General features: G+C 43.1%; 1 protein-coding gene and 1 long non-coding RNA gene across 2 annotated transcripts; one reads left to right on the top strand and one right to left on the bottom strand.

The window, feature by feature from the left end:
* Positions 1–4,141: 4,141 nt before the first annotated feature.
* Positions 4,142–30,346, bottom strand: CHORDC1 (cysteine and histidine rich domain containing 1). The gene is made up of 11 exons (XM_045020079.1): positions 30,087–30,346; positions 25,322–25,371; positions 20,375–20,431; positions 18,973–19,133; positions 16,689–16,792; positions 15,102–15,160; positions 13,226–13,296; positions 12,647–12,752; positions 9,815–9,934; positions 8,678–8,740; positions 4,142–7,924 (listed from the first exon to the last, which is right to left on the bottom strand). Exons 1-11 carry the CDS (start codon positions 30,148–30,150, stop codon positions 7,772–7,774), a joined length of 1,008 nt encoding a protein of 335 aa, XP_044876014.1. The 5' UTR covers positions 30,151–30,346; the 3' UTR covers positions 4,142–7,771.
* Positions 30,347–39,532: 9,186 nt separating this feature from the next.
* On the top strand, positions 39,533–92,245 carry LOC123372138. The gene is made up of 3 exons (XR_006580125.1): positions 39,533–39,645; positions 90,639–90,758; positions 91,408–92,245. It is a non-coding gene; the product is annotated as an uncharacterized LOC123372138 (long non-coding RNA).
* The last annotated feature ends 19,720 nt before the right edge of the window (positions 92,246–111,965 follow it).

Here is a 111,965-nt window from a genome sequence, read left to right as displayed (position 1 = left end):
TAAGCTGCTTTCAGTTAAGTCGGCAGCTGTGGGGCAAGTAATTCAGACCCTGGGTCTGTGTTGGAGCAGGAGGGTGTGTCTGGCTCAGCAAGACAAGGTGCTGGGGTCCCGAGCTGGCAGGGAAAGCAGGAGCAGAGGTAGTCTTGGCACAGCAGGTGGCAGCTCCCAAGGGGGGGTTCTGTGATCTAACCCATCACAGTGGCATAGTCAAGCAGGATCTGTGCACAGCCGATTGCTTTGAGGTACTAGTAGTGATTTTAAGTGCGTTTTAAGTGTGGTGGCTGGAGAACAGACAAAGTGGTTACTGGTTTATTTTCATGTTTGCTTATTTCAGGTAAGGGAAGTAGGGACAGAAAAGGAAGCAAAATAAGTAAGAGGGAAGAAGCTAAAACTGCACAGGTTGCAAATTGCCCAGAAAGGCTGAACACTGGGCACTGGGAAAATCTCTGTTAACTAAGGGCTAGTCTACACTTACCGTCCGGGTCGGCGCGGTGAGTTCGACTTCTTGGAGTTCGAACTATCGCGTCTGATCTAGACGCGATAGTTCGAACTCCGGAAGCGCCGCGGTCGACTCCGGTACTCCACCACTGCAAAAGGCGGTGGCGGAGTCGACCTTGGAGCCGCGGACTTCGATCCCGCGGCGTCTGGACGGGTAAGTAGTTCGAACTAGGGTACTTCGAGTTCAGCTACGCTATTCACGTAGCTGAACTTGCGTACCCTAGTTCGACCCCCGCCCTTAGTGTAGACCTGCCCTAAGAAGCCCCTGAGCTGAGTGCATCTCAGTTTCAGTGAATTGCAGACGGGTGTGGCTCAACCTCTGTGTCTGTGCTGAAGCTGACTGGAGTGTCTAACTTAGCAAGACAGGAGTGGAGGGGTGCCTGTTCTGGCAGGAGGGGCTTCTCTGTGGTATCCCAGCTCATCAAGTGATGGTCTGAAGGGAAGACAAATTGAAATTGATGTGCAATTTGCCCGGGAAAAGGCTGCCCTGGAAAAAGAAAAGGCTACCCACCAGCAAACCCTGGACTTAAAAAACAGAGCAATTAAGACCGGCTGTAATGGAGTGAAAGAGGTGCACAGAGACGTGTATCCTGGAGCTGGAAGTTGGGGTCCTGGTGACTGCTGCAGTGGGAACAGACCCCAAAGAGCTGTAAGCCTACAGCTGGATCAGAGTCTCTTTCCCTTTTGGGGGACACAGGAGTGTCTGCCCCATAGGGGAGCCCAAAACCGAATTTAGGTATATTGCCTCCGCCATGGTCAAGGAAAGCAGGGGCAGAAGTAGTCTTGGCACATCAGGTGGCAGCTCCCAAGAGGGTTTCTGTGATTCAACCCGTCACAGGTATGGTGGATGCACCATGAGAGATCCTAACTCTCCTACTCATCAGGTGGACATGATAGCGACTAAGAATGCCACCTTCACTAATAGATGTATTAGAAAGCATGTTGCTAATGGTTCAAATGTGGCCCTGGTAAGGCAGCATAGTGCCAAGTTCAAGTCCCAAGGTGGGGTAGGTACTCATACTTCAGACTAGACATTTCTGATGCGCCTAAGAAAGCGTTTGGTGGTAGGATGGGCAAATATCAATATCCCATCCACCTTGTGGTGAAAAGCAGTAACAGTGGTGAGGTGTATTCTAAGGCCTGGTCTGCACTGGGGGGGGGGAAGGGGGTGTCGATGTAAGATACGCAACTTCAGCTACGGGAATACCGTAGCTGAAGTCAAAGTATCTTACTCCAACTTACCTCCCGTCCTCACTGCGCGGGATCAACATCCGCGGCTCCCCGTGTTGACTCTGCTACCGGAGTTCCGGAGTCGACGGGAGCGCATTCAGGGATCATGTATTGCATCTGGATGAGATGCGATATATCGGTCCCCGAAAAATCGATCACTACCCACTGATACAGCGGGTAGCCTGGACGTACCCTAAGTGAGCTAAGGGATAGGCCAGAGTTCTTTAGTTCTAGCATGTATTCTATTGATAAGGAGGAGATAACAGGTCAGGCTCATTTGTTTTGGCACCAGATTGTGAATCTCTTCCATTTATGCAGTAAGTATTTCATGTAGTTGTCCTCCTACTGTTTACTAATATGTTTTTTCACCTGTTCCAAGCAGGTCAGTTTGTCGTACTGGAGGCATTTAGGAGCCAGGCTCTCAGGTGAAGTCTCTCTAGGTTTGGATGGTAAACCTCTCTGGCATCTTGTGAGAGACGGTTTGGCAAGAGTGGAAGAGTACACTGTGCACCTACCACCATCCTCAGCAGGTACGAGCACCAAGTTTGTCTGAGCCAGGTAGGGGTATCAGGATGACTTTGGTCTTGTCGTCTCTTATTTTGTATATTACCCTCAATAGCAGGGGGTAGGGGGAAATGCATATAGCAGAGCCACATCCCATTTGAGGAGAAAGGCATTGCCTAAGGAACGGGAGCCTAATCCTGCTCTTGACCAGAACTGTGGGCATTTGCAGTTCTGAGGGGTCGTGAAGAGGTCTATGTATGGGCGACCCCAATGTTTGAATATGTTCTGCAGGACCGTGTTGTTTAGCTCCCACTAGTGGTCATGGAAGTATTCCCTGCTCACCATATCCACTAGGGTGTTTTGACATCATGGAAGGTGAAAGGCTGAGATGCTGACATTGTGCTGGATACAACAGTTCCATAGTTTAATGGTTTCTGTGCATAGGAAGTGCAACCTGGTCCCTCCGTCAGTTTATATAAAACATGCAGGCAATGTTGTCTGTCATTACCCATACAGTCTTGTTCCTGTTCAATGCAAGAAAGTGCAAGCACACATTGCTAACTGCATGCAGTTCCAGGAGATTTGTGTGTAACAGTTCTTGGCAGGAGACTGCCTGCCATAAATTGTGTGATGACGCAGGTGAGCCCTCCAGCCTATGAAGGAGGCATTGGTTGTGCAAATCATTGAAGGTGGAGTTTGTGTGAAAGGGACTCTCATGCACACATTGTTCGGTTGCTTCAAGCAGCATTGTGAGTCTTTGACTTTAGCAGCACTGCAAGGCATTTGTTTAGGTACACGGCTCGCCAGGGTACCAGCCTGCATCTGCAGGTTTGACCGATCGCGGCTCCAACTGGCTGCGGTATGCTGCTACAGGCCAACGGGGACTGCGGGAAGCAGCGCGGGCCAAGGGATGTGCTGGCTGCTGCTTCCCACCGCCCTCATTGGCCTGGAGCAGTGAACCACGGCCAGTGGGAGCCGCGATCAGCTGAACCTGCAGATGTGGCAGGTAAACAAACTGGCCCGCCCCACCAGGGTGCTTACCCTGGTGAGCTGTGTGCAAAGGTTGCCGATCCCTGGTTTGGGCTGTGTTTGTGTGGTATTTAGACAATTCTTAACCAGCCCTGAAGGCTGCACATGTGAAAATGCATGTCGCACCACAAATGTGGTTGCCGCCTAGTGGCCTAATAGTTGGAAGCAGGCCCATGCCGCTATGTGGGCTGTTCAGTATGGTGGAGGTCAGATTGACTAGGGTGAGGAATCTGGTTGGTGGCAGTGAGATGCACTCTGATGAAGTCGTTTCTGCACGTCATTGTTGATTTTTGTACTTTGAGTTGTAGTTGCAACTGTGAGAAGAGGGTGATTGTGTGTGTAGTGTCCATGACATCTGCCTGGGTGGATGTTTTTTAACAGGCAATCATCCACATAGGGAAACATTGTCATCCCGTTTGTGGAGGTGTGTCACCACTACTGTGAACATTTTGCAAAAACACCTGAGGTGCTGTCAAAAGGCCAAATGGCAGAACCTTGTATTGATAGTGTTCCATTCAGAGCTGGCATCATAGCAAGGGTACTTCCAGTATGTTTGGGAAGAGCCCATATATTGATTCCTCATTGTCTGCAACTCCAAAAAACTGGTGCTGGGTTGAGAGATCACTTGCCTCAAGTCCCATCTAAACTCCCCATACTGAAAAGCTGGTAGCAGCAGTCTTAATTTGAAAAATACTGCTTGCTTTGGTGGTTTTAAAAAAAATTTCAGGTAGAAAAACACTCCAACACAGGAGTTAGTCTTCATACTTAAACACGCTGTAGAAACAGAATTTGAGTACCTAAGAAATGCTGTATTGTGTCACTGTACAGCAGAGCCAAAGAAAGTTCTCCCTCAATACAGAAATAACCAGAAACAGAAAAGTATAACCAGCCAATAGTAAGAATTTATTCAAAACTAGAGCATGATGACATGAGCATGCCAAGAAAAGGTTCACATAACCAAGTTACATGAATAGGACAAATCAGACACCCATGCAGAAGAAAACATGGACAAAACAGTAATGCACATGTTTTTTGTAATGGCAAAATATTTACCACCCTAAAACAGTGTTCCAGACACCTAGAGTACTTCATTAAGGTAAAATAATTTTTCTGAATATGGATAAGTGCAATTTGTAGTAGTAATATGGAATATAAACAATGAATTTAACAGCTACAGTATTTATCAATTCTCATGCCATGTTTAAGAATATACAATAAATACAGTATAGTTTTGTAAGAGTTCTGTGTAATATAAAAATATAAAACTAATTTCCACAGATTGCAGCAGGCAAACCAACCTGTTAAAGGTAGCACAATGAAGCTATGAGATATGGCAATCTTGACTGCCAGGAATCATTCAGACCAAGCTGATTATGGTTTACTTCATGCAAATATTTACAATTTCATTATAATTTAATGATAAAAATATCTCTATTAGAAAATTCCTCTTCAACCTCTTTTAAAAGCTCCCCCCCTTCTAAATACAGATTTCTGAAGTATCTAATAGTTTAGCGTAGTAATTATAACCTCAATTCACCTTCCCTTCCCATTTGCTGACAAGAGTTCAGTGTCATACTAATAGAGTTCCACTAAAAAAAGGTAACCATCAGATCAAAATCTTTTTATTTCTTGAAGACACAACCTATCTGCGGTGTTGTAAAGATAGTTTCTGGGCACTGGCAAGGTTTGTTCAAAATTTTCTAATTCTCAATCAAAGATGATATAGCTCAATAGTATGCTGCTAGGTGAACATGCAGAGGAATAGAAAAAAAAGCTATATTTTCAGATGTAAATTGGTGTAATTCCATTAAAGTCAATGGATTTATGCCAATTTACACCAGCTGAGACTTTGGCCCATTTATTCTTAAAACCATATTATGGCCAGTGCAAAGCTATGATGATTATATATCTATATATATCTATATATATAGTCTTAATTTTAAGAGAAGAAACTGTTTGAACTTTCTTAAACAGAAATATTAAAAAACTAATTTATTTCTATTACAGTGATGGGAAAGTTTTGATTTTGTCATTATCAAGCTCTAAGTATCTACAATTTTCTATTAAAGACATGGAACATAAGTAGTAATGCCTGACTTTCCTCTTAGTTGTGTTTCAGAGTCTAATTATCAGGCTGAGTGCAAAAGGGGAGCAGAGGTGGAATATTTACTAGCATTTCTGTAAAGGGGCATTACTTACTTCACTAGAGGGGGTCTCTGGAATACTCCCTCCAGTGAAGTAAGTAATGCCACAATATTAGACTTAGAAAAGCATGCACTTGTGTGTACACACAATGCCTGATGAGCTCTTACAAGTTTCCACATGCAAAGAATACAGATGTATTTTCATGTATATACTTTTGAAAGCCTGGACCCTACTACTTTAAGGCATTTTACATGGTATTACATAAAACAAAGCATAGATAAAATGTTAAACTGTATAGTTTTGTGTAGCACCTAGAGCTGGGGTTTTCAAAGTTGAGCAACTAACTTCCTCAGCCCCTTTGAAAGTCCCAATCTCAAACACTAAATCAGTTTCTCTGTAAATATATATGCATTATTCTATATTTCCTACCCGTTTTTCAGCATTAGTTATGTCTTTGCTGTAGATAGAACCCTGAACTCAAGTCTACACAGGTAAAAGACCCTAAAGATTAGTTAAACTACCTTTCTTCTTAAGCTTTCAAAGATGTTTCTCATATCCACTGTTATATACATAAACCCACTACGCACTCCCATCTTGCCAACTGTAAACATTCTTTTTGCTCCCCATTCCATGTCTGTCAGGATGGAAAAATGATATCACAAGCATTGTGAATTGCTTATGTCCCTGCATAAGAGAGGGTATGTCTATCCTGGAGCAGGAAGGTGTAGTTTCTAGCTTGAGTTGACACACCCACATGAAGTGTAGCTGTGGGATCAGGAGAGGCTAGCCACACCAAGTACAATCCTGTCCAAGACCCTTGGTACATTACACCTTCCAACTCCAGTGTACAGCCTGAGTCTGTAAAGTGAATTGGGGCTTTAAAGTTTTCTATGGTAAGTTTTAATTAGATAGAAGTTGACCTACACACAAAGTGATCTACATAGCTGTAGAGGGTTTTGGGTTTTTTTTTTTTTTTTTTTTTTTTTAATTACAGCCCTAAACTTACTTTTATAGATGCAGTTTCAGCATCAGCTATGGCCTAGAGCTCAGTCACAGATTTTCACAATATCCCAGGATTTTGGCAGCAAGGCCTCTACCCTTGAACTGAAAACAAAAATATGCTGCTAGTTTTCTTCTGGAAGTACTAACCAAAAGAATTTAAAATAAAAACATTTAAATAACGATCTTTAATTTTTTTATTTTTTTTAAACTGTTTTTCAGGTAAACAGTTGTGTTTACCTGAAACTGGTATATCATTATGAGGCTTGTTACTTTTTAGTTTTTCTTTTCAAACTTTTCCTTTAGTGAATTTAATACTCAGAGAAAGACAATAACCCTCAATAGCTAGATTCAGGCATACTGCATGGAAACATTAATCTTCCTTACATAGATCAGTCAACACATCAAATACTGTCTGCATTATCCTCTCCTGCTTCAATATTTACCCTCTTTGAGACAGATGAACAACTGTGAGCATTTTTGGGTGGTAGCTAACAAATGTTAGAGACCTTGCAAAATCCCTTACATTAACTGGCTTAGTGGTTTTGAGATGGTCTCTAATGTGTAGGTTTCCAGAGCTGGGAGGCTAAGCTATCAAATCAGTACCTTGCTCCATTTCCTTTTGTTTTAGGATTATTTAAAATTTAGAAATCAAAACGGGGGTGGTAGCGGGGAAAAATTTTCATGAACTCCCCCCCTCCAGTTGTAACAGAATTTTTCAGCAAGTCTTCTAATGTTGCACTTCTACTGGTAACAGTACTAGTGTTGATAGTGCACCAGTGCTTTTACCAAGTGTAATCTAAAATTTCTCAGAGCAGGTCCAGACAACAAGATGGTGAAAAAGCTAGTAACTACCTGAGCCCTTCAAAAACTAGTGACCTCACCACTGCAGAAGTGGAATATGCAGCCATCATTGTCACTTTCATAAGACAAAAGGAAAGAATCTGAGTAGCATCTACTTTCTTTCTGGATTTATTACTGATGTTTGAATATCAAATTTGTTTATTCTAGACCACGGGAATCATGCTAATCATTCCATAGACTCATATCTTGTATCCTTATTTCAGTAAGATATATAGCAAACTGTATGCAGTCTAACATCGATTACTCCGGTAGCTCCAGTCCAAATACGATGCTTGAAATGTTAATGCACAGTGTGGACTAAGCTCCAATAAACTTACAATACACCTTGCATTCCAGATCAGGGCAAGCACTAGGTTTTTACATAATGGAGTGCTTGCCCTGATCTGGAATGCAAGATGTATTGTAAAAAGTGATCTTATATAAAATAGTCTTAAAAGGAAATGCATTACAGTAGCAAGTCACCACTTTCACAATCAGGAAACAGTCTGTATATCTTTAGGATTCATTCTTGATCTGTAATATCTTCATTTTGTTTTTGCTGTGTTTTAGGTATTGGTAGTTCAAGGCTTGCCCATAACATGGGCTCTGCTTTCCTCATAGTGAGCTCAATCTTCGTAGCTGTCATGTTTACATAACTCCTCTTCACATCAATTACCTGGAACAGAACAAGTATGTTTCACTTAAATTTAGGAATAAGACTGTTGGAAATATGTAAACAATTACTATATGCTCAGCACGCATTATGGGAATTTTGTAGTCTCCAAATGTTTGGCTCTGGCAACAGTATAGGATGGAATTTACCTAGGACTGTTCCATCCCCAAATATTTGCAAAATTTAAAAAAATGGAGTAAATCTATAAAACATAGTTGCCCCCGATGCCCCCAGGAAGCAGTCCACTGGAGGGAAAGATCAGCTTTTAAAGTGCATTGCCTCTGGGTTCCGGGGAAAGTTGTGCAGCCTCAGCCCTTTCCTATACTAAGCCACGGTAATCAATTATGTTTTCTCAAGGTCCAGATTTCTTGGTCAAGGTATAGCCAAAGTTCAAACTCCAATAATGATTATATTTTCTCTGGGTTTTTTGTTTTTTTACCAAAATCATCTGGAAGTCCAGATTTGACCCATGGTCCATCTATTAAGTACCCCTCCTCTGAGCCATGAAGAGAGAAACTGGCATGCATATGTATGTAGAATATGCATGCTACTGTATGCATACACAAGTTTGGCATATGCAATTATATGCAACTATACTTAGACTGGTAAATCCTTAACAAATGAACTTCTTTTGTTAATCCAGACCTGTAGAAGTGTGATAGTTTTAGAAAAAACAAAACTATTCTGAAAAAAGCTTTGGCTGAGGGTGAAACTGAGTAAAAGTTTTAACAAACCATTCAAGGTTATTATACTTACTCCCCACAATTTCACATTGCGATCAAATTCTTTATCTCCTTCAAAAATAATATGGATATTTAGCTAAATGAGAAAAAATACAGAAGAGATTTATTAATGTCATGTGACTAAATTTAAAATAAAAACTATGAGATTAGGAGCCTAATCCTACATCACTGAAGTCACCAGGACTCCACACAAACAGAGGTCTGTGCAAATGGATCCTGATGAAGGATCAGGGCCACGGGAGGCAACATGCACCTGTAGAAGAAGGTATCAATGATGCCGGTATTAGGCAATACAATTTTCCAAAATGTGTATTTATGGAATCACAAATTAGAATATTTCATTGTAAAAATCTGTGCCATAGCGCAGTATCTGTGAAGCTACATATCATAAGAGAGAGTCTGCTTACTTTTAAACACCTAGAATAAAAATTTAGAAAATATTTTGTAATAAAATTATGTAAGCTTTTTAAAAAAAAGTTTTGTAAAGATTTAAATGTAAGAAGTTTGTCTAAAGGAACAAAAAGGCACAAAATGCTTAGCAACCTGCAAGTCTACCAAGACTGTGTGAAAGTAGAATGAATTATACTGTAAAAATAAGAATGGATTAAAGAAATGTTGTATGTACCTTTCCGCAGAAATAAGATATGTTGAAATAGAGGTGCCAGGAAAAGAAATATTAGGCATAAACAATGGTGCTAATGGCGAAACATTAACAGAAGATCGGTAATTGTTTGTAAGGAAATAAGCTATGCATGTCTAGCCCTGGTAAACTTATCAGATTCTGCTTCCTTTGTTACCTTGTTAAGTTCTCGCCCTTTTATCTGTATAAATAAGATAGTTTGTGCCTTGCATGGGGCTCACATTATCTGGGTGTTATTAGCAGAGCGCTGTGCTAATAAAACAGAGTGGTCTGACAAACTGTGAGTCCTGAGTCTAACTTTGACAACTGAAACTGTTAAAAAGAATTTTGTCTCACAGAAGAAGATTGTTACAGCATTTTACTTGTGTTTCCTCAAAAGAGCAAAAAGATTGTGTTTTAATATTTATGCACAAGAGTACATCCAAGCAATTTATATTTTGCTATATTTAAACATCAAGTTTAGAAAAAAAGGAAATATTTATTTATTTAAAATAAAATAAACATACTTACCATTGTGCTATTTGCTTCTACATGGCTAAGTTCAGGAAGTGAATTTTTCGCATATATTGAAATAGTCACTTCACCTCCAGTTTGATGCCAATCATGCCTACATGGAACTACTTTTTTCCCCTACAAAACAAAGGTGTATTTTGGAAAAATACAGTATTGGAACTCTACATTCAGGATACATTTTTTAAAAATTGCTCTGAAAAATGTCATGTAGGACAACATTTTAATGAAGAATAAATATAACTAGTACAGGATTAAATTCTGCATTTAGATGTGTGTGCAGGAACCCTACTAATGTTAAGGAAAAATTACATAATGTTAAGTGTTTGAGGGCCCTCCCCCATCCTACAAATCAAGATTCCACACAGAAAGGATTATAGATCTACCTTCTAGGCAAAAGTAAAAAAATCTCAGTGGAGAAATCTCTCTCTTTAGCAAGGAGCCATTTCTTAACTCTATCATTTGACAAGCGGATCCAAAACTTAATATTAGAGATATAAAGTTGTATATACAAAAGCAAGGATAATAGAATAGGGGCGGAAGGTATGACAGGTGAAGGAAAACTATCCTAGTATATAGTTTTTCCTTGTCAAGTATCTCCATCCTATAACATTAGGGGGGCATCCCATCCAGCAAAACAGAAGTGACATTAATTAAAACTTTCTAATAGCCTACAACCCCCATCCCTTTTATAGCCCCACCCTCTAGGTCAGGGCCATACAGTCAGGGAAAAGAGATACAAGAGCATTCCAATGGGCACTACTACTAGAACGCTCCATCAGTTCAAGCTATACTATTGGCATATCTCCTAGATTGGGAATCTAGCTGAAGAGGAATTTTTCATATCATCTATGAAGTACCAATTATGCAAGATCAGATGCTCAGATTCATACCCTTTCTAATGCTTGAAGGAAGTATTAGTGCGAATGAGAAAAATCTCACAGTAATTGACTGGACAGCCTGTTGTCTAAACTTGAACCAGGCAGTAAAAGGGCACTGGAGAGAGGGCTTCATATTACTGCTGCAACAAATACGTCACAGAACACTCCACAGTGGCTTCTGGTGGGAAGAGTACAGAGAATGGGACAAGGGAAGGAAGGAGGAAAGACTAAATCCATTCAATGGTATGACAGAAAAAACAAAACAAAAACATCTCTGGGCTCCCTGAATTTGGTACTTTCTGTTCTAGACAAAAGGAAACAAGACTCTCAACTCCTTTGCTAAAGAAATAAAAACAGAGTTACCCAGGGAGAGATGGAATGTGGAAAGAGGTACCACGTGGGAAAGAAACCAAGGTTTTCCCAGGGGCCCATCTTTCTTGTTTGGTGGGAGGGTGAAGTTAAAGAAGAGAAAGAGGATGCTAGACTCCCGGGTAATGGTACTTACACTTTGCTGGAAGAAAGGGGATAGAAGTTTGAGCACATTACTGCAGACCACTGGATCGCAACATAGCTACCTTGAACTAGAGCATCTAGTACAGCTAATATACTGTGGTTGGCCCAGTGAGGCAGTTGCTAGGCTGTATGAAAGCATTAGTGACAGCATTTCAGCCACCTTCCCACAGCAGAGACCAGCCAGCTGGGAATACAGACTACCATGAAACACATGATTTTGCTACTATCCCCACCGGGATAGGAGCCAGCTATTTTACTGAAGTTGCTACAACTAAAAAATGAGGTTTAACTTTTTCCTTTTAAAGGGATTTCTCCACCCTCCTTGCACACGCACTCAAGTCCTTTTATCCTCATTTTTCTACTTCAAGAAAAACTGAGGAATACAGTTACAATCAGGAAGTGACAGAGAACTGACAAAAATTCTGTGTTTTCAAGAGATTAAGCGGGCTTGGGGGGAAACATGCGACTAGGGGAAGGGATAGCACCTAGGTACACCTCTTTTCTTCCTTTTAACAATGCTACATTTGCTGTATGGATCTTATTTTGTAGGTCAGGAGCAGAGAAGATATTGACAATGGAGTTGGTATAAACATCTAAGAGCAGAACATGACCGGATAGTATTTCTAAATTTGAAAGTGCTCAGCTACATTGTTTCAGTGTAACACCACTCTAGTCTTGTAGCATCCTCACACAACCTCTTCATATATTACCATAAGTAAAACAAAGGAAAATACAAGTCTATATTAACCTGTCTGGTTTATTCTCAGCTCTGCTATGGAACAGCTATAAGCAAAAAGCACATTCTGTGTCCTACCATACAAATAATCAAACCAAGCAATGCACTATGCTTTAGAACAAAGAAAAACCCAGTGTAAAATGGTGTTTGGAGAGGATAGAAAAGTAATATTCCCACCAGTTTCAGCCCTAGAACACTCACTATTTCTGTGTCTTCTCCAGTGTGAATGAGATTTTGGCAAGCAAGATTATTTTAGTCTATTTAAATGTATTCTAGTCCTAGTTTTAGGAAGATGTTTTTCTGTGAAAATTTTGGGGCTCTTTGTTAGCATATGAGTAACATTTATAAGTGCTGGGTTGGAAAGTCTATCACCTAAAAAAGCCTTACAGAATTGTTTAGAAATATGAGAATGCATACAAACAGTGGGTTTATTTTATTTTATGTTATTTCACAATATATTCTTCAATAAAAGGTGTGGTTGTATACAGACAAGTACAGTATTTTACTCAGATTAGCTTTGGCTCCATTATTAATCTAATTAAATGCTCTCAACACTCATCAACACATATTAGAGAAATTGTATAATTCTGGAGGCAGGAGAATTATTAGTCTTTGTTTAACTAAAGCTGGAATTCAGCCCACCACTATACTTACTTGGAAGTTAAGTAACCAATTGTCAATGGCAAAGTTAGTACTACTTACAGCATCCTTTTTAGTCCACACGTGTGTTCCTGTTGTACAGCCTTCTTGAGATAAGAATGTATTAAAATCAGAAGTTTTTCTCTTACAACAGCTCCAGTACTTCATCCTTTGAAGGAATTTCAAAAGACAATAATTTAACAAGCCATAATTGAGGCTAAAATTATGTCACAGAGGTCATGGAAGTCACAGAATACATGATTTCCAGAGACCTCTGACATTTTCTGCTTCAGCTCCCAGCCATCACGGAAGAACCCTGGAGCTCACGGGCAGCAGGTGGATCCCAGAGATCCCCATTTGTCAGGATTTTTTTTAGTAAAAGTCAGAGACAGGTGATGGGCTTCCATTAATTTTTCTTTATTGCCTGTGGCCTGTCCCTGACTTTCATTAAAAATAACCACAACAAAAATCTTAACTTTAGCCATAATACATACACAAGTCAAATATTTAGAAACATTGAGCACTATTAAGAATTTTAACAGTGTAAAATTCCTTTTAAAAATAACCAACTACATATGTATTTAGAAAGAGTGATTATAGAGAATTTATGGAAGCAAATTCTATTAATTGCATAATACTAACCCTTCGTGGAATATAGGTACTCCAGAATGGTATATGCATATTTCTTCTGTGCTCTGTGGTCCTTCAAATGTCTGGTGAAACACAACATTTTTTTAAAAAATGATTTCTCTCTTTTCAGGAAAACTATTAGAACAGAACAATTCGCAAAACAGATTGCAAACACTGACCAATATGTAGTAATACATTTGAAACAAACCAAAAAAGGGCTCTTTCTTCCTCTATGCTGCAAAATAAACTCAAATAGAGACATTCATTCAATCTTCATAAAAAGTGCCTCCCCCCATCCGCTTTAAAAGTATCCTTTATATTGACTCTGTGAGATATCGATATACTATCGGTATTAGTACTCAAAGACTAGTTTAACCTCTTCTTAAAGAGAAATCCAGAACTGTTCAACTCTGTTTTCACATTTTTCACAAGTGAACCAAGTGTGCACATGTACACATACACACACAGGTGAAGTAGTAATATATCTGGCCTATTATTAAAAAACTGCAAGCTTAAAATGAGGTCATTCACCCAGTAAAAATGTCACCAAAATGAAGCATCATAAAAGGAAGCGGCCCAATGTACTGCTAGGTGTTTAGCAACACAAGGATCTATTAATTGTAATACGAGTCCCTCGTAATCCAATTGACAGGACTACTGCAGTCCAGTAAAGAAGGTCACAACCTCAGTGCAAACACCACCCTCACCAGGAGAGCCTCAATGATAAAGAACAAAGAATCCTTCAGACCTTGTGGTTGTTACAGATTTTTAGTTTGCATCCCTCCTGTTCAATGGAAGGTTGTCCGGGGAAAAAGTGAGGGTATGTCTACACTGCAATTAAAGACACCTGCAGCTGGCCCACGCCAGCTGAATTGGGCTCATGGAATTCAGGCGAAGGGGCTGTTTAATTACGGTGTAGACATTCTCTCTCAGGGTAGGTCTATACTTACTGCGCGGATCGACGCGGACAGTTCGACTTCTCGGAGTTCGAACTATCGCGTCTAATCAAGATGCGATAGTTCGAACTCCCCGCGTGCTCCGGTTGACTCCGGAACTCCACCACTGCAAACGGCGGTGGCGGAGTCGACCTTGGAGCCGCGGACTTCGATCCCGCGGCGTCTGGACGGGTGAGTTGTTCGAACTAGGGTACTTCGAGTTCTAGCTGAACTTGCGTACCTTAGTTCGACCCCTCCTCCCCCTTAGTGTAGACCAGGCCTTAGACTGCATCCTGAACTCTGGGACCTCACAGAGTCCTAGAGGCTGGGTTCCAGCCCAAGCCCAAATGTCTTTATTGTAGTTAAACTGCCCCTAAGCCTGAGCCCAAGTCAGTTGGCATAGGCCAGGTGCAGGTTTTTAATTGCAGTGTAGATACGTCCTGAGACAATTTAGGTGGTACTGGAAGAATGGTTTTATGGTTGAAGTGTAAAATGTGGTTGCTTCCTTACTCAGTGTTCTGAGGTAGGTAGCAAAGATTGTTTGATTAGTAGGTACTGCATAGATTGCAGGAGAACTTCACTAGTTGCCAGGAGAAATTCAAAATATTTATCAATAAAGCCTTTCATAGTTTGGTACCACCTCACTCAACCTAATTTTTAACTGCTGGACTAAAGTATCAGAGACACTCAGACTGACAAACTCCTACGCTTTTAATTTGGGGCCCAGAAATCTCAGTGATGGGCCTCAACTCTTGAGATTACTAACTCATTGGCCCCAAAGAACCTACATTTTGACCTTTTGAATACGTTGAAAGGTGTATCTATTTATTAAGACTTGTGGACCTTGTTTGGACTCTGAATTACTTTGTAATGTGTTTTAAAATACTGACTTGTTCATGTTCTTAGGATTCTATAGGTATACTATAAACAGAAGGAATAAAACAGTTATTTACCTTCAAACAGCCTCCATTTTTACATGACGTCCCAATTTTGATCTCATCACTGTCCTCTTCTGTAAAATTAAGGCATATAGATATCCTTACTATAAATATAAAAATGCCATTTTATAAATATCAAATATTTAATTTACTTAAAGTCTAGATTCTGACAGACCCTTCCATATGTCCATAGATGGTAGGTGAAAGAGTACAAGGAGCATCCCTCATTTTTTGCACCCTACACAAAGGCCTGCCAGAAATACATACAGAAACTACTTCCTATATGTTCCCTAATGCGATCAGAGATCAGACAGGACCATGACCCCAGTACACTTCTATATCTGCACACTGAGCTGGTGTGCTGAGGGAAGCATTGTGCACCACATAAGGGAGCACAGAAGAGGATGCATTTGCCTTGCATGCTGGAATGTTCAGGGAGGAATTACACAAGCAGTTCTGGAGGTTATTGGGAGCTGATGACTGCTCAGTACTTTAGGTGCGGGGGAAAAAAACAAACCAAAAAAAAACAACCCTCCCACAGGCAGGTGCCTTAATATGAACTCCTCTTTCTGAAAACTGTTACTATGTTGTAATTGTATTTCTAATATGGTAGTACTCTATACTTCATACAGGGCTATCCCAGAGTTTAAAACTCTCCAGATTTTAAATTCATAGTTTTTGTTGATAAATTAAAGGACTTTCTTCTTTACATTATATATTGCATACATCCACTTTGGAGTTATTATGCAATGATTTAATTGTGATAGATTTTTAAAACAGCCAAGATAGCAGTCCTAGGAGACATTATCTCGACAACTAGAACCTCTACAAATATTTTTTTTTGGAAAGCCAGGGCCATTTCCCTTGGAAAGAGGGCTTTAGTTCTGGTGTAAACAATATGGGAACATATTGTTCCCATATTGTTGATGGAATCTCCTTCCTTAAAGGTTTTTAAGGTCAGGCTTGACAAAGCCCTGGCTGGGATGATTTAGTTGGGTTTGGTCCTGCTTTGAGCAGGGGGTTGAACTAGATGACCTCCTGAGGTCCCTTCCAACCCTGAGATTCTATGATCTACAAAGAGACCATACAAATGTAATTCCTAGATTCCAAGGCCAAAAGTGAGCATTGTGACCAGCTAATCTGAACTCCTCTATAACATAGAGCCATAGGCCACAGAACTCTCCCAAAACAACTCCTAGAAAATATCATTTAGAAAGACATCCAATCTTGATTATCTTGGTCTATCTATTTTCAATTACCTGGAATGTCTATTGTTCCAAGTGAAAACAGTTTTTCCATTGAAACTGTTTGGAAAAATATGCCAGGGATAACAAATACCTAACTTCCTGAAGTAAGGTGTATACAATACACACCATTGACGGTTTGAATAAACTGCTTAAAGAAACATGTTTCTCTCATGGTGTCAGTTTCAATTAAATTGCTGCCTTCTGTGGAAGTAATTTGCTGGAATATGTGGTTCTTGAATATCTTTGTAAAGTCATTAATTCTGAAACACTGGCACCTGAGACATTCTACCATTTATCTAAGGATATGGCAACAAGTGTGTCTTTGGCATCTCATTTTGTTGTTACAGATTCTTACCTTTTTTTTCTTGTTCATTCTCTGATGATAGTTTCAGTTTATCTAGTGCTTGTTTCAGGGAAGCTGATACTTTCAGCTGTAAGCTTGTCATTGGCTCATCTGGGCTAAAATATTTAAATGTATTCATGTTATCTTGGTCAAAATAAATTATGTAATATGACAAGGGATACCTTTCAAACCTCTGCTGTGACAAGATTAGAATACTCTTCACCATCACTCTGACATGACATAGAAAAAAAAAAGCCATCTCAATCAGCCACTACAAAATACCAAGAGAATGAAGTCTCGTTATGAAATTATACAATTGATGATGGCAAGCTGGCTGAGTCTTAATTCAGTCAAGCTCAAATTAATGTTAGTGGGTTGGGAAAATCAACTAGAAGAGTTGTCAAAGACAATATCTGTACTCTAGGTTGAGAGACTTCAGCTGTTACATGTGACTCAGATTCCCAGTCATGGTGTTTTATTAGAGCCAGGGCTACACTCAGAAGATCACACAGCAGCTGTACCCTAAAAGATGTTTTCAGAACACTGCTACAAAGATCATTTACCTAGCCCATCGCTTTGGCCATGTCACTCCCTCTTCGGCTCTCTCCACTCAGGGCTGGCTCCAGGCCCCAGCATTCCAAGCAGGTGCTTGGGGTGGCAATCTGCAAGGAGCTGCAGTCTGTGTGTTTTTGCCCCCAAGCAGCACTCCGAATTGCCGCCACAGACGGCGGGGGCAGTCGGTGTGCCACTAGGGTGGCAAGTGCATTTCCGCAACTGCCGCCGCGGAAACGCGCGTGCTGCCCTAACGGCACATGGACTGCCCTCGCCGTCTGCGGCGGCAATTCGGCGCACTGCTTGGGGCGGCGAAACCAGTAGAGCCGGCCCTGTCTCCACTGGCTCCCCCTTCTTTACTGTATCAAACAAAAGCTGCAGGTCTTCATTTTCAAGGCCCTTCATGACCTCTCCCCAATCTCTCATTCAATAATGAGATGTTGACTCCTGCCTCCAATAGGCTCATGAGGCCAGCCCCCATTAGCAGACTTTGAAAATTTTGAAACAAAAACCTTCATGCTTTCTCCTATGCTGTCCCTCATGCTTGAGCAATTCCCTGTAAACATCTGCAGAGCTACTTCATTAGACTCCTGAAAACTCTCCTTTGCCAGAATGCCTACAAAAACTTGACAACAGTTAAGCCACTAGTGTGCTGAGACCATTGCTTATGCTAACACATTATCTCACTGTTTCCTTGTACTTCCCTATCTGGCTGTATTCCTATATTGTCTTGTTTTACACTTAGATTGTAAGATCTTTGGAGCAGGGTCTGTCTTTTTGTTCTGTGTTTGTACAGCGCCTAGCACCATGGGGTTTTGTTCCTTCTCTATGGCTCCTAGGCACTAAGACAACATTTATTATTTATTATTATTTGTATTATCTGTCACCTTATCTACAAGAAGGTATCTTAGAACAGAACAGTTGAAACCCAAGAGTAGATGCAGCCCATATTTTAATCACAAGCATTAAAGAACCTGAGGTGAAAGTTAAGAGTGATTTAGATAAAAGTCACATTATTTGATTTGGTAGAGTGGCTTTACTTCTTGTGGCAGAATGCTAAATTGACAAATATAACTAACGTATGTGTTTAATTTCTCATTGTGTGTTTTAAGGTCTGATTACAAAGTTAAGAAATAAATAAAAATTGTATATTCCAGTAAGAATATCACTGTCTACATAGCTCAGTTATCAGTATTCTTGCCCACAAAGTTCCACACTAGAACTTTGGCTCCTATACAATGACAACACTGAGGGGTTCTGTACTATGTTTCTGTCCTTCAGAAGAGATGTTAACCAATGGCTCCTTTATGTCCATATTTCAGGCAAGTCCAGATCAAAATTAGAAATAACTTAAATACTGTTGCCAATTATCCTACCAAGACATCTAAAAACAGTGTACATGCTATTCTCAAGTACACAATGGTCATTTCATTTGCCTATGCTTCCACAGCATGTAACTAAAATATTTTGAATTCAATTCATATAAGAGATGCCATATAAAACCAAAAGCTGTAATATAAATATTGTCATTGCTAGCTTTGAAAAAATGTCTGACTTAATAAATTAATGTCCACTTGAAAATTATGTAATATATAATGAAGGGTTAGGATATCTATTTTAAGATGTAATGCTGCTGCTTGTCACCATAGTACCTTCCAAATAAAATCAATGGCAATAACCAAAACAAGTTCTAAGTTAGCCTTGGAAACAAATTTGGCACAAATGCCAGTTCAATATACTGTACCTTGGCCTATTAATGGTTTCCACTGGCTTTGGTGCCCGAATTATATGCTCCTGAAATTTAGGTTTCAGTTCAGCTAGCTCCTTTCGCTCAGAGGTAGTTTTGACTTCAGGTTTCACAGGCTCAGGGGGTTTCTCACTATTATGAAGACCCTTTGTACAGCCCTGTTGTAGATGACATAGAAACATATGTGAAAAAAAAAAACTTCATGTGCAAAGTCCAAAACCAAACTATTATCCAAGTTTAAATGAACTAATGCAGTTTAATTTTTCACCCTCATCCTTCACTCAGTTCTAGTGGCTGCTTTGCAACAAATTCTATAACTCAAGTTGAAAAATGGTTTAATTAACATCTGCATCTCCTGATTTTCAGATATATAAACAAACTATCTGGGACACTTATATGAAGTGTTCTACGCTTGTTAAGAGCGTTTGTTTTTTGTTTTTTAAAATTTGAGCAAAATCTCTTTAGTTGTTTATGATTTAGACCAGTGGCTTTCAAACTTTTTTTCCGCAGACCACTTGAAAATTGCTGAGTGTCTTGGCGGACCACTTAATGATCTTTCCAAATGTTGTTTGCACCGTTAGCTAACTATTGTAAAGTGCATTATAAAAGCGCTATATTAAATAAACAACCAAAAAAAACCCCCAAAACTTTTTTTGTTCTACAGATAAAAGCACACAACTCATATTTTAATATCAGTAGTCTTACCTTTCTAATGCAACTGATGTGCCCTCTCTCCCCCACCACGGCAGCCCCCAAGCTGGGGCTAGGAAGAAGGAGGGTCTCTCCCTCTCTCCCCCGCTGCGGCAGCCCCCGAGCTAGGGCTGAGAAGGAGGGCCGTCTCTCCCCAGGAACTGCAGCCCTGGAGCTAGGGAAAGTCACCTCTTTCTCTGGCCAACGCAGCCCGGAACATCCCAAATTCACCCCACTTCGTCTCACCCTATGCAGCTCCACTAATTAGGTGGGTGGCCCTTCATTCTCTTGTGCGGGGCCACCCAGGTGCACACCTTAGAGGGAACTATCCATAGACCACCTAAATGGAGCTGATGAACCACAATTTTAGAACCTCTGACTTAGACAAAGAGTGTAAAAACACCATCCTTTCTTCTCCTGGCCTCATATTTTTATAATATTATAAACACATTTTGACACAACCAATTAATAAATTGCTGAAATTTAGAAATTGAAACTTAACATCTAAGTAGTCCACAAGGAGAAAGAGTGCCTTGCTTCACTGTTTGATTCAAAATGATTTTGGTTTAACGAGATGTATCCATTTAAAATTTGCTTAATGTACCATCTAATTCTATGATTTTTTTTATACTAAACATTTTTGATAGCATAACAGATAAGCTAGACAAAATGCAATAATATATATATATTTTAAATCACCAATACATACCGCAATGCTTAAGAAGTCAGAGAAGTCTGTTGTTCTTCTCTTACAACATGACCAGCCCTATAAAATTTGGAATAAAATAATGAGAGAAATGCAAACACAGTTTTATCAGTAACAGTTCATTAGAAGCAAAAGGTTGGTGATAATTCTTTCCAGCATATGCTGCTTTATAGTCTTAAATACAGTGGTTCTCAAACTTTCGTACTGGTGACCCTTTCATCTAGCAAGCCTCTGAGTGCGACCCCCCCTTATAAATTAAAAACACATTTTTATATATTTAACAGCATTATAAAGCTGGAGGTGAAGCGGAGTTTGGGGAGGAGGCTGACAGTTCGCGACCCCCCATTTAATAACCTCATGACTCCCAGAGGGGACCCAACCCTCAGTTTGAGAACCCCTGTCTTAACACTCTCTTCTCCCTTGGACACTGCTGATCATCTCTATTTTTGAAAATGTAAAGACTTCTACAGCTGCTATCACTAGTCAACATTTGCTGACTTCATCATAAAGCACCATCAAAACTTACTGAAACAATACTTCTATGCTGTGCAAGGGTCTGATTCAATATGAAAAAATAGGCAAACTAAAATAAATCTCTCTGAGGTTGAGTTCACCTGCTAATGCTATGGACATAGTCCGTATTTTCAAGAGCAATGTAGCATGGACAGAAATGTCTTCCTTAACTTTGGAGAGTCATAGACCTATTTTATGTCAGCCTCCTTCATTCCCTCTCCTCTAGTGTCATCTTTGACGTAGACAGTCATCTGCTCAAATCAGGTCAACTCAAAACCAACATTTATCATACCAGACAAGACAGTCCTGATGCTAGAAAAACATATCTTACTGCACACAAAACAACTTATCTGGAAACTCAAAGAACCTTTAATTTGGTATTACAAAAGATACATTGACTAACAATGTATTTCTGCAGCAGACTAAGAGACATGACAATGGGAGACGCTTTTTCTTTGAACTAATGCAAAATAATGCCCCCCGTTTCCTCTAAACATTCATCTTTTACACAGCCAATATATTGTGAACAGTAAGACAGCATTTATTGTTTAGGTTATTTAAGACACATATTAGAAGGAAAATTATACCCAATGGGGCTCACTATAAATTTTCAGTGAGACCAGGAAATGACGGGAGGAGAAAAAAGGGAGGTAGAATGTGTATTTTTTTTGTAACAAATGCTGATTTAATTTTTTTTATTAAAGCTAATGTTAAAATTATATAATACACAGGTTAAAGAAAGAGTGTCTATAGATCTATAATGCCTAAATTATTCAAAAGTACAAAGTCTGGTTTAAAAATCATAACATATATATAGTACATAATCTGCAATATCCCAAATAGAGGTTAATACATTTAGCAATACAGTTAAAATATTAGCATCCAGTTATTTGGGTACATCACTTGTAAAAAGTTATACTAAGAGTAGCTTGTGGAAAGCAAATATAGCAATGAGTGTAGACTGACCCACACTAATTGAGAATTTAGGATAGGCTGTCCATTAGTAAATACTCTGGATATTATTTCTGTCTAAAATTCTGGTATTCAGCTTCAATCAATTTTTCAATAGCTATTCATAGCCAGCTAGTAAGCTGTGCTGCTCACTCCTATCATTACCAAGGAATATCTTGGGCACATCTCTCCTCTCAATCACGGCCATTTCTGATGGTGCCTCAGCACAAAATTGGAAAAGAGGAAGGTTTTGAGGAAATTCCATTCCTCCACCTTCTGGCTTTTCCTCATGGGACTAACTACTGCTTCTCATCTCTTTCTTATAGCAAGCTGAAGGCAAGCAGGCTCTTTTCAAGTCCTCTCCCACACTGTATAATCATTCGCAAATTCATGAACCTTACAGGTTTGAGATGGTCTTATGATTGTTTTTCCCATTCCTTATTTCTTACAGTCAATATTTTAAAGCTATCATTTTGCCTCTTCCAAACTTCACATTAACTTCATTTAGAGTCAGATGGTCTTCATGAAGGAATTCTGCCTTTGTCCTTTTTACAAGCCAAGAATTCTCAGATTTTTCTATACAATCTCTCCATGGTGACTACACTAATTGCTTACCTGGACAAATAAAAGTATTTAATATATTTTTTACTGTCTTAATGAAACTTAACTTCCAAAATTGTGGAGAATCAACAACATATGACCAGCCTGGTCCCTGAAGGCCATCAACAAATGCTTCCTGGACCACCAATGATCCACAGATCACAGTTTAAGAACTGCTGATATAAACAAGGCCTGGTCTACACTAAGAATGGGGGGTCGAACTAGGGTACGCAAATTCAGCTACGTGAATAGCGTAGCTGAATTCGAAGTACCCTGGTTTGAACTACTCACCCGTCCGGACGCCGCGGGATCGAAGTCCGCGGCTCCAAGGTCGACTTCGCCACCGCCGTTTGCAGTGGTGGAGTTTCGGAGTCGACCGGAGCGCGCGGGGAGTTCGAACTATTGCGTCTAGATTAGACGCGATAGTTCGAACTCTCCGCGTCGACCCGCGCGGTAAGTGTAGACCTACCCCAAGAGACTACTGAGAAAAAGCTCTAACCTTTCCAAAGTGTATTAGTCAGTTTTTGAGAGATATAATTTTCTTTAAAATGCAAAAAGAATAGAAAGAATAACAAATTTTAAATTGTGTGTACTGAAATTCTAAAATGTCTATAATCGAAAACAGTTCTACATGCAGTGCGTTTTACATGGCTGTGGTAAGGCAATACATTTGTCACAAAATGATATAGGATATGTAATGCTTAAACAACATGCTCAGTTTGAGATTAATAATAGAAAAATAATAATCACCTGCTGCAATGAGTGGTCAAACAATGTACCTGTTACTTATTGCTTGAGTCTAGCCAATAGTCGTTTTCTTTTTCAATTTTGGATAAATGCCATTTCTGGGGGGTTTGGTTGAATTCCAGAGAAAGGACATTTTCTACATCATTGACTGAGTTGGAGCACAGCACTACTGATAGTACACAAAAGAACAGCTTACAAGAAGTGGAAGATTGGACAAATAACCAGGGAGGAGTATAAAAGTATTGTTCAGGCATGCAGGTGTGAAATCAGGAAGGCCAAATCACACTTGGAGTTGCAGCTAGCCAGAGATGTTAGGAGTAACAAGAAGGGTTTCTTTAGGTATGTTAGCAACAGGAAGAAAGTCAAGTAAAGTGTGGGCCCCTTGCTGAATGAGGGAGGGAACCTAGTGACAGAGGATGTGGAGAAAGCTAGTGTACTCAATACTTTTTTTGCCTCTGTCTTCACAGACAAGGTCAGCTCCCAGACAGCTGCACTCTGCAGCACGGTATGGGGAGGAGGTGACCAGCCTCTGTGGAGAAAGAAGTAGTTCGGGGCTATTTAGGAAAGCTGGACGAGCACAAGTCCACGGGGCTGGATGCGCTGCATCCGAGGATGCTAAAGGAGTTGGCCGATTAGATTGCAGAGCCATTGGCCATTATCTTTGAAAAATCATGGCGATCGGGGGAGGTCCCGGATGACTGGAAAAAAGCTATTGTAGTGCCCATCTTTAAAAAAGGGAAGAAGGAAGATCCAGGGAACTACAGGCCAGTCAGTCTCACCTCAGTCCCTGGAAAAATCATGGAACAGGTCCTCAAGGAATCAATCCTGAACCACTTAAAGGAGGGGAAAGTGATCAGGAACAGTCAGCATGGATTCACCAAGGGCAAGTCATGCCTGACTAACCTAATTGCCTTCTATGACGAGATAACCGGCTCTGTGGATGAGGGGAAAGCAGTGGATGTACTATTTCTGGACTTTAGCAAAGCTTTTGATACAGTCTCCCACAGTATTCTTGCCAGCAAGTTAAAGAAGTATGGGCTGGATGAATGGACGGTAAGGTGGATAGAAAACTGGCTAGACGGTCGGGCTCAACGGGTAGTGATCAATGGTTCCATGTCTAGTTGGCAGCCGGTATCAAGTGGAGTGCCCCAAGGGTCGGTGCTGGGGCCGGTTTTATTCAATATCTTCATTAACGATCTGGAGGATGGTGTGGACTGCACCCTTAGCAAGTTTGCAGATGACACTAAACTGGGAGGAGTGGTTGATACGCTGGAGGGTAGGGATAGGATACAGAGGAACCTAGACAAATTAGAGGATTGGGCCAAAAGAAATATGATGAGGTTCAACAAGGACAAGTGCAGAGTCCTGCACTTAGGACGGAAGAATCCCATGCACTGCTACAGACTAGGGACCGAATGGCTGGGCAGCAGTTCTGCAGAAAAGGACCTAGGGTTACGGTGGACGAAAAGCTGAATATGAGTCAACAGTGTGCCCTTGTTGCCAAGAAGGCTAATGGCATTTTGGGTTGTATAAGTAGGGGCATTTCCAGCAGATCAAGGGATGTGATCATTCCCCTCTACTCAGCACTGGTGAGGCCTCATTTGGAGTACTGTGTCCAGTTTTGGGCTCCACACTACAAGAAGGATGTGGATAAATTGGAGAGAGTCCAGCGGAGGGCAACAAAAATGATTAGGGGGCTGGAGCACATGACTTACGAGGAGAGGCTGAGGGAACTGGGATTGTTTAGTCTTCAACTACCTGAAAGGGGGTTCCAAAGGGGATGGATCTAGACTGTTCTCAGTGGTAGAAGATGACAGAACAAGGAGTAATGGTCTCAAGTTGCAGAGGGGGAGGTTTAGGTTGGATATTAGGAAAAACTTTTTCACTAGTAGGGTGGTGAAGAACTGGAATGGGTTACCTAGGGAGGTAGTGGAATCTCCTTCCTTAGAGGTTTTTAAGGTCAGGCTTGACAAAGCCCTGGCTGGGATGACTTAGTTGGGTTTGGTCCTGCTTTGAGCAGGGGGTTGGACTAGATGACCTCCTGAGGTCCCTTTCAACCCTGAGATTCTATGATACTACCGATACAACCTATCTAAGGATTTAAAGAACCTTTCACTACCTATATCCTGGCATACCCACCTTTAGAGCATCATGAAAGACCGGTACACCTGGATGATATGTGCATGAATCTGAAAGAAAAGAAAAATGCCGTACTAAATGAAAATGCAAATTAAGTGAACCAAAAAACCCTGCAACTATTCGTCTAAACACAATTACAGCCAGAACTCCACACATTTGAATCGCACATGAGCTCCACCGTCCACCCCTTTCCCATTACTCTTTTAAACTGAAGAAAACTCCCCAGGAGAGCAAATTCAGACTTGACAGAACAAGCATTCAGACAGTATATATGGAACCATATAGAACCTATTTAGACTAAGTTCCTTAAGGTAGAAAAAAAATTTTTTTGGGCCATATACACCACAATATAAGCGCATAAATAAAATAACCTTTACTACATTTATCAGGGGATCTTTTGGGGACCATAATGAGCACTCATATAGAGTCAACCTTAACTGGTATCCCAGTAGAAAGGGAGACAAATGTCAGCCTGGTCCATTTGAAGGGCACTGATTCTCAGCTCAATTTTGCAACACTCAACACGACTATTTACAGCTGTTTGGGAGATGGATTCAAGCCTCCTAAGCCAAAGGCACCTAAGATTTAAGGCAGCGTGGAACCTTATCTGGTGTTCACAAACTTGAAGGATTGCAAAGCATGCCTTATAGCCAAAGACTCAATGAACTCCATCTGCTTAGCTTAATAAAGAGAAAGTTATGAGGTGGCATGATCACAATCTATAAGCCAGGGCCCCCACAGTGGTCAACTGCTGGGGGCTGGATTCCCCTTCTCTCCCCCGGTGGCAGGGTTCAGGCTGTCAGTCCTGCCCAGCAGTCAGCCCTCCTGTTATTTTTAGTAAAAGCCACAGCTTCCGTAAATTTTTGTTTATTGCCTGCGACTGTTCATGACTTTTTCTAAAAATAACAGACAAAATCTTAACCTTAAATCATAGGCTAAAGTATCAGGTTCTCCCACTGTCCCAACTCTAAAATGGACGAACAGAACCATATCCGAGTCTGTGCCCTAGAAGCCAAAGGCGCCATATCCCATGAACTAGCTACAGCCAGTATGTATCCTTTGCTTTGTTCCAACTCAGGACATCACTGATGAAAGAGACACAAGAATATAATCAGGCCATGTGCAGAACAGGCTTACCACTTGTTACCTGTGGGTATGTCTACACTGCAATTATGCACTGTTGTTGTAGCCCAGTCGGTCCTAGTTATATTAGAGAAACAAGATGGGTGAGCCCCTGCGTTAGAATTATCGGACTGGAGGGGACCTTGAGAAGTCATCCACTCCAGTCCCCTACACTCATGGCAGGGCTAAGTATTATCTACACCATCCCTGACAAGTGCTTGTCTAACCTGCTCTTAAAAATCTCCCCAATGATGGAGATTACACCACCTCTCTGGACAATTCATTCCAGTGTTTAACCACCCTGACAGTTAGGAAGTTTTTCCTAATGTCCAACCTAAACCTGCCATTGCTCCTTGTCCTATCCCCAGAAGTTAAGGAACACAATTTTTCTCCCAACTTCTTGTAACAACCTTTTATGTACAGTAACTCCTCACTTAAGGTCCTCCCGCTTAATATTGTTTCAAAGATAAGTCTCAATTAGGGAACATGCTCATTTAAAGTTGTGCAATGGTCCCTCATAACGTCGTTTGGCTGCCTGCTCTGTCCATTGTTTGTAAGATTCTGTGGAAGAGCAGCAACTTTACATGGAAGCACTGCACAAGTTCTTCTTCTCCGCCTCCTCCCCCTCTCTCCCAGCGCTTCCCCCACTGCCAAACAGCTTAGGTCTTTGGGGGGGCGGGGGTGGAATGGGGATGTGGCTGCTCCAGAGAGGAGGTGGAGTGGGGGTGGGAAGATGTGGGCCTGGAGTGGAGCGGGAACAGGAAGAGGAGGGCTTGCAGCACCCCCCAGCAAAGTCGGCACCTGTTCTTCTCTGGGGAAGCCGCCGCCGCCGCTGTGAAGGTGCTTCCTAGTGTCCTTGCCTTCAGTGGGCTGTGCCTGCATGGGGTAAGACGGGGCACTTCCAAACCACAGTACAGTACTGTACAGTATAAAATGCCTTTTGTCTGCCCAAAAATAATTTCCTTGGAATCTAACCCCCCGCATTTACATTAAATCTTATGGGAAAATTGGATTCGTTTAACATCGTTTCACTTAAAGTTGCATTTTTCAGGAACATAACTACAATGTTAAGTGAGGAGTTACTGTACTTGAAAACTTATGTCCCCCTCAGTCTTCTCTTCTCCAGACTAAACTCACTCAATTTTTTCAATCTTTCCTCACAGGTCATGTTTTCTAGACCTTTGATCATTTTTGTTGCTCTCCTCTGGACTTTCTCCAATTTGTCCACATCTTTCCTGAAATGCATAGCCCAGAACTGGACACAATACTCCAATTGAGGCCTAATCAGCACGGAGAAGATGGGAAGAATTATTTCTTGTATCTTACACCACTCATGCTAATATATCCTAGAATGATATTTGCTTTTTTCTTTTTTTGCAGCCATGTTACACTCTTCACTGATACTTAGCTTGCGATCCACTGTGACCCCAAGATCCCTTTCTACAGTACTCCTTCCCATGCATTAATTTCCCATTTTGTATATGTGCAACTGATTGTTCCTTCCTAAGTGGAGTACTTTGCATTTATTCTCACTGAATTTCATCCTATTTTCTTCAGACCATTTCTCCAGTTTGCCCATCATTTTGAATTATAATCCTATCCTCCAAAGCACTTGCAACCCCTCCCGGCTTGGTAGTGTCCACAAACTTTAAGTATACTTTCTGTGCCATTATCTAATGGCAAGTCTACACCACAGCGCTACATCAGCACAGCTGCACTGATGCAGCTGCGCCGCTGTAGCACGTCTGGTAAAGTCATGCTATGCCAACAGGAGAGCACTCTCCAATTGGATTAATTACTCTGCCTCCACGAGAGGCGGAAACTATGTTGGTGGGACAGCGTCTTACGCTGACATAGCGTTGGTGTGGACAGCGCTTAGATCGATGTAACCCACCTCACTCAGGGGGATGTCTTTTTCACATGTCTGAATGACACCAGCCCACAACTGGACCCAGGACTGATCTCTGTGGTACCACACTTAATGCCTTTCCAGCTTGACTGTGAATCATTGATGATTACTCTCTGGGAATGGTTTTCCAACCAGTTATATACCCACCTAATAGTAGCACCATCTAGTCTGTATTTCCCTAGTTTGTTTATGAGATGGTCACGAGAGACAGTATCCACCACTTCCTTCCCCATCCACAAGGCTTGTTAAAATGTCAAAGGCTACTAGGTTGGTTTGACATGATTTATTCTTGACAAATGCATGCTGTTACTTATCACCATCTAGGTGTCTAGGTGTTTGATTGCTTAATTATTTGCTACAGTCTCTTTCTGGTTACTAAAGTTAAGCTGATTGGCCTGTAATTCCCTGGGTTGTCTTTATTTCCCTTTTTATAGCTGGGCACTATATTTACCCCTTTCCAGTCTTCTGGAATCTCGCCTGTTGTCCCTAACTTTTTTAAGATAATCGCTAATGGCTCAAATACCTCCTCAGTCAGCTCCTTGAGTATTCTAGGATGCATTTAATCAAGCCCTGGTGACTTGAATACATTAATTTGTTTAAGTAATTTTTAACTTGTTCTTTCCCTATTTTAGCCTCCTATTCTACCTCATTTTCACTGGAATTCACTATTTTAGACAGCCAATCGCTATTAGACATTTTTTGGTGAAAACTGATACAAAAAGGTCATTTATAACTTCTGCCATTTCCATATTTTATGTTATTGTTTCCCCCCGGTTATTAAATAATGGACCTACCCTGTTTTTGGTCTTCCTCTTGCTCTTAATGTATTTGTCAATTGTGTTCTTGTTACTCTTTATGTCACTAGCTAGTTTAATCTTGGTTTGTGCCTTAGCCTTTCTAACTTTGTCCCTACATACTTGTGTTATTTGCCTGTGTCCCCCCCCCCCCCCAGGTTCCCAATATCAGCACATCCCTCCCCCCTGCCTACCAGGCTCCCCCCAATAAACACAGCCCAGCACTTAACAGGCTCCCCCAGACTCACCCCCCCAAACAGCACAGCCCCTCCTCCCCTCTAGGCTCCCCCCTCCCAAACAGCACAGCCTCTGCTCCCCCCCCAAAAACAGCACAGCCCCTCAGGTTCCCCCCCCCCAAACGGCGCAGCCCCTCAGGTTCCCCCCCCCCAAAAACGGCGCAGCCCCTCTAGGCTCCCCCCCAAAACAGCACAGCCCCTCAGGCTCCCCCCCAAAACAGCACAGCCCCTCAGGCTCCCCCCCAAAACAGCACAGCCTCTGCTCCCCCTCAGGCTCCCCCCCCCCCAGAACAGCGCAGCCCCTCAGGCTCTCCCCCCCCCCAGAACGGCGCAGCCCCTCAAGCTCTCCCCCCCCCCCAGAACGGCGCAGCCCCTCAGGCTCTCCCCCCCCCCAGAACGGCGCAGCCCCTCTGGCTCCCCCCCCCCCCAGAACCGGGCAGCCCCTCAGGCTCCCCCCCCCCAGAACAGGGCAGCCCCTCAGGCTCCCCCCCCCCCCAGAACAGCGCAGCCCCTCAGGCTCCCCCCCCCAGAACAGCGCAGCCCCAGGCTCCCTTGGCCGGCCGCCCTCCATCAGCGCAGCCCCCCTCGCGTAACCCAACGGGACCCGGCCCCCCCCAGCCCTTTAGACCCTAAGCCAGGCGCCCCCAGGTAAGCAGCGGCAGGGGGCGGGGGCCGCCTCGCAGCCCCCTCCGCCCGGCTCGTACCCTCCGTGTTGGCGCTGGGGTCGAAGCGCTGGCCGCAGCCCCGGTTGTAGCAGAGCTGGGACATGGCGGGCGGAGCTGAAGAGCCGGTTACGGCAGCACCGGAGCCGGCAACAGCAGCGAGCCGGGAGACAGGAAGCGGCGAGGCCTCCGCCTCGCTCTCGAGTCTCTCCGGAAAAAGCCGAGCGGAGCCTTCGGGAACCTTCGCGGAATTTCGGGACAAAACGAGAAGCAGCGGGGTTTAGCGCACGCGTAGTAGCTCCGGGACGGGGCGAAGGGCCGGCTCCGGGAGGGGAGCGCAGGCGCAGCAGGCGTATTGCATAGAAGCTAAGGGGTGGGGCAGAGTTGCCGGGGGCGGGGCTAGGAAGAAGGGAAGGAGGAGTTTCCGGCGAGGACAAGTGCGCAGGCGCGATGTGTAGAAGCCGGGGGAACGGAACGGGCATTGTTTCCGAAGGAAGGAAGGAGGCGGAGCTTCTAAAGGCTCCGACGTGAGATTCTAAAGGGAGGGGCTAGAACTGGCCGAAAGGAGGCGAACTCGCTAGACCGAGTGGGACTAAGAGCGCATGCGCAGTGAGGAACGCTGGGGGTAGGAAGGCCGACCGCAGCAGACTTGAGTGGGGCGGGCAGGGAAGGCAGGGCACGGGGGTAATTAAGGCGAATGCAGCCCCCTCACCCCGGGTTGGGACAGTACCCTTGGCGGGCTCCCCCGGTAGGGGGAAGGGGAGTGGAGGAAGTAAAGGGGAGAAGGGAAGCAGCAAAGGGAGGAGCAGAGCGGGGGGGGAGAAGGAAAGCAGCGTGGGGTATCTCCTACAAGCTCGAAATAAGATCTAAGGCCTGTAGGAGGAGACGGCTCATATTAGAGACAGATTTCAGAGTAGCAGCCGTGTTAGTCTGTATCTGCAAAAAAAAAAAAAAAAACAGGAGTACTTGTGGCACCTTAAAGACTAACAAATTTATTTTAGCATGAGCTTTCGTGAGCTAAAGCTCACTTCTTCGGATGCATAGAATGGAACACACAGACAGGAGATATTTATACATACAGAGAACATGAAAAGGTGGAAGTATGCATACCAACAGGCAGAGTCGAATCAATTGAGATGAGCTATCGTTAGCAGGAGGAAAAAAAACTTTTTGAAGTGATAATTAAGATGGCCCATAGAAGGTGTGAGGAGAACTTAACATAGGGAAATAGATTCAATTGGTGTAATGACCCAACCATTCCCAGTCTTTATTTAGACCACAGTTAATGGTATCTAGTTTGCATATTAATTCAAGTTCAGCAGTCTCTCTTTGGAGTCTGTTTTTGAAGTTTTTTTGTTGCAAAATTGCCACCTTCAAGTCTGTCACTGAGTGGTTATAAAGGTTGAAGTGTTCTACAGCCAAGCTCTAAGATACAACCGTATTCGCTCCAATCCCTTGGACAGAGATAAACACCTACAAGATCTCTATCAAGCATTCTTAAACCTACAATACCCACCTGCTGAAGTGAAATAACAGATTGACAGAGCCAGAAGAGTACCCAGAAGCCACCTACTACAGGACAGGCCTAAAAAAGAAAATAACAGAACACCACTAGCAATCACCTACAGCCCCCAACTAAAACCTCTCCAGCGCATCATCAAAGATTTACAACCTATCCTTAAAGATGATCCCTCACTCTCACAGATCTTGGGAGACAGGTCAGTCCTCGCTTATAGACAGCTTCCCAACCTGAAGCAAATACTCACCAGCAACCGCACACCATACAACATAAACACTAACCCAGGAACCTATCCTTGCAATAAAGCCCGATGCCAGCTCTGTCCACATATCCATTCAAGTGACACCATCACAGGACCTAATCACATCAGACACACCATCAGGGGCTCGTACACCTGCACATCTACCAACGTGATATATGCCATCATGTGCCAGCAATGCCCCTCTGCCATGTACATTGGCCACACCGGACAGTCTCTACGCAAAAGAATAAATGGACACAAATCTGACATCAGGAATCATAACATTCAAAAACCAGTGGGAGAACACTTCAACCTTTATAACCACTCAGTGACAGACTTGAAGGTGGCAATTTTGCAACAAAAAAACTTCAAAAACAGACTCCAAAGAGAGACTGCTGAACTTGAATTAATATGCAAACTAGATACCATTAACTGTGGTCTAAATAAAGACCGGGAATGGTTGGGTCGTTACACCACTTGAATCTATTTCCCTATGTTAAGTTCTCCTCACACCTTCTATGGGCCATCTTAATTATCACTTCAAAAAGTTTTTTTTCCTCCTGCTAACGATAGCTCATCTCAATTGATTCGACTCTGCCTGTTGGTATGCATACTTCCACCTTTTCATGTTCTCTGTATGTATAAATATCTCCTGTCTGTGTGTTCCATTCTATGCATCCGAAGAAGTGAGCTTTAGCTCACGAAAGCTCATGCTAAAATAAATTTGTTAGTCTTTAAGGTGCCACAAGTACTCCTGGTTTTTTTTTATTAGAGACAGACTAACTCATAGATGGCTGAATCTAGAGGGCCAGATTCTGTAATAAAGTACAGCCCCGTCCATTAGCTTTTTCTCTAGGCTTTTAAAGATTATGTGACCCTGTGGCAACCAGTTGCTGTGTGCCAAAATTTAAAAAATTCTGTGAATGTACAAAGCAACATTTGTAGAACTTTAAAATCCATTCCAAGGGGTACCGGTTTTAAAGCAGAGTACAAAGTCTGTTTCATTTTTAACTTCTTATATTTTAAGTTCAGGTACTTTAAATACAAAGTCACATCCCAGAATTGCTACAACAGAACAAAAACATTTAGGGCTTGGCTACACTTGCAAGTTGCAGCGCTGGTAGAGGCTTTCCAGCGCTGCAATTAGTAACCGTCCACACCTGCAAGGCACATCCAGCGCTGCAACTCCCTGGCTGCAGCGCTGGCTGTACTCCTGGCCAGGTTGGGGTGTAGCGATTGCAGCGCTGGTGATCCAGTGCTGCTCATCAAGTGTGGACACACACCAGCGCTTTTATTGGCCTCCAGGGAATAAGGAGATATCCCAGAATGCTTTTAACTAAATTACTCTCTTTGTTTTGTTATGCAGCCTCTCTTTGTTTTGTTGTGAACTCTGATCGGAGCTCCGTTGAACTGCTTATCTGAAAAACAAACACTGATCACAGCAAACAGGAGCAATCTGTACCTGGCTGTGAACGATCAAATGAGAGGCAAGCAGTTTGCTTGACAGAGAAACAGCGTTGGATGCAGGCTGTTTGCAATTAAGACTAAGGGTTTGCGAACATTTTGTGATTTTTCAATCCAGGGAAGCTAACACACAGTGTTGGCTCCAAAAATCCACTCTCTCTATCTTCCCCGCTCCCTGTCACAGTACACCACAGGGAGTGAGTGAAACAGCGGGGAGTCCGTGTTGGAGGCAGGCTGTTTGCAATTAAGAGTTAAGACTAAGGGCTCGCAAACATTTTGTGATTTTTAAATCCAGGGAAGCTAACACACAGTGTTGGCTCCAAAAATCCACTCTCTCTATCTTCCCTGCTCCCTGTCACAGTACACCACCCTCCACCCCCCTCTTTTGAAAAGCACGTTGTTGCCACTTGAATGCTGGGATAGCTGCCCATAATGCAGCACTCCCAACAGCGCTGTAAATGCTGCAAATGTGGCCACACACCACCGCTGGTAGCTGTGAGTGTGGCCACACACCACCGCTGTAACTCCCAGCGCTGCAACTTTCAAGTGTAGCCAAGCCCTTAATCTCAAGAGGATCATGAGCTACTTTTTCATGTAGTTCACAAGAAGTTTAGGACACCAGCTTTTAAGACACATGCAGTGATCGGTTATATACACAAGCATAGAGTCATTATTTGCAAATGGATTAATAGATAGTGGTATTTCCCTTTCATTGTTTCCAAACACACATCCTATGACTGGAGGGCATTTCAGTTACATTTATATCCAATTCCAGATTCCTCTAAACAATTCTAATTCTGCAGTTTTCCATTTTTGATTATCTTTAACTACTCACATTCTATGATTTATGGGTTCCATCACAGTCTGATTAATATTGAGGCCTAAAGCTGTAATGAGGGAGACCCATGTTATTTCTGCCTCTGACATGAGCAAAACAAAGACTGATTTCTTCTGACTCCTTGCAATAGGTGAAATTTACCTTTTTCCACCAGGACTCCCTTTCAGTTTGGGTAGAATTTTCCCAACTAATGCTTCTTATTTCTATTAAGAATACCCCCATTCATGCCATCACGGATCGTATATTTTACCACATCAATTATCTACACTTGCATTTGCATACATGCCATAGCCAAAGAAACATTAGCTTGAAGGGTGATGACAGCCAGCAAAAGGTGCCGGTGATCTTTTTCTTGGGATTGCTCTCACTCCTCTAGAATACATGCCACCTTGTATTGTAGAGAGCTTAATTGGTCGAATGGTACCTTGGTAGGTGTAGTAGCTAAATCTTTTATATTAGCTCCCATTGCATTCATTTTATTTGCCAGCACTTCCTCATCAGTACTGTTAAGGACTGCCCCTCCCATTCCAAGTGCTCCCCATAGGTCCCTCTTTACCCTCCTACATCCCCCACCTGAGATTTTCAGTTTGGGGAGATCATGTAAATTCCACTCAGTTTTTCCAACCTTCAAATAAGGGTGAGACAAATTGCTCAAACCAGTGTTTTTATTACTGAGATATTTGTTAAGCTCAGCTCTAGAATGACCTTTTTGAGGGAGTGGGTGGGGTTGATTACCAATTGTTTTTTATGTTGGTTTGGACAACACAGGTCCCAATTAAGCTGGTGACTGGGGACTCCATGACCCAAAAGTTGCAACTTTTTACCCTATGGGCCACTGTAGAAGCCATTTCCCCATCAAGTTAGGCCACATGTTAATAACATCCTTACAAGCACACAGCACTGTGGAAACAGGAGGTCCTCCTAAGGAGGCCACTAGGTCTTGATGGAAAAGGGCAAGAGGATCTGCCATTACCCTCCAGGTGTGACTATTTGCAAGTCTGTCTTTTCCAAATTTGTCTGCTTGTCAATTACAGTGGTGGAATATTCTAATTTAAATTGGACTGTTTTGTTTCCAGGGGCTGTTTTCTTAGGCAGGTCAGTCCACAGCCGAGCACACTTTGGCTTAGTCTGGCTGCAATTGTATAACAGCCAGTCTGTTCCCACCCAGCGACAACCTAATTTCCTATTTGGGCTTCATGGATAAACTCCAATTACCCTACCACCAAATCTCCTCTCCCAGTCTAGGGGGTATCAGTGAATGCATGAGGATGGTGATGTTTCTGCCCATCATTCTAGGAATCTGTAGCCGCCACAGTACATTACCATTCACAGTCCAAATTATAATGCACTTTGAGGTCCCACTCTGATGTTTATTCTATCCAGGCCTTTTAACCTTAAGTGGGGTAATATCCATTCAAAGGGCCTAAAAGAGTGAGCCTTTCTCCAAAAATAAAGCTAGTGTTTGGAGCAATGTCGAGGATATAGTTCACTTTACAGTCTTCCATGCAGTTCTCCCAGGTCTTGATTATGACAGCATCTGGCACACTCATGCCAGAAGAATAGACTTGCAAGACCCCAGACAGTCAGGGCCAGCTCCAGGGTTTTTGCCGCCCCAAGCAGCGGGGAAAATAAATAAAAAAGCCGCGATTGCGATCAGCAGCAGCTCCACCACGCCGCTTTCTTCTTCGGCGGCAATTTGGTAGTGGGACAGGACCTGCCACTGAATTGCCGCCGAAGAGCCCAATGTGCCGCCCCTTCCCTTTGGCCGCCCCAAGCACCTGCTTGCTGAGCTGGTGCCTGGAGCCGGCCCTGCAGACAGCAGCAGACATGAGTAGGATCACCCACAGGACCACATTGCCAACAAGGTTATCAAGCCACAAAACAGATATAAACTGTTTCCCCCCACTTCCTCCTGGAGAGACGGGTTATAAAGCAAGCATCTACCAGCAGTTACGTCTGTGTGGGCTGGGAGTTTAAGTATCAGCTCAACCCTCTGTTGATCAGCGGAGTGCCCTTCTTGTCCTAGGAAATTTACCTGCTGGGAGCACAACTGGACCTTCTTCGGGCTTAACTTAAACCCAGATCCTAAATCTTTTCCAATACTTTGTCCAGTACTTCCAAATTCTCTTTTTCTGGTCTGAGTGCAGACCAGGATATCATCCACATAAGAAATCACAGGCATCCCCTCTCACATCTTGATTACGTGGGCATGGCAAATAATTGAGGCATTACTACGGGCCATGGGAACCCTGGCAAAACATAGCTGTTTATCCTGAAAGGTGAAAGCAAATTTATAGTAGCTGTCCCGGTGTAAAGAGATAGCAAAGAGAGTGTTGGTCAACTCTAATACCAAAAACACTAGGCCATTCCTGCAGTGGAAGCCATCACCACCTGATACTCAACCACCGGGGGGCTATTGGCAGGGTAACCAAGGGGTTGAAAGTCTACCACGAGTCTCCAGGTGTTGCCGTCACGCTTAAGGACCAGCCATAGAGCAGTGTTATTGGGGCTTGTCTGTGCCACTAAAACTCCTTGACTTAAAAATCTGTCAATTGTTTCTTTTAGACTAGTTCCTGCTTCCTTGGGATACCTGTACTGTTTCTGATGTGGGGGATCAGGGCCTGTGACTAGGGTTTCTGCATCAGTTTTAGGACATTTTATTTAATTGTTGGCCCACACCTCCCAGTGTATTTCTGCAATTGCTAAAACTTCTGGGGTCCTAGTGGGACATTCCAGTTCTTCAGATGTCTTAAGGCAGTGATGGACAACCTAAGATAGTGAGAGAGCCGCATGAGTGGCCCTCCTTCATCTCAGTGGGCCGCAAGGTTGAAATCGGGCATGTGCACTAACCATGACCCCATGAATAAGATTTAATACATGCTGAATATTTCATAACAATGCTCCATCATTCATATGTTAATAGAACTGTCACAACTTCAAATAGTAAAAAAAAAAATATATATATATATTTACGCATACTACATCATACTCAGTGCTACTTCTGGTTGGATCTGTCCTCCACAAGCTTTCTTAGATTAGGAGTAAGGGATGTGCAGACGCTTCGCAATTCAGCACTGAGGTTTCCATCCGTTAGTCTGCTGCACTTCTTGCATTTGATGTGTCCTATAGCAGAAAAAGTCTGCTCGCATGTGTATGTTGATCCAAAGATTGATATCAGCTTTGCAATGCAATGCTGGAGAACTAAACCAGGGGTATTCAGCCAACGTTCTCATATACCTTTCCTCGTTAGTTGGTTAATTTCGTCTTCATCCAGGGCATGTACATGGATTAATTCCCTCTCAAACTTCCTTTTATCAACCCCAAGCCTTTGACATACTACTCCACATTTGTTCAGATCAAATTCAAGTGGATTTGAGAGCAACAAGAGGAAGGGCTTCAGATCTCTCAGAGAAGAAAAGTGGTTCTCAAAATGCTCTGCCAGCGTAGACAGCACTTGTATGTGAACTGATGGATCACACTTGATCAGAGTGTTTGTCTAGCATTTTTTTTAAATGTGGGAAGTGAGTGTAGTCACATGAAGGTAACTGAGTTGACATTAATGGCAGGTGTAGCATGCATTTTCTGACACTAGCAATTAGTGTGGGCAAGAGGTGATTTTTCCCCTGCGACGACTCGTTCAACGCGTTCAGATGACCAGTGATGTCGATGAGAAATGCCACATCTAAAATCCAGTTTTCATCTTCTAACTCTGGGTACATTTGAGATTTCTGAGTAAGAAACTGCTTGATTTCTGGTAGAAGTGCCAGGAAGCGGTGCAGTAATTTACCACGGCTTAACCAGCACACTTCAGTGTGCATGATGAGGTTTCCCTATTCTGTTTCAATTTGGTCCACAAGTTCCACAAACTGACGGTGATGCAGGGGGTGAGTGCATATGAAGTTAACAATCTGTACCACTTTGTCCATTACAGCTTTCAGTCTGTCTTCCTTGTCAAGTTTAGCGCCGAGCACTTCTTGGTGTATTATGCAATGCACACCAAATATGTCAGGTACACACGCTTTGAACAAAGCCACAAATCCATGGTGTGTTCCTGTCAAGGAGGGGCACCCATCTGTTGTAACTGATACAATTTTTTCCAAAGGTAACTTGTGCTGTTTGAAAAAATCAGTAAATGCCTCAAAAAATACTGAGCCCCGTGCTCGGCTGTGTATTCCCAAGAGATCTAAAAATTCTTCTGTCATGTTCAGATCACTGTCAACACAACAAACCCATATGAAGAGCTGAGCAATGTCGTTAAAATCTTTGCATTCATCTTGCGCTGCACTGATAGCCACACTTACATGTACAGTTCTGAAAAACTGCTCTGACAGATCAGCAGCTATATCTTGCACTTAGCAACTCGCAGTACACCTGCTGAGTTGCAGACATTTAACACATTTAATAATTTCTGCTTGGTTTTTAAACCCATGAAATAAAACATCTGAGGATTTGATGATGCATTGTTTCACTAATTCACCATCTGAGAATGGCTTTCCATTTTTTTCAAGTAACCAAGCAATATGAAAGATAGTCAAGGTCACTGCATCACTCTCATTTAATGCTCGTCTAAGTACCTGCTTCTGCATTTCCCTGGCTTCCTTCAGATATGAAAGCTGTCGAGCACGTAGGGCAGAACCTAACAGAAATTTTGCTATGTGAGAGGAATGGCATGTTTCATAATGTCTCCTAATGTAGTATTTTTTTAGAACTGATATCACCTTGTTGCAAATTAAGCAAAAGGGCCTCTCTTTCTGTTCAATAACAAAATAATCCATCTCCCAGCTCTCTTTTACCATTCTGCCCTTGTCACCGATTTTCCTCTTTTTGGCTTCTACTTCTTCCTCTGTACTTTTTGATTTTGCACTTGATTCTCATTTTTTATCATGCCTTTTCAACACAAAGTGATCCATTATATAATTAGGGACAAATTAAATTACTGGCAAAAGTAACATAAAAAAGCGCAACCTTACAAGACCACAGATGTTGTAACCAAGACAGTCTCTCGGGATAGGGTAGTTTGGCTAACTGTGCTTGCATGCCTAGAATTATGGTTCCACATGGGGAATTATTAGTTAAATTGGAAAAGATGGGGATCAATATGAAAATTGAAAGGTGGATAAGGAACTGGTTAAAGGGGAGACTGACGAGATAAGGTTCAAAACAAACAGGTAAATGTATTAGGCGGTAGAATTACACAAATAGGGAAGGGGTAAATGTAAATGACTAATAGCTATATAACAAACAAACCCAGTGACACAGCAGCTATGCGCTGCAAGCATGAAGCTCAGGCCCAAGAATGAAACTAAACCCACCCTGGCACTCAAGAAATATGACCCCCAATTTAGAAACCCTAATTGCTTTCTCACTCAATTCCCAGCACTTCAGTGGCAGTGCTGAAGTCCAGGACCTTTACTCCATAGGTAATTGAAACCCTTGGAGGAGGAACACTGGAGAGTCCTACAATGGATGTCAGGACAGACAAAGCGGACCAGGAACCCTCTGGATGGTGACGTTCTCCAGGTGCAGGACAGGCAAGATGGTAATGTGTCTTCTTTTCTTTTCACTCCGGGGACAAATGGTGTTCTTCGCTGATGCACGAGTGCCACAAAGACCTGAAATCACATACACAGTCACTATGATGGACTGCCGCATCAGCCTGTGATCACAGTTCTTTTATAGGTTTCAAAGTAGCAGCTGTGTTAGTCTGTATCATCAAAAAGAACAGGAGTGCTTGTGGCACCTTAGGCCTGGTCTACACTAGGACTTTAATTCGAATTTATCAGCGTTAATTCGAACTAACCGCTCAACCGTCCACACCAGGAAGCCATTTAATTCAAACTAGAGGGCTCTTTAGTTCGAATTTGGTACTCCACCCCGGCAGGTGGAGTAACGCTAAATTCGACATGGCTAGCTCGAATTAGGCTAGGTGTGGATGCTAATCGAACTTAGCAGCTCCGGGAGCTATCCCACAGTGCACCACTCTGTTGACGCTCTGGACAGCAGTCCGAGCTTGGATTCTCTGGCCAGCCACACAGGAAATGACCCGCGAAAATTTGAATTCATTTTCCTGTCTGGGCGGTTTGAATCTGACGTTCTGGTTGCACATCGGGGCGAGCTCCGCAGCACCTGCAACGATGCAGAGCTCTCCAGCAGAGGAGTCCGGGCAATCCCAGAATAGAAAGAGGTCCCCAGCATGGAGTGACCGGGAAGTCCAGGATCTGATCGCTGTGTGGGGCGAGGAGTCTGTGCTCTTGGAGCTGCGCTCCAACAAGCGGAACGCGAAGACCTTCGAGAAGGTCTCTAAAGCCATGAAAGAGAAAGGATACAGCCGGGATGCGATGCAGTGCCGCGTGAAAGTGAAGGACCTAAGACAAGGGTATCAAAAAGTCAGAGCGGCAAACGGACGCTCCGGAGCCCAGCCCCAGACATGCCGCTTCTACGAGGCACTGCATGCCATTCTAGGTGGGTCTGCCACCAGTGCCCCACCAGTGACGGTGGACTCAGAGGATGGCATAGTGTACCGGGACAGTTCCTCCTGCCTGTTCGCCGATGGGGAAGATGAGGAAGGGTCTTTTGAGGACGGCGCAGGCGACATCGAACCCACTCCCGCTTTCCCTGACAGCCAGGATCTCTTCATCACCCTCACAGAGATCCCCTACCAACCGTCCCCGCCCGTTAACCCGGACTCGGAATCAGGGGAAGGATCAGGCGGTAAGTGCTACAAACAGGGAAACATTTATTTTTTTAAGAAACAGGGATATATATAAAAAATAGAAATACTATATAAAAAATAGAAAAAATAGAAATACTATACAAAAATTATACTATACTATACTATACAAAAATGTTTAAATATGAAACTATACAAACAGCAGGTCTACACATATAGGAGCTATACAAACAGCAGGTCTACACATACAGGAATGGAGCAATAGTCCTCTGGGGACAGTTCAAAAAAGCTCTCAGAGAGCAGCTGGAAAAGCCTCAGCAGGAGGTTCCTTGGTAGAGGTGCCTTGTTGGGTGCTCCGTTGAAGCACACTCTTCCGCGCCAGGCCATCCTCAGGTAAAGGGGGACCATCGCCTCGACGAGCATGGCAGCGTATGGTCCTGGTCTGTGCAGGGCTTCTGTTAGCATCCGCTCTCTCAGTCCGCCTGACACGCCTCAGGGTGATGTCGTTGTGGAAGTGCTGCATCTAATTAGTGGAATTAGTGTACTGTTACTATTGTGAATGGTAGACTTTTACTTTGCATAAGAATGACCCTCGCTTAACAGAGTTTTACTTTGCATAAGAATGACCCTCGCTTAACAGACTTTTACTTTGCATAAGAATGACCCTCGCTTAACAGCCACGTGTTGGAGGCCACAGAGGAAAAGCATACAGTGATCTTTCCCGTGCACTGGCGGGAGGGGCCGCAAAACGGTCATCTTTTCTGCTTTGCACATTGCCTCCAGCAGGAGAGCACAGCTAAGCACTAACTGATAAGCACTCTGTACTGTAAGGCTTACCAGGACTTTGTGCAAGAGGGATGCAGCTGTCTTTCCTCGCTTGTGCGCTATCCAGTGCAATGGCGCCGCCAATGAGAGCATATTCCGAAATCTCGGACTAGTTCTGAGATCTCATGAGACTTGGTTCCCTCTTTGGTCTTCTTAACTGAAACTGACTAGACTGTGTTTACTGTTGGCAAACATGTATTTGTTCAAGGAAATCACCTACTTTTTCGCATCACACAGCTTCGGCTCCTTCCCGGACTGCCCTGGCATCCCCCTCGCAGAGGCTGGCTCAGATTAGACGCCGAAAGAAAAAGACTAGGGACGACATGTTCCAGGAACTGATGGCCAGCTCCAGAGCGGAGGCGGCAGAGCAGAGACAGTGGAGGGAGAGCCTGTGTCAACGGGAGGATAGGTGGCGGCAGGAAGACCAGCAGGCGACTCAAACGCTGCTTGGTCTAATGAGGGAGCAAACGGACACGCTCCGGCGCCTTGTAGATGTTCTGCAAGACCGCAGGCAGGAGGAGAGAGCCCCCCTGCAGTGCATCTGCAACCGCCCTCCAACGCCAGGAAGTCCTGTCCCCCCCTCACCCAAAGTTACAAGAAGGAGGGGCGGTAGGGGCCGTGAGAACTGTCCCTGCACCGCAGCACACCGATAATGTTCGAGACAACTCTCGCGCTGTAAATTTGTACAAGCTCTTTCCTTACAGCATCAACCAGTCCCAACTCCAAGTTCAAACCCCCCACTGTGTACTACATTACTAAAAGCGGTTTGGTGTTACTGACTGTTTCCGTCACGTTTCTGGTGTCAGAAGACTTTCTGTTGTTGTGTGTGTGGGGGCGGGGGGAATTGTAATTTCAGTGCATAGCCCACAGTGCCATGCTACAGACTTGGGTGCAGGGTCAACTGCAGGGCACACACAGACTGCAGTCACTAGGCACCAGGGACAGTCTGTGTGGTGTATGCTGCCCCGGGTCTTTCCTTGATGTGTATGCTTGTGCAGGGTCCTGGTGCCTGCCGTCCCCGAATGTAAAGGCAGGCTTCCCTTCACATGCACTTGGACCGTAGTCACGATCCTCCCCGGTGCCCTGAGCCCCAAAAAGAGACCTCATCCAGGGGCAGATACTCACCCTTCCCCCACACCCCTCACCCCTTCCAACGCCCAAACCCACAGCCGTCATGTTAACCCCTATCCAAAGACGGCACCCCTCGCCCCTTCCTGCAAACCCACCCATCAGTGCACACCTTACCCAGCACAGAATGCTTCCATGTTTCAACCAGGAAACAGAAATGCAAAGTCAACGAAAGATTTATTATTAATTACTAAAACATGTCCTTAGTTTTAAAACGTCCTTCGGAAGTGGGGGAAACTTGGTTTATGATCAGCCTCTCTTAAAATCAAGTGGACAGTCACAGGTTACCCTGCTCTGCGAGGAAACTCGCTTTCAAAGCCTCCCTGATGCATATCGCTTCCCGCTGGGATATTCTCTCAGCACGGGTGTCTGGCTGATCGTAAACAGCAGCCAGGCGATTTGCCTCAACCTCCCAAGCGGCCAAAAAGGTCTCGCCCTTGCTCTCACAGAGATTGTGGAGCACACAGCAAGCAGCAATAACTACGGGGATATTCTTTTCGCTGATGTCCGAGCGAGTGAGTAAGCTCCGCCATCTCCCCTTGAGACGTCCGAAAGTACACTCCACCACCATTCTGCACTTGCTCAGCCGGTAGTTGAAGAGTTCCTTCTCTCTGTCCAGGGCGCCTGTATAGGGCTTCATGAGCCAGGGCATTAGCGGGTAGGCTGGGTCCCCGAGGATCACTGTAGGCATCTGCACATCCCCAACCGTTATTTTGTGGTCCGGGAAGAAAGTTCCTGCCTGGAGGCGTCTAAAGAGACCAGAGTTCCTGAACACACGCGCGTCATGAACCTTGCCCGCCCACCCGACGTTGATGTTGGTAAAACGTCCCCTATGGTCCACCAGTCCTTGCAGCACCATGGAAAAGTAGCCCTTTCGGTTAATGTACTCGCTGGCCTGGTGGGCTGGTGCCAGGATAGGGATGTGAGTCCCATCTATAGCCCCACCGCAGTTTGGGAATCCCATCGCGGCGAAGCCATCTATGATGACCTGAACGTTTCCCAGGTTCACTACCTTTGAGAGTAGTTGCTCAACGATTGCGTGGGCTACTTGAATCACAGCAACCCCCACGGTAGATTTGCCCACGCCAAAGTGGTTCGCTACTGACCGGTAGCTGTCTGGCGTGGCAAGTTTCCAGAGGGCTATGGCCACTCGCTTCTGCACAGTCAGGGCTGCTCGCATCCGGGTGTCCTGGCGCTTCAGGGCAGGGGACAGCTAGTCACAGAGTTCAAGGAAAGTACGCTTACGCATCCTGAAGTTTCGCAGCCACTGTGATTCGTCCCAGACCTGCAGCACTATGCGGTCCCACCAGTCCGTGCTTGTTTCCCGGGCCCAGAATCGCCGTTCCACACCATGAACGTGACCCATTGCCACCATGATCTCCACGGCGCGGCGTACCCTGCTTTGTGAGAGGCCTGCGCCACTCTCCTCACCGCGCTGCCGGAGCCTCCTCGCCCGATTTCTCATCAGCTGGCTGTGGAAGAGGTGGACGATAAGGTGCGAGGAGTTGACAACGGCCATAAGTGCAGCGATGATCGCAGCGGGCTCCATGCTCGCAGTGCTGTGGCGTCCGCGCTGTAACTGACCAGAGAAGGGCGCGATCAGATTTCCCGCCAGCGCTTTCAGTGAGGGAGGGCTGTTGTGAGTGACGGTTGAATGATGACAGTTACCCAAAACCACCCTCGACACATTTTTTCACCCAGCAGGCATTGCGAGCTCTACCCAGCATTCCAATGGGCAGCAGGGACTGCGGGAACTGTGGGATAGCTTCCCACAGTGCACCGCTTCCAAAGTCGACGCTGGCCCCGTGAATGTGGACTCAGAAGTTCGAATTTGTGTATTTAGTATGGATACACAAATTCGACTTCATAAGGTCGAATCCACAAATTCGACTTAAGTAGATTCGAAATAGTCCTGTAGTGTAGACAAGGCCTTAGAGACTAACAAATTTATTTCAGCATAAGCTTTCGTGAGCTACAGCTCACTTCTTTGGATGCATAGAATGGAACACACAGACAGAAGATATTTCTACATACAAAGAACATGAAAAGGTGGAAGTACGCATACCAACTGTAAGAGTCCAATCAATTGAGATGAGCTATCATCAGCAGGAGAAAAAAAACCTTTGAAGTGATAATCGAGATGACCCATAGAAGGTGTGAGGAGAACTTAACATGGGAAAATAGATTCAATTAGTGTAATGACCCAACCATTCCCAGTCTCTGTTTAAACCTAAGTTAATTGTATCTAATTTGCATATTAATTCGAGTTCAGCAGTCTCTCTTTGGAGTCTGTTTTTGAAGTTTTTTTGTTGCAAAATTGCCACCTTCAATGGTTAGAGAGGTTGAAGTGTTCTCCCACTGGTTTTTGAATGTTATGATTCCTGATGTCAGATTTGTGTCCATTTATTCTTTTGAGTAGAGACTGTCCGGTTTGGCCAATGTACTTGGCAGAGGGGCATTGCTGGCACATGATGGCATATATCACATTGGTAGATGTGCAGGTGAACGAGCCACTGATGGCGTGGCTGATGTGATTAGGTCCTATGATGGTGTCACTTGAATAGATATGTGGACAGAGCTGGCATAGGGCTTTGTTGCAAGGATAGGTTCCTGGGTTAGTGTTTATGTTGTATGGTGTGCGGTTGCAGGTGAATATTTGCTTCAGTTTGGGAGGCTGTCTGTAAGTGAGGACTGGCCTGTCTCCCAAGATCTGTGAGAGTGAGGGATCATCTTTCAGGATAGGTTGTAGATCTTTGATGATGCACTGGAGAAGTTTTAGTTGGAGGCTGAAGGTGACGGCTAGTGGCTAGTTCTTTTATAGAATCTATTGTAAGCAGAGTCAGGATGAGATTTACCCTGACATCTGGTGGTACATTATGAGGAGTGGGCAAAGGAATTTTAGGAATGTGCATTTGCATTGGTAAACCCACTCCACTTAGCATAACACACAGCAGCATGGGATGGTTATTTTCACACTGTGGAATCCCCAATTTCTTTGTTATTGGGGCAGGAAGAAAAAAATGGGGCTGTTACCTTAATTATGTGAATGAGGAACTATGAGACTGCTTTATGACAGAAATGACTCAACCTACATTAAATAGTACTTGCTAGACAAGGGACATGGGTTCCAAAACCCAGTGAAGGGAGAGAGGCTGGGGACTGGTGTGTGTACCTGATGGTATGGGCCCCTTTTGAGGGCCTGGAACACCAATTGCACATCCTCCTCTCTCCACTGTTAAAGAGCAGAGCTAATTTTGAATCCTTTAGGAGTCCATCTGGAGGCTGCTGACCTGAATTCACATTGGGCCAAGGTGGTACTGGGGCTCCTTTACTACAAGAGCTGAAATCACTAAAAGAGCTAAGCTTACTGAGCTGAAATCACTGAGTGGGGAGCCTGAAGATCGATCGCTAAGCAGCTGGCAGAGCGGAGCAGTCTGCAGCATGTTGGCACAGCCCGTGGAGCAGTGTGGAGCGGTTCGTGTGGACGGCTGATGCGGTTCACGGGTTGGCTGGAGGAGCGGCACAGCTGGTGGAGTGGAGCCAGTCGTGGTGAAGGCTACAGCAGAACTCCACGGAGAAGCGGGGCAGTCGGCCCTGGCCCACGTAAGGTGTCCCTTAACACCCTGCGTGTGCCCCCCCCCATTTCCACCCAGGCTGGGGGGGTAAAACTCTGCAGATAAACTTTTGAACTCTGGGGTGGCACTGACCAGAGACAGAGACTCTTGGGTTGTTGGACTTTGGGGTAATTGGACTTAAGACCCTAAGGGGGAAAGGACAGTGCCAAATGTACTTGGGGGTGGGTTTTTTGCTTATGGTTTGTGTATAGTCCTGTTTGTGGTGTCTCTCCAACGTGATGCCGCATTGTTTCCCTCCTTTATTAAAAGGATTTTGCTACACTCGGACTCTGTGCTTGCGAGTGGGGAAGTATTGCCTCCTAGAGGCGCCCGGGGGGTGGTGGTAGGTAATTGTCCCAGGTCACTGGGTGGGGGCTCGAGCCGGTTTTGCATTGTGTTATTGAAACGGAACCCCTGGATACTGAACCCGGCCCTTATTGCTGCCAACTCAGAGGGGCAGAAGGGATCATCTTTCAGGATAGGTTGTAGATCTTTGATGATGCACTGGAGAAGTTTTAGTTGGAGGCTGAAGGTGATGGCTAGTGGCTAGTTCTTTTATAGAATCTATGATGGGAAAACATGGTACGATTCGTAGAAAGGCGGGAAACAGTCTGAGGTGATGGAACCTTGGGGATCACCCAGTGGCGGGAAAAACCCGTTCAGTCCAGTTTTATCTAGACCAGGCTGACAGTGTACAGAAGGTCACAAAATGGAGTCACAAGATGACAGTTTTCAGACACCATTTTGGATTGCACACAGTGTCCTTAAAATCACTAATCATGGGGTCTGATACTCATAATTTAATAAACCGTGTGTAATGAACCAGAGAACAATACAACAGTCCAGAGCCAACAAGGCATGTTTACTAAGTCCATCATTTCATTTTCATTTAAATCTGGTAACTCATGGAACCATTCTCCTGCCATTTCTTATCTCTTTCTATTCTTGACTTGATGTTCTCCTTTCTGTCTGACTATCTTTCTTTTATTTCCCTATTCATTTTAAAATAAAAATATTATCACTTTACTATCACTAATTTATTATCTTACTATTAGTTCAACATATTCTTATTTACTATTAGTATGACTTATTTCTATACTTACTGTTAGTATTATTAATCTTATTATTACACTTATTTTCTATCCTATGCGCTATACTTATAACTATTCTTATTACTATACCTAATATCTATTAATATTTGTATCTTCTATATCAGTGGTTCTCAAAGCCATTCCGCCACTTGTTCAGGGAAAGCCCCTGGCGGGCCGGGCCGGCTTGTTTACCTGCCGTGTCCGCAGGTTCGGCCGATTGTGGCTCCCACTGGTTGCAGTTCGCTGCTCCAGGCCTATCAGGGCTGCGGAAAGGGTGGCCAGCACATCTCTTGGCCTGACCACTTCCCGCAGCCTCCATTGGCCTGGAGCAGCGAACCGTAGCCAGTGGGAGCCGTGATTGGCCGAACCTGCGGATGTGGCAGGTAAACAAGCCGGCCCGGCCCACCAGGGGCTTTCCCTGAACAAGCGGTGGACTGGCTTTGAGAACCACTGCTCTATATCATACTTTTTTATTCTTGCTTCTTATTGTCCTATTCAACATTCCGTAGTACTTTTTGCTTTTATATCTGTCATAAAATGTAACCATTTTATATCTATCCCAATGAGTCCTTTATTACCGATTACCATATTTGCTAAACCAAATCGTACCTTATCTATTCATAATAACAAGAATGGCCATACTGGGTCAGACCAAAGGTCCATCCAGCCCAGTATCCTGTCTGCCAACAGTGGCCAATGCCAGATGCCCCAGAGGAAGTGAACCTAACAGGTAATGATCAAATGATCTCTCTCCTGCCATCCATCTCCACCCTCTGACAAACAGAGGCTAGAGACACCATTCCTTACCCATCCTGGCTAATAGCCATTAATGGACTTAAACTCCATGAATTTGTCTAGTTCTCTTTTAAACCCTGTTATAGTCCTAGCCTTCACAACCTCCTCAGGCAAGGAGTTCCACAGTTGACTGTGCGCTGTGTGAAGAAGAACTTCCTTTTATTTGCTTTAAACGTGCTGCCCATTAATTTCATTTGGTGGCCCCTAGTTCTTATATTATGGGAACAAATGAATAACTTTTTCTTATTCACTTTCTCCACACTACTCATGATTCTATATACCTCTATGATATCCCCTTTAGTCTCCTCTTTTCCAAGCTGAAGAGTCCTAGCCTCTTTAATCTGTCCTCATATGGGACCTGTTCCAAATCCCTCATCATTTTAGTTGCCCTTCTCTGAACTTTTTCTAATGCTAGTATATCTTTTTTTAGATGAGGAGACCACATCTGTACGCTGTATTCAAGATGTGGGCGTACCATGGATTTATATAAGGGCAATAAGATATTCTCTGTCTTATTCTCTATCCCTTTTTTAATGATTCCTAACATTCTGTGTGCTTTTTTGACTGCCACTGCACACTGCGTGGACGTCTTCAGAGAACTATCCACGATGACTCCAAGATCTCTTTCCTGATTAGTTGCAGCTAAATTAGCCCCCATCATGTTGTATGTATAGTTGGGGTTATTTTTTCCAATGTGCATTACTTTACTTTACTTTATCCACATTAAATTTCATTTGCCATTTTGTTGCCCAGTCACTTAGTTTTGTGAGATCTTTTTGAAGTTCTTCACAGTCTACGTTGGTTTTGACTATCTTGAGCAGTTTAGTATTGTCTGCAAACCTTGCCACCTCACTGTTTACCCCTTTCTCCAGATCATTTAGGAATAAGTTGAATAGGATTGATCCTAGGACTGACCCTTGGGGAACACCACTAGTTACCTCTCTCCCTTCTGAAAATTTATCATTTATTCCTATCCTTTGTTCCCACCCTTTGTTCCCTGTCTTTTAACCAGTTGTCAATCCATGAAAGGATCTTCTCTCTTATCCCATGACAACTTAATTTACATAAAAGCGTTTGGTGAGGGACCTTGTCACAGTCTTTCTGGAAATCTAAGTACACTGTGTTCACTGGATCCCCCTTGTCCACATGTTCATTGACCCCTTCAAAGAACTCTAATAGATTAGTAAGACATGATTTCCCTTTACAGAAACCATGTTGACTTTTGCCCAACAATTTATGTTCTTCTATGTGTCTGACAATTTTATTCTTTACTATTGTTTCAATTAATTTGTCCGGTACTGATGTTAGACTTACTGGTCTGTAATTGCCGGGATCACCTCTAGAGCCCTTTTAAAATATTGGCGTTATATTAGCTATCTTCCAGTCACTGGGTACAGAAGCTGATTTAAAGGGCAGGTTACAAATCATAGTTAATAGTTCTGCAATTTCACATTTGAGTTCTTTCAGAATTCTTTTGCTGAATATCTATGTCAATAGAGGAATGCTTAAGGGAATAAATATTTGTTTTTCCAGTAATCACGTAAGTGTGTACATATCCCCTGATGTATATCATATAATATCCACATCTACTGCTGTATTTATTATCGAAACCAATGCCCCAGTATCCATATAGCAGAGCATTTCAGTTTCTACTTTAGTAATTTGGATTGGAGCCATCGGTCTCAGGTACTGATCTAAATATATCTGGGACACAATTAGAGGGGGAGCTCTTTCTTCTTCTTCCTCAATTCTACTTTCTTCATCTGTATCTCTTTCATCCACTGCTGCATCTAGTCTTATAAATTCATCTATTGGCAAAGCTACAGTCAAGAAATTTCTTATTTCTTCATCATCCATTAAATCTCCCATTTCATCTTCCTCCATATTTGGGATTTCCTCAAACCAAGCTGCCATTTTAATTATCTGTTCTATTCTTCCCTTTTTCTTTCTCTATCAAATAAAAATAATAAAAACAAATCTCTACTTTATTTGTATTTACATATATTTTATTGACAATATTCTTTTCACTTATCCCACAGAATATTCTTATATAAATCTATTGTACATCGTAATGCATTAAGGATGTCCATGCCTATTATTCCGAGTCCCATTCTGTCCCAACTCCATAACTCCAAAATGTATATTCTGTATTTCCTTATTCCCTATATTCACTTTCAATGGAATAGTTACAGTAACTTAATTTTTTATTCCCAATATTCCTCACACTTCAGCTACATCCGAGGAAATACAGGGTAAGAAATCTGAGGGGTTATTTATGTTGTTCAACACAGAATATGAAGATCCCATGTCTAGATAGCCTATCTGCCATATTTTTCCTCCCTCTAATTTCATCAGGGCAATTGGTCTCCTACATTGATCCTTTCCTAATGAAGTTACAACTTTCAAGGGTTATCCTTCTGTTTGAAAAACTGTAGCTTTTTGGTCCACCCTTGAACTCTGACTAGTTGGTTCAAGAATGGGCAGATTTTTCCAGGAACTCATCTAACTCTTGCTCAGTTCAGGTAGAGGAAGCTGAAGATGGGTACCAATTTTCCTCATCCCACATCTCGTTCAATACTCCTTCTTTCTGCATTTTTCCTATCTTATCTTTTTCTGATCCTGTAATGAGAGATATTATATCTAATTTTGTTCTCCCTTCCTCTTTTTCAATTGTGATGAGTGAAACCATTTTGACGCCTTTCTTTTTCCTCGTTGAATATCCAATTGATATACTGTAGGGTTTGCTTTATTGACTATTCTAACTGGTCCTTCCCAAATGGAGCTTAGGACATGGCCTTTCTCTTTTATGTGTTTATACATGACCTTATCACCAATCTGCCATTCCTGAGGTTGCAGGATTGGTTCCATTTTCCTATCCATTTGCTGAATTGTTGTTTTAAGTGCGATTGCTAGTTGTTTATGTATTTCAGCAATAGAGTCTAGTAATTTTTGCATCCATTGGTCTGTTAACACCCTAGGCTGTAATCCATCTGGGGGTTGTACCCATTACCCACCATTGTTCAGACAACTTCATATCTCTTCCTGTCATAGCTTTAAACGGAGTTACGCCATGTAACACTATGGTTCCCCTAATGGCCATCAATATTAGCAGAAGTTTCTGACCCCAATCTTTACCCTGTTGATTTACCACTTTCCTTAGGGCGGTTTTTATTCTTCTCTTGGTCATTTCTATCTGTCCTGAACTCTGAGGATGTGCAGCTATATGCAACCTTTGTTTAAAGCCAAAAGCCTTGCACAATCCTTTTGTAATTTCTCCTATAAAGTGAGGTCCCTGATCTGAATCTATTTCTTTCGGGATACCCCATCTTGTAATAAATTGATCCACCAGAACTCTAGCTGTAGTTAACACTATTATTTCTTGAGCTGATTGCTTCCACACATTTAGTAAAAGGATCCACTGTTTCCAAACAATATGACTTTCCTTTTTCAGATTTTGCCCATGGACCAATAAAATAAATTTTCAACCTAGCCCATGGACCCTCTAGTCTCTGATATCCTAGTGGTCCTTTTGTTATTTTAGTATCTGCATTATTTGCTGCACAGAGTAAACAATTATTTACATATTGTTCTACATCTGCCCTCATATTTGGCCACCAACCTACCATTTGCTGTCTATCAAGGGTTTTATCTATTCCCATATGCCCATTATCATGTACCAGTGAGATCATTTCAGTTCTAATTTCTTTTGGAACTATCCATACAGACATATCTTCTTCTGTTTTGGTTGCTAATACTAATCCGGTTTCATGTTGCCAGATATTCCATCCTTGGTGTCTTTCTTTTGACACCAATTTTTGTACCTCAGGGTCTTTTCTTTGTAAAGCTACTAAATCAATTTGTTCTAATCTTTCCCCTTCTATCTTAGCTCCTGGAATCGATTGGAATTGGGGCTGCCATACTATCCCTTCCTTGGCTCCTTCTTTTGCTGTTCATCGGTTGTGTCCTTTGCTGTGCCAATTCTCACAAATATATCAACTTTTCAGCATGAACAATGTATTTACCATCTGCTGATTTCATGCTCCTCTTTTGCCACTGAGGCATCCAATCCACAATAGTCATTAAGACCCATTCAGAATCTGTGAAAATAGCAACAGTTTCATCTGTTGGCGTATTTTCCAATGCTACTTTTAGAATTACAGTTTCAGCAGCCTGTGCTGAATGAGGTAAACACTGTCCCTTGAAGACTTTTTAATCAAATATCCTTACAGTTGCATATCCGTGTATACCTTGCCTTCCTCGTAAAAGCTCGACCCGTCCACAAACCAAATTACATCTGCTCTATCCATGATCTCACTTAGAATTGCTCCACACCGGAATAATATAGGTCCTTCAAGAGGAATCTCTGGTAAGGGACATTCATGTTGTTCCCCTTCAATTATGAGGCCATAAGGAACTGGTGATAAACTTGGAACCTTTTCCACTGTTACATTTTTATTCAGCAAGGCTAGTGTCCATTTTGCTAATCTAGGACTAGATACATGTCCATCATTATTTTTTCCTGCTAAGACATACATACACAGACATGGGAGAATGGGATGTTTTAAGAAGCACTGGGGTTAGTCCTACTAAATACTCCCAATGTTGCAGAGTCCAAAACAAGGCTAATACCTCTTTTTCACAAGGAGTACATCCTTGTTCTACTACATTCAGAACCTTGGAGGCATATGCCACTGGTCAAAGACCTGTACCATGGTATTGACTCAATACAGCACTCATTCCAGTATTAGTAGTAGCCGATTGAAGCACAAAACGTTGTCCTACTTTTGAAAATGGTAAAGGTGTGGCTTGTGCTAATGCTTTTTGAGCTGCCTAAAAGCTTCTTTCTGTTCTAGTCCCCATTCCCAGTTATTACCCTTTTAAAATAACTTATACAGGGAACTAGCTTTCTCTACATAATTCTCTATAAATTCTCTGGAAAAATTAGTCATACCCCAAAATGACCTTAAAGTAGATACATCTGTGGGGGCTGGTAATTTTTGCAACAATTCTATCCATTGTTTATCTGGTGATAGTCCTTCTTGTCCCAACATTACTCCTTGGTAGTTTACTTGCTGTTGGCATATTTGAACCTTTTCTGGGCTTACCTCAAGCCCGGTTTCTTTTATTTTCTGTAACACTTGATAAAATATTTCTAAATTTTCTTCCTTAATTTTTGTGCTTATAAGGAAGACATCTACATATCATATGATGCTCTCCTTATTAGGCATGTTATCCCACATTTTATTCACGTGCATGTAGCAGATAGCAGGACTGTTATGGAAATCCTGTGGGGTTCTGGTGAAACAAAACTCTCTTCCCTGGAAAGTAAAGGCAAATTTGTACCAAGAGTCTGGGTGCAAAGGGATTGCAAAGAATGGGTTTGCTAAATCCAGGACAATGAACCATCGTCCTCCTCCCATAATAGGAGCAATTACTTCAGGATACTTTGCTACCACAGGAGCAGTCATTGGAGTTACCTTATTCAGTGGCCTAAGATCAATGGTCAATCTCCAAGTTTTACCATCTGCTTTTAAAACTGGCCAAATAGCAGCATTATTTGTGCTTTGTTGCTCTACAATTACTCCTTGATCCAAAAGCCCTTGGGTAGTTTTCATTAAATTAGATTCTGCTTCCTTGGGGTACTTGTACTGTCTTTGAGGTGGGGGATCAGGTTCAGTGATCAAGACTTCACCTTCTATTTTTCCACATTTAGCCTTATTGGTTGTCCAGATTTCCTTATTCTTTTGTGCTATTTCCAGAACCTCTGTTAATCAATCAGGCCATTTTATTTCTTCAGCAGCCTTGATAGCAGCTAACCTATATCCTTCCTCAATAACAATTGGTCGATCATCTGTTCTGATCTTATTAGAAGGTATTTCCCATAATACCTTATTTACCAAATCCAGTCACCTCAAGTTTACCTAATACATCAATACCAATTATTTCATCACCATCTAAATTAATCAAACGAAAACTATTCTTTATTTTGTTTTTTTCCCTAATTGAAAATGAATTGGAGCACTAAATGGTACTCCTTGCTTTATTAAATCCCTGCAACTTTCTGACTATCACAGAAGATCCAAATAAATCCCTATTCTTTGTACTAACTAAAGAAAACGTCGCACCTGTGTCTATCAACATATTTTGTCCAAACACTCTCCTATTAAATTCCAGGTATACAGTGGATCTCCCCCAGTCATCTGTTTGTAAATGTGCCACTAAATTAAAATGATCTTGTTTTACCAATATTGGGGCAATAGGGGGCGCTCGGCCTCCCTATACCTGATTTCTAGGGTGTGATGGAGCCATTGATTCACTATTCTCATGGTCTGCTAATCTTCGAAGTAGTTCTTCTGTAAGTAACCCATCAACTTGTTTGTAGGGTTCATACTGTAGCAGTTTTCTCCATAGCCAATTTCTTCCTGAATCCCCTTTCCTTTCATAAGGAACAAAAAGTTTGTTCCTATCTTCTTCTGGCTTTAACCCTTGTTTGTTTAGTTGATTCTGTTGGTTTCCGTGTCCTTTGGGACCATTAACAGAGAAAGTTATTACTGATACTTTTTCAAGTTTTCCTTTCTGAGGTGGTTTTGAAGGTGGTATGGTCTCCCTCTGTATTTCATACAGTCTTCTTACTTTATCTTCTATAATATGAAGAGGGGGTTGTGCAGGATCATCAAGGATTGCCATTCTGATGGTTGGATCAAAGCCTAGCATTAATGCTCTTTTAAACTGTGGGGAATCATATATTAGGTGATATCCCAATGGAATGATTCCCGCATGTTTATACAACAATTTCTTTCTGGCTAGATATGGTTCAAGTCTTTCCTTTGGTTTTTGCTTCTCTTGATGAAAACATACCACTGCATCTTCTCCAGGAGAGAAAAACTTCAAAATGTCTCTTCTTACTAAATCAGTATCACCTTCTCCTCCTCCCTGGATGTCATAAGGAAGTCCAGCAAATTCATCTGAATTCATGCATTCTTTTATTAATGCAGAGAGATCACTTCATGTTAATCCAGGTATCCCAGTTGTCTTAGCTAACCATCCAATCACTCTCTTTCTGTTCAAAGGACCCATGGACTTTCCTAGAGCTCTAATTTTCTCAGGGGTATAGGGTCTTTCTTTTACCCTCTTTTCTATACCTCCTCTGTTTCCTTGTGTGGTACTTTTGGTTACTGTGTAGGTAATAATTGGAGCTATGGGAGGTGGCCTTTGATATTCTTCTGGCTGTTCTCTTGATGAGCTGTAAAATTCTGGCATAGGTTCTTTGGGATACTCATTATAACAAGGAGGACCCATGTCTTCTGCATCTGATTACTCCTCTTCATCATGTAGGGATTTTATTGTTGCTATGGCTCCCTTGTTGGTTTTCAATTCTTCCTCTAATGTGTGAATTTCCCTTCTACCTGGTTCATGATTTAATTTTCACATCTTAGACAACCAGTTTCATTGCAGCTTGTCTGTTGATTGCCTTCTATTTCAGTTCTTCAAATTCTACTGTTAGCTTCTCCCACTCCTCTTTTATTTTACTTAATTCCTTTTGTGACAACCATCTGAAGTGATTGAGTCAGAATAGTGGCTCTCAAAGTGTCAGCTTCTGCTGTTAGATTAGCTTTTTCTTTTCTTAGTTCTCTTAGTTCCTTCAATGCTTTATTCATTTCTATATCTAAACTTGTAGCTGTAAGCAAGAGTCCTTGCAAGGCAACTTGTTTCTTTACCTCTTTTCTTAGGACTAAATCAAAAATTGCCTCTCCCCTTGTGGGTTCAAGGGGCAGTTATTTATCTAGAAATTTTATCTCTGTATCGCATCCTGAAATGACATGTCAGTGTGGGGATAGTTGAAATCCCTCATTGTTATTGGGTTTTCTGTTGTAGGCTCTCTAATCTCCCTAAGCATTTCACAATCACCGTCACTATCCCCGTCACTATCACCGTCAGGTGGTTGGTAGTATATTCCTAATGGTACACTTTCATTATTCAAGTATGGAATTTCTATCCATACAGATTCTATGGCCCTGTTTGTTCTTTTAAGATTTTTACTATATGCTTTCTTTCACCTGCAGTGCCCCTGCTCAGCAAAGCAACCTACTGTGTCATTCCTATACATTTTGTAGCCTGGTATTACTATGTGCCTTTGATTATCATCATTCCATCGAGTTTCTGTAATGCCTGTTATGTCAATAACCTCATTTAATACTAGGTACTCAAGTTTACCCATCTTGGTATTTACACTTCTTGTATTTGTCTACAAGCATTGGTAAAAAATATCAATATTTAGTTGTCTGCCTTCATGTGATGTAATTGAATGGGACTGTTTTGCGTTTGACTGTTGCTCTTCCGTTCTTACCTGTAATTTATCAACTTTTATCCTCTCCTCTTTACAAGGATATATACTATCCCCTTTAATAAATCCTCCAGAAAGAGGTGTGTCTGTACAAATCATATGCTCCTCCACACCTATTGGCTTTCCCCCAGCCCTTAGTTTAAAAACTTGAATGCCATCTACCTGTGCCTGCTCCTGTTGAAGTCAATGACAAAGCCCCATTAACTTCAGTGGGAAGGATCATTAAGACCAATTGTTATTGTAAAAGTAGGAATATAATTTCCTTTGCATCATGCAGGTGCAGAACATACATTTATTTTTTTGCCAGTTGCCAAGACCAATCATCCTCTTTAAATATGTTGTGTTACTGATAACCAGAGGATAGTATACACTTAAAATCACAAAGCAATGCCTGTATTTTAAAAATACTGTATTCTTATGCTTCCTTTTCAAATGAAGATGACACTTAAACGGTTTCCAATATTCAAAAGGCTTGCTTTATCAAGAGAAGGTAGGAAGGAAACAAATCATTTATTTACTCCCTCCCTCACTATATATATATTGCTTTATTGCCTGAGGACTAAGAATGATTCTTTAAAAGTAAATTTAAAGCCTCTGCAGAGAGTCAGCAAAAGCCCCACTTTAGTTTCATTTATATCCATAAAATAGATCTTGTATCAGATCTGCAGTGAAAGTGTTCTTAAAATGAACCACATGTGCTGGGTCATCATCCGAGACTACTATAACATGAAATATATGGCAGAATGTGGGTAAAACAGCAGGAGACATACAATTCTCCCTCAAGGAGTTCAGTCACAAATTTAATTAATGTATTTTTTTAATGAGTGTCATCAGCATGGAAGCATGTCCTCTGGAATGAAGCATGAAGGAGCATATGAATGTTTAGTATATCTGGCACGTAAATACCTTGCAATGCTGGGTACAAAAGTGCCATGGAAATGCCTGTTCTCACTTTCAGGTGACATTGTAAATAAGAAGCAGGCAGCTTTATCTCCTATAAATGGAAACAAACTTGTTTGTCTTAGTGATTGGCTGAACAAGAAGTAGAATTGTGTGGACTTGTAGGCTTTAAAACAGGGGTGGGCAAACTTTTTGGACCGAGGGCCAAATCTGGGAATAGAAATTGTATGGCGGGCCGTGAATACTCACAATATTGGGGCTGGGGTGTGGGAGGGGATGAGGGCTCTGGTTGGGGGTGTGGGATCTGGGGTGGGGCCACAAATGAGTTCAGGGTGTGGGAGGGGGCTCTGGGCTGGGGTGGGGGATAGGGTGGGGAGTAGGGGGTGAGGGCTCCAGCTGGGGGTGCGGGCTCTGGGATGGGGCTGGGGATGAGGTGGTGTTCCAGGATTGGAACGAGGGGTTCGGAGGGCAGGAAGGGGATCAGGGCTGGGGCAGGGAGTTGGGGTATGGGACGGGGTGCAGGCTCTGGCTGTTGGGTGGGCTGGGGATGAGTGATTTGGAGTGCAAGAGGGTGCTCAGGCTGGGATTGAGGGGTTTGGAGGGTGGCAGGGGGATCAGGGCTAGGGGAGGGTGTTTGGGCACAGGAGGAGGCTCAGAGGTGCAGGCTACGGGCAGTGCTTACCTCGAGGCTCCCAGAAGCAGTGGCAGGTCCCTTCTCCAACTCCTATGCAGAGGTGTGGCCAGGCAGCTCTGTGTGCTGCCCCATCCGCAGGCCCCACCCCTGCAGCTCCCATTGACTGTGGTTCCTGGCCAATGGGAGCTGCAGGGGCGGCACTTGGGGTGGGGGCAGGATGCAGAGTGGAGCCCCCTGCCTGCCTCTACGTGTAGGAGCTGGAGGGAGGCCATGCTGCTGCTTCTGGGAGCCACATGGAGCAGCCCCTGGCCCTTCTCCCTGCTAGAGCACCAGAGCAGGGCAAGCCCCAGACCCCTTTCCCTAGTGGGAGCTCGAGGGCCGGATTAAAATGGCTGGTGGGCCAGAACCTTGCTCTAAAGTTTTACAGTGTTTTGTTTTTGAGTGAAGTTATGTAACAAAAAAAAATTCTACACGTATAAGTTGCACTTTCACGATAAAGAGATTGCACTATAGTACTTGTATGAGGTGAATTGAAAAATACTATTTATTTTGTTTATCATTTTTACAGTGCAAATATTTGTAATAAAAATAATAATATAAAGTGAGCACTCTACTCTTTGTATTCTGTGTTGTAATTGAAATCAATATATTTTAAAATGTAGAAAAACATCTAAGCATATTTAATAAATTTAAATTGGTATTCTATTATTGTTTAACTGCAATTAAAACTGCTTAATCGTGATTACTTTTTTTAATCACAATTAATTTTTTTGAGTTAATCATGTGAGTTAACTGCAATTAATCGACAACCCCATTGAAAATGCTTTGCTTTATTTTGCCAGCATGATATTTGTTTGATTAGAAATTTAATAGCATGTCTCTAAGCATAGTGACTATATTTGACTTAACCAGTTGCAAACAGAGCTTGAGGGGAGGACGAATCCTTGGAATTTTATAAATGCATCATGTGCCATTCCACACCTTATTTTTCAATGCCTGATGTGCAAATGTGCCCTTAGATCCCCCAGACACTGATCTGTCAAATATGCCTTTGTTTTGTAGCTGAACCTGCTATAGCGTATCACATTAAAGTAAATTAAAAAGCAATTTAAAAGCTCTGTTAGTCATGAATCTTTTCCCACAGCTAATCCTTTCTCTGAAGTTTACTTTTCAGAGCTATGCCTTTCTTCCTGTGGAGTGGAGTTTTTTGTTTGTTTGGAATACATTACAAGCAAACCAAAAAATGAGTTATGATTTATGGCTTTTTGAAACTACATATATTCTACACACATAAAATACTAATAAGACACGCTGCAAACCAGTAGGTAACCAATAATTGTCTAATTTAAAACTTTATAGAATCAAATATGCCATTTCCAAGCCTGATAGGAAGCCAAAAGCCTATTATGAGATTTTCATCCCGGTTTTGAAAAGTTAAGAAATATGGATAATTCAGATAAGGTTTAGATAATCATCTGTTTGGCTGCTTAAACAAACCAATGCTTTTGAGGTTGTCTCATCACTAGTAACATATTGTTGGGCAAGATCTTCTATTTTTGATTTATCTGAAGCCATGTATGTGTCCTAATGGTTCAACCGTTTGTCACTGGTTTTGTTACCTGCACTATATGGGGCACCCTGCCTGTACCCTACCAAAGGCTCAAGACATGACCTGGGTAATTTAGGAACCCCCATCCTTTCCCTTCTGAGGGCTCAGGGCTTAAGGCACCTACCCTTACCCATGGGGCTCAGGGAAAAACCTGGTAAATGTAAGTACCCATCCTTACCCACAGGGCTCAGAGCTCTATGGATCTGCGGGACCTTTTCCCAGTGAAAGAGTCTTACACAGCTGTGCTCTGAACATCTATTTATTAGCAACACACAGAGAATACATATGCCAAGCAAATCTATTATGCGTACCACTCCCAGTATACAGACAAATTGCACCCGATGGCCAGTCAAGATCCACTTGTCTGGGGGTTCCAGCACCCTTACACGCCACAGTGATGGAGTGGGGTATGATGTTTCGCAGCTTCTTGTTGTTCTACAGTCCAGAGTTGATTCCCAAAGAGCATTGTTTTCCATGTATATTATATAGGTAAAACTAGCTGCCTTCTTTAACTCTAGTGCCTTGCATGGTGACAGGTTTCAGAGTGGTAGCCATGTTAGTCTGTATCAGCAAAAAGAATAGGAGTACTTGTGGCACCTTAGAGACTAACAAATTTATTTGGGCATAAGCTTTTGTGGGCTAAAACAACCTCATAGGTAACAAAATTTAAGCAATCATGCACTGGCACCTACATTTCCTTCTCCCTGCCCAAGTCTTTTCCATTTTATCTTTCATGCCCAAATTGTAGCTTATTTATTACCTTTCCTGTTTGTGCAGATGGCCAGCATAAATTTGCTGGTCAGAACTTATATCTTTTGTTGAGTCTCTGTATCCTCCCTAAAACTTTCTGGCATCAGGTTGTCTCTACTTTACAACCTTTGTGGTTATAACTCTTTTTATATAGGTGGGACATAGGTGCTGGAACTAGGGGTGCTGCTGCACCCTCATTATATTAAAGGTTTACAATTTGGTTCAATGGCTCTCAGCACCCCCACTATAAAAATTGTTATGGATCACACTGCGTCATGGGGATGGGATCACTGCTGCATGATGCAGTTTTCTCCATCCCATAATTGCAAGGGCTTCTGACAATGTTTCATGCCATTTTTCAACTGCCCCTGTAAACTTTGTGTTCACCATCTCTGCCTGAAAGCATGGATCCTGCACTGTTCACCAGTCTTGCGATAAGCATTATGAACACAACACAGCTGATCCTGCAGTATTTCATGAGCTTCAAATCTGAACAGGAATCCATGGTGCCTGCCCTGCTGTGTGCCATGGAAAGAAATTCAAGATTGATGTTGTCATTCATGGAGCCAGCTGCACATGGTGAACTGTCACTATTGGCCTTGGGAAACAAGCACTGAGTTGGGAGATTGGATTGTGATGCAGGTATGGGATGATGAGCAGTGGCTGCAGAACTTTTTATGTGCAAAGCCACCTTCCTTGAACTCTGTGCAGTGCTTGCTCCCACCTTGCAGTGCAAGGACACCAAAATAAGAGCTGCCATAATGATGGAGTGTGGAGATCACTATGTGGAAGCTGGCAATTCTGGACTGCTACTGGTCAGTTGTGAAACAGTTTGGAGTTGGGAAGTCCACTATGGGGTTGCGAAGATGCAAATGTGCAGTGCCATTAATTGACTCCTACCAAGGACTGTGACTCTGGGCAATGTGTGGGAAATAGTGTATGGCTTTGCGGCAATGGGATTCTCTAACTGCAGCGGGGTGATAGATGGCCCATATACTCCAATTTTGGCCCAGACCATCTTGCGTTGGAGTACATCAACAGAAAGGGCTCCCTCTCTATGACATTGTAGGTGCTGGTGGATCACCACCATCATTTTACTAACATAAAAGCGGGGTGGTCAGGGATGGTGCATGACCACACACGTCTTTTGGAACACTGGCCTGCATAGAAAGCTTCATGCAGGGACTTTCTTTCCAGACCAGAAGGATTCCAGTAGGGGATGTGGAAAAGCCCATAGTGATCCTGAGAGACCCAGCCTACTCCTTATTCCCATGACTCATGAAGCCTTACGCTGGAAACCTTGCCAGCAGCAAGGAGTGTTTCAACAACAGGCTCAGCAGGTGCCAAATGATCGTAGAATGTTTGTTTGGCAGATTAAAGGGGCACTGGTGCTGCCTTTTTGGCAGGTTAGATCTCAGTGAGGAAAATATTCCCATGGTCATAGCAGCCTTCTGTGCTATGCATAACATTTGTGAAGCCAAGAGTAAAGTTTCCCCAGAGGTGGAGCATTGAGGTGGATCGCCTGGCAGCTGATTTTGAACAGACAGACACCAGGGCTATTGGAGTGGCTCAACAAACAGCTATTCAAATAAGGGAGTCTTTGAAGCAGCATTTTGACAATGAGCCCCAGTAATGTGTCTTTCTGTAATGCATTCAGCCAGGCATTGTTAACTAGCCACCTTGAATGACCCTTGTAATGATTCCTGCCTGAGCATTAATTGTAGTCTGCAAATGTGCTGATTGCCATTGTGTATGAATTTCTACTGCAACCACCTGGTGTAGGTCACAGTCACGGGGCAAGCACGCCTTGTCCCTTTTTGGGGTGGGGTGAGGGTTGCTATGTTATCCTGAAAAATGAGTTTTAGGCACTGCTACACTAGTCTGCCTATTGCCCCTTTAATCTGTTCTTTCTGAGGTAAAAGTTCCTGGGGTTGTTAAGGAAACACTCAAAGGACACGGATATAACCTTCCGATAAAGTAATTGACACAGGCTAAGTAATCTTTTCAAAACAAAGTATCTTTTATAAATCCCACAATTTTCTCCACAGGGTATTTGTTCTGGTCATTTTCCAAACAACCAACGATGGCTGCATTCAGATTTTCAGCATTACAGCGTTCAGCTATTTCAATTAAGCTCAAAAACTCAGAGCGAATTTCACTTGTGTCAATATTCACAAAGCAATGGTAAATATTAAGCTGACTCTTGTCAATGTGGCCGGTACTCTTGTCACACATTAAATTAACAAACGGAGCATTCACTGCTGCTTTAACAGTTTCACTGTAAAGGTAACCACCTAAATCCTTCGTGTTTCTTGCCACAGTTCAGGCACTGCAGTGCGGTCTTTGAAAAGGAGCAGATTTGGGGTCAATGTTTTTGGTGATTTCTTTGAAGATGATGCCTGCTGTAAATGGCAATTTGGCTTTTGCTAAACTGTAGGCAAGGCAAAGATCATTCTGTGCATCTTTGACATCCCAGTTAAGAAAGTTGGTCATTAACTTTACCTGGCTTCCTCTATTTGCTTTGGCCTCCTTGATGAATTTGTCCTTTCCTACACTCAACATGTTTGAAGTCTTTGGACATTTTTTGCACCATTTCTCAGAATGGTTGCAAGCTACAGTTGACTTGAGCTGTATCATTACTTGACTACATCTTTTGCACTCCATAAAACATCTGTGGGTCTTTTGAACATAAAATATTCTCTTTACCAAGTTGGGTTGAATGATCTTTTTTTTAAAATTCAGCGCCATGTTGTGCATGTTTTCCCCCCCACTAGAATGAGGGGAAAAATGCACACAACATTGAATGTAACTAATGCTTTGTCTGACTGGATAACAAAGCCTCTTTTGTTAAGTGTCATCAAGATTCTACAGTCACTATGGTGACTGTAGAATCTTGGCTTCACTGTCACTTTATGGAGAGCAGTAGATCCCAGATCTGGCCCATTTGCATCGTAATTGTAAGATGTAAATAGATAAATCATGTACATTTTTTTCAACAGAGCTTGTAATATGAACATTTCTTTAAAAATTATCATGGACCTCAAAATTTTTACCATGGACACATTACCAATCCATGCTCCTTATTCCCTCTTGTTCGCCTCCTTATCTGATGGAGGTGCTCCACCGGTGTGCAGGAGCTGGCCCTCAAGGGCACATCTACAGAAGCAAAAGAAACAATAGATAGAGTCAGCATTGTGTGTGCACTCACAGTCTTGAATCATAAAAGTTACATACACCTCTCTCTCACTTTCCCTTAGCAAGCATGCATCATGGTGAGAGCAGTAAATACGGTGAGGTTGGCCTGGGGTGGGAAGGTGCAAGATGGGACAAAGGGTTTGTGTGGTTTCAGAAGGGGATCACAACAAGCACCTAGGGACACTATAGTGAATACTGGCACCGTTGTCCACAGGAGGGTGTGATTGAAGCTGAAATCACACTACCAAGGGAAACCAAAGAGGCAAGGGTGTATCTTCTGAATGCATACGGTTTCAGACCGGGTTCATATGCTGCTCGGCTGTGTGCTGCTTTGGTTCCTCCAGAAGTAATTGCTGATTGGCACAGCAAATTTTCTTACAACGGGGGAAGAACCAAGCAGTTCTGCCAAGAACCTTCACCAGACGATTGTAGAGTGTCTGCAGGAAAGTTGCCTAGATACCTCTATGGAGGATTCCCAGGAGATCTCGGTGTGCATTAACAATTTTTTCTTCAGGACCCTCCCTGTGTAGTAGCATAGGGGAATAAGAAGCAGATGCAGACGTACCTAGTCTTGTTATTTCTATCCCTTCTCCCATGTGCACCATGTAACAAAATAAAGGAAACCGCTACCTTATGTCACCATGCAGCATCAAAGCAAAATGAATACTTACCGGAGCGTCCCTCTCCTGCTTCATGAGTACCAAAGCTTGACTCCTGGGACTGGCTCAAACTGCCCCCCAAGCCCCGAAGTAAAAAAAGAGATCCTGGCTCACCAAGCCACCTGATGACCCTGTAGCCTGTCCAACTTACTCCTCCAACTCGACTTCCTCATCCACCACTTCATCCTTGGGGGTTGACTCCACTGGACGCTGCCTCCAGTCCCCGTAAAGTATCCATGGGGCTCTTGGTGGTGGAGGTGCCCCTTCTCATCCAGGCTAAAGCAATCTCTCCCCGCACAGCCTCCTCTTCTCACAGACCCAACAGATCAAGCAACTCTGGTGTACTCCAAGCGGGACAATGTTTGCTGTGGAAAGCCAACATGGTCAGGTGGGAAGATGCAATGTGAGCTGTCCACGCCAAGCAAACAGGAAATGGAATTTTAAAAATTCCCAGGGCTTTAAAGGGAGAGGTGCACATGCCTGTGTACCTGGCTGCAGGGCAGTGGGGTAGAAATTGCTTTCCAGAGCGGTCATGATGGGCATTGTGGGATACTTTGTGGAGGCCACTTAGGGTGACATAAGCAAGCGCACTATCTACACTGACAATGCTTCACTCTAAATTCGTTGCAAAAAGCTCTATGCCGCTTGTCAAGGTGGTTTTACTATGTCGGCGTATCAGGAGAGTTAAATCAGCGGGAGGAGCATAGCTGTACATACACCTCCACTCTTTTGTTGACAAAACTGTGTAATGTAGACAAAGCCTAAGTCTCTCTCCCCCTTTTCCAAGCTCCTCTTGATAATCCTTCTCTTTAGTTTAAAAACATACAAAACCAGGTTCCACACCATGCTAGAGTGTGGCTTCAAATGAAAGAGAACAGCTTTCTGAATCATTGGAGGAAAACTGGTTCAGCTGAACAGCCTCGGAGCGGGCAAGAGCATTTAATCAGGGCCAGGGGAGGTTCGGCCATCACAGCCAGGCCCCCTTAAACAGGTGGAAATTGGACTCTCAGTTAGGCAAACAGCAAAGTCCTCACAGCTGAGATTTGTAAATCCTCCTCCACCTCCCCTCTGGATCAAATAATTGTAATTAAAAGCAAAACAAAACCCACTGTTGCAATAACATGGTGTTGCTTATAAATGAAACTCAAATTAAAGGGGGAATATTCACTAGCCTCAAAGCAGAAGGTCCTTCATACCAATCAGAAACATATGACAGGTCATAGCCCTGGCACCTCCGGGTAGTGCTTAATTTGTGTGGGGGCTTGCCAGCCTGAGCCTCCCGGCACTTCTTTCATCACAAATTAAACAATAGGCATAACTAAATCTGCAAAGTTTCCTCATCCCAGTCCCATTCCCCTTTTTTGGATATAGATGGCTCTTGATTACTGGTACGTGGCTCAGGTTCCTGACTGCTGCTAGATGGCTGTTTTGCTTTAAAAGAGTAGGCTGCAGTTGTTCCTATTAGTCTTGTAACTGAGTCAAGAAGGTTGTAAGTGCAGCATGATTCTCCGAACAGTTTCAGTCCAGTTCTTACGGTCAGGATAGCGTTCACTGTGTTTATGCCCAGATGGTTATGCAGTTTTCACATGACAACATTCATGAGACTAAACAGACATTCAGCTTCAGCGTTAGAATGAGGCAATGAAAGTACTGCTATTGCCAGTGAGTGCGGTCTGCAAAGGGATTTTTGTTTCCTGTGCCACAAAATTTATTGACTTTGGCCCAGAAAGCAATGGTTTGAGATGTGTTTTCCCACCTGGTAAAGTGTATATTTCTCCACTGGGTCACAATTCTGTCAATAGCCTCGAAATTTAATCCAAAGAGCTGGGCTAGCTCATTTCCCGTAAGCCTTTATTTGTCTAAAGTGCTTCTTCAGAGCTCAGTATTGACATCATTTGCAGTGTTTTCATGTTCAGTGGAAGCCGGTGCTGAAGTTCTTTGCTGAGCTGGACAGTAAAGGCAATGCATCTTTTCCTGAGCACATCTGTGTCCTCTGGTGACAGCCTGGATTCGCTGACTGAGTTTTCAAAACTGAAGCCCAAGTAAGGTGACAGATCTAAGTGATTTTCAATGAGAGTAGTCAGAAGGTCAGTTTGTGCTGTAAGGGTCAGAACCCTTCCACAAACAGACTTTAGGAGATTAATCAATACGTCAAGAAGTTTAGCAGGGTCTGTATTCTCACCCTCAAACGTCTTGACTGCGTGCTGCACCTCCACTAGAAGAAACTTCAGGTAAATTAAATACATGTGGTTCTGTTCATCACTGTACATAGAAAACAGCATTTCAGCTACATGGAAGCTATCCTTCCTGGAAGTGTATCTTCAGTTCCTCCCATTGGTTCAGAATCCTGCTTACAGCTGGTTCAATAGAGAGCCAATGTGTGGGGCACATTTTGGTAATCTTCAAAGGTTCTTCTCCACAGTTTATAGTTTCAAATACCTGATGGCATGCTCCCTGTCAACTGGGTGATAAGGAAAAGCAGTTTTATGTCTGCCTTATAAGGAATTCAGTATTTCTCGGAAGAGTTTCTTCAGGTGTATGGGATGCCACAAGCTGTAAAGAATGACATATGCAGTGAATGAGAACTAGATGAAGTAATCCGTATTCCTCTTTCAGTATTTTATAAAGTGCATTGTTTACTCCTGTCATCACTGATGTGTTATCTGTTCCAATTCCTGCAAGGTTTTGCAGTATCAGTCCTGATTTTTCAATTACCATTGCTAAGCCCCTTGCATTGCCAGATTTAGTGAGACAAGCTCCAGAAATGTAGACACTATTCTGCCCTGCTTCTCTCTGAAATATTGTATAATTACTCCTAATTGCATCCATGCACTATCTGTAGATTCGTCCAGGATAAGGCTGTATTTTTGGTTATCTAAGTCACTTAACGCAGCAAGTCTGAAGTGTGGTGCCAGTACTTCCTCTATAATTTCTGTACATTTTGTGCAGTGTCAACTCAGAGGCTGCTTTTTAGTCACCAAATGCTTTTTGCAGACATCGCTCAAATGATCACATGTCCAAACAGAGCAATGCTCCACAATATTGAAAGTTTGCCTTCTGCTTTACATGCTGATTTTACCTTTTGTTTGTCGATAGACTTGAAGTCAGTATTCTTTCCAGCAAGTTAAAGAAGTATGGACTGGATGAATGGACTATAAGGTGGATAGAAAGCTGGCTAGATCGTCAGGCTCAATGGGTAGTGATCAACGGCTCCATGTTTGGTTGGCAGCCGGTTTCAAGTGGAGTGCCCCAAGGGTGGGTCCTGGGGCCGGTTTTGTTCAATATCTTCATTAATGTTCTGGAGGATGGTGTGGACTGCACCCTCAGCAAGTTTGCAGATGACACTAAACTGGAAGGAGTGGTAGATACACTGGAGGGTAGGGATAGGATACAGAGAGACCTAGACAAATTAGAGGACTGGGCCAAAAGAAATCTAATGAGGTTCAACAAGGACAAGTGCAGAGTCCTGCATTTAGGACGGAAGAATCCTATTCACTGTTACAGACTAGGGACCGAATGGCTAGGAAGCAGTTCTGCAGAAAAGGACCTAGGGGTTACAGTGGATGAGAAGCTGGATATGAGTCAACAATGTGCCCTTGTTGCCAAGAAGGCTAACGGCATTTTGGGCTGTATAAGTAGGGGCATTGACAGCAGATCGAGAGACGTGATCATTCCCCTCTATTCGACATTGGTGAGGCCTCATCTGGAGTACTGTGTCCAGTTTTGGGCCCCACACTACAAGAAGGATGTGGAAAAATTGGAAAGAGTCCAGCGGAGGGCAACAAAAATGATTAGGGGGCTGGAGCACATGACTTATGAGGAGAGGCTGAGGGAACTGGGATTGTTTAGTCTGCAGAAGAGAGGAATGAGGGGGGATTTGATAGCTGCTTTCAACTACCTGAAAGGGGGTTCCAAAGAGGATGGATTTAGACTGATGGTAACCGATGACAGAACAAGGAGTAATGGTCTCAAGTTGCAGTGTGGGAGGTTTAGGTTGGATATTAGGAAAAACTTTTTCACTCGGAGAGTGGTGAAGCATTGGAATGGGTTACCTAGGGAGGTGGTGGAATCTCCTTCCTTAGAGGTTTTTAAGGTCAGGCTTGACAAAGCCCTGGCTGGGATGATTTAGTTGGGAATTGGTCCTGCTTTGAGCAGGGGGTTGGACTAGATGACCTCCTGAGGTCCCTTCCAACCCTGATATTCTATGATTCTACTTTTGCTTTGGACTGGTAAAGAGCTGAGCCTTCTGCACATGCTTTGAGGTAAGGCTGTGCTTTTTAATGTCACTATCCTTTGCAAACAGTTCCGGTTTACAATAGCTACAGTAGGCTTTGCTCAAATTTCCTTGCACGGGTTTTAGCCAGCCCCTAAATTACTCCTGAGACTGCCACTCCTCTCAGAATTGCTGAGTGTTACACTGCTTTGTCTTTTGACATCTCTGTTTTGGATAGACTGCAAAAATTATTATTGCTTAAATACTATCACTTTTTGCACATTACTTTCTGTAACTGCCATTGCTGGCTACAAGCAACTACAACAGTACACCATCATCATCAGGTGGGCACCACTCACGTCGCATCTGGTTAAGGCTGCGTAGATATAATGATATTGACTTGGTGTGGTAAGAAGAGCATAGAATGGATTTTATTAACACTGTGAAGCTGCTTGTGAATGATTTTGTGACTATACAAACCGGCGACTTCTTTGATTATTACTGTAATCAGCTGTGAAAGTCACTAGCTTTGTTGCTGGATGCTTTGACACTTATTTCCTCACCAGGGAAATCAAATAGTCAATAAATCTAGCCACAAAATCTCTAAGTTGGCAACACTGGTCAGAACCAGGGCCAGGTTCCAGAACCAAGGGTCAGAGCTGAAGTCAGGAACTGAAGTTGAGGGTCAGAGGTGGGTTATCTGGAGGGAGGCAGAGCTGGGAACAAGCAGGCACAGGACCCATCACTGCCACAGGCAAATGCTTTGAGCAGCCACTGAACTCTGCTGATTCTTCCAACCAATCAGGCAGCATAGCCTTTCAGGTGCTCGTTAGGTGGCCTAGAGATTAGCTCTGCTGCAAGCCATGCTTCTAGACTGGATGTGCTGCAGGCCCTGATTCCTGATGCCAGTCTCCACCAAAGTCTCCAAAACAAGACTTATTTTGACAGTGCTGAGAGTCAAAATATCTAAAGGACAATAAAAGGTTATAAGGTGGTTGTTTGGGAGCTGTTCAGCATCACTCTCACACACACACACACACACACACACACACACACACACACACACACACACACACACACACACACACACACACACACACACACACACACACACACACACACACACACACACACACACACACACACACACTCTTCCCCCCCACCCCCTTATAGGATCTGAAACAGTTCAGCTTTCTTAAGTTTCTAGCTCAGGTGGATGGGAAACCCTAAGTAAGACAGACATGGAAACAGACTTTTTGTTGTTTTAAATACCATTTCTCTTATGTTATGCTTTGTTGCTACTGTTAAGACAAAACAATACTTTGTATCAAAGTGCAGTCTTGAGTCACTGTATATACCACTGTATATTACACATCTCAAAGGAAAAAGCCACAAGTACGCAAACCCAGTTTGAGCTGTTGTAAGTAGGGTTGGTTGATCCACAGGATGCTGTAGCCTAGGACCTAGTCTAAGAGTGTGAAAATCACAACATTAATTCCCAGATCCAGGTCCAACTTCTGCACTGAAAGAGGCAGAGGTCATGTGGATAAATGTGATTAATGAACTAAAGATTACAGCTTAATGCACATACACAATGGGGCCAAATTAAGGTTGCACAGAGTTAATTTTGGCATTTCCTAACTTTTGAGTGCTAGACTTTGGAAACTTAAAATTCTTTTAACATGTTTTTAAATGTAATTATATATGGTATGCTGAGAATTCATCAAGCATTGAACTTTATGATACATTATTCATAGAGACTTAAAACACATGATGCATTCAGGAGAGGAACTACTAAAGAAAGTTACTCGCCTTATGTAGTAACTGAGGTTCTTTGAGATGTGTCCCCCTGTGGGTGCTCCACTCCAGGTGATGGTATATTCCTGCGCCTTCACTCAGAGAGTTTTGCAGTGATGCCCATATGGTTCGTGCCTATGCAGTGCCTGCCTCATGCACGGTACCCGGACTCCTCAGTTCCTTCTGTACCGCAGAGCTTGCTTCAAACTCAGAAGTACAGGGGAGGAGGGTGGGTAGTGGAGCACCCATGGGGACACATATCTTGAAGACCCTCAGTTACTGCACAAAGTGAGTAACCTTCTCTTTGAGAGAGAGATGTCTCTGTGAATGCTTCACTCCAGGTGACTGTAGAGCAGTGCCCTCTTAGGATGGTAGAGGCTTCAGAATTGGTAAGATAACTGTGACTAGTACCGCTTGGCCAAGCCGGGTGTCTGCTTTAGGGCCTTGCATGATTGCATAATCTTTAGCAAAGGTGTGTTTGGAGGCCCTGGTGGTGGCCTTGCATATGTCTATAACAGGAACATTGTTTAGGAACGCTGTGGATGCTGATATAGATCTAGTAGAGTGCGTCCTGATAGTTGATGGTGGTTGTGTGCTTTTTAATTGATGGCATAGGTGAATGCATCTCGATATCCATTTAGAGAGCTTCTGTGTGGATATGGAGGAACCTTGGAGTGTTCAGTGATAGATACAAAGAGTTTTGGTGAAACTCTAAATGGCTTGGTTCTGTTCAAGTAGAAAGCCAGTGCTCTTTTAATGTCCCAAGTGTGCATCATAGCTTCAAACAAGTTCTCATGTGGTTTAGGAAAGAAAGTTGGAAGCTGTTTCGTTTGGTTAACATGGAAAGATGAGTGTACTTAGGCATCCTAAATTCCTACCCAATGTAATGTGACTTTATCCTTAAAAAAGATTGAATATGGTGCATCTGCCATGAGTGCCCCGATTTCTTCCACATCTCGTTGATGTGATCACAACGAGGGATGACACTTTAATGGACAGTTGTAAGAAAGAGCTGGTTGCTAAAGGTTCAAATGGTTTCCGAGTCAGGGCTGTTAAGACTAAGTTTAAATCCCAGGGTAGTGTGGGTGGTCTAACATTCAGATAGAGAGTTTGAATACCCCCAGGGAATTGTTTGGTAATTGAGTGGGCAAAGACTGTAATGTCGTTGATCTTTTGGTGAAAGGCAGTGATAGTCACCAGGTGTATCTCCACTGAGCTAATGGAGAGGCCAGACTGTTTTAGTTCTAGGAGGTAGTCTAATATCAATGGGAGAGGTGCAGATGTTACATTAGTTTGTCTGGTAGTGCATCCTGCTGTAAATCTCTTCTTGGGTGCTGGGTGTGTGAAGAGAAATTTTGATCCTTTCAAGGGAACGTAATATTTTCTGTCCGCCCTTTTGCAAGTTAGTGGAATTGTGGCTGGAGTTTACCACACTGTCTTGGCACTTTCCATGATTGCCCCACTGACTGGCAATGCTTTCTTGGAGGAGAAAGATGTCTGTAGGAAATCAGTTAACCCATGTTGAGTTTCCGGCACTTCCTCCAGAGGAATTTTAAGCTCATTAGCCACTCTTTTGAACAAGTCTCAAAAGTGGGTAAAGTCATATGCCATGGTTGGTGGTGGAGGTATAATAGCCTCGTCCGGTGAGGAGGAAGAATTATTGTTGGGTGGCAAGGTGTCGGGAGCGGTGTACTCTTCCTGCTCTGCCATGGATTGACATCCCGTGTGTCCGCTGCTACAGTCTCCAAAGGTGGAGGCAGGGATCTGGTGTCTTCCCTACGTGGGTTGGGGTGCCTATTATGGTGTTTTCTGTAAGACCCCCCAAAGATTCCCATATGACCAGTGACCAGGGAAGGGCATGAGTGGTCCCATCCATGGGTGGCCATATCAAGGTGGCATGTCGTGAGCATATGTGAACCATGATCATAATGGTCCAGCAGCAATAGGTGTTCTGATCAGGGAACAATGGTGAGGGGAGAATACCCCTTCAACTGCCTCATCTTCATCACAGGAGAACAGTGATGGTATGGGAGACAGCTGTCGGGTGTGGTATCACTCTTCCAGTTGGTATGCATACTTTCACCTTTCATGTTCTCTGTGTGTATACATATCTCCTGTCTGTGTGTTCCATTCTATGCATCTGAAGAAGTGAGCTGTAGCCCATGAAAGCTTATGCTGAAATAAATTTGTTAGTCTCTAAGGTGCCACAAGTACTCCTGTTCTTTTTGGCCTCAATGAGACATCGGTGCCTAAGAGAGGGGACTCCAGAGTCGAGGAGACCAACAAATCCTTGTGCAGAAAATGGCGTGGTGCCAAAAGATTGCACTGGCAGCGTGGTATGCTGAGTCGGTGCTGATGTCACTTGTGTCAGTGCTGTGGTGCTAGAGGCATTGGTCTGCGGCATTGAAATAGGAGCAATTTCTGGTGCTATCTCCTTCAGAGGTACCAGTGGAAGCAGGCAACTTAGAGCCATTAACCTCGGCACCGGAGTGGTGGGTGCTGGCACATTGCACCCCACAAAGGTCTGCTCAGCACATTGCCAATCCCCACCATTTCTTGCCACATATGTGGCAGGGCGAGACTGGGTAAACTGGTTCTGCAGAGGCTACATTTCCCGCCACACTGCTAGCCCTTATGTCCCCTTGCTCGCCTGTAGAGCTGCACATGTGGTGCTGTTATTTGGCCCTAAGGAAAAAAAGTAAGAAGATTATTGAGAGGGGGAAAATTTGCCTACGTCTTCTTGTGACAGAGTGCTAGGAGGCTAGAGCTGACCCAGCTCTGGCCACTAGGGTACTAGCTATTCTTCCCCCAGATTGTGTGTGTGATGGTGGGTGATCAGTGGCTTAATGAGGTAGGAGGCTGATGAGCTAATGAAAGCCATCAACCAATCAGCTGGGAACAGTTAAAGGGTAGAAAGGAAGTGCAGGGGGGAAGCTGGCAGGGGCCAGGGGATACATGTTCTCAGGATGGTGAGATCTCACACTCTCCCTCCCCAGAGAGTAGGCTAAGGGAGAAGTTTACTTCCAATTTTATGTTGTTGCAGAAGGCTGTACTGGTGAAGGGGACCCAATAAATAAAACTGGTGCTTGTAAACTTGGAATCATCTAGCCTGTTTGTGGTGGTCCAAAGGGTAAAGAAGGGGGCCTGTTACAGCCATGCCATAGGGGAATTCTCCCTGGAGGAAGAGGATCCACATGTAGGTGTCATGACACAACCCTAGAGTATTTCACCTGGAGGCCTAGGAACTCCACGTGGGAATCGAATACTGCCATTGTATTCATGGCATGTGTTCTCTGCCTGTTGATGTAGGTGTGGGCATCCGGTGTGGGCTACTTGATGTTGACATATGTGTCATCTAGAGCTCATGGTCCGTCATGGTTCTCCTCCAGGTGACTGGGTTAGTCAGGAACTGTATGCAGTCTGTGGCATGGTTAATGATGGCCGCCAGGAACAGGTTCAGAACTAGTTCAGTACCTTGAAGGTAGTGGACTGGCTGATGCCAGTTGTCTGGGCAGTGAACCCTGGAAAGAGCTGGAATCCATTATGGCCTGGATGGAACTGACCCATGTAGGCACGGATAGTGTGTGGCTCCTGAGGGTTGTGTCAGTGACGTCCTGGAGATTCAGCAGAGCAGCTGGGGTGAGCCTGTAGCACTGTATGCAGGCATGCTCTGATAGCCCCGTGAAACTGGGCTGAGGGAGTAGGTCTGAGAGTTTGCACGTGGAAGGTGAGGTATCCCTCGGGGCTCCTCCAGGGCAGGTTACTTCTGCCCTCTGCCTGTGGTCCTCCTGCTGCTGTCATAGGTGGTGCTGGAGCATGAAGATTGTTTTTTATCATGGTTAGTGTTTCCTGCTGCTCTCAAGTCTCCCCCTTCCCCCCCCCCACAAGTGTCCATCTTTGCTCCTTAGACCTCTCCAGACTCTCCTGTGGTTCCCCTTCCCCACCCTATCTGGCTACCCCAGCTGTCCCTGACCTCTACTCTGTGCCCCTCTAAGTGCCACACTAACTAACTAACCCCCTGCTCCTCTAATCGGTTCGCCATTCCTGACCTATGTCTAGCTCTACCTGCTCTCTCTGTCTCTTGCTCACTCTCAATACCTCTCTCATGCTTGTACCATGCCTGTGGCCCCTATGTGTCTATTTGTGTCCAGCATCCGGCCCCGCTGCTGTGGGGGCTGGCAGGTAGCAGGTGTTGGGTGTGGTCTGAGAATATCTACTGTATCGAGCCCCACGTGTGAGATAGACTGAGGAATGTCTAGTGTGAGGGTCACGCCAAGGCCAGAGATCTCAACTTGGCACCGAAATGCGGGTAACCGAGCTGGGTCACTGAGGGGCAGTGTTTTAGTAAAGCTGCTGCTGTCTCATACTGCTCCGCCTGGCTCCACTGCCCCTGCAGCGCAGGCTCCAACTCTGCCCCACGCCACCCAGATCCAGTTACTGCCTTCCCACTGATGGTTTGGGAGCTGAGGTTCTGTCAGGCTCTGGCCAGGTCCCCCACCCAGTACTGGGCCAGGGCAGGGCACACCTTCACCAGTGGAGAGGCAGTCACTAGAACTGGGTGATGTAAAGGCAGAGCCCCTCCCTGCTGGCATGATGAAGGGATGGCCAGAGCAAATCTGAGTGCATTGCGGCCTGGTGCATGGGCTTCTGCTCCCAGTCCCAGGCCTTATGGTTTCTGCCTTGTGCACGAGTTAGGTGCAGAGCTGCTAAGAAAGCTCACACTTTGGCTGGCTGTGCACATGTCACAGACAGAAAACATAGGTGCCCAAGGGACTTTAACGGTGTAAACGCAGACACCTAGGAATTGGCAGCACTGACAACTGAGCAGGGGTTTTGAGGATCTCAGTGGCACCTAATTGGTTAACTTGGGTGCCAAAGTCCTTTTGTGGATCTGAGCCATTGTCTCTCTGTGGTTCAGTTCCCCATCTGGGGATAAGAGTGTTTTCTTCATCACTGGCATGTTGTGAGGATAAACACACTAAAGATTATTTGAGGAGCTGCTCAGATAGTATGGTAATTGGGGAGCTGCTCAGATAGTATGGTAATATAAGTACCTAAGCTCGATAAATATTTTATTTAGCATTTTTCTACAGTGTTAAGAAAACAATTTCTCCTTCTGCATCTGTGTCAGCTTATATTTACCAGCGGTTTTAAATGTAAATACAAATTCTTGAAAAGGTAAGAGAGTCTAAAGTCTGTAGAGCTTGTGAGAAACTGTCCAGCTCAACTGATGTGCTCAGACTTGACAGGCAGAACGTTTGAAGCTGTCACAGCTCAGGGAGAAGCAGATCTTTGCAGAACAGCTGGCATTTCAAGAGAGCGTGGGTTTTTTGTTATTATTGCCATTTTCTAAAATGCCAGCTTTTCTGAGGAGGAGGGTAAAGAGCCCTTGCTTCAAATGACCTGTCTGAATACCTGATGCTAAAACACAGGTTGGCTTTGGGCAGAAAGGTTGGGCTGGGGTTAAGGAACTGCTCTGCAGTGACTCAGGAAAAGCGACGGTTCAGTTTTTGGTGTTGCTCCACGTGCCTTGTGTGATCTTCAGAAAGTCACTTAGGGCTTGTCTACACTAGCAACATGGCTTGTGTAGTTGTGGCACAGCTCGCTCTCTCAGCACTCTAAAAACCAACCTCCACGAGGGGCATAGCTGGTGCACTGTCTATACTGGCACGTTACAGTGCTGAAACTTGCTGAGCTCGGGGGTGAGTGTGTTTTTTTCACACCCCTGAGCGAGAAAGTTGCAGCGCTGTAAAGTGCCAGTGTAGACAAGTCCTTAAGGTAAAACTCACAAAACAACCCAGGAGCTTAGGTCCTGTTTTCAAAAGTGGCTTAGGCATATCAGTGAGAGTTAGTCACCTCAGTACCTTTAAAAATCAAGACCTGTGTCCCTAAATCACTTTTGAAAATGGGATTTAACCTCTTAGGTCACTTGGGTACTTTTGAAAATGTCACCCCTAATCCCTTTGTGCATCTGTGCAGAGGCAGATTAGGGGTTTGTGGAGCCCTGGGTCAGAGCAAATGGGGGCCCCTCCCCACCCCTTCTGCCTGTAGTCACCCTCACCTTCCCATGCTCCTGCCATGGAGCAGGGTCGGGGCTTGCCCCACTCCAACCACCTGGCGCTGCTGCTGGGGAGGGGAGCAAGCCACCGTGCCCCCAACCCCACTCCCTGGCAGGAGCACCAGGCAGGTGGAGCAGGTCGGGGAACATGGATGCCCATTTTTCCGGGGGGCCCCCATTTGGCTGGGGTCCCTGGACACGGGCCCCTTTGGCCCAGTGACTAATCTGCCTCTGAGCACCACTGTGAACTATAATCCTTCCTTAGTTCATAGGGGTATTTTGAGGCTAAAACCTTTAGTGTGGTTATGTCCACACTGCAGTCATGGGCTGTGACTGCAGCTTGTGTAGACATACCCAAACTATCCTTAACCTAGCTAGTCTGGGTCCCAGAACAGTGAAACTGTGGCAGCACATGCTTCACTGTCAGCTAGTCACGCAAATATTATCCAGGATTCCAGGCAGGCTTGTAAAACCTGTGCTGAAGCGCAGGCTGCTACACCTTCACTGCTACCAGTACCTGTTTGTACTAGATTATAGCTAACATGAGCTGAACTCTCATCCCATGATTACAGTATAGACATACTCTGTGATAGGCACACAAAATACTACAAGGATGGGCAGGGCTAGATGACCTGATTAGTTGCCTATGGGCAGATCCCCATTTGATGTAAATCATCATATCTCCATTGACACTTTACGCTGGCTGGGGATCTTCCCCCTAAGGTCAAATGACTATAGTTTTTGACCATAGGATCTGGCACTTTTCATTAAGAAGTACAAACAGTTGAACTTACTCCTTGTTTAGTAAGGGGAAAGCTCAGAAGGTGCTGCCCTGCAAACCCTTTATAAGTCTCTCTTGCTTTCACACAACTGGACAGAAACAGAACAAGAAAGACTGGAAACCTTTAGCTGCAAAGCTGTAACTGTAATTTAAAAAAAATTATGCAAATGAATACCTTGTAATGTGCTCGCAGACATGCATAAGCTATAACAGTCTCTTCTTTCTGTTCCCCAGCCAAAACAGTGATGAAGTGTAATGGTATCTGGGAATAAATACAGACACGTATGCCAGGATATAATTTAAAGAAGTATAACTCCCCCTACACAAGAGAAAATAATACATGACTAAAAAATATTTAAACAGACACAAAATATCCACATTGTGACCCAAAGCCATTTTCAAATGAAGCCACTGAGTGGTATGAATACATGTGGTAATAGGTAACAGGATCAGCTTATAGACGTTAGAAATGGAAAATACCTCTCTGCGGCCTGATCTTGCAACCCTTCACTCATGTGAATATTCCTCAACTCCAAGTATTAAAAAATCATGGGTCAGGCCCCCCCAAATCATAAGATTGACTTACAAATCCTATGTTTAAAAAACAATAAATATGGGGTTACTTCTGTTTTGCTTTCTGATTTCTGAACCTTTTAGGAACGCTCAGATCTTCAGGCTTTTCTCATCAACCATTAAGGCTAGAAATTTATTTTAACCGCCACCCCTCACAAATCTGAAACTTTCATGTAATCACATGACTCCAGGAACTGGGGCTTTAAGAACCCCCCAAAATATTCCATATAAAAAAAAAGAGTGGGCAACACTGTTTATTCCCTGAGACAACAGTGAACTTGTTTAACTTTATGCACTGTGAGCAGTCCCATTGAATTAGACCCCCTCCCAAAAAATCCCAAGTGGTGTTCTTGCTACCATGAAGTCAGTGGGAATAACCGACACAGTGCAAATTTAAACATGTACAGGCTTTGTAGAATTGGAGCTTAAGTGGGTAATTACCTTCAGTCGGACTATTCTCATGACTAATAGGAAGATCTAGAACGCCTGTTTGCAATGCAGAACAAAATTACATATACACCCAGGAAAGTGAGTATTGCATAATTTATTGAAAAATGAACTGTATAGATTGCTTCTATTTTTGAAAAAATAGAAGCAAATAAACTTTAAAGCATAGGATACAAGCTTAGTGAGGACAATGGATAAAATAAATCAGTGGTTCTCAACTGGGGATACACATGCTCCTGGGGGTACACAGAGGTCTTCCAGGGGTACATCAACTCAGCTAGATATTTGCCTAGTTTTTTAACAGGTAACATAAAAAGCACTAGCAAAGTCAGTACAAACTAAAATTTCATACAGACAAAATGAGAAAGCAATTTTCCAGTAACAGTGTGCTGTGACACTTTTGTATTTTTATGTCTGATTTTGCAAGCAAGTAGTTTTTAAGTGAGGTGAAACTTGGGGTACACACGACAAATCAGACTCCTGAAAGGGATATGGTAGTCTGGAAAGGTTGAGAACCACTGAAATAAATTATAAATGCCTCTGTCAACCAGAAGGTGGCAGCAGAGTTCTCGTTAAACAGCCGTTGTAGCAGACATATTCAGCGTGATGGAATTACTTCTTTAGAGAACAGCCTTCGTAGTAGCCTGGACAAAGACCATTGATTTTTTTCTCCCCCCTTTGGCAGCCTCATTTAATAGCAAAGTGCCTACAATTGCCCCTGAGATGTGTACTGGGGATGTGTGGTGGTTCTGTTATTTGCTTGTGGTTGTGATTATTTTTCTCACCGATTTTTTTTTTTAATGCCAAAGGGGAGTCATTGATGAGACTGAAGTAATGAAAGATTTGTTTTGCTGCTGGCATATCAGGCTTTGGAGAATGGAGATGCCAGGAGATCAGATGTTGCATTATTTCATCTTCTGGGGCTCTCTTACACATGCATCTGTATGTGTGCACACAATAAACACATCGCCAGAAACATGGGTGGATTTGGGCTGTTGCAGGGCCCAACTGCACAAGCCTATCATGATTAACAAACATTTGAACAATACTCTGAAGATGTCAAGGGCTAAGTATTAATTCTAATTTATTGCCCCTCCTGATAATGGTGAGAGACACAATAACTCACTGCAAAGATCTGTTCTTCTGTCAGCAGTAAAATTCCACAGTGCAGAGTGAAAATTGTGGGAGATTCAGACTCTTGAGCACAGCTGGCCCTCATTTCCTCCTGAAAGCATTGCATCCAACTTCTGATGGTGCTCCGTCCTACTGTGTCTTCTTTAAGAAATTGTTCTGTATCTCGGTTATGGTAGTTTCTATGGTAACGATGCAATGTTTCTTTACTTAGTGGACAGTTTTGGGACAGGGGAAGAGTTTTAATGTGTCATGAGGAAGGAGCAAAATGATAAAATGAGCAGAGAAAGGAAAAAATACTGTTCCATGTTGTCTATTTCTCCCTACATTGAAATGGCAGTACAAGGGAGTGAGTCTCTCTAACCCAACTCATAAGGCAAGCAGACCAAAGCTGCCAGAGCTGCAGAAGGAGGCAAAACAGAAGGGAACAGCCTAAAAGAAAGGCCTGGCAGTGTTATAATTTTGAAATTGACAGCTTCTTACAGCTCAATGTCTGCTGCTTTCATATTTTCCTCCTGCTGATGTTCTGACATTCACCCAAGATTACAGCAATAGAGTATTATTTTGTTGTAGGTTTTTTTCCCCCCTTCTCCACAGAACAAGTATAACATGATTTGTGGCAGTATGGAGAGAAGCGGGAAAAAATAATGAAGCGATTGGAGCGGTTGGTTTAAAGCCCAATAAGTGATTCAGTTAAAGTAAAGAATTAAATACCTATAGGTTGGTTAAAAGACAACAAAAGGTAGAATCTATCTGTCTATATCTCTCTGGACTGTCTCATTCTGTGTTTGCGGAGCACCCAGCACACTGAGATTCCAAACTCAATTGGATGCTAATGAAACAAATTTATACAGTAAAATAATAATAATAAATTTCTATCTTAGGTTATTTTTTTGCAAATATTTTTATAGTACTTATGTGCTGTCTAGCAATATTTGAAAGGTGTAAACTCCAAAAAGGCAGAGGGATTGCTTTATCTGGTAAAACAAAATAATGAGATGTACAGACTTAATCAAGGTTGACTATCGGGGGAAATGGCTAACCATGAAAACTATTAGATTGAGTTGTTATTACTTCTTTGATTGAATTGTTATTACTTATAACAAATCCAGCACCATGTTTATGATTCTTTACAGCACAGATAGAGGCAGTAGTGAAGACCCTATGTTCTGCATGGAATAAAGAGGCATAATTCAAATAAGTCAGTCTGGCAATTCACAGACCAAGCCAATGGCATAGGGAGGCCAAAGGGAGGCCTTATAAAATACTCCTGTTGCCAGTGGCAGATTAGCCAGTAGGCCAATGGGACCCATGCCTGGGGGCCCTGGCTAATTGGGGACACTGAAAAAATGGGTGCTCCTATGCCCCACTCTGCCTCTCCTCGGTGCTCCTGCCAGGGAGCAGGGCTGGGGTGGGGGTGCTTGCTCCACCCGCCTGCTCAGCAGGAGCACTGGGCAGGCGGAGCGGGACAAGCCCTTGCACCGCGATCCCACTTCCCGGCTGGAGCACAGGGGAAGTGGGAGACTGCAGGCAGAAGGGGTTTGGGAGGGGCCCCCCCCACTTGCTCTGGCCCAGGGCCCCACAAAGCCCTAATCCGCCCCTGCCTGTCACAGCTTTAACTATGGAGCCATGATCATGTGTGTGAGGGAGAGCCTTAGCTTGTGTAAATTGGCATAGCTCCACTAATGTCAATAGAGTTTTGCCCCTTTGCACCAGCTGAGGGTCTTCTCCATAGTTTCTAACACATTCATAAATGTGTAGACCCTTTTAGAACAAAAAGCAATAATAGATGACTTTTTTCCTACAGAAATGCAATGCAATAACATCACTGTTATGAAAAGTATTATGGGATATTTACAAAGGGATTTAGGTGCCTAAAGATGCATATAGGCATCTTGTGGGATTTACATATTTGCTTATGCAGGTTAGGTGCCTAATTCCCATTGAAAATCAATTGGAGTCAGTGTTTTGGCTCATCTGAAGGATAGCAGTAATGTGTCTCTTATGGAAAAGTCCTTTAGAACTTAGTACAGATGACACAGATAGGGTTCTGCAACATTTAAACTTAGAATTTGTAGGGTTCTATAGCAATCTTAATATCTATAGGGCCTGAATTTGGGACAGTTACTCGTGTCACAAGGCACTTACTGATGCAGAAACTCTTCAGCAGGACTATATGGCATGTGAAATCTGAGACCATCATAGCACTGGATATTATAGGAACAGACCCATGTGAGCTAATTCAAAATGTTGCTTTACTAGGGAAGTTTAATGTTACTTTACTCCATGATGAAGTGAAACAAAAACCAATGTTGGTATATTCAGGGTTAACTTAATATAATTTCAAGTAAACAATGTTCTGTTCAGTTAGAAGACAGACTAGAGTACTTCCAGATCTCAAAGAGCATGCTGCATATGCAGCATGTTAGCTTCACAGGGTAAGGGTGTCCACACTATTTTTCCATTCTCAGTAGGAAGCTGAGTGTAGGAGCTATATTTTGACTTGCACTTCCATCTACAATGCACTCTGGTTCATTTCTCAGTCCAACCAGTTGTGCTTAAATTTCAATCCGGCTACTTAAGTACGCAGAAAGCCATAAGGTAGCTGTTGATCTCTTTATTTTTTTATTTTTATGTGTCAGAGACAGTTTGCAGAATTTCTAACAACCACAAAGAATGGGAAGTCGAAGGCTTCCCATACATGTAAAAATATGTACAATGTGTTTTCACAAACATTAATATGTTGAAGTGAGGCGAATGCATAAGAAGAGGGACTGAACCATAAACTCACTGACAGATCAAGAAAAACTAACATGTATCCCATTGGAGCACAGCCCTCAGAGTTGGAATAAGTTTTTTCAGTTTCTAAGGAGGAATTATAATGATATGTAAACAAAAGCAGGAGCAAAAGAAGAATAGAATCATAGAATGTTGCATGAATAACAATTCCATAATTCTGAACAGAGAATACAAGACCATTTGCTAAGATTAACTTGCTGACATTTCTTGAAATATCCAATCAAACTATCTTTAAAATATTTTTTTCCAGAGAGCTTTAGACAGACTGTAGGTTATGTTACAAGCATAACCTACTGTCATTCTCTTTTCACAGCGTATTTTAATGTAGATGAAAGAGATTTTTTTTTAACTTGCCAAGAGCTCTAAAGAAATTTTAAATGGTCTGTATTGCCATCTCTTTAGTTATATTTAACTTTAACATGGGAAGTCCCACTCAGTTATCTCCAGCTCTTTCTAAAGCATCCATCTGAGTTCCTCTGTTCAGGCAGTGAGTCTGGCAATTAAATACGTTGGTGATAAGACCTTGGAAAAATCAAAGACGGACAGAGTTGTTAGATAGCCTGAGACATGCAGTTGCTCACCTTTCATAGCTGAAGACTAAGAGTATCTCTCAAATCTAATATTGTTCAGGGTTTCAACGGACTTATTATTTGTCCTCTGGATAATTAATTTGATATAATTAGCAGGTTTTTTTCCATGGGCAGTAATAAAAGTAATTGGGCAGTCATGGGTAATTGGGTCAATGGGTCAAAAGTAATTGGAACTATCATAATAATCAAAATCAGATATGTTGTAAAGGACAGGCTAGATCCTTAGCTGATGAAAAAACAGTTCTCGATTGAAATTAATAGACCTAAAACAATTGGCATAGAGAGTACACTGATTAAGTCTGTGGATGATACCAAGCTGGAAGGGATTGCACGTGCTTTGGAGGATAGGATTAAAATTCAAAATGATCTGGACAAACTGGAGAAATGGTATGAAGTAAACAGAATGAAATTCAGTAAGGACAAATGCAAAGTACTCCACATAGGACATGAAAGAAAACAATTACTCCTGCAAAGAGAGAAAAAATGAGTGACGGCGGCTTTTACATCACTTTGCCCAGCAATGCCAGCTCTAGGGTTTTCCTCAAAAACACTAGCTCGAATTTTACAAGGGTGTCCACACTATGGATGAAAATCGCTGTTCTATGGTAACAACCACCTATCGCGGACTCCTTAGACAAAATATACAGCCCCTCAGTGAGTCTGCCAGTCTCTTCCTTCCAGGGAATAACTTGAGGCAACTTGTCTCTACAGCCTCCAAACCCTCCTTCCTCTTCCCAACCTTTTCCAGCAGCCCCTTCTGTTGTCAGCCTCCTGGCTTATATAGCCCATGCCTGTTTCCGCACAGGTGGGCCTCTCTCTAGTTAGCTGCCTCCAGCCTAAAGCTCCCCTGTTTGTAGCCTAATTAGCTGATTGGGCCCAACTGACCCAATTCAGCTCTTGCAGGGCCAATGTGGAAGCACACCCCATCACACCATCCCGGGAAGGAGCAACAAGTTTGTCACCATCACCACTGAAATAAAGATAGACCTGAACAGACACATCTCATTTAATTTCAGGAAGGTGATCAACAAGCTGTACCTAGGCCCCTGGAGACAGCCATTTTAGAAAAAAGCAAAACACTATGGTGACCCTAAAAAATTACAGGGACCTTTGTCTATAGAAACTATTCCTATGCCCTTCCTAGATATCATGACACTCCTCCCCCGACCCCGGTGTACCGGGTGGCATGGGTGGAATATTCCATAGTCTCTTTAGAAAAGTCGTGCCACTTTGAAGAGGGAGCTAGAGATTATTAAACTGCACATCAAAACATAGCAAGAGACACGGTAGGCCACATCTCCCAAGCTGTTCTGGAGAAGGTGGGTAATACGGCTATGCAGGATGGGTCAGAACTGATGTATATGAAAAGAAGCAGACTTAAGAGAAAGAGAAATGCGTCTTACCTTCAATACAGGGATCCCTCAAAACCCTTTAAAAGAAGGGGTTTGACACGCAGGACCAGCCATAAGCAAAAGACTAAAAGGAAGTCTGGGAAAAAGAGGAGGCGCTCTCCACGTGTTAAAAGAGATTTTAATCAACATGGCTTTTGTTCACTGCAGGTCTGAAGAGTGCACCAAATCCAAAGTAGATTTGTACCAAAGAGCCCCTATGCAGTTCAGCACTGAGAAAAACTAGGTTCACCGGGGAAAGGAGACCAAAGCCCTGAGATAAGTGGGGAAATGGGATACCAGGAGGAAGCACGAGCAGGAGAGCGCAAGAGGGGAGGACTCCTGTCTCATTCTGAGAAAGCGGGACAATCGAGTTATCTTAAATGCCTATACACAAATGCAAGAAGCAGGGAGAACTGGGAGTCCTGGCACAGTCAAGGAACTATGATGTGACTGGAATAACAGAGACTTGGTGGATAACTCATATGACTGGAGTACAGTCATGGATGGATATAAACTGTTCAGGAAGGACAGGCAGGGCAGAAAAGGTGGGGGAGTTGCATTGTATGTAAGAGAGTAGTATGACTGCTCAGAGCTCCAGTATGAAACTGCAGAAAAACCTGAGAGTCTCTGGATTAAGTTTAGAAGTGTGAGCAACAAGGGTTATGTCGTGGTGGGAGTCTGCTCTAGACCACCAGACCAGGTGGATGAGGCTTTCTTCCAGCAACTAACAGAAGTTACTAAGTCACAGGCCCTTGTTCTCATGGAGGACTTCAATCACCCCGATATCTGCTGGGAGAGCAATACAGTGGTGCACAGACAATCTAGGAAGTTTTTGGAAAGTGTAGGGGACAATTTCGTGGTGCAAGTGCTGGAGGAACCAATTAGGGGCAGAGCTCTTCTTGACCTGCGGCTCACAAACCAGGAAGAATTAGTAGGGGAAGCAAAAGTTGATGGGAACCTTGGAGGCAGTGACCATGAGATGGTCAAGTTTAGGATCCTGACACAAGGAAGAAAGGAGAGCAGCAGAATATAGACCCTTGATTTCAGAAAAGCAGACTTTGACTCCCTCAGGGAACTGATGAGCAGGATCCCCTGGGAGAATAACATGAGGGGGAAAGGAGTCCAGGAGAGTTGGCTGTATTTTAAATAATCTTTATTGAGGTTGCAGGAACAAACCATCCCGATGTGTAGAAAGAATAGTAAATATGGCAAGCGACCAGCTTGGCTTAACAGGGAAATCCTTGCTGATCTTAAACACAAAAAAGAAGTTTACAAGAAGTGGAAGATTGGACAAATGACCAGGGAAGAGTATAAAAAGACATTTTGCTAACATTGGCCATCTGCAGGCACGGCCTCTGATGCTTCCCGCAGCTCCTATTGGCCAGGAACGGCGAACCACAGCCACTCAGAGCTGTGGGGAGCTGTGCTTGTGGACGGTCAATGTAAAAGAAGACAGACCCGCACTCAAGGTGAGGCCAAGGTGGACCTGATGAATTACCTCAAGGCCTCTATTTTCAGTCAGCTGGATGTCACATTGGGAGATCACCTCATAAGCCAAAGCAACAACTGTTATCCTTACAGGGCCTTTATAGAGGCGGTGATCAATTACAGTGACAAACCCTTGCCACAGTTTTCCATCCACCTGTTTTACAAAGACACGCTGGACAACTTGCTTTTCAGAAGGCAAAAAAAAAAAAAAATAGCGGAGTGGGGGGTAGTAGTGATGTTTCTTGATCAACCCTGGTGTCTGTGGTTGAGGCCTTCAGGTGTCCCAAAAGATCTCTGTTGGCTGTGTTGGCCATGACAGAAGATGGGTACATTCAGCTCTACCATGGCATTCATTAATACATCCCAACCTTTAGGTGTGCATCTGTTAGGAATGGAATGTGTGTGGGTAACAGCCCTAGAATCATTGACAACTGAGCCTTTGTACACAAAGCCCCTTTGTTCTTCCATGAAGAAAGGTTTTTATCCTGGACCAACTTATTTAGCAATATTACTGCATTTTTCTTATAATGGCTATTCATGTTATCCAAAACCTCCTGAGCAACAGAATCAGAATTCTTTGGTGTTTCTGGGAGTTTGGTAGTCACACTTTGTTTCTGTTCTGGTAGAAACAGACTTATTTTCCCTTTATCTGCATTGCCGTGCCTCATGTACCTCAGGTATCTTTGAAGCACAGTGGTGTAAAGTTTAGCTTTTTTCATATCCAGCTAAGAACAGCCTTAATTTCAATGTTCAGTAAGCAAGTTGCTGTGGTTCTGATATTTTCCTTCACTGGATGGGGAACTCTTAATTGCTCCACTGATGGCTAAACATCTGGTACATTTCTTCTGCATACTCTATTATTGATTAGTCAAAAGCCCCTTTATCAGAGGGATAGCAAAACTTAACAGTGATCTGATAAACCCCCTCGACTGCTTCATCAGCTGCTTCTTTCTTTTAACTGAGACCCTTTCGTTATAAATTTGCATCTCTTTTTCAGCACATGCACTTGATTCTGTGTCAAAGATACATTTCATTTTAAGGTACCGAGTACTATTTCTGAGAAGAACGCCAAACACAGTATAGTTTTCCTTTGCTGCTGGAGTGATTTGCTATGTAATTCTAAAAGGGCCAAGTTTCTTTTCACACAGCTGGAGATTGTTTTGTTCAGTAGCCTCCACTTTAAAAATGGATCTGCCGATAATTCATCTCTTTTTATACCCAGTTGTTCTTTTCAAAGTATAAACCATTGGCCAGTCTGGAGGGAAAGGCCTGGTTCTTATTCTATATACCTCTGGTGTGGAAGCATTTAAACCCACCACCAGGTACCCATAAGTTCTTTTGGTAACATCCTCAAAAGCCTCTGGAAAGAACTGTGCCTTTCTGGAGTAAATTTGCCAAGCAAGTGTAGCAATTTGTAATTTATTCTGGGGGCTTTTAAACGTGATGGAATCTCCATCCTTAGAGGTTTTTAAGGCCTGGCTGACAAAGCCCTGGCTGGGATGATTTAGTTGGTGTTGGTCCGGCTTTGAGCAGGGGATTGGACTAGATGACCTCCTGAGGTCTCTTCCAACCCTAATATTCTATTATTCTATGATCTTTTCTATTTACAGAATACAGGCCATTTCAAATTTTGACATTCTGCTGACAACAGTAGGCAAGCTTTTTCTGCAATTCAAATGGCTTATATTGGTTGCCCCAATATCAGTCTCAAAATTCTGCTTTCTTCCCAATCATCAGGCTGTCAATGCCATAATGCTCTACCCCCGCATAGGCCACGCATAATTTGGCTTTTTAAAGTGTTAAAAAAAAGTTGGAAATACCCTTTACAACCTTCAAACCCTGTTGCCTGTGGGAGCTTGCTAAGCTTCATAGGCAAGAAGTTTAAAGACTCTGCAAAACGAATGCCCAAGGCCTTATCTTTCACATACATTAGTTTACTACCCTGAATTATCAGTTTTATCCATGTCTTTTCCTTCACTAACTGTCTAACAATGAAGTACACCTCATAACCTTTGGAATTGTGCATTCTGAATGTGTAGTCCTGGAACTTTTTGCCAACAAAGGTTTTAACGAAGGTAAAAAGACAATCATCACCCTTGCATTCCCAGGATTTTTCTGGCTATAAGGTCATAGCAAAAATGTAATTAGGCACATGCAATCCTGTTTCTGCATCCATTCAAAATCATAAACAAGTATATTTTTCTGATGATTCAGTCTTTCTAATGTTGTGCATAAAACGCAGGTGGCTGTCTACATCACCAGAGATCAAAGCCTGTCATTGCTTACAGCACCTGCCTTTGCATTTGTGCCCCTTATTCACACAAGACTGACACTTGTACATTAGGTTTACGCAGACTTTTGACTTGTTTTTTTTTATGCCAAGTCTATGTGTCTGTTTAACCACCCTTTGGACCTGCCATACAGTCTACTGCTAGGGTATCTCAGCTGAATGCCCATACTGTCTGCACACTCAAGCAGAGGCAGAACCGATACCTGCAAGAGTGCTTGTTGACTGTACAGTGTGTGGCAAACCTCACAATAATTGCTTACACCAAATAACCTTTTCATCTCTAGAACCCCATATTAATGCTCATTTTGAGGCAGGCTGAAAAAAGTCATACAATACAAAGGATCCCCTGTATTTTTTTTTTTTAAAAACACCTCTCTCTGCATAAAGCACCACCTGTATGTTGACTTGTAAATGCTGTTCAAACACTGCTATGTGATTGAGCATAATCTTTATTTAATCTGACCGCCCCAATTTCTCAAGCTGCTATCTCACCCCATCTAACCGTTCTGCAGCTGTAGGTTTATTGTTGGACATGATGGCCAAGAGGCCTCGCGCAAAACACAGATTGGTACCAGTTTAGTAGGTCAGATCTACTAAATACTGTCTCTATTTATGAATGATTAGACAATTGAGGATAGGATAAAACTGTACAGCTACCCCCACACTTGTTTTTTACAGTTGTCAAAACAAGGCCTAATGTCCCATCAACATTACTCTATATTCTCTATTACTCTGTAGCCGTTTAGCAGCCTGATTTAAGAAATCTTCAGCAAACAGGTCATCCCTAGTTTTACTTATTGAAAACAAAGGATTGTTTAAATTACGGCTCTCTAATGGAAACTGAACAAAATTATCTAAGGCTAGCCTACCATTAACATCATCAAGAACTAGCTGTATTCCCCTGTGGGTGACTTCCACAACCTGCCAGTTTGAATGTATTCACTCAAGATTGAGAAAACAAAATTCCTCATAATACACCATAGCCCTAAATCCAGGTAATTCCCATTGCCAGCTTCTCACTTGCTCCATATACACATCTGTCTGCATCTGCATTTACGGGGTGTTTGTGGGTTCCTCTACAGAACTGTCAGGTGTATCTTCTACATCAGACTAGGGCTGTCAATTAATCCCAGTTAACTCACGCAATTAACTAAATTTTTTTAATCACAATTAAAAAAAATTAATTATGATTAATTGGAGTTTTAGTTGCACTGTTAAATAATAAAATACTAATTGATATTTATTAGATATTTTTGGATGTTTTTCTACATTTTCAAATATATTGATTTCAAATACAACATCAAATACAAAGTACACTGCTCCCTTTATATTATTATTTTTATTACAAATATTTGCACTGTAAAAAAGATAAACAAAAGAAATAGCATTTTTCAATTCACCTCATACAAGTTCTGTAGTGCAATCTCTTTATCATGACAGTGCAACTTACAAATATAGATTTTTGTTACATAACTGCACTAAAAAAATGTAAAACTTTAGATCCTACAAGTCCACTCAGTCCTACTTCTTGTTCAGCCAATCGCTCAGGCAAACAAGTTTATTTACATTTATGGGAGATAATGCTGCCAACTTCTTATTTACAATGTCACCAGAAAGTGAGAACAGGCGTTTGCATGGGATTTTTTGTAGCTGGCATTGCACGGTATTTACGTGCCAGATAGCTAAACATTTGCGTGTCCCTTCATGCTTTGGCCACCATTCCAGAGGAAATGCTTCCATGCTGATGACACTCCTAAAAAATTTGTGACACTAATAATTAAATTTGTGACTGAACTCCTTGGAGGAGAACTGTATGTCTCTGGCTCTGTTTTACCCGCATTTTACATATATTTCATGTTATAGCAGTCTTGGATGGTGACTCAGCACACATTCATTTTAAGAACATTTTTGCTGCAGATTTGACAAAACGCAAAGAAGGCACCAATGTGAGATTTCTAAAGATAGCTATAGCACTCAACCCAAGGTTTAAGAATCTGAAGTGCCATCCAAAATCTGAGAGGGACAAGGTGGGGAGCATGCTTTCAGAAGTCTTAAAAGAGCAACATTCTGATGCGGAAACTGCAGAAGCTGAGCCACCAAAAAAGAAAATCAACCTGCTGCTGGTGGCATCTGACTCAGATTATGGAAATGAACATGCATCAGTCTGCACTGCTTTGGATTGTTATTGAGCAGAACCAGTCATCAGCATGGACGCATGTCCTCTGAAACGGTGGATGAAGCATGAAGGGACATATGAATCGTTAGTGCATCTGGCATGTAAATATCTTGCGACGACGGCTCAACAGTGCCATGTGAATGCTATTCTCACTTTTAGGTGACATTGTGAACAAGAAGCAGGTAGCACTATCTCCTGAAAATGTAAACAAACTTGTTTGAGCGATTGGCTGAACAAGAAGTAGGACTGAGTGGACTTGTAGGCGCTAAAGTTTTACATTGTTTTATTCTTGAATGCAATTTTTTTAATATAATTGTACATTTGTAGTTCAACTTTCATGATAGAGAAATTGCACTACAGTACTTGTATTAGGTGAATTGAAAAATACTATTTCTTTTGTTTTTTACAGTGCAAACATTTGTAATTAAAAATAAATATAAAGTGAGCACTGTACACTTTGTATTCTGTCTTGTAATTGAAATTAATATATTTCAAAATATAGAAAACATTCAAAATATTTAAATAAATAGTATTCTATTATTGTTTAACAGTGCCATTAATTGCGATTAATTTTTTAATCACAGCACAGCCCTACATCAGAAACTATCTGAGAGTCAGCTTCCAAGGGGCCACTCTAAGGATCGTCAGGAGTAGATGGGAACCTCTACACAGAGCCTTCTGGGGAATCTTCTAAATCAGACACGGTGAGAGTTACCACTGCCCCCACGCAGCCTGGGGCCAGATGCAGCCCCCTCATTCTCAGACATGACAGTTTGAGAGCTTCCACTAGGGGGCAGCTCTTTGTTTTTGTTTTTCTCTTTATCACCTCTTTAGATTTTTAAAAATGTTTAACCATGACCCTGACCCTTAACTTTTTGGCAACTGTCTGGTTGTCCCCCAAGCCTTGTAGATACAAACACTGACCCCCAGTTTGTTTACCCCTCGGCTGATGGGTACCTTTGAGAATGCTTCTTTTACCCAGGCCCCTTCCCACCTCTAGTCACGCCCGCTGAAAAAACAGAACCACACTGTGGAAACCTGAAGTATCTCCCAAAGTCATCCCCAAGAGCTTTTGCATTTTTGATGTAGTTTGCAGTCATCCTTTCTTTTAGAACCTCTGAGGATACACTGGCCATTAGTTTTCTGAACAAAGTGTCATGTGTTTCCCAATTCCTTTTAGAATGCTGACGGGCTGTGCTTAGCTTCCTGAGGTAAGAGAATAGTTCATAACAATTTTCAGATACTTCACAAGAGATACCCCTGCATCACATGAGCTTTCAGTCCTTGTTTTTTTATTCAGAACCTCTAAAGCACATGCTTCAGGTTTGTGAATCTTTGTGTTTTCTCTCGCAGATTTCTCAGGGCTTGGTGTGATGTCGACCTATGAGGAACTGGAGGTGCATTTGCATTGTTGCTTTTCACATGAGTCTTTTCTTTTGTCTTTTGCCTTGACGTATCTGAGCTTTGGACTGTCCTGATGCTTTGTCTGTGCTCTTCTGCTGTTTCGTGTTAGGGTTGTTGTCAAAGGTCTTAGAGCAGATTCTTTGTTGGTTCTGTTGGCAGTGTCTCTGTAGCTCTGACTATGGCATCGTCAGGAGAGTTGCACAGGCCTGATTAGGAAAACAGAGATGTTCCAATTTAACACCAAATAAACATTTTACCAAATTCCCCCACACACTAAACCTTAACTCTATAATCTCTTTTTCTCACCAAAACCCATTCACATGTATGTACTCGCTTAAAAACAAAAAACTGTTTAAACAACCAAATAGGCAAAATATATTTACTACGGTTCAACCGTCTGTCATCTGTTGACACTCGAGAATTTTCCTTTTCAGCTGTCTTTCTTTTTTCTTTTGAGCTTGTTTACACCACGGTTGAAAGGTCTCTCTTGTTCTGACTGTTCGGGGGGTAGCAGAGGGGAGAGGAGGACTTATTACAACACACATGAAGCAGTCTTGTAAAATTTAAAAATAAAATACTAATTAGTGTGTTTTTCTTCTGTTTAAAAGTCACTGCTTTACAAAAGCCATTTCAGGTTGTAAAACAAACACCCTCACACAATACTACCCCAATTGGTTTTGTTTTTTTCCTACTATTAGTGTTTCTCCAAAACATAGACACATGTTTTTAATACAACCTCATTTCCCCCATGGACCCCAAAACAAAGTTTGCAACAAAATACTTTAACCTGCCCACACACCTAGCTCTTGCCTATGCCCCTAAATCACTACCAATTTAAACATTAAAACCAATTTTTTAAAAAACATTTAAACACACACACATAGACCACATTTTGCACAGAGTAAAAAACCCAGTATTTTAAGCACCAAAACCAGTTCGCAACAAAATACTTTTGAAAGCCTCACACTTACGTATCCTCCTTTCCTGAGGACACGTGCATTTTCCCATAGAAAAAAAAGACACATGGCACATGCTCTTAACTCACAAACAACAATTTAAGTATCAAAACTAACTTTAAAAAACCCCACTCCATTTCAAAAACACATTTAAAAGCAAGTTTCCAAAATTTTCCTTCCATAACAGGAAGACACATGGTTATTCTGTTTCCCCTCACATGTATTTGGGCCTTTTGCCTAAAGAACAAGCAAAATTTTAGTTTGTATTATTCCACAAATGCACAAAACCCCTATACAACCTGTTTAATAGGAGATTTTGAAAAAATCCAACCCAGTATTAAACACAATAGTTAAAATAGGGTTTTGCCTGCCCTGCTGAAATACAGCTTGAAGTTGAGGTTTCCTTACTAAATAGATCACACTGCAATAAACACATGTATAATTATTAGTAAGAACAATGTGTACAAAGAGTAAGAATATATAATATACATATTTTAGAGTTATAAAACAAGCAAGATGCCTTGGCTTGCAGTCCAGTAGCAGCCATTCTGCTCAAGATGTTTTCTGTTCTAAAAAGACAATCTCCAAAAATGCTCATGTTTTGAGACCAAACTACACTTTTTTCAAAAACAAAACAAATGTCAGTTTCTGTAGTTAGCAGATTGATTTGACCAGGACAGCTCTTAAAGAAATGTACGGAAATATGCACCCCTCCCCAAACATTCTCTTTTGTGATCTGTGGGTGCAAATTAAATTGTCTATACAACAGGGCTACTTTGGGCTAATTTTTAGTTAAAATGTATTTTTTCTGCTTCATTTAAAAATTGAGCACTACAGAGCCTTCTTACAATACTAAACAGTAAATCACCATAAGCAACAATCCTTAATGTTACTGTACCCTCTCCTGACTGAGGACCTTGCAGACGTAAATGTATGTCTTAATTTTTTCATTTTAAAAATGTTTCTTTTGTGGTTAAAGTTATAGTTTGTTTTTAAATAAAAATGGATGTAGCACAACTGTAATAAACACCCCACAAATATCCCCAGCTTTTAAATATTTGATTGTGCTTATATTGGATTCTTATTTTATAACTATGGGGGAGGTTTGGGAATCCTTGCAACATTTCAGTTTCGGGTTAGACCGGAGTTTATTTTTGAAAATATGTTATTTTAAAACTTGTAATGACTCTGAGTTGCTATAAAGACTAACCCATAGTGTCTACAGATTCCTGAGATTTTACTATAACTGATCAACAGCGTTCTACAAACTCCTAAGGTTTGATTTAATCTAATATTAATCAGAGTTTCCCTCCCCCCTTTCTGTGGGTGAATGCCCATCAAACCTAATTATTGATACTTTTTCCAACTCCCAACAGGGCATAATATCTTTAACCCTATTAAGGAAACATGGGTGTTTGATTACTTCTGAAGGCAACAGTGCCACACAACCCCATTTTTTCAATAGGTTGTGGTTAAACCAATTAGGGTGACCAGATGTCCCGATTTTATAGACACAGTCCCGATTTTTGGGTCTTTTTTATATTGGGTCCCCACCCCATGTCCTGATTTTTCACACTTGCTGTCTGGTTACCCTAAAAACAATATAGTTCAAAGGGGTTGAGTTAGCACTATTGTTCTCAAGCACGTCTCACACATTCATGTTTTATACAAACTGTAGGAGCTTTTTGCTTTATTTTTATCACATGCAGATTTTATTTTCCCCTGGATTCTACTATATGCATTTCAGCTTTTTGCTGTAAACGGGTCTCTTTTCTTAAATACACAATAGCTGAGATCTCACTAATTATTTTTATTTAAAAGACATATAGCCCTTGTAAACAAAGCAAAATGCCCCGTCAAAACTTTCATCTTATTTAAGGACCACACAGACCCAGAAACACAGATAGTCACAAAGACCTTTTAAATAGATATTTTCATTGAAAGGTACCAAGTTTTATTATATTTTATGTCATGTTTGTTCCTTCACCATTCACTTAATCCCTTTAGATTTTCCCTTAAGAGTTCTGTAACTTCTTGTGCGGATCAGTCAGTCAAAATAATGCACTAAGTGGGTATCTTTCAGTTTAGTAATTTTGTTTAAAACACTGTTGGGGTCTTGAGTGCTTTACACAGCATTACCCAAGGTCACCCCTATTGCTAAATTTTCATGGATTAAGCACAGACATTGCATTGCATAACCTATCGAAATAGCCGTGTTTAAAAAGCTTTCCAAACATAGGTCATCGTACAGGGCTTGAAATTTCTGCTTTCTGAAGTCCATTTCACATAGTCAAGATATCACTGGCCTGGTGTATCTATAACACAGCCATCACAGATCTGCAAAAAACTTCTCCCTAAGAGTGATTAAGGACAACATAAACAGAAACTCGACTTTTTTATACTCACTATGTGACACTGGCTCAGTTAGTTCTATGCCACAGGGCTACCAGTGTTTAGGTTCTCAAAGGCCTCTAGAAAGGCTTTGTCAAGCTGTTGAGAAATTTTCAGAAAAGAAATGAGCTATAAGTCTCCTGTTTTTAGATTTACGCAATTCCAGGGAAGTTCTGACCTCATTACGCCCCATCCTTGACTGCTATTTTCTATAGTCTATTTATCTGAGTAACGTCTTCTCCTTTCACTTTTTCTGATGGTGATTCCAATGAGCCGAGGTCACTTTTCCTCATATGAGGATGATGAGTGGCCATCATGCTTGTCAGTCTGCCTCACAAGTGCTTCAGTCTTGGGATCAGGTTCCAGTGTGTCCATCAACAGCTGGGCCAAAGGGTTTCCCTGGGTAGCTCCCTCCTCCTCCTCACTTTTGCTGATTTAGTGCTTTCTTTGGAGGTCATTTCCTCTCAGTGTTTCCATGGTTTCTGAAAAGCACGCTCTTGAAACAAGACAGCCTCTTCCACACACTGATGGAGCTTCCGGGGGCCATGCAGCTGATCAGCGAATTGTTCAGCTCCAGAGATCAGACGTTCTGATTGAGCCCAGAGATTATTCAGACACAAAAGATGGACATTGTCACTAAAAACCATAAATTAAAGAGACTGGTGGGTCTTCTGATTTTTGTAGAATGATGTCCAGTTTGTGGGGTATTATTACCGGAAATTTCATCATGACCTGGTGTATGCAAAACATACATTATAGCAGGGTCATCTACTGACATCAGCGCCAGAGATGTGTCTGGGATGTAAGCAATTTTTAACTGAGGTGTCTGATCCACAGGTGTAGGAACCAAGAGCCAAATTCCCTTTTGGAGTAATCTGGTGCATGTCCATGACTTCAATGGAGCTGCACCCACTTAGACCAGCAGATAATTTAAATCTGAAGCTGAAACTTTCAGTTGATTCGGGCAATGAAGTTCTGGAGCTCCTGCTAAAAGCTGATCAGAAGTCTCCACCATGTGAGAACATTTTCAATACTGGTCCTACCTCTTACTGGCAATGACTGCATCAATAACCTTTTTAGCTCCCGGAGCATGTGGTGATCAGCATTCACCAGAAATTACTAATGATCTGAGATTCCACAGTTATATTTAGAATGTGATAACTATGTAGTATTTGTTGGCAGTTTCACTTTTCAGTGATGTCCATTGTAATTATGAACTAACTTTTCTGGCACTGGTTTAAAAAGTTGGCTTTTGCCTTGTATCTGCCAGTCTACTTGTGCCTGTCATTCTGATGCATCATATGTGATAAGTTGCGAGAACTATGCAACTATGCATTAGGATCAAGAATTGCAAAAACAGCTAGTGACTTTGGATGCTCAAGCTGAGTTGCCTTAAAGGGGCTTGATTTTCAGAACCTGGATGCTCAGGACTTTCTGAAAATCAAGTCTATTTAATAAAAAACCTAGCTATTATGTACTGCTTTTCAGCGGCAGATCTCTAAGTGCTTTACAAAGGAAGTCAGTAGCACAGGCATCTCAGATTGAATGCTCAAACACAGCAGTAAAATAAATGAGAAATTAACTAGTCATTTATGAGTAGATGAGTTTTCATCTTGAAAAACACAAGCCTTTTCCATTGTCTGAAAAATAATTTTAGTAGTTTCTTGTTCAGCATTATTTACACTTGAGCAAGCTATCTAAAAATAACAAACTGGCACAAATAAAATCACAAAACTAAATGAACATTTTCACACTTCTGTTTTGTTCAGTTCTGCACAACATGAACTAGAGGTCTATGCAATTCTTTTAAAAAAAAACATAGTGCATGAATTACAAAGCAAGCCTGATTCTTTCTTTCTTTAAAAAAACAGTTAATTGCCCACTACAGAAGACCACAGAAAGTCATTCATTTGTGATCTTCAAAGAACTTGCCTACAGGAAAGTCAGCGTTCTTTTGAAAAACACAGATGATCAGTAAGGCTGGTTAATATTTACTGGCTTACAACAGTAGATGCAAAATAATAATCAGTTGTACAGCAATGTGGAAGTCAGAGTGCTTCACTAAATTTACAGTTAGTTCTTGAGACTTTACTCTGTTCTCCACATCTCCCCTCCAGCCCACCCACTCATCTCCTGCCATAGCTCATGGAGCAGGTGTGAGATCTGGAAGCAGACAGTGTAAGAAGTAGGTGTATTGAGGTAATTTAAAAAAGGAAAGAAATACATAAGAAAAGTTAAAACCTCTGGTAGGGTAAACCCACTGAATTAGGGCTCAGTCCTGCAGTCCCTAGGTAGACAAAGTTCGCAGTGAAGTAAGCAGGAGCTTTGTCGGTGAATGAACTGCAGGCACTTCACGGCAAAGTTTGGGTCCCCAAGTTGGCTGCCAGGCAGATGTGCATGCCACCAAACTGCGAAGCCATTTGGCAGAAGCTGCTGAAACCTCAAGGCTGAAGTAGCTTCCATAGGCATGTATGTGGCTCTTCCTGCAGAGGAGGATGAAGGTCAACATGGCAGCATATTAACTGGTTGGCCCCACCCCCTCATGTCCCATCCCGTGTGCCCACAGTATGCTGCCATGCAGGGAGTGCCTGCGCACATGATGTCCACACCTGGCCCTGGATGTACCCGCTCAGAGCAGCCCTCCTGGATTCTTTCCCCCCCGACCACAGGAACTTGGATCCAACCCCCACAAAGATATTTAGTTTCTTAATTCTAATTGAAATCAATGGGCGTTAGGTGCCTAAATACTACTGAGGATTTGGGCAGGAGGGCTGGTTTTGAACCAAAATGATTAGTTTTGTCTCCCATCATGTAGGCTACCCTGCAATGGGTCACAGTTAACGTTGACCCTGAGCATATCCTACTTATGTGCTAACCTGAGCCCTTACTCAACACCTTTGTCAAGACAAATCAGTCTGCAGTCACTAAGAGACAATGTCTTATACCGCAGTTTCAATTAAAACAAAGAGGGCTTGCATCGTATTGGGAGAATGCTACTGTTTATTGTCTTTTCTTCACTGGTGGTACGGGTGTGCAGCAGTTCCCTCTCATTGCACTCAATGCAGGCAATGACAGTGAAGATTTAGGGCCAGTTCCTGTCTTCCTTACTCACAAAGTAGTCCCAGTGGAATCAATGGTATTGCTCATTGAAATACTGGTTGCAAGATCAGGCCCTTAGGGATGAAACAACTTTTGAAAAATGTATGGACAATGAAACCAGTGTTATTAATTCTATCCAAAATTATAACCTCTCTGAAGAGCACCTTGTGGCATTAAGGGAAAGTGACGTACATTTTGAATAGCATAATGTTTAAATAAATGCATATTTTACATGTATTGAAATACTACTCCAGCATGGATTAGTGCATTGGGAGCTCTCATTTATTTCAGTATTCACAGCAGCATCGCATAACTGTTTCTAAGGGCAGGGGTATTTCTTTTAGAGACATCTTCCAAAGGGGCTATGCTTCACCCCACTCCTTTAATTAGCTGCCTCTGAATATTCAGACAGCGTATAAGAAGATTCTGTGCAATCAACAATGAGCCTTTGCAGCTGTGTCTTGATCACATTTTTACATGGTCCTGGTGAAAAGTGTGTAAAGAAAATCCTTATCTAGATGCTGTTGCAATACATATTCCATGTCAGTTGTGCAGGAAATATGCACGGGGGTGACATTCACCCTTGTGCAGGGTCCTATGCATAAGTCTTATGCATCACTTAAGTCCCATTTAGGAGCTCAAACTAGGCCTTCAGTGGGACCTGAGTGCTGCATAAACCCTGCGCTGACTCTCTGCAGAGAGGTGACATCTTTTAGATACAGATTATACAATGAGTTGGGGCACACTGGGCTGGTCAGGCCAGCTGAAACTCACTGCTATATATCAGGGTGCCCCTTGCTCTCTGCCCTTGGGCTGTTCTTAATGTCGCACCTGGAGGAAGAGGGTTTGCAAGGACTGGAGGTGAAGGCAGTGGACCTCAGGGTGCCAGTTACAAATCTCATAGCTGCATTTAGTATCCCCAGGGCCGCCCAGAGAATTCAGGGGACCTGGGGCAAAGACATTTTGGGGGCCCCTTCTATACAAAAAATGCAATACTATATTCTCCTGGGGGCCCTTGTGGGGCCCAGGGCAAATTGCCCCACTTGCTCCCCCCCACGGGCGCCCCTGGGAAAAATAAACCTTCTGCATCTCGGCACAAACCCAGTTTTGAGAAAACTTCTTTACAAAGTATCACTAGTTCTCAGCATCAGCTAGTGCTAAAAGGCACTAAAGCTCATTAAAAGGGTTGGACAAATATTTTCCATCAAAACTTTTTCTGGATCGAAAACTAGGGGTTTTTAAAAAGCAGAAAAAAATCATGGACAATGTCTGCTTTCCTTCAAAATTTGTTGTGTTTTTTTTTAATTGAAAAGCTGAAAATAGTCTGCCAAAACCTGAACATGGTTTGACGTTTCATAAGTGTGTGGCCAAATATTTGCTGCTTGCTGTGTTTGATTGTTTAAAGAAACAATAAAAAAAATTCTGCTTAAAAAAAAATCCAAAACTTTTGAACCACCTCAGCTTGTAACCAAACACCTGAGCCCATCCAGGCAGAGATTTTTCCAGGTTTCTGATACGCTGCTGGCTTCCTTGACTCATATCTGTCTCCATAACTTTGGGTTCATTTAGGTTAGAACATAAGAACAGCCATACTGGGTCAAACCAAAGGCCATCCAGCCCAGTATCCTGTCTACCGACAATGGCCAATGCCAAGTGCCCCAGAGGGAGTGAACCTAACAGGTAATGATCGAGTGATCTCTCTCCTGCCATCCATCTCCACTCTCTGACAAACAGAGGCTAGGGACACCATTCCTTACCCATCCTGGCTAATAGCCATTAATGGACTTAATCTCCATGCATTTATCTGTTTCCTAGAGACTGGCTCCATGGGGTCCCTCACAAACTGAAGATGGTTACTGTGGGTTTGTCTTTAGTATAGCTTATGTACATAGTCCACGAACTGAGCATTTGAGCTTGTTCCAGAATCTGGGATAAGCCTATGTTGTCAAAACTGAAATGCTTAAAATAGCACATGCATGTGAATGGACACAGGGTGCTAAAATTAAATTAATCCAGGGGTTCTCAAACTGGAGGTCAGGACCCCTCAGGGGGTCACGAGGTTATTACTGGGGGTCGTGAGCTGTCAGCCTCCACCTCAAACCCTGCTTTGCCTCCAGCATTTATAATAGTGTTAAATATATAAAAAAGTGTTTTCAATTTATAAGGGGGGGGGGTTGCACTCAGAGGTTTGCTATGTGAAAGGGTCACCAGGACAAAAGTTTGAGAACCACTGAATTAACCCCTCTGAAGCCTCAGGGAATGCAGGGGAGGGGGGTCTCCCTTGGTAGGGTTGGGAAGGATATTGCTCTTCTCATGTGAACCCTTCCCCCAGTGGCTAATTTTAAATGAAGCTACCCTCCCCTGACATGAATCTCCCTGTGGCACTGAAATTACATATAGACTATAATTTGGCATTTGAGAAGTGAAAGGGATGGTAGCCCTTACGGAAAAGCTAACAGCTTGGCTCTTCTGCAAGCCTCAAACTGCTGAATGAGCTTTAGGGTAAGGAAGGCTGTGCCTCCCAAACAGCCTGGCCCTGCCCCCTATCTGACCTCCACCCACTTCCTGCCCCCCGACTGCCTGCCCCCCTCAGAATCCCCAACCCATCCTGTTCCTTGCCCCCTCACTGTCCCCCAGAGACCCCCCAACCACCATCCCCGGACCCCACCCCTGCTCCCTGTCCCCTGACTGCCCCGACCCCTATCCACCCCCCCCCCCGCTGAGTCCTGACAGGCCCTCAGAACGCCCACGATCCAACCCCCCCATTCCCTGCCCCCTGACCGCCCCCCCCAACCTCTGCCCCCTCCCTGTCCCCTGACTGTCCCCGGGACTCCCTGCCCCTTAGCCAACCCCCCGGCCCCAGCCTCTTACCCCCGGCTCCCTCCTCACCCGGAGCCTCAGTGCGTCGCTGAACAGCTGCAGCGTGACTCCGGCAGGGCCTGAGTCCCTCCCCGCTCAGAGCCGTGTAGTAAAGGGGCGGGGCGTGAGCTCCACGCCGAGCGGAGGGAGCTGAGCTCAGCCTGGAGCTTGCAGCCCCGCCCCCTCACCACGCAGCTCTGAGCGGGGCAGGGCTCAGGGGCCCCGCCGGAGCCACACTGCAGCACTGTCCGGGGATGCCGCTTAATGCGCTAGGGCTCCAGGAGAGGGGCAGAGGCGGGAGCCTCAGCTGTTCTCTTGGGGGCCCCTGCGGCATCTGGGGCCCGGGGCAAATTGCCCCACTTGCCCCCCCTTCTGGGCGGCCCTGAGTGTCCCCTGGCCTATTATACCCGCCACCCCTGGATGTTGTTGATTGGCAAGGCTGCAATTAAGAGTGACTCCTAGGTAGCTGGAATCAGGATTCTGGGCGATTGCTTCACCACAGAACTTTACGTTCAGCATCTTTAGCTTCACAGTTGCTGAGACGGAAAGCTGACGACACCATTTTTGATGAATGGGCTGTGAGCCGCCAGTACCAAAAGTAGTTTTTCATCATCTTCAGATCAGCAGTAAAGGTACTAGTGCTAGGTCGTCAGCGTAGGGGAACTTGAAGCATGTCATTTTGGGCAAACACTTCTAGCTATGCTAGAAAGGGATGGTGCTAGCATGATCGGTGTGGCAGGCTATTGTGCAGACTCCACTTTTTGCTAACCTGGCTTCTGAGATGGACACAGAACATTCTGTCTGAACGCACTGATGTAACGAGTCGAAATGTCTGGTCACGTTGAAGGAGGTTGCTTAGCTGCAGCAGGAGGCCCTTGCGTTAGATGATGTTTTAGGCTGAGGACAAGTGAATAAAAGCTGTGACTGTTTTAAGTGTCTGCTGGAAGCCAGCCTCAATATGTGTAGTCAGTGCAAGCAGTTGGTCACAGCAGCTTTGTTCTGTCCTGAAAACTGCCTATCCTGGGGGGATTGGGGTCTCCAGGATGGGGGTTGGGGGATTAGCTAGGATCACCCAATCCAGTAATTTGTATGTTGTTCAGAGGAGAGAGATAGTGCGGTAGCTTTTGGGGTCCTCGAGAGGCTTTCCAGGTTTTCAAATGGTGATGACCTTTGATCACCTCCAAGCTGTTGGGATTTTGCTGGTGGTGATGACTTCCCATGAATAGTGCTGCCATCCAGTCATGCCCTCTTGGCCTGAGATTTTTAAGGAAGTCTAGAAGGATGCTGTCAATGCCAGCTGCACAGAGTGGTCAAGGTTGATCTCAGCTTTTGTAAAGGACAGGCAGATTTGACAAAGGGGCACTTCGTGCATAGTATTCCTCTGGATGACAATTGAAAAATAGGGACAGGAATCCAAAAGACTGAAGTGGAGTGCTTACTCGGAAATGTTTCATATAACTCTGAAATTGGGATGCTTAACAGATACAGAGTAAAACTTTCAAAAGTGCCTAAGTAACATAGGTCTCATTTTTCAGTCTCTAAGCTGTTTAGGAGAATAAATCCCACTGACTTTCAATGAGACTTAGGCTCCTAAGAGCCAAATTTACAAAGGTATTTAGGTGCCTAAAGATGTAGATTGGTGCCTATTGGATGTTACAAAAGCACCTAAGTGAGTTATGTTCCTAACTCCCATTGACTTTCAGCTTAGGTGGTTTTGTAAATTCTGCTAGGTGCCTTCTGCATCTTGAGGCATCTAAATATCTCTGTAAATTAGGCCCTACATACCTTTTGAAAACAAGACTTAGGCTCCTAAGTCACTTGAAAATGTTATTTTCATTCTTTTAATTATAATTTAGTGTTAGCTGCCTCTTTGCTCTCCCACCTCTTATTCACACTCACTGCATATTTCCAAGAACCCCAAGACTACACCCTTAAGTGTCTTCAAATGATTTTCTCGAAATGCTTGAACATGATCAGTCATTCTGTAAGATTCTTGAGAATATATATATATTTTTTATCACTGATAGATATGGCAGTGATTCAAAGCTATTACCAAGGCTTCTGAACAGAGATCTGCTCTCGGAATTATTTTGGGGAAGTTCTATGGCCTGTGTTACACAGGAGATCAGACACGATAATCAAAACGATCCCTTTGCCTTGGAATCTATGATCTAGGACTCTAATGCTAAGTTATTTTCTGAAGAGAGAGAAATTATTTGACATCGACATAGGGTAATTTTAAACAGAATTATTATACAACAAAAGAAGTCAGTTTAAGTCTAGTGTTCTCATAGATGTGGTCAGTGCATGACTTCCACAGGATTCCAGAAAACAGATGTTCGAACAGTCGGCCAACCTGTTCATCCCACAACTCTCCCAAGACAATGTCACAATGCCTGATTCTGCTCTCATGTACTCACTGAAGTTAATGGAGTTATTCTTGATATATCCTGTGGTCAGTGAGAGGAGAATAAGGCCCGGAGTGTTTGCCAGACCCCTCACGCTTTAAAGGCCTGATTTTCAGAAGTGATGATCATGTGTGTTTTTACCATACTGTCACCCACCACCCTAGTATCAGAGTGCATTTCATGTAAAAATCAATTAACAATATCAAAGTCCTTCGTGGACTTCATGGAATCTCTGGGTATTTTGGGGTATTAAAACTCACTTGGGGTACGGTTAAGTTTTTGTATGTTTGATTTGTTTGCTAGGGTTTTTGTCGTTGTTTGCTTAGATTATTATTTTATTTTTTAGAGGTGAGGGAGGGGGCAAGTTGAAATGGGTAAACTGTACAAACACATAACAAAAATGCAGTCCTTACACCGAAGAGCTAAAAAGTGCTTAAAAACTAGGTCCCAATCCTGTAATGAGCTTGATGGGGGCAGGCCCTTGCACTGAATCCATTGGGTGTCTGCATGGGCCAGTGGGTTCAATGCAGCTTCAGGGTTCTAATGTATAACTATAGGTCACCCCAGCTGTAAATGGATATAGCAGGGGTGGAGATAGAGAGACAGATGACAAGAATGATTACAAACATCCATCTGAACAGATGGGCACTGTTCTCCTTAGAGTGAATAAGATAAAGTGAAGAGAATTGTCTGATCGATTCCCTAGACCATTCATTATTTTGTGTTCCTTTATTATACCCTCTCTCATTACACAAGCACATCAGGACATTCAATGAAACTGACGGTGGCAAATTCAAAAGTAATAAAAGGGAATTTTCCCCCCCCACAATGTGAAGCCTGTGGAACTCATTGTCACAAGATAGCACTGAAGCCAAGGGCTTAGCAGGATTCCAAGAAAGGACTGGGCATTTATATGGATGACAAGAGCATCTAGAATTACATATGGAAGGATAAAATAAGTTAAGGAAGGGATATCAAGCCTCACGCCATACAAAAGCCTCTGACTGATGCGATTAGGAAGACACTTCCCCTCTGGGCAGATTATTCCATAACTTCCTGCTGCCAGGTTTTTGCATTTTCATTTGAAGCAACCTGGTACATTTGAAGCCACTGTCAGAGACAGGAAACTGGATTAGATGGGCCACATGTCTGATCCCCGGATGGTAATTCCTAAATGCCCCAAAGCACCTCACTCCACAAAGATTATTCTGTTTCTTGCAGGAATAATGGATGCACAAAGCAGCATGCATGGAGCCATGGTCACCCAGAAGATGGATGCACAGACAATGTTGCTTTTAGTAATTCTTGTCTTTGGACAGGGGGGATCTGAAGATGAACAAAATAGGCATATCTTTCTATGGCTGAATTGTTACTTTTCAAATTTGGCTTTAAGTGTATTATTAGTAATTATTATTGTTATTAGCTGTGATGCGGATTGGGTCAGGTTTCTATTCCACAGTAACGAAGAGGTTACAAACTATTTGAAAATAATCCATGCTATGCAATAATTTGCTTTGCCGCCTGTCTCTTTGGAATTGACAAAGAAAGAAGTGTAACACAGCACATGAGTATGAAAGCTAAATATTATTTCCAAGTAAACACAGACATAGCAACACCACAACACTACAAATTGGTTTCCTAATAGTAAATAAACCATTCTCTCCCTTTGTCAGTCAGCAGTGGAATCTGATACTCCCCGCATTCAAACTCTGATAATATTGTTTATTACACACTCTCTAGAGGTTGTTACCATGCTGATCTAACAGATATTAACATCAAGCTATCAACTTGGTAAATAGCTTTGAGGTGCTTTATTGCTGCTCACTGGTATTCTGTTTTACTTATGTAGTAACACCAGCCAATTTTAGTGCCAGAAGAAGTAAGTCATGGAAGGTTTCTCTCCTGAAAGCAGGTATGTTGTATTTTCTTCTGGGTTTGTTATGAAAAGGAATTCAGTGGCTGGGCACAATGAGAGCGCTGGAATCTGAGGGCCATCTATTCAGCTTTTAAAAATATTTTTTGGAAGTCCATGCCCTAAACGGTTTACAGTCTAACTCGGGCAATTTGGATACTTAGGGATGATGCAGGACAACAGTTCCATTACACGAAGGCTTGGAGACATAGTCGGTTAGGTGTTCAATAGAGGAAAGTTTGGAGAAAGAAGTAGGTTTTTAGGGAAGATTGCATTGTTTGCTGCCTGTGATAGATCTGTTCTGTGGAAAGGCCAGATCCTCAGCTCGTATAAGACTACATAAGGTCCATTGACTTCAATGGAGCTATGACAATTTAAACCAGTGGAATCCCTGGCCCTTAGATACCAAAGCTATCACTGTCCCCAGCCACTGAATTCCTTTTCATATTTACATAAATTGGCAGGGTTATATAAATAATAATACCGCATATGGACAAATCCAGATGTTGGGTTAACTGCATTTGAATCTGTATAAATAATGTTTAGCCATAAGCTGATGACTAAAAAATCCAAGTGTTTTTATAAGGGAAAATTTAGTGTACATGCCAATAGATGGCAGTCCATCTACATTTCCTTTTCCTGCTTCAGATGGGAATCAACAAAAAAAAAAGAAAAAAAGAAAAAGAAAAAAAAAAGATGAAGAAGAAAGGCAGAAAGCATTTTTTCTCAAATGGTTTTTTTCCTTTTATATGTCAGAGTTTGAAAGCTAAGTGTTCAAAAGCCCTGGAAATGAGAATTTATCTAAAAACTAGTCTACTGCATGCAACCACAGCACAAATTACCCCATGCTGTCCTGTCAGATTTAATCTGCCTGAATCATTTTTGTAAGGGATGATAGGGGATTTGGTTACCATGCTAGCTAGTAAACTGAGATTAGCAATGTGCTCAGTGATACTGTTTGTCTAATCTGCGAATTAGTTTCTTGACTGACTGGTGCATTGTGAATCCTGAGCAGATATCAGAAGGGTAAAAAAATAAATAAATAAAAAGTCATCACATTAACAAATTATTTGATTCATGTAAAATAGTCCTGATTTGCTTGCAAGGTTTGGGATCTGTTTCTGCTATAGTGTGCACCAGTGTAAATCAGGAGTAACTCCAGTGAAATCTCACCAGTGTAACACTAGTACAAGAGACAGCAGAATCAGATCCTTTGTGTCTTGCTTGATTACAGTTCAGGGCCTGCAAGATAGCTTAGGGAGTTAAAAGTATTTTTTTCATTGAATGGCTTAAGCTTTGCTCAGCATGTCAGGTTGCTGAAATTGTTTTACTTTCTTTACCACACCAGGATGTTACACACACACACACACACACACACACACACACACACACACACACACACACACACACACACACACACCATAAAAACTGTACAGTAAAAGAACCAGTAAAAGTCCACCAGGGCTAAATGGCAAAGCAAAAGAGGTGGTTAGAAGCAAAGAGGCATCCTTTAAAAATTGGAAGTAAAATCCTAGTGGAAAGGAACGTTAGCTCTGGCAGGTAAAGTGTAAAGCAGAATCAGGAAGGCCAAAAGAGAATTTGAAGAGTAACTAGCAGAAGACACAAAAACGAACAGCAATTTTTATAAGTACATCAGAAGCAGGAATTCTGCCAAAAAATCAGTGGGGCCACTGGACTATTGAGTGCTAAAGCAGCACTCAAGGAAGACAAGGCCCCGGCAGAGAAGCTAAGTGAATTCTTTGCATTGGTCTTCACTGCAGAGGATGTGAGGGAGATTCCCACACTGAGACATTATTTTTTGGTAACAAATCTAAGGAACTGTCCCAGACTGAGGGGGGACAATAGAGGTGTTTTTGGAACAAATTGATTAATTAAATAGTAGTAATAAGTCCCCAGGACCAGATGGTATTCACACAAGAGTTCTGAAGAAACTTAAATACGAAATTGCAGAACTACTAACTGTGATGTGTAACCCATCACTTAAATCAGCCTCTGTATCACATGACTGGAGGATAGTAAATGTAACATCAGTTAATTAAAAAGGCTCCAGAGTCAATCCTGGCAATTACAGGCTGGTAAGCCTAACTTCAGTACCAGGCAAACTGGTTGAAACTATAGTATAAAGAACAGAATTATCAGGCACAAAGATGAACACGTGGACAAGGGTGTTCCAGCTGATATAGTGTACTTGGACTTTCAGAAAGCCTATGAAGAGGCTCTCACACCAAAGACTCTTAAGCAAATCAAGCAGTCATGGGATAAGAGGGAAGGTCCTCTCATGGGTCAGTAACTGGTTAAAAGATAGGAAACAAAGGGTAGGAATAAATGGAAAGTGGAATATAGCTGGGTCTCTCAAGGGTCTGTACTGGGACCTGTGCTGTTCAATATATTCATTAATAATCCGGAAAAGGCGATAAACAGTGAGGTGGCCAAGTTTCCAGATGATAGTAAATTATTCAAAATAGTTGAATCCAAAGCAGACTGAGAAGAGTTACAAAGGAATCTCAGAAGACTGTTACTGGGCAAGAAAATGGCAGATGAAATTCAATGTTGACAAATGCAAAGTAATGCACATTAGAGATCGTAAGCCCACTGTATATACAAAATGATGGGGTGTAAATTAGCTACCACCACTCCGGAAGGAGATATTGAAATCATGGTTGATAGTTCTCTGAAAACATCTGTTCAATGTGCAGCAGGGGTCAAAAATGCTAACAGAATGTTAGGAACCATTAGGAAAGGGATAAATAATAAAACAGAAAATATCAAATGCCACTATATAAATCCACAGTACACCCGTATCTTGAATACTCCATGCAGTTCTGGTTGCCTCATCTCTAAAAACATATATTAGAATTGTAAAAGGTACAGAGAAGAGTAATGAAAATGATTAGGGATAAGGAACAGCTTCTATATGAGGACAAATTTTAAAAACGGGGACTATTCAGCTTAGAAAAGAGACCACTAAGGGGGGATATGATGAAGGACTATGGAATCATGAATGGTGTGGAGAAATGGAATAAGGAAGTGTTATTTACCCCTTCACATAACACAAGAACTAGGGGGTCACCCAATGAATATAATAAACAACCAAAAGAAAGTACTTCTTCACCCAGCGCAGAGTCAGCCTGCAGAACTTGTTGCCAGGGGATGTTGTGAAGGCCAAAAGTATAACTGGGATCAAAAAAGAATTAGATAAATTCATAGAGGATAAGTCCATCGATGGCTATTAGGCAAGATGGTCAGGAATGCAACCCCATGCAAAGTTGTGACCCTAATCCTCCAGTTGCCAGAAGCTGAGACTGAACAACAAGATGGATCATTCAATAAATCTCCCTGTTCTGTTCATTCCCTCTGAAGCATCTGGCACTGGCCGCTGTCGGAAGACAGGATACTGGGCTGGATGGACCATTGGTCTGACCCAATATGTCCATTCCTCTGTTCCCAAAAGGAGCTTCATACATTTCCACTGAATTTGCTAAATTACAAAACAAAATGACACACTCAAATTGAAGCTGCTGTTCTGCCCGGGGGGAGTGAGACAAAACCATCAAATACATTTCAGTTGGAAAGGCATATTTATTTCAACCCCAAATCCTCAGGTCCCAGAGTAATTCACATGGGACCAAATATTGGTCCCAAACAAAAAGAGCTGTGCAACCTTTACTCATGCTGGGGAGCACCTATGTGTAGGGTGACCAGATGTCCTGATTTTATAGGGACAGTCCCGATTTTTGGGTCTTTTTCTTATATAGGCTCCTATTACCCCCCACCCCCATCCCGATTTTTCACACTTGCTGTCTGGTGACCCTACCTATGTAAGACACCAGTAGGACGACCCATGTGAGTAAGAGTTACATAATGGATCCCAAAGCTTGAGTAAAAGCACTTTGTGTGGAGGGATCTGTTTGGCAGGGCCGTCCTTGGATTTATGGTGCCCTAGGCGGGATTATTAAACTGGTGCCCCTGTGCCTGTCTTGCTCTTAGCAACACAAACATAAGCTTACAGTACTGCAAAACTTGCCACATGTATGTTATTAAAACCAGTTGAAGTTAATTAAGCACACTGTAATGCTGATGGACTAGCACTAAAAGGTAGCACTATAGAAAAAATTCTGATTTGACAGAATGATGCAAATAATATAATTTTTTAAATTTTTCAACATTTTATTGGAAATTTATATGAAGAGGTATTGAAACAAGGATTTATTTTTAATTAAAAGCAATCTTTCTGGCTTTTTTGGCTGCAAAATCAGTAATAATGTCATCGTATGACAAAGACAAAGTGATGTCTTGTTTGATTGCAAGAATAGCAAGACCAGTCAAGTGTTCCTGACTCCTTGTAGAGCAGAGATAGTTTTTAATGAGCTTTAGTTTTGAGAAACGCTGTTCTCTTGATGCTACTATTACAGGAATTGTCAGTAGAATACGAGTGGCAATGTACACATTAGGATATATGTCAACAAGTTTGCTGGTATGAATAAACTGTACAATGTCCATCATCAATTTTGCATATGGCGATATTGATGACAGTGTACTCAATTCTTCATACAGTTCAAGTCTATTTAAATCAAAATGATCGCCGTGCTTCAGGAGGCTCTCTAGGTCAGGGGTCCCCAATGTGGTGCCCGTGGGTGCCATGGCGCCCACAGGGGCCTCTCAGTGCACCCGCATACTAGCCAGAGGACAAGCATCTGTCAAAATGCCGCCGAAATTCGGCGGCATTTCGGCGCCGACACCTCTGGATGACGCCGCTTGCCGCCAACAAGCAGTGTCATCCAGAGGCGTTGCTGCCGAAATGCCGCTGAATTTCAGCAGCATTTCAGCGGATGCTTGTCCGCCACCATGGTCCTTCGTCTGGCACCTGCCAGACGAAAAAGGTTGGGGACCACTGCTCTAGGTTCTTGCACTTTGTCATTAGTTGCTCTTGTTTTCCTATTTCGTTGAATTTAGTCCCGCTCAGCCCACTTCCAGCTGAGTGAATGGAACCCCAGGCCGACAGCGGGTTGAGTGGCTCAGCTGGGGTCTCAGCGCCGGCCTGCTCAGCCCGCTGCAAGCCTTAGCTTCCTTGGGGTTGTCTAGGCCAGCAGTGAGTGCTGAGTGGGGCTGGCAGCCGGGACCCCGGCTGGCAATGGGGCAGCAACCAGAACCCCAGAGCAGCGGCGGGCTGAGCTGCTCAGCCCACCACTGCGTGCCATCAAAAATCAGCTCGCATGCCACCTTTGGCACGTGTGCCGGAGGTTGCCAACCACTGTTCTATACACTAGTAAGGGAGATGAGCATATTACAGTTGTTGGAGGGCTCTATTTAGCAGTAACAGGGCTATAGGAAAGTCAGTCAACATTTTTTGTTTCTCTGATGAAAACTGGCCCACTCCCTTCCCCATACCAAACTTGTCACAAATAATTGTCAACAACTTAATTTTCTGTTTTTGGCTAAGATATTGATTAAAAAATATATTGAAATTGAATTCAGGATTGTTAGCAAGCATTTTTGGCATACAAATTTGCTCAATGACAATCAAAATGGCAACACAGCACTGCTTTCATGCTTGGCTCACCCCCCAGCCTGCTGGTCCAACAGCTGCAGTAGAGGAGGAGATAGGTGGAAAACTGCAGGACCCCAAAATCCACCTCTTGAGGTGCAGAGCTGCAACAGCAGCAGCAAACTCTCAGATCCAATCACACGCCAATGGGCACCACCGCCAGCCCAACAACCATGGTGAAGTTAGCACAGCATCTGATCTCAGGGACGGGGCACCCATGGAGCCACAGCAGCTCATCCTGCCCTGTGCAGCTCCCCCCGGATGAGATGGATCGCTGCCTGCCCAGGGGAGAGATGCACTCCCCAGCTAGGGTGACCAAATCCAGACGTCCTGATTTTATAGGGCCAGTCCCGATATTTGGGGCTTTGTCTTATATAGGCACCAATTACCCCCACCTAGGGTGGCCAGACAGCAGGTGTGAAAAATCAGGACGGGAGGTGGGGGGGAATAGGAGCCTATATAAGAAAAAGACCCCAAAATTGGGACTGTCCCTATAAAAGTGGGACATCTGCTCACCCTACCCCAACCCGCGTCCTGATTTTTCACACATGCTATCTGGGTATTCCCAGCCCAGCCCTGTGCGACCATTCCAATCCTGGCTGCCTGCGAGGAAGTGAGTTACTTTCACTGTCATTCCTCAGCAGGTAGGCAGCCAGCCTCACCTCCCCCCAGCACCTCATCCAACGCAGCCCTGACAGCCCTCAGGCCAGGGGAAAGAGTCACACTCACAGGTGAGTTCCTTCCCCCACCCCTCCTCCCTCCCCTTCCCAGAGACTTCCCAGCAGCCAATCCCCTCCCTCAGCCTGTGCTGCATTCGGCTTTCTGTAGGACCCAGCAGCCTGCTCTTACATTCTCCACTGCTTCCCGTCTGTCCGGGCTCCCGGCAGAGTGGTGCCCCCAGACCTAGTGGTGCCCTAGGCGGCTGCCTGTTCTGCCTATGGCTAAGGACGGCCCTGCTGTTTGGGTACAGGGGTAGAATCCCCCCTGCCAATCAGAAGGCACAGAGAACCTATTCATGCTGTCCTCAGCAATTAGTATCAGCCTTGGGCTATAGGAGTGTCAAGGCCTGCCGCACACTGCCATATAAAGGGCTATCATTCAGTGGATCCTTGCTATTAGCAGCCCCACTGGCTACACACCTGTCACGCCCTGGTTCGCCCACAATCCCCTTCCCTTCAATGCACCTTCGGAGCACAGAGCTCCACTGCACAACACAGAGTGGCCTGCAGCAATCCCCTGTATAGCCTGACTCCCTTGTGCCATGTTTCCTTATGTATCCAGGCCTATTAAGGAGGTGTCTATTGTTAGTCCTGTGC

Source organism: Mauremys mutica, chromosome 1 (genome assembly GCF_020497125.1).
Source record: "Mauremys mutica isolate MM-2020 ecotype Southern chromosome 1, ASM2049712v1, whole genome shotgun sequence".
Classification (NCBI taxonomy): Eukaryota; Metazoa; Chordata; order Testudines; family Geoemydidae; genus Mauremys; species Mauremys mutica.
This window is presented reverse-complemented; position numbering and strand designations above follow the sequence as displayed.

Coding starts and splice junctions, on each gene's coding strand:
- CHORDC1 (XM_045020079.1), bottom strand. CDS start 30,150: ATGTCCCAGCTCTGCTACAACCGGGGCTGCGGCCAGCGCTTCGACCCC. Junction 25,372..30,086: donor CCCCAGCGCCAACACGGAGG/GTACGAGCCGGG, acceptor CTTTTCTTTCAG/ATTCATGCACATATCATCCA. Junction 16,793..18,972: donor GAAACCATTAATAGGCCAAG/GTACAGTATATT, acceptor TAAATATTTTAG/CCCAGATGAGCCAATGACAA.